Source organism: Pocillopora verrucosa, chromosome 10, assembly GCF_036669915.1.
Source record: "Pocillopora verrucosa isolate sample1 chromosome 10, ASM3666991v2, whole genome shotgun sequence".
Lineage (NCBI taxonomy): Eukaryota > Metazoa > Cnidaria > Anthozoa > Scleractinia > Pocilloporidae > Pocillopora > Pocillopora verrucosa.
In genome coordinates, this window is record NC_089321.1 from 15246792 (window position 1) to 15388071 (window position 141280).

At 36.4% G+C, this 141280-nt stretch overlaps 15 protein-coding genes, 1 long non-coding RNA gene, 1 other non-coding gene and 1 pseudogene across 18 annotated transcripts; 11 read left to right on the top strand and 7 right to left on the bottom strand.

Annotated features, from left to right (window-relative positions):
• The first annotated feature begins 10404 nt into the window (after nt 1-10404).
• LOC136283677 (uncharacterized) lies at nt 10405-13784 on the top strand. The gene is made up of 6 exons (XM_066172879.1): nt 10405-10600; nt 11335-12263; nt 12363-12422; nt 12893-13091; nt 13387-13494; nt 13690-13784. The coding sequence occupies exons 1-6, from the start codon at nt 10405-10407 to the stop codon at nt 13782-13784; spliced, it is 1587 nt and encodes a 528-aa protein (XP_066028976.1).
• Nucleotides 13785-16424: 2640 nt separating this feature from the next.
• On the top strand, nt 16425-20539 carry LOC136283868 (adhesion G-protein coupled receptor D1-like). Its single transcript, XM_066173367.1, has 12 exons — nt 16425-16511; nt 16629-16678; nt 17209-17335; nt 17430-17533; nt 17630-17732; nt 17933-18083; nt 18209-18290; nt 18726-18792; nt 18933-19015; nt 19672-19792; nt 20172-20213; nt 20339-20539. Exons 1-12 carry the CDS (start codon nt 16440-16442, stop codon nt 20537-20539), a joined length of 1203 nt encoding a protein of 400 aa, XP_066029464.1. The 5' UTR covers nt 16425-16439.
• Nucleotides 20540-35162: 14623 nt separating this feature from the next.
• On the top strand, nt 35163-44157 carry LOC131795162 (adhesion G protein-coupled receptor L4-like). Its single transcript, XM_066173366.1, has 18 exons — nt 35163-35236; nt 36009-36946; nt 37102-37161; nt 37636-37834; nt 38106-38213; nt 38409-38478; nt 39545-39635; nt 39757-39806; nt 40380-40506; nt 40600-40703; nt 40802-40904; nt 41104-41254; nt 41377-41458; nt 41902-41968; nt 42133-42215; nt 42869-42989; nt 43375-43416; nt 43541-44157. The coding sequence occupies exons 2-18, from the start codon at nt 36104-36106 to the stop codon at nt 43658-43660; spliced, it is 2421 nt and encodes an 806-aa protein (XP_066029463.1). The 5' UTR covers nt 35163-35236; nt 36009-36103; the 3' UTR covers nt 43661-44157.
• Nucleotides 44158-46512: 2355 nt separating this feature from the next.
• LOC131795156 (adhesion G-protein coupled receptor D1-like) lies at nt 46513-49272 on the top strand. The gene is made up of 9 exons (XM_059112727.2): nt 46513-46547; nt 46643-46745; nt 46953-47103; nt 47228-47309; nt 47762-47828; nt 47992-48074; nt 48697-48817; nt 49070-49111; nt 49213-49272. Exons 1-9 carry the CDS (start codon nt 46513-46515, stop codon nt 49270-49272), a joined length of 744 nt encoding a protein of 247 aa, XP_058968710.2.
• A 9135-nt stretch (nt 49273-58407) lies between these two features.
• On the bottom strand, nt 58408-59698 carry LOC136284044 (uncharacterized). Its single transcript, XM_066173791.1, has 3 exons — nt 59586-59698; nt 59193-59458; nt 58408-58517 (listed from the first exon to the last, which is right to left on the bottom strand). Exons 1-2 carry the CDS (start codon nt 59690-59692, stop codon nt 59239-59241), a joined length of 327 nt encoding a protein of 108 aa, XP_066029888.1. The 5' UTR covers nt 59693-59698; the 3' UTR covers nt 58408-58517; nt 59193-59238.
• Nucleotides 59699-62514: 2816 nt separating this feature from the next.
• LOC136284045 (uncharacterized) lies at nt 62515-63433 on the bottom strand. The gene is made up of 3 exons (XM_066173794.1): nt 63322-63433; nt 62926-63191; nt 62515-62647 (listed from the first exon to the last, which is right to left on the bottom strand). The coding sequence occupies exons 1-2, from the start codon at nt 63426-63428 to the stop codon at nt 62972-62974; spliced, it is 327 nt and encodes a 108-aa protein (XP_066029891.1). The 5' UTR covers nt 63429-63433; the 3' UTR covers nt 62515-62647; nt 62926-62971.
• A 1178-nt stretch (nt 63434-64611) lies between these two features.
• Nucleotides 64612-65127, top strand: LOC136283678 (aminopeptidase NAALADL1-like). The gene has a single exon (XM_066172880.1). The coding sequence runs from the start codon at nt 64612-64614 to the stop codon at nt 65125-65127; it is 516 nt and encodes a 171-aa protein (XP_066028977.1).
• A 9795-nt stretch (nt 65128-74922) lies between these two features.
• On the top strand, nt 74923-75338 carry LOC136283796 (uncharacterized). The gene is made up of 2 exons (XM_066173008.1): nt 74923-75030; nt 75119-75338. Exons 1-2 carry the CDS (start codon nt 74924-74926, stop codon nt 75336-75338), a joined length of 327 nt encoding a protein of 108 aa, XP_066029105.1. The 5' UTR covers nt 74923.
• A 3994-nt stretch (nt 75339-79332) lies between these two features.
• Nucleotides 79333-79405, top strand: Trnat-ggu (transfer RNA threonine (anticodon GGU)). The gene has a single exon. It is a non-coding gene; the product is annotated as a tRNA-Thr (tRNA).
• Nucleotides 79406-80340: 935 nt separating this feature from the next.
• Nucleotides 80341-81137, bottom strand: LOC136283679 (uncharacterized; annotated as a pseudogene).
• Nucleotides 81138-85445: 4308 nt separating this feature from the next.
• Nucleotides 85446-89399, top strand: LOC136283680 (uncharacterized). The gene is made up of 4 exons (XM_066172881.1): nt 85446-85758; nt 87269-87433; nt 87527-87595; nt 88396-89399. The coding sequence occupies exons 1-4, from the start codon at nt 85698-85700 to the stop codon at nt 89397-89399; spliced, it is 1299 nt and encodes a 432-aa protein (XP_066028978.1). The 5' UTR covers nt 85446-85697.
• A 73-nt stretch (nt 89400-89472) lies between these two features.
• LOC136283912 (adhesion G-protein coupled receptor G5-like) lies at nt 89473-95727 on the top strand. Its single transcript, XM_066173473.1, has 10 exons — nt 89473-89507; nt 89963-90161; nt 90429-90536; nt 90726-90795; nt 93389-93479; nt 93601-93650; nt 94224-94350; nt 94444-94500; nt 94868-94909; nt 95036-95727. Exons 2-10 carry the CDS (start codon nt 90008-90010, stop codon nt 95132-95134), a joined length of 798 nt encoding a protein of 265 aa, XP_066029570.1. The 5' UTR covers nt 89473-89507; nt 89963-90007; the 3' UTR covers nt 95135-95727.
• Nucleotides 95728-105994: 10267 nt separating this feature from the next.
• On the bottom strand, nt 105995-107192 carry LOC136284041 (uncharacterized). Its single transcript, XM_066173784.1, has 3 exons — nt 107080-107192; nt 106689-106954; nt 105995-106129 (listed from the first exon to the last, which is right to left on the bottom strand). The coding sequence occupies exons 1-2, from the start codon at nt 107184-107186 to the stop codon at nt 106735-106737; spliced, it is 327 nt and encodes a 108-aa protein (XP_066029881.1). The 5' UTR covers nt 107187-107192; the 3' UTR covers nt 105995-106129; nt 106689-106734.
• A 1598-nt stretch (nt 107193-108790) lies between these two features.
• Nucleotides 108791-111241, top strand: LOC131795165 (N-acetylated-alpha-linked acidic dipeptidase 2). Its single transcript, XM_059112734.2, has 2 exons — nt 108791-108815; nt 109992-111241. The coding sequence occupies exons 1-2, from the start codon at nt 108791-108793 to the stop codon at nt 111239-111241; spliced, it is 1275 nt and encodes a 424-aa protein (XP_058968717.2).
• Nucleotides 111242-121525: 10284 nt separating this feature from the next.
• LOC136284038 (uncharacterized) lies at nt 121526-122442 on the top strand. Its single transcript, XM_066173781.1, has 3 exons — nt 121526-121637; nt 121769-122034; nt 122311-122442. Exons 1-2 carry the CDS (start codon nt 121531-121533, stop codon nt 121986-121988), a joined length of 327 nt encoding a protein of 108 aa, XP_066029878.1. The 5' UTR covers nt 121526-121530; the 3' UTR covers nt 121989-122034; nt 122311-122442.
• Nucleotides 122443-126078: 3636 nt separating this feature from the next.
• Nucleotides 126079-126942, bottom strand: LOC136283637 (uncharacterized). Its single transcript, XR_010718895.1, has 3 exons — nt 126864-126942; nt 126469-126734; nt 126079-126190 (listed from the first exon to the last, which is right to left on the bottom strand). It is a non-coding gene; the product is annotated as an uncharacterized lncRNA (long non-coding RNA).
• A 4484-nt stretch (nt 126943-131426) lies between these two features.
• On the bottom strand, nt 131427-132338 carry LOC131795155 (uncharacterized). 2 transcript variants are annotated; one of them, XM_066173798.1, is made up of 3 exons: nt 132231-132338; nt 131860-132107; nt 131427-131562 (listed from the first exon to the last, which is right to left on the bottom strand). In XM_066173798.1, the coding sequence occupies exons 1-2, from the start codon at nt 132335-132337 to the stop codon at nt 131888-131890; spliced, it is 327 nt and encodes a 108-aa protein (XP_066029895.1). In that variant the 5' UTR covers nt 132338; the 3' UTR covers nt 131427-131562; nt 131860-131887. The 2 variants fall into 2 exon arrangements, with proteins under 2 accessions (XP_066029895.1, XP_066029896.1); XM_066173799.1 differs by having other exon boundaries at nt 131429-131562; nt 131842-132107.
• Nucleotides 132339-136709: 4371 nt separating this feature from the next.
• On the bottom strand, nt 136710-137629 carry LOC136284046 (uncharacterized). The gene is made up of 3 exons (XM_066173802.1): nt 137523-137629; nt 137129-137394; nt 136710-136848 (listed from the first exon to the last, which is right to left on the bottom strand). Exons 1-2 carry the CDS (start codon nt 137627-137629, stop codon nt 137175-137177), a joined length of 327 nt encoding a protein of 108 aa, XP_066029899.1. The 3' UTR covers nt 136710-136848; nt 137129-137174.
• Between the last annotated feature and the right edge of the window lie 3651 nt (nt 137630-141280).

Below are 141280 nucleotides of genomic sequence, written 5' to 3' on the forward strand. Positions count from 1 at the left end.
TATCTAATAAAACACCGCATACTAATAAGGATGAGGTTTATCGATATGAAGTCACTGCACGTGATGTATTATCTACCATTTGATAGGTTAATGGGCTTATGAATTATTAATGAGTTTTTGAAAAAATTATAAAAGGTACCTGAGTCTTATCCGTGTGGGAGTGGCAACGACTCATATCTACCCCTAAAAGGTACCAGTTTAAACACAAAAAAATTGAAAAATCCCAAAAATAAGAACTCCTCTATCGATGTGCTCCAGAGGCTCAAGTCAGATCATTAAAATTGTCCTAGTAATGCTTATTTCAGGTATCTTATTGAGCGAAAAACACCCTAAAAGATACTAGCTGGGTCTCTGGTAGTGCACTAAAGTTTGAGACACCGTAAAAAGGTTCCAGATCAGAATTTGACCCCTGCAAGGTACGACAAGCATCCTCACTCATTTCCGATCACCTCCTCCTCCCCCCCCCTCCCCCTCCCCCCCCCTCCCCCACCAACCCTGTCAGCACCTAAAACCAAAAGATGTGATTTGCCACATATGAGCTGTCAGTCTCACCCTGTAAAATTCACGTGAACTGGTTATTTCCTTATAAAAACTTTTAGGCACTGATCTGTCAGATTTTTATGCTGACAAAATCTGTCCTGCTTCGAGGCAGGACGGCGGAATTTTTTTTGTTTTGTTCGTCTTGTCATAATCTGGTAGGGATTAAAAATAACTGTACGTCTGCATTTGTTAAACAGACTATTCAAGTGCATCTAGAACTCGATGCATGCACTTCTAGTGCTTTTGGAACATAGCCAAAGATCTAAGGTTTAAGCCTTTTTTTCTTTCCAAGGAGGCATAAGAATTATTTTCATGTCAAATTTGTAGTAAACTGCTTGCGTGTCATCCTTTGTTTTCAAGGTGTCCAACCAGTTATGACTGAAAATGGGGCTCGCTTTGATAGGAATCCTTATGTTGTTGCTTTGAAATTCGCTCGGTAATATTAAAAAAAAAAGCGAGTAAAACATATATATATATATAAACAAAGCGTTGCTACGCAACAGCTGAACTTTAAAGTTTTTAAGTTTACCGCGTATTATGCAAATTTTCCTAGTATATAAACGATAGTCACATGAATATTCTTTCATTAAACCCCTGAAGAGTGAAGCGATTCACGAAACAGGCTTGTCGGGAAATGTAGTTACGTCCCTTTTTTTCCTCTCGTAATATTTATATATATATATATATATATATATATATATATATATATATATAGGAAGTCTGCAAGTCGATTTTCGCGTGGAACAGTGCTCAATACGTTGAAACAGAGCAGAATAAATATTATGAGAGGAAAAACGACGCAACTACATATCCCGACAAGCCTGTTTCGTGAATCGCTTCACTCTTCAGGGGTTTAAACCCCTGAAGAGTGAAGCGATTCACGAAACAGGCTTGTCGGGATATGTAGTTGCGTCGTTTTTTCCTTTCATAATATTTATATATATATATATCCAAATTCTTTCATCACATAAAAAGTGGTAGGGGGGTGTCGGGGTATAACCCCCCGAAAAAATCGAGCACAGGCTTAATGGAAGAAAACACATAGTGCAATTGACAAAAATCTAATGGTCCGTCCCTGAGGTACATTTTACATTATTCCAAACTGGGTTTCGTTCCGGAAAGAAATGAATTTCATACCGCGTTTACATGCAAAATAATTTAGCTTTTAAAAACAAGTATGTACGTCCTTTTTCTATGCTTCCCTCGCTCCTAAAGAGGATTCATACAGATATGAGAGTCGTACCACGTTTACTTAATACAGTACAAAAGGTCGTCCAGAATAAGTGTTTCGTTCTGGAATGAAAACCTCAAGAGCGCTTGTCTGTAAAAATCAGACAAATTCTAAATTTCGCGGCAAGGGTGAAAAATTCGATTTCTTTATTATTTTAATATTAGATAGGCTAGACTATAACTAAAATCACTGGATATTTTTTTTGGCAAAATATCGTTTTATTTCAGAGAAAATACAAATAACAAAATTCCGTTAAAATCGTCATTTTTAGAAGCAAATTATTGCACAAGTTTGTGGACTTCGCATTCAAAAACGAATCACAATCTCGTCTTTTTAACACTCAAATCTTCTTTTTCAACCTCATAAGACCTTACAAAACGATTTTTGTATACACTGCGTTCCTCTTTGCGTGTAAAATAATTTAATTTCGAAAGCATACATTTCTCTTCAGTAAAAGTACTTTGTGAGCAAAGTTAATTTTCAGCAAGTGCTAAACCTTCAAATGGATTAAGCTTTCGGTGGTAGAATAACGAAAAGATGTTCTCAATATTACTGTAAAAATTTCTTTGGGCAAATGATTGAGAGCGATACGAAAGCTTTTCAAAGTCCGTTAAAATGCAGTTATTTGACCTTTCGCGGTCAACATTCCAGTCGCGAGTTACACACATACTTTAATATAATTCAACCCATATGACGCCGGAAAATGTACATGGGTACACATTTCCAAATGCTCTAACCTCATTTGCCTTAGAAGAAAGATCCAAAGACCATTTTATTTAATCTGTGAACTGTCACCAACCTTCGTTATAAAATGTTTGACATCTTTCTGCACTGTGGCATCTTATGCAGCGGTTCAGTTGACTGTTAGTGTTGTTCGGTTTGTGGTGCAGTAGATTCGATCGATGCTTACTAGCACTTCACATATGCAGTTGCAGTCAACGTAGTTTTGTATACGGAGAGTCGCCACGCAATGCAAATCATACAATGGAAAGTTATTTTTTAGGGGGTAGGGGAAGGGGAAAGTAAAATGACGTCACTGCTGCTAAGCTTTTTTGTTGTTGCGAACATCGAACTCTCTTACATATGTAAGTCGCGGAGATCGGGCCTTTGGCTAATACTCGTTGAAAAGCTAAATTTGGCACCTGCTAAAATTAATAAGCCTAAGTAAACAAAACCTGGTTTATGGTAATTATTGCTGGTTTTCACGTGACGTCACTAAATTTCAGACTTCAGAACTATTGATCCTCCTGAGATTTTACTTTCATGATGTATTAGAGCAGCTAAAAACTAATATTCAGACAAATTTTCACTCCAAATGGGTTCTTGGTTTAGTGATAGACTACTCTTGAATTTCTAAGCTTTTGCGTGACGTGGCCTTTACATGACGAGCGAGAGAGCTGTTATGTTGGTTTAAAAGGTGACTTATTTAGGGAAATTCAGCTATCTGAACAGTTCTTGTATTAGAATAAAGTATTATTGTTACGTTTATGAGTTCTTAGAGAGATAAATTCACGCTTTTGTCGCAAAACTCAGTGACAGATGTTTCTGCAGGTTTCCGGCCGCCATGTTGGTGCCCATCTAGGTGGGCACCAGCATGGTGGCTCCATACAAATCTCTATAAATTTGGGAAAAACGTTTCTCCTCATATCTTCCGTAAGAAAAATTGCTGTGACCTGAATCTTGGCGAGAGTCTTTACATATCTAGCTTCTTTCTATTTCCAGATTCTAGACTAAATCGATTGAACGGTTTTTATTTTTTATTTTGATCTATTTTGAATGGCGTGACACTGAAAACCAGCAATACGAAGCCTATTGTTCGCTTAGAGGTGAGGTTTCGGACTGTTTTTCACAAATACACTAACTTACACGGTCAACTTTGTTACATAAAAAATTGAAGGTTGTTGTTCGTTCGAGTCGCTTATTGGCGGAGTTTGTGGTTACAACACTAGAGATCGAATGCGTGAAACGGAAATTGTTCCTTTACTTTCATGCACCAAGAATATCGCAAGTCACGAGTCGGCTTTCATATTTACCGGTCCTGAAGATGAGATCGACTTTATTTTGTGCCGAGCGCACATATGTCGGCCCCTCTGTAGTTTAAGGTTTTAAACGGTAGTTGGGTCTGTTAACAGTGGTTAATAGTACCACTCCCTTATGCAAGCCCCACCCATTGGCCACGGAACATAGCACCCCAGCCTCACATAAGCCACACATTCCCACCACTGCGTTTTGTGGCATGGTGTTGTAAAAATGTACAAAAGGTTCTCTTTCATGCTATTAGGGTATTTCTTGCAATTTTATTGGAAAGATAAACACCCCTAATAAGTACGACTAGCACAGAGCGCCAAAAAAACAAGAATAATTCCCTGCAATAAATAAATGTATTTTACTGTTTGTCACCAGACAACGATGACACTATTATAAAAATGTTTACATAATAAAATATTTTGTAGGTTCCAAGAGTTCAATTCTGGAGTTTTGCCCTTCACCTACCCCCTAAAGTTCCTTTGTCACCGGTATTGCGTGACAAGCCAAATACTCAAAGGGCGTACATGTTTGTAGTCAACTCAGTTTAGCATTGAATTATACTGTCAGATGTAATCTTTTAGTGCATTGTAAACTGAGCGATACTCGCAGTCAACTGAACCGTTGAATAAGACGCCACAGCACTAGTGAAGAAAGGTATCGAACGTTTGACAACAAGATGGTGTTCGACAGGGTTGGTGGTTTCATCGGACGTTATCATTTATACAGACCTAAATACGACGAACGACAAGAGAATCACACTAAAATGGTCTCTGGATTGGTCTTCTGCGACAAATGACGTTAGAGCATTTGGAAATATCTTTCTTTGTACATTTTTCGGCCTCATATGGGTTGAAACATATTGAAATATGTGTGACTCTTGACTGGAATGTTGACCGCAAAAGGTCAAATAACTGCATTTTAGCGGACTTTGAAAAGCTTTTGTATCGCTCTCAAACATTTCCCCAAACAAATTTTTACAGTCATGTTGAGAACATCTTTTCGAAATTCAACTACCAAAAGCTTAATCCATTTGAAGGTTTAGCACATGGTGAAAATTAATTTTATTCACGAAGTATTTTTACTGAAGAGAAATGCATGCTTTCGAAATTAAATTATTTTAAGCGCAAAGAAGTGCGCAATGTTTACAAAAATCATTTTGTGAGGTCTTATAAGAGCGACAAAGAAGATTTTAGTGTTTAAAAGACGAGATAGTGATTCGTTTTTTGCACGCGAAGCCCTCAAACTCGTGCAATAATTTGATGCAAAAAATGACGATTTTAACGGAATTTCGATATTCGTATTTTTCTCTGAAATAAAGAGATATTTTGCCAAAAAAAGTATCCAGTGATTTTAGTTATAGCCTAGCCTATCTAACATTAAAATAAGAAAGAAATCGAATTTTCCACCCTTGCCGCGATATGTTTGATTTTTACAGAGAAACGCTCTTAATAAACTAATTCAGAAATCACTCGTTTCGAATAATTTTACTCTGGTATCATGTGACAAACGGGATGAACTCGTTCTTGAACAAAAATCATCCCGATATCATGTAAAAGGCCCCTAAGAGTTTTTATTCTCAGAGCCTCACGCTTTGCTCTCCAGCCAGAACACTATAAATTTCAGCAACAACCCGCTTGGAACTGCTGCGTTGCTACTGAAACAATGATTAGTGACCACAAAAGTAACATATTGTAATATTGTCAATTCAACATAAACAAAATCCTCATACAGGGTAGATATTAATTTGTGTTGGTATCAATTATTGCGTGACCAGCTTCTGATATAAATGGGATGGGGGAAAACACAACGTAAAACCTGGGCTCCCGGCAAAAAGTAATACCCAAGCGTAATAAAATAACCGAAACAGCTTATTGGTCTTATGAAATCATAAATAAACAAGGTAAGAGTGTTAGATTTTTTTACAAATTGTAGTGATTTATGCCTCGATATGCAAATAAACGGTGGCGACAAGTAGGTACACTATGGATATTTCATATTCGCTAGCAAGTAATTTTGCCGAACTTTGAGTTCGTCTCACGACAGAACAGCACAAATACACAAGGAAATTTTTACAGTACCTTTATAATCATCCTAGAAGCTCAGTAGAGTCTGTCATATCGGTCATTGTTAAAACTGTCTTTGTTTTGATGCTACTTTTCGACATAGAAAAAGTACGTCGGACAAAAATATTCACCAAAAAATAAATATTTCTTTGGCAGCTTCAATAATGACCGGGAATTAATTTTAGATGGTAAAATAAAGGATTATGCCGACAGAAATACCAGAGGTCAAGTAAATTCGTTACATGAGGTCACACAACTCGGGTAATATTCAGGGTGAAAATTTGCATATTTGAGCGGTCGAACGAAAAAACTCATTTCTCAAAAACTAAAATACACTTTCACAAAAAAAACCACACCACAATTAAAAGGACATATTGGGCTACAAAATATGAAAGTAGGGGAGAAAACAAATTTGGGCGACTTGCCGCTGTTTGTCTGATGCATGTTGACATTAGCTCTTAAGCATTTCAATCAGTTTTTAACCTGAAAGCAGGTATAATTACGTAAAAACAGTATCCGCTGCTACTTCCGCACAGTAATTGGTCGAGATGACTACGTCTAAGAACTCTAATAATCTGAGAAAATTGTCTTTGGTTATATTTTGTGCGGATTTATGAACACAAACAACATCAAACACAAGAAAGCGTTGGATTTTATTACAACTCAACTTTGATACACAATTGGTTACCCAGAGTTCTTGGGTATTAACAGTACAAAACAAATGTATCGGATCATTTGTCAGTTCTTCTGATTCTCAACGAATGTTCAACAGTTCCTTCGCGAGATAAATATCTAGACGGTTGACGACAGTTCATTCTCAACGAACGTTCAAAAGTTCCTTCGCGAAATAAATATTAAGACGGTTGGGACGGTTGAGGACAGTTTTGTCTAAACCATGAGGTCATGACACATGACGTCACGGTACAATTTTTAAAACTTAGGCTAGCTTTAGATTTTAGCCCCGTATTTTTGTCTCTTATAAGCTTGGGACCAGTTTAATTTATATGGCACAGAAATAGCTTCGCGTCAATAGCAGTTTGAATGGCGTCGATTGAAATGTGTGAGAGAAATCACAGCTTAAAGTTGAGCTGCGATGACTTGGGACGGTTGAGGAGAAACATGCTATCATTATCATTTAAATTTAAGGTATGTGTGATTTTTTTTTTTTTCTTTTTTTTTTTGAAAAAAGAAAAACACTACGGTAGAACTCCATAGATGTGTTTCGCATTTATGAAAACAGAAGTAGAGCGAAGGTTTGTTTAGTCCGCGTGCACGGCCGTGGTTGTTGTGACAAGTTGTCTTAGGCCGTTATGGCGTCATGGAATCTGCCAGCTATTGATTTGTCAGTATTCCTAAAGGTCCTTTTGTTTTTCGTTTCAGCCCGAGGATGATCATATCTCCTTCTTGAGAACACCCTATCGACTTAATGATAAAGGACTGTCGATTAAGATGGTCTGACTAAAGCTTATTCAAAACTGACCTTTTCTCAAATTAATTTAAAATAATATCGACCGGGACTCTAAGGAAATTTATCCCAGGAAATTGCAGTAAAAATTGAAATGAATATGTTATTTCATCAGTCGCTACCTTCGACAAAATTTCTTTTCCACATGTCTTCGGAAAGGGATCGAGTCTGATTTTTTTCTTGCGGATTTTTCATCGTGAACAAAACCGCCCTTGTGTGAAGAAGCTAGAGGGCCCCCTTCAAATCAAACAAACAAACAACCAGCGGCTAAAGTTGGTCGAAGTGTGTTCCTTAAAATTCACACCACTTTTGACATGAAACATTTCTTTTAACATTCATGTGAATATTTCAGATGAGATTGCGGTAAATATGTTATTAGATCAGTCACTACCTTCCAAGAGGTGACTTTTAGGCATCTCACCAGAATAGGATAGAATTTAATTAAAAACACTGCTAGCAAAATGCGTGGTCGTGCAACATGTAGCGGGGTGCGAGAATAGAGATGACGTGTCTGTCGAAAATGAGATTTGTAGTACAGTAATACAGAAATGAATAACAAAAAAAAAGTAAATGACGTCTCTTGAAATTTTGAATGCTGTTCTGCCGTCTCCTTTGCATAACAACAAGGCCGCCGCGAGAAAGCTAACAAAAAAGACTTATTGTCCCAACCCTCTCTCGGTCTCATCAGTTTGTTTCGGTTTTGTCAAGACCAATCGTATCAAAGGTAATGGTCTAGACCAGACTGTTACTGATAGTCTTGAGGAGCGTGAATCAGAGCGGAGGGGTGGGGACGGAAGGATGGATAAATCCAGTAATAACGTTTGGGTATCAAACTCTTGGTGTTTTTCACGTTAATAACAAGGATTGATTTTACCGTCAAGGTACGCGCCTGATAACTTTCGTCTAAGATAGTGGGAGTTCAAAGGTAAAACTATAAAGACGCATGAATACTAGACACACGTTCAGCATTTCAAGACACGGTCTTCGATCGAAATGATGGTTGAGACTTTTTCAGAACACCACGCCATTTTATACAGCAATTTATGTCTTTCTCCCATTTTTGTTAGTTTTTGTGTTTGCCTTCTATTGTAAACCAATAGTGTTTAACCTGAAGTTTCCGAAAAGAACAGATGGAAGACTTAAATTATCCTGGCATTTTCATAACACTATTGTCGTTTACAGAAAGAGTTGCTAACATTTATAGTTTACTGTGATCAAAGAAAGTTATAATCTAATCTATACAAGCGGAGGAGAATTTTCTGCATTTAAACACCTAAAAAGCAATTTCAAGCCAATAAATTTATCTTTTGGTCAAAACAATGTTTAACACCTGGTGCTCAGAGTCTTAGCTCTAACTGGTCCGTTATAAATAAACGTTTTCCGAGTTTTGTCGGTACGGTGACAATTGTCTGCCCCAAAATATATGCATCGCTCTGTACCTTTTCAGAAGTTGTTTGGAATTCCTCGGGAAGGATACCGCTTAGGGGCTCACTAATCGACAACTAAAGAAACCTCTATGATATACTGTGAAACCTAAACTAAGGTTTATCAGGATGTTAAATGGAACTTTATATGCGGAAATTGTTGTATTCCTGTTGTCAATTATTGCGCTGAGTAAGTAAACCGCGATGTTTTCGTTTGTTGTTTGTTTTGTCTTTGTTTTTCACCTTTTAACGATTCGCGAGGATAAAAAAGTTACGCCGAATCCCATAGATTTGACTTTCCACTCTTTCAGAACTAATAAGTCGGTTATGTTATTTCTTGAAGACCGCAGCTCGAATGTCATCGAGAAGAAAAGTGATTCAGTGCCCGGTTGTTTAAAGGGTAGATGCGGTAATGTGTTATTATTTTTAAGATAAATGAAATATTGCTTACTCTTTGGGCTTAAATGGTTAAAACTGCGGGGAATTTACCGAACGTGAACACAGGCGCTTGCCTTGGACTTCCTTACTCGTAAAACAAAGCATGAATATTAAACAATTTAAACGGCTGTAGAAAGTCTATAATTTCAGTTATCTGTATGAAGATGGATGTAAACGGGGGCCGGCGGATTAAATATGACATCATATTTTGTCGAAAAATCTTCGGACCCCTACCAGAACCTCATTGGAAAAAGTTTGGAAATTTTCGAAAATTCCAAAAATGTTTCACTATTATTTTACAGAAGGTTCTCGGCTAACCGGAAACAGTTTAACTGGTACCTCAAGCTGTTTATCTGTCAGTTTAGAATACAAAAAGATAATTGTTAACTTGAAGCTCCAAACAAATTACATTGTTCTGTCTTCCCCTGTCCAGCGCTTTGAAATCTTAACATTATGAAAGAGGCTTATACCAGATCATGAGTCAGAAGTTGAGTCGTTCGCTACCCCCAGGGTCCAAGGCTACATGAATAATTAATTAACTGCCCTGAACTTTTTTCAAATTTAAATGAAAGAAACTGGCATACAAGCTCTCGAAGGAGAAAAAAATCAAAGATAACACGTGAGTGCTCGATGAATAAAATACGAAATACTCCTGAAATCTTCGAAACTTTCCGAACATTTTTCGACGGCGTGTTTTTGGCTGTTGTTGTAATAGTTGTTTAACATCATAGTTGATGTTTTAATTAATTATTGTTTTCTTCATGTTACTTCTTTTGAGCGCCCTCCCCCGTCCTCTTTTTTAACAAAATCCCATGATAACAAAATTTTACACTCATATTGTGCCAACGCGACTTATGCTTACAGGGCATTACTTTTTCAATAAAGATTTGTTTGATTTGCGTATTTCTTGGTATTTTAACATTTCGCAAGTCGAAGTTCTTAATCTCTGAATAACATGAAATCCTTTGCACGTTATTTCCATGGCTGTTATGTTTTTTATGGTTTGCAACAGTTGGTTTATGCCAACCGAGTGCAAGTTTGCTTTGTTTTGTTTTGCCTTTTTTCAAGTGATTCATAATTGTGTTTTCAGCTCCTAGCAATTCCCCCTCAGTAGGGCAGTGCTCGCTTAAGGCTAGAATTGTTGGGGTACTCGAACGGAGGATCAGCTCATATGAATGTCATTATCATATGAACAACAACCATCATCAATGCACGATGACATTGATAGGATGTAGGAAATCCACAAGAACTTCATATGCGGCCGATAAGGTCTACAAATGTTTTCTGAAAAACATGACAGGAACCATCTGTCGTGATGGCGCTATAGAAATAGAAAAAGATGAAACATCCACCGCTACATTGACCTGCTGGCAGACAGGGTGTCCACAAAACTCCAAAATCGGGAAAACTGGTAGGTATCACAGAAAGACAACAGCAACCCTAAATATAAACCGTCAAGACATTTTGATTTCCGAAAGTTTCTTAGATTTATTGACTCAAAAAATGATTGCACTAAACTTTGTTAGTCTTCAACCTAAGAATAATTAACATTCTCGGAAACTATAACCCAATACCGTGCCCTTGTTAGGGCCTGGAACTTGGACCAGCCCTCTAAGGCAGGTTCCTAGTCATGAAAAAGCACTTCGAGAGAGCAAGAAACTCGTGAGAAAGTGAACAAGGGTTTTTGTATTAAACCTAGTAGTGGCTAGAAATTGTTTAATGTATATTACACTAAAAATAACGTTTCTCACGAAAAGGAAGTTAATTGTTGAAGACATAATAAATTAAAATTTTCAATAATCAGGTTTTGAGCAAAAAAAATTCAGCTACAGAAACTTAATTTACAGTCTGAAATGCTACGTGACACAACGGTTCAAATAGCTAGGAAATCGTTTTATTATTATAGAATAATAAACATTCAAAATTCCCTTCCCTAATCTTTTATGATACAGCTATATAGTTAGCTATAGTATTTAAGGCCCCTGGTGATATAAATTATACTTTGCAAGATTTCTGAGTAACCTGAACTGAGCAATTCATGTCTACTTTTTCAAGTGAGTTAGGCTTTAAACTATTTATCCGTCTTGACTTTGTTTGTTTAACACAATTTACTTTACTTGATGTTTATTTTGAAATTACGATCAGCATCATTGTCATCAAAAGTATCATCAAAAGTACCGTCGGTAGCAAAATTATTATCAACATCCTCGTCATCAGCAGAAACAGTTTATCCAACTTCTTCGGCATCGGTAGTTTCAAGGGTAGCGACACTAATAACAACATCATGGTCATCAGCATTATCATCGTCAGCAGGAACAGTTTCTCCAACATCCTCCTTATCAATAGTGTCAAAAGCAGCAACGCCAATAACAACATCATTGTCATTAGCATTATCGTCGGAAGCTGTAACAGTTTCTCCCACATCCTCGTCATCAGTACTATCAAGAATGGCAACACTAATAACAAGATCATCGTCATCAGCATTATCATCGCCAGGAGGAGAAGCTTCTCCAACATTGTGGTCATTAATAGTATCAAGAGTAGCATCGCCAATAACAGCATCATCTTCGGCAGCAGAAATAGTTTCTTCAACATCTTTGTCATCACTAGTTTCAAGGGTAGCAACAATAATAACAACATCATCGTCAGCAACATTGTTATCGGTAGCAGGAACAGTTTTTCCTACATCTTCGTCATCAATATTATTATCAGCACAAAAATTATCCCCAGCATCATCTTCACAAATTGTATCGTCAGAAGCAGCATTATCACTGACAACTTTGTCGTCAGAAGGATTATCGGCACCAAAGTTTTCACTTAAACCATCGTCATTAATAGGATCATCGGCCGCAATGTTAGCGTCATCATCAATTCCATCATCATCTTCAAAAATTTCATCAAGAAGATCATTACTATCAATACCACCCTCATCAGTTTTATCATCAACAGTATCATCATTTCTAATGTCCTCGGCAGCAGCTGTAGAACCAACACCAACATCATCACCATCACCAACACCAGTATTTTCTTCAGCACCATTTTTATCATCATCGCCATCACCATCACAAAAGCTGGTAATTTTTATTTATCTATCTATCGTAATATAATTTGTTTTCTCATTTTCCAAGCCTTTTTTATGGTTTACATACCTAACTGGCATTTATTGGTCTCAGGCAAATGATGCTGTTTCAGAGCTCCATAGCCTTAATATCACCAGCAACAATTCCTTACAAGTAGGTGGTTTCACCAATAATATAAAACGCCATCTTTTAAATCTAAAAGTGCAACGAAAGAGCAGGTGCAAGCTTCGAATCGATTTGAAAGTGGTATAAAATATAATACGTACGCGCAAAAATTTCCACGCAATGATAAAATATCTTCTACCTTTAGTTGTAGAGTGATTAGCGCCCTAAACATATTTCTAAGCGATCTTTTCCTTCCCTTTTCTTTATTAAAAAAGCCTTACTCTCAGAGGAACGATTGAAAAACATATTCTATGACACATCAGAAAGTTATATATACAGACTTGCCCAAAACGAGAAAATCTTATCCCGCATTATTTTTGCGATAGTTGTTGCTTCTAAACCGAAAGTGCCTCTTAATGCTGCATTTTCCAATTATCACAATGAATTAATTTACATCTCGTTGCGATGAATCTGGGAAAAGGTATAAAAACTAAATAATGTACTTTATGAACTTACAGGAAGCTGCAAATGTGTTTGAAAACTTCAACACTAAATACCGGAATATGAATCTCGGAGAAGAACAGCACAGAGTAGATAAGCTCAGAAGTGAGACTATTTTTAAGGTGGCAGTCGCCTTCGAGAAAGTTGTTCTTAGCTATGGCAAATACCATCTAAGTGGAACAAGGAGTTCAAAAAGGATCGTTCGCGACAACATAAGTGAGCATTTTCATGGCTGTCGTTTCAGATTTGTGATAATCGATCGTTTGTTCAGTAGCTGTCTAACTAATCGAGAGAGTAACTGAATAACTAACTTTTCGACTTTCTGACTAACTGGCTGACAGTGACTGACTGTCTCTGTGAAGCTCTGGGAGAGTAACTGATTTAATGACAGAAAAAAAAAAGAAAAAAAAAAAAAAGAAAAAAAAAAAGACTGAATGAATTTTGTTTGTTAATTTCACAAATCTGACCGTCACTTATTATATCAAAATAATTCTTTCCTTTCTTTCGAAAGTCCTTGGTATTCAAAAAGGTTACAGACAAAATGCAAGTAACTTCTATCTGGAGAAACACGAATGGCAAGCATCTATTAATATTTCCTCTGGGAATTTTGCTGACAATGGTTTGTATACACTGCTGTTATCTTTTTACGTTCAATACCCGTTAACTCTTTGACTCATCAGTGTCTCATTAAATTGCCATCCAAGTCGTTTTGATGAACTCGTATCTGTATAGCATCTTCAAGAGAATACAATCATTGGAAACTTACATTAGCCGACATTTAACCTACGTAAAATTTTGCTCTGCTCTCTTTTAGGATCAGTAATAGTTGGGTGTGTGTACAAGGATCTACATGATTTAATCCAGAAAGGTCATGATAAAACAAGGTACGTGGATGGCTTAAATATCTAATTTATCTAGCTGCTAGTAAGAAGATAGTTTTTATGCACTATAGACATAGTTTCGAAGAATAAATTTTTTAAAATATTTATTTTCCAATCGTGCACCCCTCCGTCCGACTTCATAAAAAACCCCATGGATGGAAAATTGAAATAGGAGAAACATGAAACTGTAAGTAGACACCACCATTATTGTATATTTACCCTTGTGATTTTTTTTTTCTGTCCCGCTGAAATAAACAAACGAAAGTGGACGAGGTAAAGAACACTGTTAGTCTCATTGCTTAATTACCTAAATGTTAGACTTGAGGTATGTTTCGCTAAAAGAATCACTATGGGCGTGATGATCTAATCAAGGTGTCAGGCTCCCAGTCTAAGCTTCCCCAAATTTAAGCTGGTGTAATATATTTAATGCATCCTAAAAATTAACTTTTATGGTCACACTGGTAAATTAAAGCTGCTAGCCGGTCATTACCCACCCAGTGAACCAAAAATATGATCGCTGTTTATTTCCATTTTAATTAATATACTTGCATTGGCGTACGTTAATGTGCTTTTCACTGAAGCTGAGCCGGCCAACAGGAACACGAGTGACACGTTTGGCGACGAGAAACTTGATGAGAGTAAAAAACATTACCTGTCATTGGCGCTTCGCCAAAAGTTTGCTTCGCCGTCTTTTGATTCACAATGGGATGCCACGCGTGTGAGATAAATTCTAAAGAGGGTAAAAGAAGTACTACAATTAAGAGACTAAAAACACACTGACATGTAATTTTATAATTCGACTTACTCTTGACATCGTTGATTCATATTATGGGACAGAATGTTGTATGTTTACAATTTTTTTGCGAGCTAGAGAGTAAGATTACTCTTCTCAAATTAATTCAAGGGAAGAATAATTTTCTTAACAGTTTTTGGTCGATTTTTTTCGAACCGGCATCTCTTTCATAATCAGCAAACAGGTCAGTCCGGTAATCGAATGATCGATTGACGAAACTTTATCGTGAGTTCGACTATGTTCGACTGAGTTTGGCAATCGAACTATTGCTTTTCGAATAGGTCGGATTTCCGAACGTTCCATCAAATATCTCTTGTATTTTGATCTATCGTAGTACTTCACAAGACGCAATGTGCTAACAGATGTTTCTCAAATATATTCGAGACGATATTATTTGAATGCCTTTCATTGCACTCTCAAGTTCAATGAAAAGTTGTCTTTCCGATTTTTTTTTTTCATATTGGATTCTTCGCTCGTTATAATTCATTGCTGTTGAAACACGTTTATTTGTTTACCGTGTTGTTTGAATTGAGTTTAAGGCATGTGACTGAGCGCGTGACTAAGCGCATGACTACCATTCGCTCGAAGTTTCGTAGCACTCTCGGAAACAAAGAGTCAGTCGAAAATAACATTATATCTCACTTTTGGTTTTATTTACCCTCCCGTAAAACAATCAGCAAACAGGTGTTCGGCAATCGAATGATCGATTGACAAAACTTTATTATGAGTTCGATTATGTTCGACTGAGTTTGGCAATCGAACTATTGCTATTTGAATTGGTCGGATTTCCGAACGTTCGATTAGATATCTCTTATATTTTGCTCCATTGTAGTACTTCAGAAGACGCAATGTTCTAACAGATGTTTCTCAAAGATATTCGAGACAATATTCTTACCATGTCTTTCACTACGCTTTCAAGTTCAATGAAAACTTCCCTTTCCGAATTTTCTTTTTTATCCTGAACTCTTCGAGGTTCTTTTTTTTTTTTTATTATTATTACTTTTGTTTTCGATTCATTGCTGTTGAAAAAGTTTATTTCTTTACTGCGTGAATTTAATTGAATTAATTTTAAGGGATGTGACTGGCTGCCATTCGCTTGAGTTCCTTAACGGTATCGAAAACGAAGAGTCAGTCGAAAATAATATTATTTCGCACTTTTGGTTTTGTTTGCCCTCCCCCTTAAAATCGCCTTGGCCATCCGATGCAGCACATTTTCACAAGAACTTTTTGGCCGTTCATGGCTCTATGTTATAGTGATTTATGAATATCTTGGACATGTTGAGTTGTTTATGCGATCGATGCAATTCGTTTCGACGCTTTTTTGATTTTGTGCTTCTCCATATGAACCAAGTAATTGAAGTGTCTGCTTCAAATACTTAAACTTGTTTGTGGCCAAATGTTTCATGCAACTTTGTTTTTGTGATCAGGAGGAAGTTGATAATTATAAAACATCGTTACGAGCTTCGGTTTTTAAAATTGACCCCGTAGTATTACTGCAAGAGTGAGAGTACATTGACTGTGTAATTATTACTCCAGCTTTACGTTAGTTAACATGCGTGCTGCACAATAGGTTACACGCTGGCGTGCTGTGTCCGGTCACATGCTAGCTTTTGTATTCGATGGTTGACACGCCTTGCGTGTTTGCATACTCACACTTCATTGCTCAAAGGCGCACGCTCGATTGTTTTTAGTTTGTTATATGAAAGAATAGCATCCATAAGCTCATTAAAGAGTGCTCTGGCGTGCTAGGCAAGCGTGTTATAGCCAGTTTCTTTTGTTTTCAAGTGGAATTGTGTTGAGAGCGTGCTATCAAATTTGTCCCTTAAATCATATGGAGGGTCACATATGCTGTAATTTGTTTACTCGTTTAGGCATGTGGTCACTAGGATTATGATGGCTGCTATGGATCCCAAACCAGAAAAGTTACAAGAAAATGTAATCTTGAAGTTCAGGAACCTGAAGGTAATAACGAAAGCAAAGTCAAATTCATTCGGTTCAGTTTAGATCAGTTTCAGTTTCAATAAGTTCAGGCTCAGTTGATGCATCATTTCAAATGATTTAACTTGAATCTTCTTTCAGAATCACCGAAGTGAGAAGCATTGCATGTTCTGGAGTGGCCTCAGGAATAGGTAAAACGGGAAAACAACTGACATCACCATGACACAAAATAAACCATTGTTCCATCCTTTTTTCTGAATTGAGTGAATTTCGAATTGCAAAGAAGAATTAACATCATTCATCACAAGTTCGCGTAACGGCCCAACTGGTGGGAGTGGTCTTGAAAGGAAGTGTGATCTGTGGTTGTTGATAATAAAGAACGTTTCCTCAACAATAGCAGAAGTCTTATCGTTAATTTTTTACAAGATACTAATGAAGGAACTGTACTTTGAGAGTTTACCTCGATTTCCTACACCGGTTATCACCCCAACTTACTCTTGTTTCGGAGTGATGAACTCAAAATCCATCAAAGCCAAAAGGCAAGCGTGACTTTAAAAGGCACAAATAACCAGCAAATAACTTACCAACTCTGAATCCAGTCTTCAACCGGGTTAAGTGAACAATCCCAGTAAGTGGAATGAAAGCCATTTAATATTTCATCATATTAATTACCTATTACGTTAAGTATTTAATGGTTTAATTATCTCGTTATATTTTTCAGTCAAGATGGATTTTCGAAAGATGGATGTCATATAGTTACATCCCAAAGCAACTCAGAAGAAACAGTCTGCAGCTGCAATCATTTGACTCATTTTGCTGTCTTAGTTGACTACAGAAGTGACAGTGTGGTATTACGTTTTTCAATATTTTTTTTAAGCATTGCTCGTATGTTCATTAAATTGATAAAGATGTTATTCCCTCTGTTTCTGATTTGTTACACAGCTGTCCCAGAAGGACGAAGATATCCTGGAGATTATCACCTACCTAGGATTAAGCCTTTCCATCATCGGAATGATTCTAACTATAATCATGTATTCCTTGTTCGCGTGAGTAATCAATGTCAAGTTTCTTATGCCTTTGGTTGGTTGAAACTATCAACGAAATATATAGAAATAACCGTGGTATATTTTTTCTTAAATTAGAGATGTTCATCAACCTCTCCCTCAAATACGATTGAGTCTCGCCGCATCGCTCGGTGCTGGTCAAATAAGCTTTTTCGCTGGAATGCACGCCATGGATAACCCAGTAAGTGACTTCTACTCACATTCACATTAATTAATCTTTTTACTGGCCTCACCATCAACATAATCAGGACCTTTTTAAAAATATTTTGGTATCTATTGCGAATTTGAAATTTATTAAATGAAATTATTTTAATTTTTTTTAAATTCATGAAGAACGAGAAAAGAAAAGAACAGGAAAATCGTTTTTTCCTTTTTTTGCAGGCCATTTGCATCACAGCAGCAGTTCTTACACAGTATTTCCTGATGGCTGCTTTCTGCTGGATGCTAGTGGAAGGAATCTACTTTTACTTGTTTATTGTGAAAGTTTACAACATCAGCAATAGGTTGATAGTGTATCACGTCATGGCATGGGGTATTCTCCTTTTATCTATTATAACTTTTCTCATTTTTAATGCTGATTTACCGTATTTTGAATCGGTTTATTCCTGATATGATTTCGCGCAAAGTTTGACCTCCCCCTTCTCTTTGTGTGTGAAGGTTTCCCCCTCATTATGGTCATCACTTCTCTCAGCATCGCAATTGGAAAAGGAGGGATTCAAAGCTACACCAGCACTAAATAGTAAGAAACAAAGTTTTCGTTAACTTTACCTCCTGTTTAGCTTCCTCTCCATGTTTTGGTTTATCTCTGATTTGGGTTTCCTTTTTTAAATCACGTATATTTGTTTTTCGTCTTGCTGAAACCTGTATTTTTGCTTTTTTTGCGAAGTTGTTCATTTCCCCTTTCGTTCTTTCTCTTGCACTCCTTTTCAGCCTTCAAATACCATATCTCATATCACTTTAATTCTCTTTTTCTTTTTTCTTTATGCAGCATAGCGCATTACTTGTCCACATTCCCCCCGATATTTTTTTTGTGCTTCCCTTTTGTTTTGTTCTATCGTCATTTTAGTTGTTCACAATTATGAGCTGTGATTTGATTTTCATTTGATTTGATTTGAGATTTTTTGCCAGTTTCTCGTTCCCTTAGCTTTGTCTTTCCTCTTTTCTTCTTTTTTAGTTGTTGGTTGTCGTCAACTTATGACTTGATCTGGATATTTGTTGCATTTCTGACGGCAACTGGAGTTGTAAGCTTAAACTCAGATTTTGCAATTTAATATCAAAACTGTAACTTTATCATAAGATACTTGACCTATAGCTCATTGCCGTTTTTTCCATTCTTTTATTCGTATTTATTTTTCATTTTATTTTGCTTTTATTTTTTTAGCTCGGCAGTTTTATACTCGCACGTGTCACAAGGGAGTTGACCACATTGCCGCAAACAGGAGTCGACAAGATTCAGCGAGTCCGGTTAGATGGAGTGTTATATCGTTTCTTTTTTTTGGTTAATTTTATCAAAAAGATTTTAATCGGGCAACTGTCCACTTCAGTAGCTGTTAGCTTATCCTACAGACATCTTTTCTTTACTTGATGAAAACTAACATATAGATATACGAGACATTAAATGGCAAGCGAGGTGTGGTTTAAGGGTTGATATTAGCCACGGGAGAATCTAAGCTTCTAAGTTGAAGAAGGAGAGTTTAGTAAACTCACTATTTATTTTCCGATCGAGTCTTATTTTCCATTCTCCTGCCATGTTTGATAATGATGGGCAAGCCAAAATTTAAAGTGGAAAAGTGAGAAATCTAAAAACGGGCAACATGTTAAATGGGTCGCGGCAACATTTGCAGCGACATTTGCATATGTATCCTATGATTTTAAAATCATCTTGTAAAAGACCTGACAAGCTATCTATGTGCCAGGTTAAAACTTTCCAAAATAGCGTAAAATAAGAGTTCAGGGTTCCAAATAACCCCCCCCCCCCTACCACGCACCAAAGTTGGGGTAAGGGTGTGCTTGCTGTACGTCCGAGCGTCCGAGGGTACTATTTGCATGATTTTACATTTACTTTTGAAGATAACAGCTAAAGTGAGTTGAAAGCTGGAAAAAAATTTGTCCTGTTGTAGACTTGGCATCAGAACATGTGTTCTAATGATTCCCCTTCTTGGCATCACGTGGTTGTTTGGTCTTCTCTCGCCTCTACACAAGGCTTTCACCTACATCTTCACCATTCTCAACTCTACTCAGGTTTGCTGTAAATTTGGTAAAATTAAGATAGCCTTGCTAATAAAAGTTAGAGCTTGAAGCCTCTAAACAAATGAAAAAAATCCTTCTATCAGTCAATAAATGTGGCAATGAGACCGTCAGTCTCTAGTCAGTCCTTCCTCCTATCCATCTATCAGTCGTTCCTTCAGTTTTTTGATCATTTTGATAGCCGTTTAGCCAATGAATAATTTCATCGGTCAGTCAATCCCTCAACCGTCTGTTTTTCTCCCTTCATAAACTTACAAGTTAAGTTCAGCTGAGTTAATAACTACCCTGTTTCGCAAAGATCTCTTTACTTGTCATGATATTATATTTCAAACAAAAAAAAGACTTATTATCCATAATTATATTTGTATTGTAGGGTGTCCTGATTTTCATCCTGCACTGTATGAGAAACAGTCAGGTAAGATCGAAACTAAAAAAAAATTATCTTAACATTGTGCAAATCATGACAGAATGTGGCCTACTTGAATAACCAGATTTTAGAACTCAGCAACTGATTCATGTTACCTTATGTTTTATTAACAGATAAGGGAGCGATTGCGAGGCAAAATTAAAATATTGAAGATTGGTCAGATTAGAGCTCGAATGAAAGTTCGAATGAACGCTGTTTCCCCATCTCCAAACAACAGAAACTCAACCAAAAAGAATGTAAAGATGAATCCAACTGATGGTGGTGCAGTGTGGGCAACTAAGTTGCACCCATTCAGCGAATATGAGTTGAAATAGGAATATAACAGCGAATATGAGTTGAAATAGGAATATAACAGCGAATATGAGTTGAAATAGGAATATAACAGCGAATATGAGTTGAAATAGGAATATAACAGCGAATATGAGTTGAAGTAGGAACTAATGGATTCAATAGGCGGCGGGTAAAAGCCGATTGTTATGTTCCAAGGTTTTTTTTAGCCACGATAATTCTCCAGTCGCAACTGATCAGTTTCCAATGTCCTTCTGCTTGGTTGGATTGTTTTTGTAAATTAGAAAAAAAAGTTAATAAGTCTTTCATGAAGAGGTAGAGGCAGGTGACGTTTATTTATCAGAGTAATTAAGTGATCTGGCCTATCACAGTCTTAAACTGAGGTAACTTAGAGGATTAGGTCTGAGTGAATAGAATAGTTAACCACTCGGCAATTCAACATCGTTTATTCAGGTAAATATGTGAAAGCTAGATACTTTACTTGTATATGAATCGTAGCTAGATGCTAGATTACCTACATTTTAGAATAGACTTGTAAGCATTATTATACAGAGCAAGACTCCGCCACGCTTTGAAAATCTTCAGGTTATTGTTATCGTTAGACAGGAAAATAAAATGCTATGAAAAAGAGAAGAAATTGACGGTTGTCTGTAACAAGAGTTTACCCAGATGCATTTATGCGAGATAAAACTATTCCTGGCTCCCACTCCTTGACATCAAAAAAGTTATTGCATGGCTAAAGTTATGTTGGGAAGAACGGTGCAAGGAGGGTACAAGATAATGGGGGCTGTTTCGTCTAAGAAACCATGTGACCGGGGTGGGCAGAACTCTACAGGTCAGGCGTTGCCAAAAAACGTTTGCTTACAAGATAAGGCGGCGTGAACGAAGGAAAAAGCCCCCTTTTGTATGCATTCGAGGTCATCTATTGCTTATTGAGGCGGCAAGGCTTGAAAAATCGGAACAGCATCGTAATTAGTACATCTTATCCAGCTGGTGTTAAAGCTTACTAGGTGGACCTTAAGACATTGGTGCATACTATTTAACCGGGGAAATACGGTGGAGTAGAACCTTTCTTTATCACCATCCAAGAAAGGTGGCTGGTAAAAATGTCTCTGAGTAACTTAGGGTAACCCACAGCTAATGGCATTCTCCAATCACGGGGTGTGGTTTAAATTGTTCTTAGCGAAATATATTTGTATTAATGATCCTTCAAATATCTCTGCTCGCGTGACCGAATATCCCCCAGCTAAAATTGGGTGATATTCAAGAATATTATCTAAGCGATATTCCCCAATTTTTAAAGTCTACGTCCACTGTGATAAGTTTTCGTTTCAAAATTAAATCAAGATGAGAGAGGGTTTCTGGTCTAGAAGAAGGGAAATATTTTTTTCTTCATTAAGTCGTACCTGAGGATACCCAAAAGAAAACAAAAGAAAACATCCCGAAGTAAGCAGAGAAAATTTGTACGGATACCGGGAGCTGTTCGATGACATTATCTGTTCGAAGGTGGAAACAATTTTCGTGAGCGAAGCTCCAAGAAAACTGTTAGCCGAATAACCAAATTAAATAGAGGCTATAGTTTATATATACAGATATACCTTTGTCAAGGCAAAGTTGGAAGTTTTCCCTCTAAAATCTGTTCCTTTCGGAATAACATCCGATACCGTTGTATTTTGGACATATTTCCGTGAGAGAACATGATGAGGAGCTAAATCGGTAACATAAGCTGGAGCCCGAATTTGATGCTCTGAGGAAAGCACGGACGGGAAAGGCCCCATGATAGAAAGCCAGTTTAACTCTGTAAAAAAAAGTCAAATAGAGCATCTGCTATACAGTTGATAATACAAACTGGCGATTCTAACGGTCTTAACTTACGAAATAAAATGGTTTGGTTCGCATAACAAACAAAAATCAATTCATAAGTAGAGTTCAGCCACTACATTTTATAACTGCCTGTAGAGGTTTTTGTTAATCAGGTCGAAACACGAGGGAAGCAACCACAAGTAAACAAATTTTATCTTTGAAATAGCTTTTCAGTGAGTAGTCTTTGCCATAACCAGTTCGTATTGAGCTTATGACGATAATGTTTTGGAAAACCGAATCAAGGGGTTGTGCTATTCGGGAAAGGCAGCGGCCCCAATGAAGCAATATGGATCAAAATTTGTTGCAGTGGCTATGACAGTGAGGCAGACGGTGGCAGTTACAGTGCCGTAATGCTACTAATAATAATTTATTTATATAGCGCTATTTCTATCGCTATCCAATAATGCTTTATAATGACTGTAATGATCCAAAGTGCTTAAAAAACCCAACTGGCAGGAGGCAGATCAGTTAGCCATTTACACAGCGCACCCGAGGAGTTTAACTCGGAGCGACCGAGGAGGGTGGAGAACTTGAACCCAGAACCACCAGATTACAAGTCCAGCAGCCAAACCACTCGGCCACGCCGCCTGCCGTGACATCATTGGCTGTATGACCCAAGCAGAGTAGCTTAACGCTTATTGGTTGGGTCCCGATCCATTCGTAAAGGCAGGTCCTCCTGCAAGTTCCTTTTGCGTCATTCATTTCGTAAATGAAGCATGGTGTCGGTAGTTGTCGATTTCTCTAGAATACTGAACACTGAGTAGAGTCGTGGTCTATGGTGTAGTTCCCCCTGTCATGGATTTTATCAGGATAGGTGGGTATTTTTTTTTTCTTAAAAAACGTAATTTGAAAAAGGAAATAGTAATGCAGGCATTGCATGTTTGCTTTTATAGCTCGTTTTCATACTTTTTTTTCTTAGTTAGTCAAATTGTATATTCTTAGCCTTTTATAGTTCGTTTTCATATTCTATTTTGTTTAGTCTTATTGTATAGCGTGTTAGATCATATCCATATGTATTTTGCGCTAGATAAGTAATAAATTATTATTATCAAATTATGGGGCGAACAAATAGCTTGAACCTCGCGAAATGTTATCGGAAATGATGTAGTTTTTACTAGAAATTAGAAAAACTGTAAATATTAAAATGCTCCACTCATTTCTAGTGACTTGGATTGGAATGCTTTAGACGATGACTTCACTGAAAACATACCAGAGGTTGACGAAAGTGTTAGCCCGGATACTTATGACAATGCAGAAGACCCCAGACTTCCACGTCTTCAAGGCGTTAGGAAAAGTCGCTGCCGCCGAAGTAGTTCTCGCCGTCGTCGTGGTTAGAAGCGAAGCTTAAGCATTTCAATCGGTATTTAACCAGAAAGCAAGTATAACTACGTAAAAATAGTATCCGCTGTTACCTCTGCACAGTAATTTGTCGAGATGACTACGTTTAAAAACTCTAATAATCTGAGGAAATTGCCTTTAGTTATGTTTTGTGCGGATTTGGATACCGAATCAAATGGCAAGTTCAAAATAACTTCACAGGAGAAGTAACTGAACAAAATTTTGAATGTCTGACGAAATAGAGGAAGTCGGGAAGTTTTTAGAGCGCGGTTCATGCGCGATTCATGCTAATGCATTATCGGCCCAGCCATTTGATGATTCTTGCATCATTATTCGACATACTTTCCCAAGTGAGAGAAAGACTAAGTTTGATGTAGGAGAATCGTTCACTTAAAAAATTATCGCCAGCATTGTGAAGCTTTCAATCGCAGTTTTGAAAGATTTTCTTACAAAATCATGCTGTTCTACAACAAAGCCTTGGCTTCAAATGTAATCTGTTGTTTTCGCTCTGTTTTCTCTTAAAGAAAAATGTGCATTATGAAGTATTGTCTTATTTGGTAATCTAGCCACACTTTGTTCATTCGCAAAGTCGAAGCAGGACGAAAGATCTCTCACTGGAAGAAACTAAATTAGCAGCCGAAACCTATATTTGGGGTTATGGGAAAAAACGATAGCTAGCGACTCTATGCTAGTGCACGAAACGTTCGTAATTTTTATGTCAGATGTTATATATTCATGCTGACATTCACACGTTCTTCTCATCACACTTCAGGTAATAGATCTACCAAAATATTACAGCCAGGATAGATGAAACACGACGTCACGAAATTTGTGTAATTTTTTTCGGAAAAAAGACAAATATTACCGTGAAACTCCATATATGTTCTTCCCATTTATGAAAATAGAAGTAGAGTGAAAGTTACGTTACGAGGACTGCTATAGAAACTAAAAAATATCCCTGACTAAGACTGGATAGGATGCTGAGAGGACATTTATCCCGGAAAATTTTTATTGCCTCGTTATTATATTTTATGCTGGGTAAGTATAGTCTAATTCTCTCAACTTTTAAGTGTTGCCATAAAAAAGGAAAGGTAGATGAAACCCGCCGATATAACTTTCGAATTTTTCCAGGTTTTTTTTCTTTTCTTTTCTATTCTCTTCTTCTTTTTTTTATTTTTAATTTTCAATCAGTTTATTTTTTTTTATTTTCAGCCCTGTCTTGTTACCCAAAGCCAAATATAACAGAAAAGATGGCTATTGATCAGCGCTCTGAAAATAAAACTAGACTGACACGTTTCTTTGTTCGATAATCTCTAAAAACGTGCTTTCAAAAAAGAAGGAAAAGGTATCCGAAAAATCTAACCGTTATATCTGGTTTGATGCTTTTGAATAATAATGACTGAAAAAAAAAGAGGTCATAATGGTATCTCCTGGAGGAGTTTATTGTAGTACTTAAATACGAAATTTCATCGGATGTTTATTCAGGGGTCAGTGGTTTACTGCGCATTTTGTTTGAGCTCCCTCGATGAAATCGTCCCTCCGCTCACGATCATCAAGGCAGGCAGGCAGAGCGCTAAAGTTTTTTTTTTTCCTTTTCCTTTTTTTTTTCTCATTAATTTATATTCGTTGGACCTAGCGGGTAAGAAATATTTACCCTATACCAGAATTTGATGTTTTTTCACTTTATAATAATTTATTTATACTTTAAATTACTCTAAAAGTACTGCGAAAGCTTTGAGCTAGATGTGGTTATAAACTGTGCTGTCAAAAACGAAAAGAGCGACGCAACAACTATGTTTACATACTCTCATCTAAACTAACCTGTTGACCTATGAGAGCGCACGTATTATCGCGATAATCTTATGATTTAAAATTTCCTTGTCGCAAGAGTTTGTGTCACCTTTTCGAAGGTACTAAAAACAAAGGGTCACAAAGAAAAATATGACAACAAAAGCAAATGTTCTCAAGTAAAATGGACTATAAAAACATGAATCAAGTAAATTATAACCAATGCATTAGCTTTAGAGGGCGCTGACGTATGATAGTTGCGTAGCATCGACATGGAGAAGACGAAATCATATATGCATTTGAGGCTCCATCGATTAAATTTGATCGTGAAATATTACACTATATTAGGTTGGAGCCCGAACATGCTTGAGTGCGTATATCAGAAATGTTGTAACCGTTCCGTTAAAGGATTGTTCGTTTTTACATTTTTATTTAAGCACCATTATTTTGTGTGAATATTTGATTCCTTCTCGTTTAGCTCAGGTCGAAAAGCAATGCACGTCATCAAATCGTTTTACCGATTTGACAGTTGTATGTTGAATCGACCAACCCTCGTTTTTATGAGACAAATTAAATTTTCCAATTATTAGGTTTAATCCCCCAAAAAAAAAAAAAAAATATATATATATATATATATTCATACACATATGGATGCTCACGCAGCGAGATTTTCATCGAACAATTTTCACACCCGTTGAATACGCGATTGGTTATATGCCATTTCGCTTGAGTGTTAGAACGATTCAGTGCACCCTCAGCAAATAATTTTTAAAACGTTTGTGCATGAATGCTGCAAGGTAGTTCCGCTCGACTAAAAATCGAGAGATATAATTAGTTCCCGTTATTTTAATTTTTTGCTTGTTTGTTTGTTTGCTTGTTTGTTTTTGTTGTTGTTGTTGTTTTGGCATGATCCATGATTAATATTTCATTTCTGTATTTGCAACTGTTTTTGGTGCCAGCGGGTGAAAAAGCTTCTTCACAGTCTGTAAAATTCCACGGACAAGTATATCCTTGCGACGAGATTAATGAGCGAGACTGGGATGTAAAATGTACGATGACAAAGACACCTAGCGAGACCTTTGCGCACTACAAATGCAGCCTGGGTGAACACTCTCCGGGATGTAGGCTGACTTTCACAAGACAAGAATGTGATTGTGGTAATGCTTGGTATCGTATCACTGACAATCAAAATCAAAGCCGTTTGGAGTGCAGAACATGCTTGCCAAACAGAAAAAGCCAAACTGGTGGATACCACAAGGAAGATAATATGATTGATTTCCGCGTATTTCTAGGGTTAAATATCAGCTTGAAATCAATACGTAAGGATTTCGTGATTTTTAATACTGAAAATAGCTTTCTACATCCTTCCTTTTAGCAAGAATATCTCGTTTTCCTGTTCTGTCTGTGATGGATTGAGTATAGTTCTCGCGATGACCCGCGTTCAGAGATCTGTGCACGTTGCTGATAACCACCCACTTCTTCGGTTAGTTTGCTGAAGGTTTCTGGTGAGACCCTTAGGTGCTCCTAAGTGTGGCAGTTGGTCTGCGCTATAAGCTTGTCGCAGTTCTTAAGTCAGAGGGAGAATAGCCCACCTCTATTCATGTGAGGGCCTCTAAAGTACCTGCGTATCCCGGGCAATCATATGATATAAAGTTCATCTCAGTCACAAATCACCAGTTAGGAAAACTGAGTTCAGATAAGCGCTCTTCTTGCCTTCTTCCTTATTCATTGCCGACTCTAAGATAGAAGTTACAGTACGCGTTCTATTAGGTTTACAGGAAGACTCTCCACCAGCTTTGATTTCTTCTGCTATCTTCAGATTCACCTCTCTCTCAACTTTACGTCTCCGATTTTTATAAGGATACTGGCATTTACGAACCCGAAGGTCTGAATATCACACCAAGTTGTGCACGATATTTGAGGCATATCATGAATTCGCGGCCTTCGTAATCTCCAAATTAACCAATACGCGCTAGAATAAGCTTCTTCTCGGACGAAACGCATGTTTGGGATACATCGAGGTCTCTCAAATGTTTTTTTAAGCTGGATAACCACGAATTTAGAAGTATGAGCTGTTGCCGCCCCTGTCCAGCGCGAGAAAATAACATTTGGTTCTACAGTTAGTTGCAAATGAACAAGACAACTGCAACATCTTGACTCTATCAATTCGAGTGTTAAGTGGAATTGAGGGCTTTTTAGACACTCGATTTCCTATATGACATCACTATGAAGGCGTAATACAACTGATATACCTACACTACATAGGATTAATAATGTCTGTTGCGCTGTTGCGAGAAGGAGGAAAATATTACCGGAAGTGTAAACTCTTTCAGAGTTTCAGAGAGAGTCTATCTTCGGCTGTCACAAAAAATTGGCCCCCTACTTAACTCCCACGCGTTTCGTCTGACAGTAGTAGACTTCATAAAGAATTTTCTAATAGGGTAAATAAGCTTGGTTATATACAAATAGTAAATAAGTTGTCTCTTTACTCTTTAAACTAGTGGATAGAATTCGCCAGGTGCGCCTACGGTGTTATACATGCGGAACATTTTCCGGACATTACATGTACGAGTACGTGATCCGTTTGAGGGTCACAGATTAAGTGTATATATTTGACCCCTCAACATCACGCAATTTCTCTAGTTAACAGAGGTCTTAGAACGTTTCATTACATGGATTTACCTTCTACAGGTAGAACGCTACAAGAGAATTTCTCAGGCGTAATTGCCTTTGATTTCTCAATTGATGTTGTTGCAAACACGAAACAAAAAAATATATATCAAATAAAAACACATTCTCTTGAGAAATTAAGTTATAAATAACAGGGGTTTTCTGAAACAAATAGTGATATTAGTTCTGGTCAATATTGACTATTCAAAGCCTACTTCCAAATTTGAGGGAACGCGCTGAGGTAGTAAAAAACCAACTGTGCGAAGATGCAAGGAAGAGAATAAAAATAAAAATAAAGAAAAAGGAGAAAACATAGAAACCCGTGTTGCAGCGAGCGGATATCTTTTGAGCCAGACCTACACACCTAAGCCCGACACCACCCAAAGAAACTCGAAAGAGTGCTGTATATGAACTGGCTCATACGTGCACGTAGAAAAGGCCATGACAATCAGCGAAAATGATAGCAAATGCAGATGATATTTGCAGTCAAAAAACGGGAAAATAGGATGGCAGAAGGATTAAGAACTTTCTACAGGTGTCTTATTGAAAAAAAAAGATAAACAATTTTTACTTCTCATGAAAGGTGACGTAGTTACGCCACAAATACTATTTCTATACGTGGAATTTCTTGATGGTGGAAAGTGGGAAAAACATTTTCCAGTCTTATTTTCTGGAAATATCGGGGGGGGGGGGAATTGCCCGTCATCCGCGTTATGGAAAAGCCGAAGTTCTTACACTCGGGAACTTGTACGTCAACGAGCTCGTGACGTGTGACTTTAAAAGCTCCTCTCCTGTTACAGTTTCCCTATTGTAAACTGAGCTATAATAATAACTGAGCTATAATAATAATAGACGGTCAAATTATAGACTGATGAATGTTTTGTTCTGTACAAGAGCCCTACTTCCTGATTTTAGCAAATATTCAAAGTAATAAACGACAGGAGAAAGAAACGCTACGATTTTCCCATTGATTTTGCGCCTACATGCATCTCTTTAAACGTGAAAGTTTCCATTCCTACAAAGAATCTCCAAAGTTTTTCACATTTTTGAGCTTTCTTGATCAATCTTCTAGTATAAAGAGCTAAAAAATGTAGGTTTATTTAGTCAAGTGACCGCCTAGAGCAAGAGTTGCGTGACAAGTGTAGTTGAGAGACACTTGTCACAGTCGCAGATTTTAAAAGGCATCCAAGACAAAAATACGGTAGTGCCCAAAGATTTTTTAATGATTTTCAGAGATGAAATGGTGGGTTAAAAAGGGTAATGAAGATTAATGTTGTAGCTTTCTGGCAACGGGAGATATTTGACCGCAAAGTTGTCAAATATTTGAATGAATCGAAAAGTCTAAAAGCACAGTCGTTTATTTGCCTCTGTTGATTGACAAGCCGTCAATAAAATTGACTGATACTTGCGGCGGACATTAATTAAGGATGTAAAAATATGTGTGCAAATCCTCAGAGTAATCGGTTCAATACCATCGCAGTGAGAGCTTCATACATTTCACTTATTTTGAGGCGATTTCCTTGGTGAAAACCAAGAAAAACCGGGGGTGGTCTATCTCCCACCGGAAAGAACCAAAACAGAAACCAGTTTGTCTTTTTGAGTTTTGGGGTAGACCCTTTAAACTGGCAAATTTTCACTGAAATAGGTGGGGTGGCATGCAGCACGACTTCCCGGCGCTCGCGTGGACACGCTCTTAAGAGGCTCTCCACGTAAGAACGGATAACGCAAGTTTCTGCCTTTTTAATGCGACCACGACCACGATGATGTATCTTCTCCTCAGTCACTTGAGCGGGACCTATCGTTCCTGTATTTGTCGTGTAGACAACTTTCCATATGGCGAGTGAAGTTTGCTAACCGAGTACTTATATGCATGATGTAGAACTGTCGCTGGGCTGGACTGCTTTTTTCCCACGAGACAAGCTGTGATGGTAGTGGCTGTCGCGTGCGAGGAATTTTCTGGCAACCTCGTCCATCGCAGCATTGCAAGTAGCGAGAATCTCTGTTTGATTAAGGACCTGCAGGAGTCCAAGAAGGACTGGAAAAAGGGTTTCCTGTTAGGGTTAGAATTCTGACGAAGTGATGTTGTCTCCATTTCAGCAGCATGTGCTCCTATGGCTGTTCTTGCATCAGCTTTGGCTGTTCTATAAGATAAAACAATCTTATTCACGGTATGAACGGACATTATTGAACATGTTCAATGTTTCATGTCGTCTCTTTGAAGGAACGATTCAGTAAAGAAAGGGATTCACGAAGGAAAAGAGGGGTAACTGTGCGATCCCATCGAAATCTGCAGCCACCAATACAATCTTTGTCTTAGTTTCGTGCTTGGCATGCGCTTTCGATGCATGACGTGCATTCGAATAAACACCTTGCGTGGTGAGGTATCTTAGAAACAATAAAATATCCAACAAACCTCTCAGAATCCGCCGCTTCCTAGTTGACTGAACCTTTAGTAGAACTGTGCCATCCCAAAACCAACAGTCGCTCAGAATCCTTCTTCCGGCAAGTGGTGCAAAGAACTATAAAATTACATCAATACAACTGATAAATAATTCGTCGTCTTCATCATCGTCATCGTCATCATCTAACTTAGCCTAAATCCTTACTAAGAGAAATACCAGGCGTTTCAAACACATCTAGGAGGCCTATAGTTTCTATCGTGTGTAACAGTTGTCGATATGGTGTGAGATAAAGGAAAAGTGTTTTCGAACCGTAGAGACGAGTAAAAGAGGGACGACATCGCGCGAGGCATGGAGAGGAGATGTAAATGCACCGCTCAGGAATTTTTTTGTTTCCTTCATTGCCACCAACCAGGCTGGCCAGTAGTCTCAGTGTAGCAATAGCATAAAGGAATTAAAGAAATTTCCTTGGTTGATGATAAAAAAACACATTTTTGAATTTACGACTGCGACACCAATAATTAACCAAGGGAAATGGACATGTGACCAACAACAACAAAAACTTATAGGAGTATTGACAATTGAGGAAACAAAACTAGAGAGAGCCACAAGGCTATTGGTACTTACGTGATCCTACAGCGGCGATTTCTTTAAATATAAGTCTTATTTCGTCAGCTATTTGGAAGGTTATGACGTGGCTGCCCGCCACGCTCGTAACTTTCCAGTGTGGCTAGAGTATTGGCACGATCTTGAACCTCTTCGTAGTAAGTGTCTGTGCCTCGAGCAGATGGTTATTCCCTCGAGCTAAATTCTCTACAAATGCTGAATTCCCGCTCTCGCCGTGATTAACTTGGCTTCTGTAACTTCGCTGCATTTTTAAAAGTGGCAGCTAGCCAAATGGGCGAATATATCTGCGTTACACTACTAGAACTGCACGAACTTTGCAGTATTTCGCAAAGAGAACAATTTGGGGGACAATAGAGGAAACACTGTCTCGGATTTGTCTAAAAATCTTGCCGACGAATCTTTTTGTTCCCGACAGATTTTAATTGAATTAGGAAGAAATTAACAAGTTTGTAAAATATTCTTTCGCAAAAAATAGAAATACTGCACAGAACAGTTAAAAAGTTTAATGTATTTGCCATCGAATTTCTTTATCAAAATGAATTAGTAATAAATTGAATTAGGTGAAACAGAAACACACGGCTCTTTTTTAGCGCCTCATAGAAAATGAAAATGGTCATAAAAATATACTACAAAATTTTTGTCTTGAACATACAGAAAAAATTCTTACAATAAGATAGAAACAACTCTTTGTCGTCAAGAAAACACCCAAAAAAAAAAAATGTCCTGGAGTACACATTGCATAACTTCTGTAGCTAATTTGCATAATAAACTAACCATAAGAAAGCTCTCCCTCCTTGTTTGTTCTTCAACACACCTATATCTCGAATACAACGGCGTAAACGTGATAGGATACTTATTTCCAATATACAAACAAACCTCCCATTATTTATTATTTGATTTTAAGGTGGTTCTTGGTCCCGATATAAATAAACTGTCGGACCGTGTTTTATCGAGATAAAAACACTTGAGCGAAATGAACAACTTTATTCATCAGAACAAACTGGATTCCATTAGCGCATTTTGTCTAAAGAAAATGGATCTTGAAATTTTACGTAATGCATTCAAGAAAGGATGCAACAATCGAGTTTCCACATTCTTAAAAACACTTCTTTGAATGGCTAAATGTTGTTACGGAAACTGTTTGTGACGTGTATTGTATATACACGATCGCTGCAGCCAGGAGGCTGCAGTTAATTTGCATATGGGAATTAAAACGTATTTTCCGGAATATTTGAGCCATTTCGTTAAAAAAAAGGCCAAAATGATGATCAATATCCATCTTGATACTCTATATATCAGATACTTGTTCCTGCACCTTTAAGTGTTTTAGGGCTGTTAAACTTTACAAACCGGTCTGTTAGTCGGACTGTGTTATCGTTGGTTTCGATCAAGACGGCGAATATTCCTGAAATTCACAAAGCTCTCTACTGCGCAGGATGAGGAATGCCCAAAAATTTTATTCTATGTTTAACTTGCTGTATCTAAGTAATTTTAAGCTGCAATAGACTTGACTCTAGATCAGGTCCCACATAAGAGAATATATACACTCCTCACAAATTTCAATGCTCACGATAAGGTATTTTGAAAGTCAGCCAGGTGGAAGGCTTTTGATGTGCGTTAACTGACAGTGTTTAACCTGAAGTTTCCGAAAGGAACAGATGGGGGACTTAAATTATCCTAGCATTTGTATAACACTATTGTCGTTTAGAGAAAGAGTTGTTAACATTTTTAGTTTATTGTGATCAAAGAAAGTTATAATCTAATCTATACAAGCGCACGAATATTTTCTGTATTTTGACACCTATAAAGCAATTTTCAAGCCGATAAATTTATCTTCCTTTTAGTCAAAACAATGCTTAACACCTTTTGCTGAGAGTCTTAGCTCTAACTGGTCCGCTATAAATAAACGTTTTCCGAGTTTTGCCGGTACGGTGGCAATTTTCGGCCCCGAGATATGCATCGCTCTGTGCCTTTTCAGAAATTGTTTGGAATTCCTTGGGAAAGATACCGCTCAGGGGCTCACAAATCGGGAACTAAAGAAACGTCAATAATATACCGTGGTTGGTATATCATAGAGGTCTAAGGTTGGTCAGGATGCTAAATGGAACTTTATATCCGGAAATGTTTGTATCCTTGTTGGCAATTTTTGCGCTGAGTAAGTAAACCGCTATGTTTCCGTTTGTTGTTTGTTTTGTCTTTGTTTTTTACCTTTCAACGATTCGCGAGTGAGAAAAAGTTACGCAGAATTCTATAGAATTGACTTTTCACTCTTTCAGAACTAATAAGCTGGTTATGTTATTTCTTAAAGATCGTAGCGAAATGAAACTGCAAAGAAAAGTCATCTAGTGCTCAGTTGTTCAAAGGGTGGATGCGATAATGTGAAATTATTTTAGGAGAAATGAAATATCGCTTACACTTTAGGCTTAAAAGGTTAAAACTTCGGAGAATTTACCGAACGTGAACACAGGCGCTTACCTCACACTTCCTTGCTCGAAAAAAAAAAAACAAGAAAAAATAAAACGAAAAGGTTGAATATAAAACATTTTTAAACGGCTGTGGAGAGACTATAATTTCAGGTATCTGTATAAACATGCAAACGGTGGGCGACGGATTACAGATGACGTCAGAATTTGTTAAAAAATCTACGGAGCCCTGCCAGAAGCTCGTTGGAAAATGTTCGGAAATTTTCGAAAATTGCAAAAAATGTTTCACTATTATTTTACAAAAGATCCTCGGCTAACCGGAAACAGTTTACCCGGTGCCTCAAGCTGTTGACCGGTCAGTTTGGATCATATAAACCAGGGCATAGAATACTATTAAATGAAAGATAACTGTTAGGCCCAGAAGCTCGAAGCAAATTACTTTACTTACTCTTTCCCTACCCTCCAAATTGAAATCTTAACACTATCCAAATCATGAGAAGAAAGCTGAGTCTGTCCCTACCCTCCCCCCCCCCCCCCAGGTCCAAGGCATACTATGGATTATTAATTAACTGCCCTGAATTTGTTTCGGACATAAATGGAAGTTGGCATACAAGCTCACGAAGAAGCAAGTGAAAGATAAAACGAGAGTGCTCAATAAATGAAATACAAAATATTTCTGAAATCTCCGAAACTTTCCGAACATTTTTCGACGTGTTTTTGGCAGTTATGGTAAGATTTGTTTAACGTTATCGTTAATGTTTTAATTAATTATTGTTTTCTTCATGTTACTTTTATTGAGCGCCGTCCGTAGTCCTCCTTCCTCTTTTCACAAAATCCCATGGTAACATAATTTTACACTCATGGTATGCTAACGCGACTTACGCTGATAGGGCATTAATTCTTCAATATAAATTTGTTTGATTTGTGTATTTCTTGGCATTTTAATATTTAATTAGCCTAAGTTCTTAATTTCTGAATAACGTCAAATGCTTTTGCTTATTATTTCGATGGCTGTTATATATCTTGATTTCTTCGCTGAGTATTTTAATAACTTGCTATATACTCCTTTGCCGTCACACAGAAGACATTACTTTAGAACTGTGCACAAAGCTTCACTATGAGCCTGAATTTTTTTAAACTCGAACATTATTTTGTACGCGCCCGAAGGACTAAGGACTGTCTAAAACAACCTAGCGCAAGTTTAGTTTGTTTTGTTTTGCCTTTTTTCAAATGATTCATAATTGTGTTTTCATCTCATTGCAATTCTTTTCAGACGCGTCCTCACATGGTACAAAACGTACCTCACCATGCATATTTATGGTTGAGGTTTATTTTCAACAGAGTTACAGCTTATATGAATGTCCTTGTTCTCTGGATAACGATCGCGACCACCGTGATTGCAAGTCGAGTGGCAGTGAACAAAAGTGGAATTTAACATGTGAAAGATCCAGCGAATTTTTACCTGTGTCCACTGAGTGCTACAGATGTGATCTGGAAAGTATGAAAAAAACCATTTGTGCTGATGTTGTTATCATCAAAGTTACAGGTCACACACCTCACATAATTACTTGCGATAGGAAGAGTTGTCTACTCAACTCTGAAAGCAGGAAAACTAGTGAGTATTACAAAAAGACAACAACAACCCTAAATCTAAACAGTCAACAAATTTTGATTTCCGCAACTCTTGCATTAAACTTTGTGGGTCTTCAACCTACGAGTAATTAACATCCTCGGAAACTAAAACCCAACATGCTTTTGTTAGGGCCTGGAACTTGGACCAGCCCTCTCAGGCAGCTTTCTAATCATGAAAAAGCAACTTCGAGGGAGCACGAAGCTCGGGAGAAAGTGAACTAGGGTTTTTGCATTAGAAGATAAAAATGACAGCAAACGTAGCCTAGAAACAATGAGTTTACTGAACCGAGCCAACACCTAGTAGTGACTAGAAATTGTTTAACATGTGTTACGCTAAAGATAACGTTTCTCTTGAACACAACGTTAATTGTTAAAGAAATAGTAAAATAAAATTCTCAATAATCTGGTTTTGCGGAAAAAGCTACCTGCAGAAACTCAATTCACAGTCCGAAATGCCCTGAGACACAAGGATTCAAATAGCTAGGTAATCGCTTTATTATTGTAGAACTATAACTATTCAAAATCCCATCCCTAATCTTTCATAATACAGATATTTAATTCAGTTAGAGTATTTAAGGCTCGTGTTGATACAAAATATACTTTGCAAGCTTTCTGAGTAACCTGCACTGAGCAATCCATGTCTACTTTTTCGAATAAGTTTTAAACTTTTATCCGTGTTGACCTTGTTTGTTTAACACAATTTCAAAGCAAGTCGCTTGACTTGACTATTTTCTTTTTTTTGACATCACAATCAGCATCATTGTCATCAAAAGTATCATCGAAAGTACCATCGGCAACAACATTATTACTAACATCCTCGTCATCAATAGTATCAAGAGCGGCAACACTAATGACAACATCATCGTCATCAGTATCATCGTCGGCAGCAGACATAGTTTCTCGAACTTCTTTGGCGTCATTAGTTTCTAGGGAAGCAGCACTAATAACAACATCATCGTCCTTAGCATTATCATTGCCAAGAGGAACAGTCTCTCCAACATCCTCGTTATCAGTAGCGTCAAAAGTGGCAACGCCAATAACAACATCGTCATTATCAGCATTATCACCGGAAGCTGTAACAGTTTCTCCCACATCCTCGTCATCAATAGTATCAAGAGTGGTAACACTAATAACAAAATCATCGTCATCAGCATTATCATTGCCAGGAGGAGAAGGTTCTCCAACATCGTGGTCATCAAGAGTAGTAACGCCAATGACAGCATCATCGTCGGCATCATCGTCGGCAGCAGAGATAGTTTCTACAAGATCTTTGTCGTCATTAGGTTCAACGGTATCAAAAACAATAACGACATCATCGTCAGCAGCATTGTCATCGGTAGCAGGAACAGTTTTTCCTACATCTTCGTCATCAATATTATTATCAGTAAAAAGATTATCCCCAGCATCACCTTCACAAATTGTATTATCCGAAGCAGCATTATCACTGACAACTTTGTCGTCAGTAGTATTATCGGCACCAAAGTTCTCACTTGAACCATCGTCATTAATAGTATCATCGGCCGCCATGTTAGCGTCATCATCAATACTATCACCATCTTCAAGAATTTCATCAGGAAGATCATTATTATCAGTACCACCCTCATCAGGAAGATCATCAACAGTATTATCATTTCTAGTGCCTTCAGCAGCAGCTGTAGAACCAACAACAATATCATCACCAATACCAACACCAGCATTTTCTTCAGCGCCATTTTCAATATCACCATCATCACCATCACAAAAGCTGGTAACTTTTTCCTATCTATCTATCGTAATATAATTATTTTCTCGTTTTCCTAGCCTTTTCATGGTTTACAATGATACTTCACTGCACTTTCTTGGTTTCAGGCAAATGATACAGTTTCAGAGCTTGATAGCCTAAATATCACCAGCAACAATTCCTTACAGGTATGTGGTTTCACTTGTGGTATAAAACGCCATCTTTTTAATCTAAAAGTGTAACGAAAGAGCAACTGCAAGCTTCGAATTGATTTGAAGGTGGTATAAAATATAATACATAAGTTCAAAAATTTCCACGCAAAGATAAAATATCTTCTACCTTTAGTTGTAGAGTGATGAGTGCCCGAAACATTTTTGTAAGTGATCTTTTCCTTCACTTTTCTTAATGAAAAAAAAAAAGCCTTACTCAGAGGAACAATTGAGAAACATATATTTTAAGACATATCAGAAAGTCAGATATACAGACTTGCTCAAATCTCCTCCGGTATAATTTTTGCGAAAGTTGTCGCTTTTAAACCAAATGCTCCTCTTAATGCTGCATTTGTCAATTATCACAATAAATTAATTTACATCTCATTGTGATTAATCTGGGATAAGGTAAAAAAAAAACAACTAAATAATGTGTACTTTATGGACTTACAGGAAGCTGTAAATGTGTTTGAAAACTTTATCACTAAATATCGAGAGATGACCCTCGGAGAAGAACAGCCTGGGGTAGATAAGCTCAGAACTGAGTCTATTTTTAAGGTGGCAGTCGCCTTTGAGAAAGTTGCTCTTAGCTATGGCAAATACCATCTAAGTGGAACAAAGGGTTCAAAAAGGATCGTTCGCGACAACATATGTGAGTATTTACATGGCTATCTTTTCAGATTTGTGATAATCGATCACTTGTTCGGTAGCTGTCTGACTAATCGAGAGAGTAACTGAGTAACTTACTATTCGACTTACTGACTGACTGGCTGACAGTGACTGACTGTCTCTCTGAAGCTCTGGGAGATTGAATGACTAACTGATTTAATGACAGAAAAAAAGACTGAATGAATTTTGTTTGTTAATTTCATAAATCTGACAGTCACTTATATTAACATTATTTTTTTCCTTTCTTTCGAGAGTCCTTGGTATTGAAAAAGGTTATAGAAAATATGCAAGTAACTTCTATCTGGAGAAACAGGAATGGAAAGCATCTATCAATATTTCCTCAGGGAATATTGCCGAGAATGGTTTGTATACATTGTCATTATTTTTTTACATTCAATACCCGTTAATTCTTTGACTCATCAGTGTCTTATTAAATAATCATCAAAGTTACTTTGATTAACTCGTATCTGTACAACATCTTCAAGAGAGTGCAGTGATTGGAAACTTACATTAGCCGACATTTAACCTACGTGGGATTTTGTTCTGCTCTCTTTTAGGATCAGTAATAGTTGGGTGTGTGTACAAGGATCTACATGATTTAATCCAAAAAGGTCATGATAAAACAAGGTACGTGAATGGCTTAAACACCTGATATTAGCTGGTAGTAAGAAGATAGTTTTTATGCACTATAGACATAGTTTCGAAGAATAAATTTTTTTATAAACATTCATCTTCCGATCGTGCATCCCTCCGTCCTTCTTCACAAAAAACCCCATGGATGGAAAATTGAAATAGTAGAAACGTGCAACGGTAAGTAGACCCCACCATTTTTGTATATTTATCCTTACGATTTTTTTTTTCTGTCCCGCTGAAATAAAATCGATTCATTGCTGTGGAAAAAAGTTTATTTCTTTATTGCGTTATATTAATTGAAATCAGTTTAAGGCTCGTCACTGGCTGCCATTCGCTTGATCATGAGTTCCACAGCGCTATCGGAAACAGAGAGTCAGTCGAAAATAATATTATTTTTCACTTTTGTTTTTGTTTACCCTCCCCATTAAAATCGCCTTGGCCATCCGATGGAGCACATTTTCACAAGAATTCTTTGGCGGTTCATGGCTCTATGTTATAGTGATTTATGAATGTCTTGGACATGTTGAGTTGTTCATGCGATCGATGCAATTCGTTCCGGCACTTCTCCATATGAACCAAATAATGGAAGTGTCTGCTTCAAATACTTAAAACTTGTTTGTGGCCAAATGTTTCATGCAACTTTGTTTTTGTGATCAGGAGGAAATTGATAATTATAAAACATCGCTACGAGCTTCGGTTTTTAAAATTGACCTCGTAGTATTATTGCAAGAATGAGAGTACATTGACTGTGCAATTATTACTCCAGCTTTACGTTAGGTAACATGCGTACTGCGTTAGCTTTTGTATTCGATGGTTGACACGCTTTGCGTGTTTGCCTACTCACGCTTCATTGCTAAACGGCGCACGCTCGATTGTTTGTAGTTTGTTATATGAAAGAATAGCATACATAAGCTCATTAAAGGGTGCTCTAGCGTGCTAAGCAAGCGTGTTATAGCCAGTTTATTTTGTTTTCTAGTGGAAGCGTGTTGAGAGCGTGCTATAACCTTTGTCCCTTAGATCATATGGAGGCTCACAGGCAGTATTTTGTTTACTTGTTTAGGCATGTGGTAACTAGGATTATGATGGCTGCTATGGATCCCAAACCAGAAAACTTACAAGAAAATGTAATCTTGAAGTTCAAGAACCTGAAGGTAATTACAACGAAAGCAAAATTATATTTATTCGGTTCAGTTTAGATCAGTTTCAGTTTTTATAAGTTCAGTCTTAGTTGCTGCATCATTTCAAATAGATTTAACCGGAATCTTCTTTCAGAATGACCCAAGTGAGAAGCATTGCATGTTCTGGAGTGGCCTCAGCAATAGGTAAAACGGGAAAACATCTGACATCACCATCACAAACAGTAATACCACACAAAATAATCCATTGTTCCATCCTTTTTTCTGAATTGATTGAATCTCGAATTGCAAGGAAAAATTAACATCACTGATCACAGGTTCACGTAACGGTCCAACTGATGGGAGTGGTCTTGAAAGGAAGTGCGAACTGTGATTGTTGATAATAAATGACGTTTCCTCAACCAGAGCAGAAGTCTGATCGATAAGTTTTTATAAGGTATTAATCAAGGGACTGTACTTTGAGAGTTTACCTCGATTTCCTACACCAGTTATCACCCCAACTTACCCTTGTTTCGGAGTGGTGAACTCAAAATCCATCAGAGCCAAAAGCTAAGCGTGACGTTAAAAAGACACAAATAAGCCATGTCGCAAGCAGGCAAATTGATTTTGCTTATCAACTCTGAATTCAGTCTTCTATATCCAACCGGCTTAAGTGAATAATCCCAGTAAGTAGAGTGAGAAGCTATTTAAGATTTCATCATATTAATTGCCTATTACTTTAAGTATTTAATGGTTTAATTATCTCGTTATATTTTTCAGTCAAGATGGATTTTCGAAAAATGGATGTCATGTAGTTACATCCCAAAGCAACTCAGAAGAAACAGTCTGCAGCTGCAATCATTTGACTCATTTTGCTGTCTTAGTTGACTACAGAAGTGACAGTGTGGTATTACGTTTTTCAATATTGTTTTAAGCATTGCTCGTATGTTCATTAAATTGATAAAGATGTTATTCCCTCTGTTTCTGATTTGTTACACAGCTGTCCCAGAAGGACGAAGATATCCTGGAGATTATCACCTACCTAGGATTAAGCCTTTCCATCATCGGAATGATTCTAACTATAATCATGTATTCCTTGTTCGCGTGAGTAATCAATGTCAAGTTTCTTATGCCTTTGATTGGTTGAAACTATCAAAGAAATATATAGAAATCACCGTGGTATATTTTTTTTCTTAAATTAGAGATGTTCATCAACCTCTCCCTCAAATACGACTGAGTCTCGCTGCATCGCTCGGAGCTGGTCAAATAAGCTTTCTCGCTGGAATGCACGCCGTGGATAATCCAGTGAGTAACTTCTACTCACATTCACATTACTTAAACTTATTACTGGCCTCACCATCAACATTAACAGGACCTTTTTTTAAATATTTTGGTATCTATTTCGAACTTGAAATTTATTAAATGACATTATAATTAAATTTTTAAAATTTATGAAGAACGAGAAAAAGAAAAGAACATGAAAAATATTTTTCCTTTCTTGCAGGCCATTTGCATCACCTCGGCAGTTCTTACACAGTACTTCCTGATGGCTGCTTTCTGCTGGATGCTAGTGGAAGGAATCTACTTTTACTTGTTTATTGTGAACGTTTACAACATCAGCAATAGGTTGATAGTGTATCACGTCATGTCATGGGGTATTCTCCTTTAATCTATAATGACTTTTATTATTGTTAGCGCTGATCTACTGTATTTTGAATCGATTTATTGCTGATATGATTTCACGCTAACTTTGACCTCTCCCTCTCTTTATGTTAAGGTTTCCCCGTCATTATGGTCAGCACTTCTCTCAGCATCGCAATTGGAAAAGGAGGGATTCAAAGCTACACCAGCAATAAATAGTAAGAAACAAAGTTTACGTTAATTTTACCTTCTGTTTTGCTTCCTCTCCATGTTTTGGTTTATCTCTGATTTGGGTTTCCTTTTTTTTTTTTTTTTATTAAATCACTTATATTTGTTTTTCGTTTTGCTGAAACCTGTCTTTTTGCTTTTTCTGCGAAGTTGTTCAGTTCCTCTTTCGTTCTTTCTCCCCCAACCCCTTTCCGCCTTCAAATACTACCATCTCTTTAAGTCTTTTTTTCTGTGTTTCTTTAGGAAGCATGACGCACTATTTGTCCACATTCCCCCTGATATTTTTTTTGTTTTTCCTTTTTGTTTTATTCTATCGTCATTTTAGTTGTTCTCAATTATGAGCTGTGTTTTGATTTTCGTTTGATTTGGTTTGAGATTTTTTGCCAGTTTCTCGTTCCCTCAGCTTTGTCTTTCCTCTTTTCTTCTTTTTTAGTTGTTGGTTGTCGTCAGCTTATGACTTGATCTGGATGTTTGTCGCATTTCTGACGGCAACTGGAGTTGTAAGCTTAAAATCATATTTTGCAATTCAATATCAAAACTGCAACTTTATAATAAGATACTTGACCTATAGCACATGCACGTTGCTTCTTTGTTGTTTTTTTTTACTCTAATTTATTTATATCTATATTTTCATTTTAGTTTTTGTTTCGCTTTGATTTTTTAGCTTGGCATTTTTATACTCGTACGTGTCACAAGGGAGTTGAACACGTTGCCGCAAATAGGAGCCAACAAGATTCAGCGAGTCCGGTTAGATGGAGCGTTATATCGTTTCTTTTTTTTGTTAATTGTTTCAAAAGGATTTTAATTGGGCAACTATCCACTTCAGTAGCTGTTAACTTATCTTCCGGACATCTTTTCTTAACTTGATTAAAATTGGCACATAGATATACGAGACATTAAATGACAAGGGAAGTGTGGTTTAAGGGTTGATATTAGCTGAGGGAGAATTCAGGCTTCTAAGTTGAAGAAGGAGAGTTTAGTAAACTCACTATTTATTTTCCAATAGAATCTTATTTTCTATTCTCCTGCCATGTTTGATAATCAAGGGCAAGCCAAAAATTAAAGTGGAAAAGTGAGAAATCTAAAAACGTTCACCATGTTAAATGGGGTCACTACCCTTTCCCCGCCCCAGCAGCGACATTTGCATACGTATCCCATAATTTTAACATCATCTTTTAGACGACCTGACAGGCTATCTATCTTTCCAAAATAGCGTAAAGCAAGGGTTCAGGGTTCCAACCACCCCTCACCCCGCCATCTCGTACCAAAGTTGTAGTAAGGGTGCACCTGTACGTTCGAGGGTTAAGATGGCACCATTTGCATGATTTTATATTTGATTATGACGATGAGAGCTAAAGTTATTTGAAAACTGGAAGTAATTATCATTTGTCCTCTTTTAGACTTGGCATCAGAACATGTGTTCTGATGATTCCCCTTCTTGGCATCATGTGGTTGTTTGGTCTTCTGTCGCCACTACACAAGGCTTTCACTTACATCTTCACCATTCTCAACTCTACTCAGGTTTGCTGTAAATTTCCTTGGTAAAATCAAGATAGCCTTGCTAATAAAAGTTAGAGCTTGAAGCTTCTAAAAACACGAAAAAAATCCATCTATCAGTCAATCAATGTAGTAATAAGACCGTCAGTCTCTAGTTAGTCCTTCCTCCTATCCATCGATCAGTCATTCCTTCAGTTTTTTAATCATTTTGATAGCCTTTTAGCTAATTAATAATATCATCAGTCAGTCAATCCTTCGACCGTCTGTTTTTCTCCCTTCAAAAACTTATAAGTAAAGTTGAGTTGAGTTAATAACTGCCCTGTTTCGCAAACATCTTTTTACTTGTCATGATATTATATTTAAAACAAAAAAAAATGACTTATTATCCATAATTATATTTGTATTGTAGGGTGTCCTGATTTTCATCCTGCACTGTCTGAGAAATAGTCAGGTAAGATCGAAACTAAAAAAAAATTATCTTAACATTTTGCAAATCGTGACAGAATGTGGCCCACTTGAATAACCGGATTCTGGAACTCAGCAACTGATTCATGTTACCTTATGTTTATAAACAGATAAGGGAGCGATTGCGAGGCAAAATTAAAACAGCGATTGATCAGATTAGAGCTCCAATGAAAGCTCGAACGAACGCTGTTTTCCCATCTCCAAACGACAGACGCTTAACCAAATGTTAAGATGAATCCAACTGATGGTGGTGCAGTTTGGGCAAATAAATTGCATCCATTCGACTAATATGAATTGAAATAGGAATATCATTAAGTAATGGATTCAATAGGCGGCGGGTCAAAGCCGATTGTTATGTACTATGAATTTTTAGGCCACGATAATTCTGCAGTCGCAACTAATCAGTCTCCATTGTCCTTCTGCTTAGTTGAATTGTTTTTGTAAATTAGAAAAAAGGAAAATAAGTCTTTCATGGGGAGGCAGAGGCTGGAGACGATTTTTTATCAGAGTAATTAAGTGACTCAGCCTATCGCAGTCTTAAACTGAAGTAAGTTCGGGGATTAGGTCTGAGTCAATAGAACGGTTAACCACTCGGCAATTCAACATCATTTATTTAGCTAAATATGTGAAAGCTATATACTTTACTTATGTATGAATCGGAGCCAGATGTTAGCCGGATTACGTACATTTTAGGATAGACTTATAGACATTATTGTACAGAGCAAGACTCCACTACGCTTTGAAAAGCTTTACGTTATATTGTTATCGTTAGACAGGAAAATAAAATGCTACTAAAAAGAGAAAAAATTGACGGTTGTCTGTAACAAGAGTTTACCCAAATGCATTAATGCGAAATAAAACTATTCCTGGTTCCCAATCCTTGACATCAAAAAATTTATTGCATGGCTAAAGTCATGTTGGGAAGAACGGTGCAAGGAGGGTACTAAATAATGGGGACTGTTTCCTTTAAGATACCATGCAACCGGGGTGGGCAGAACTCTATAGGTCAGGCGTTACCAGAAACGTTTGCTTATAAGACAAGGCGGCGTGAACGAGGAAAATGCCCCCTTTTAAATGCATTCCAGGTCATCTATTGCTTATTGAGGCGACAAGGTTTGAAAAATCGGAACAGCATATTCATTAGTACATCTTGTCCAGCTGGTGTTAAACCTTACTAGGTGGGCCTTAAGACATTATTTAACCGGGGAAATGCGGTGGAATAGAACCTTTCTCTACCACCATCCAAGAAAGGTGGCTGGTAAAAATGTCTCCGAGTAACTAAGGGTGACCCACAGCTAATGACATTCTCCAATCACGGGGTGTGGTTTCAAATTGTTCTTAGCGAAATATATTTGTAATAATGATCCTTCAAATATCTCTGCTCGCGCTCAATTGGCCCAAACGCGGTGGGTGATATTCGAGAATATTATCAAAGCGATATTCCCCAATGTTTAAAGTTTATGTCCAGTGCGATAAGTTTTCGTTTCAAAATGAGAGAGGGTTTCTGGTTGTTGCAGAAGAAGGGGAATTTTTTTTTGTTCATCAAGTCGTACCTGAGGATACCCAAAGAAAACAAAAGAAAACATCCCGAAGTAAGCAAGGGAAATATGTACGGATATCGGGAGCTGTATGACATTACGATGACATTATCTGTTACAAGATGCAAATAATTTTCGTGACCAAAACTCTAGGAAAACTGTTAGCCGACTGGCCAAATTAAATAGAGGCTACTTTTTATATATACAGATATACCTTTGTCAAGGCAAAGCTCGAAATTTCTCTTCTAAAATCGGTTCCTTTCGTAACAACCTCCGATATCGTTGTATTTTGGAAATATTTCCACACGAGAACACTATGAGGAGCTGAATCGGTCACATAGACTAGAGCCCTAATTTAGTGCTCTGAGGAAAGCCCGGACAGGAAAGGCCCCATGATAGAAAGCCAGCTGCCACGAGTTTATTTATTTAGGCATGTGCAGACTAGGATTATAATGGCAGCTATGGATCCTAAACCTGTAAAGTTGCAAGACAATATATAATTTTGACGTTCAAGAACCTGAAGGTAACAACGAAAACAAAGTTATACTTAGTGGGTTCAGTTTAGATCAGTTTCAGTTGAAATTAGTTTCGGCTTAGTTGATGCATCATTTAAAAGAGATTAAACTTGAATCAATTCTCAGAATGACCCAAGAGAGAAGCATTGTATGTTCTGGACTTGCCTGAGCAAAAGGTAAAAAGGGAAAGCAACTGACATTACCATCACCAATAATAATATCACATAAAATAATCCATTTGTTCCTCGCTTTTTTCTGGATTGACTGAATTTCTTATTGCAAGGAAGACTTAATATTATCGATCACACGATCACTTGTTCGTGTAACGGTCCACCTAGTAGGAGCAGTCTTGAAAGGAAGTGCGGAATGTGGTTGTTGATAATTGGCAGAAGTCTGACCGATGAGTTTTCACAAGATATCAATAAAGGGACTATACTTTGAGTGTTAATCTCGATTTCCTCCGCTGGTTATCACCCCTATTTAACCTTGATTCTAAGTGGCGAACTCAAAACCCACCAAAGCCAAAAGCCAAGCGATACGTTGAAAAGACATAAATAAGCCTTGTCACGAGCAATCAAATTGATGCTGCTTACCAGCTCTGAATCCAGGCTTCGATATCCAACCGGCTTAAGCGAATAATCCCAGTAAGTAGAATAAATAATGTTTCAGATTTCATCGTATAAATTTCCCATTATTTTAAGCATTTTATGGTTTAATTATCTCGTTATATTTTTCAGTTAAGATGGATTTTCGAAAGATGGATGTCATGTAGTTACATCCCGAAGCAACTTAAAAGAAACAGTCTGCAGCTGCAATCATTTGATTCATTTTGCTGTCTTAGTTGACTACAGAAGTGACAGTGTGGTATTACGTTTTTCAATATTGCTTTAAGTATTGATGATCATATGTTCGTTAAGTTGATAACGATGTTATTCCCTCTGTTTCTGATTTGTTACACAGCTGTCCCAGAATGACGAAGATATTTTGGAGATCATCACCTATATAGAATTAAGCCTTTCCATTATCGGAATGATTCTAACCATAATCATTTATTCTTTGTTTACGTGAGTAATAAATGTCAAGTTTCTTATGCCTTTGATTGGTTAAAACTATCAAAGAAATATAGAAATCACCGTGGTATATTTTCTTCTTAAATTAGAGATGTTCATAAACCTCTCACTCAAATACGACTGAGTCTCGCCCCATCGCTCGGAGCTGGTCAAATAAGCTTTCTCGCTGGAATGCACGCTATGGAAAACCCAGTGAGTAACTTCTACTCACATTCACATTAATTAATCTTATCACTGCCTCATCATAAACATTATCACGACCTTTCTTTTTTATAATTTTTTTGGTATGTAGTTCGAATTTGAAATTTATTAAATGAAACTATTATTAATTTTTTTAGAATTTATAAAGAACGAGAAGAAGAAAAGAGCTGGAAAAACCTTTTTTTTCCTTTTTTTCAGACCATTTGCATCACAGCGGCAGTTGTTACACAGTATTTCCTGATGGCCGCTTTCTGCTGGATGCTAGTGGAAGGAATCTACTTTTACTTGTTTATTGTGAAAGTTTACAACATCAGCAATAGGTTGATAGTGTATCAGGTCGTGGCATGGGGTATTCTCCTTTAATCTATAATTACTTTTATTACTGTTAGCACTTACCTATAGTATTTTGAATGGATTTATTGCTGATATGATTTCACGCCATCTTTGACCTCCTGCTCTCTTTGTGTGTGAAGGTTTCCCCGTCATTATGGTCAGCACTTCTCTCAGCATCGCAATTGGAAAAGGAGGGATTCAAAGCAACACCAGCAACAAATCGTGAGAAACAAAGTTTACGTTAATTTTACCTCTTATTTTGCTTCCTCTCATTGTTTTGGTTTATCTGTGATTCGGTTTCCTTTGTTTAAAGAAAAAATTAAAAAATTAAAGAAAAATTACTTATATTGTTTTTCGTTTGGCTGAAACCTGTCTTTTTGTTGTTTTTGCTAACTTGTTTATTTGCTCTTTCGTTCTTTCTCTCACACTCCTTTTCAGCCTTCAAATACCATCATCTCTTTAATTCCCTTTTTCGTTTTTCTTTTGGCAGCATAGCGCACTACTTGTCCACATTCCCCCTGATATTTGTTTGTTCTTCCCTTTTTTTTATTCTATCGCCGTTTTAGTTGTTCTCAGTTATGAGCTGTGATTTGATTTTCATTTAATTTTGTTTAAGACTTTTTGCTAGTTTCTCTTTCTCTTAGCTTTTTCTTTCCTCTTTTCATCTTCTTTAGCTGTTGGTTGTCGTCAACTTATGACTTGATCTGGATATTTGTCGCATTTCTGACGGCAATTGGAGTTGTAAGCTTAAAATCAGATTTTGCAAGTCAATATCAAAATTGTAACTTTATAATAAGATACTTGATTATAGCACATGCACGTTGCTTTATTGTCGTTTTTCTTTTCTTTTCTATATATTCATTTCTTCATTTATTCACTTTTTGTTTTGCGTTGATTTTTTTAGCTTGGCAGTTTTATACTCGTACGTGTCACAAGGGAGTTGACCACGTTGTCGCAAACAGGAGCCAATAAGGTTCAGCGAGTCCGGTTAGATGGAGCATTATATTTTTTTATTAATTTTTTCAAAAGGATTTTAATTGGGCAACTGTCCACTTCAGTAACTGTTAACTTATCTTGCAGACATATATTCTCTGACAACTTAATGAAAATTGGCATATAGATATACGAGACATTAAATGACAAGTGAAGCGTGGTATAAGGGTTGATATTAGCTACGGGAGAATTCAAACTTCTAAGTTGAAGAAGGAGAGCTTAGTAAACTCACTATTTATTTTCGGATCGAGTCTTATTTTCTTTTCTCATGCCAAGTCTGATAATGATGGGCAAGCCAAAAATTAAAGTGGAAAAGTGAGAGATGTAAAAACGTGCACCATGTTAAATAGGGTCATTACCCTTTCCCCGCCTCAGAAGCTGCATTTGCATATGTATCCCATAATCTCAACATCGTTTTGTAGACGAACTAACAGGCTATCTATAAAAGGTGAAAACTTTTCAAAATATCGTAAATTAAAGGTTCCGGGCTCCAACAACCCCCCCCCCCCCCCTCCGAGGGTTGACAGGGCACCATGTGCATGAGCTTTTATTTGGTTCTAACGTTGAGATAAAGTTACCTGAAAACTGGAATCAACTATTATCTGTCCTCTTTTAGACTTGGCATTAGAACATGCGTTCTGATGATTCCCCTTCTTGGCATCACTTGGTTGTTTGGTCTTCTGTCGCCACTACACAAGGCTTTTACCTACATCTCCTCCATTCTCAACTCCACTCAGGTTTGCTGTAAATTTCCTTTGTTAAATGAGGATAGCTTTGCTAATAAAAGTTAGAACTTGAAGCCTCTAAAAACGCGAAAAAAAATCCATCTATCAGTCAATCGATGTAGTAATAAGACCGTCAGTTTCTAGTCAGTCCTTCCTCCTATCCATCTATTAGTCATTTCTTCCGCAAAGGTCTCTTTATGTGTCATGATATAACATTAAAATAAAAAAAGTGACTTATCATCCATAATTATATTTTTATTGTAGGGTGTTCTGATTTTCATCCTGCACTGTGTGAGAAATAGTCAGGTAAGATCAAAACCTAAAAAAGAAAAAAAAATACCAATACGGAATGTGGCCGGATTTTAGAACTCAGCAACCGATTCATGTTACGTCATGTTTATTAACAGATTAGGGAGCGATTGGGTGACAGAATTAAAACAGTGACGATTGGTCAGATTGGAGCTTGAATGAAAAGCGAGAAAGAACGCTGTTTCCCATCTCCGAACGACAGAAGCTCAACCAAAAAGAATGTAAAGATGAATCCGACCGGTGCAGTTTGGGCAACTAAATTGCATCCATGCAGCGAATATGAGTTGAAATAAAAATATCATTAAGTAATGGATTCCAATAAGCTGCGGGTAAAGGCCAATTGTTATGTACTGTGATTTTTTTGGGCCACGATAATTCTCCAGTCGCAACTGATCAGTTTCCATTGTCCTTCTGCTTGGTTGGATTGTTTGTTTGTTTGTTTTTTTTTAATTAGAAATTAAATTAATTAGAAAAAAAAGAAAATAAGTCTTTCATGGGGAGGTAGAGTTGGGTGACGTTGGGTGATCCGGCCTATCGTTGTCTTAAGCTGAAGTAAGTTAGAAGATTAGGTCTGAGTCAATAGAACAGTTAACCCCTCGCAATTCAACATTATCTATTTAGCTAAATATGAGTGCTACAAACTTTACTTATATATCAATCCCAGCCAGATGCTGGATTACGTACATTTTAGGATAGACTTTTAGACATTATTATACAGTGCAAAAGACTCCAACAAGCTTTGAAAAGGTTATACTGTTATCGATAGACAGGAAAATAAAAAAAAAAATTTGTAGAAATGTCTCCAAGTAACTTAGGGTGACCCACAGCTTGTGGCATTCTCCAATCTTGTGGTGTGGTTCAAATAGTTCTTAGTGAAATATATCTGTATTAATGATCCTTCGAATATCTCTGCTCGCGCTCAATTAGCCCAAACGGAGAACGTGACCGAATATCTCCCAACTGAAATAGGGAGAATATCACCTAGGCGACATTCCCCAATTTTCAAAGCTTACGTCCACTGGGATAAGTCTTTGTTCAAAATTAATTCGAGATGAGAGAGGGTTTGTGGTTGTTACAGAAGAAGGGAAATCTTTTTTTTGTTCATTAAGTCGTACCAGAGAATACCCAAAAGAAAACAAAAGAAAACATCCTGCAGTAGGCAGGGAAAATATGTACGGATATCGGGAGCTGCCCGCGAACATTAACTGTTCCAAAATGCAAACAATTTTCGAAGCTCTAGGAAAACTATTAGCGGAATAGCCAAATTAAAAAAGGTTGTTGTTTATATATACAGATTTACCTTTGCCAAGGCAAAGCTGGATATTTTTCTTCTAAGATCGGTTCGTTTCGAAAAAACCTCTGATACCGTTGTATTTTGGATATATTTCCATAAGAGAGCATCATGATAAGCTAAATCCGTAAACATAAGCCAGAGCCCGAATTTGGTGCTCTGAAAAAAGTCTGGACGGGAAAGGCCCTATGATAGAAACCACTCGGGCTCGTTAAAGCATGACTAAGGATGATCAAATCGAGATTTCGGAAACTCTGTCGCTCACTTGTATTCTGAGGCTTGTTTGTGTTAGAAGTCTGGAATCACTTGGGAAGAATATGGTAAGAAATGTTTTATCACTGCTTCCTTTTTAACGTTGTTCAAAGGTGTTGCTTGTATCTGTTGTGCGAAGCGTGTGAAATTTAAATCGTTTTGTGTTGTTATAGAATCTTTCTTTTGATCAGCGTAACCTGTGTTAAGTTCCAACTTACAAACGTTGAGAGAAAGGGACATTTGTAAGAGGAAAAGCATTTGTTAGCTTAAGTGAAAATCATGTTTCATAAAGGAATTTATGATTTTGTTCTGAAAAAAGAATTCAGGTGAACCGTTGCCCTTTTATCAAAAGTCCTGATATGAAAGTTAACCATGGGAATTAATAACTAGACAAAAAATTATTGCAAAGTTCTTTCATGTGTTAGTGAGACTCATCTTTTAGTGGGTAGCACCACAGGCCTAGTTCGCAAGACAAGGTGTAAAAGCTCTGTAGTCTTACTTGTTTATATACATTATAATATAATTTTCTGTGTGGCAATTAGTTGTTACTTACACATGCAACAACGATTTCAAGTCAGAAAATGGCTAGTATACATTTTAAATGAATTAAGTTGTTCATCATTAAATATAGCTAAATGTGATTGCTTCACTATTCAATTTCCCATACTAGAATAAAATGCTACAACAAAATGACACATGAAATGATAAGCTTTAAGGTTCTTGAGTTTAAAGATAATCATGGTTTTCTCCCTCCTTGCACTACTCAAAAAGAATACAGTAATTCTTAACTTTTCCTCAAGGATGTCACTAAAGAGGGCCTCATTTGTACAATGCAGTAATTAGTTTGAAAATCACTTGAGTAGAAGATTTAATTTGCTGGACATTATCCATCATGCACTTGGCAAATGTTACATTTTGAGCTCATTTTGTTCAATGAATCCTTTAGAAGCATAAATAAATTGATGACTTAAAAATTGCTGTACAAAATTAAACATTGTACTATGATTAATCACGTTGTTGCTGTTCTTTTCTGGATTTCTTCCATGTTAAATTGCCTTCAGGTATGTTCTGGATCTACATACATGTAGGATACTCATAATGATTTATCAGTTAGACTGTTATATTAAAGTTCCTCAAAATGGTATGTATTAAATAATATTTTTGGTGCTTTTTCATGCTTACAGTACATGTGGAACCTACTGAAGATAGCTTTTCTTTCGACTTAATGTTTAGGACTGTAAATATTAATCAATTTGGGGCTTGGAAAAATATTATGCAAATCACAAAATATCAGCACGTATTATAAAACATTGAGTAAGGTGTATTTATTAAGGAAGGTGGATACTGATCTTCCATATTTTCAGGAGCTCCATGGCAACTTTATTTTTCCTCCATGTTTTTGGTATAACTGGATCTTTTTTCATGTAGTTTTCTGTGGGATTTTTTTGAAGACTTTCTTGAAGTTGGCTGACCACTCAACAATTGCTTCATTTATTTCCTTGTATTGCTTTAGAACTTGTACTTGAATGTGTGCCAGGTGATTTAAGAGGTGTTCTTTGTGGTATCTTGAACTTGAATTTTTTGTTGCATTTTTTTAAAGTTTTTCATATAACATAACATCTTTGGTTGTGCTAAGAATCTCTGAAAGAGCTTTTGCTGTTTTTCTGGATGTTAAAAAATCTTCAGATAATTTTGGTTTCTTAACCAGTGGTTCACCTGTATCATTTTGCACTGTCTCACTCAGCTGTTGTGGTTCCGGAATCTTTTCATTTTCTAGGTTTTCACTTCTGTCTTCTTCGTCAATTAATAGAGTTGTATCCTCAGCTTCCTTGTCACATTCACTGTCACTCTTGAATGACTGATCTTGAACTGACAGATTCTGTTGCATGCATTCTTCTCCATCATAATTTTCTTCATGGGGAATTCTGGTAGCTGGGATTTTGATTCCGCTTTGAATACATTCTTCCCAGCAGTGTTGAAAGAAAATTTTTTTCCATTCTGATATTGGAGAAGTGAAAGTGGTGAAGGGAAGGTCCTTGCTCCCTGAATTCAATTTCCTCAGGGCCATCAAAGAACTCAATGCAGTCTTCATCCTCAATTTCTCTCCACCAGACTCCTTCTACTGGTACGAGGAAATCAGCAATAGATTGAAGGTGAGCCTCCCAGTGCCTAGCATGTGTGTTGATGACATCTTTGGGTAAAACGGTTTTCCCAGCTTTGGTGGGGCTTTGCTCATGTTGCTGATTTCCTTTTCTTGCCTGATGATGCAGGTCGCAGCAGCTATTCAATAACGCCTTACAATAACTAAAATAAACTAAAGTGCTTGGAAAACCTAACTGGTAGGAGGCAGATCAGTCAACCATTTACACATCGCAGCCGACGAGTTTAACTCGGAGCGACCGAGGAGGGAAGAGGACTTGAACCCAGGACCACCAGGTTACAAGTCCAGCACCCAAACCACTCGTCCACGCCGCCTGCTGCGACATCATTGCCTATATGACCCAAGCAGAGTAGCTTAACGCTTACTGGTTAGGTCCCGATCCATACGTAAAGTCAGGTCCTTGTGCATGTTTCTTTTGAATTATTCATTTCAGAAATGAAGCATGGTGTCGGTAGTAAAAAAAAAAGTGAAAAAGAAAAACATTTGCCTTGCAATCAAAACCATTTAGGAATGAAGCAAAAGTCTTGAAACCCAATTGATGCGGAACATTTTTAAGTTGTTGAGAACAAAAAAGTAACTTCTTTTCCTACTGAAACGGTATTCTTGTTACTGAGAAGAATGAGGTGCACTGAATACATCGCAAACGAGAAAAGCCAGTCGTTACACATTCCTTTTTATTGAAATCAAAGATTACCATGGCAATGCATGTTAAAGGCTTTCAATCTACTTGTTTTTATGACTTTAAAACTTATTCATACATGTTTTTTCCTTTAGATTAGATAATCTTTCTCAAGCCTGTGAGATAAATTTGGAGTAATTAATACTTCTTAGATAACTTCACAGGAGAAGTCATGACGAGTGTCTTACGAAATAGAGGAAGTCGGGGAGGTTTTTCGAGCGCGGTTCATGCTAATGCATTATCGGCCCTGCTATTTGATGGTTCTTGCATCGTTATTCGACATACTTTCCCAAGTGAGAGAAGGACTGTGGTTGATGTGGGAGAACCATTCTTTTGACAAATTCTCGCTAGCATTGCTAAGCTTTCAATTGCACTTTTGAAAGATTTTCTTACAACTATTTTTTTCGCTTTGTTTTCTCTTAAAGAACAATGAATTATGCATAATGAAGTATTGTCTTATATAGCCACACTTTTTTCACTCGTAAGGTCGAAGCAGGATGAACAATCTATCATTGGAAGAAACTAAATTAACAACCGAAACCTAGATTTGGGGTCATGGGATATAGAAGATAGCTAGTGCTCGAAAATGTTCGTTATTTTCAGGTCAGTTGTGATATTTTAATGCTAAAGTTCACACGCTCTTTTCATCACGCTTCTGGTAAGAGATCTACGAAAATATTATAGCCAGGAAAGACATAAACTCAACCAGACCGGGCCATAGACAGCTTTGTCTATACCACGACGTCATGAAACATGGCGTCAAGGTCCAATTTTTAAAACTTAGGTTAGCCCCAGATTTAAGTCTCGTATTTTTGTCTCTGATATTTATGGAGCCTGGGACCAGTTTACGTTATGTAGTATAGAAAGAGCTTCGCGTCAATGGCAATTTAAATGGCGTCGATTTAAATGTGTGGGAGAAATCCCAATTTAAAGTTGAGCTGCGATGACTTTGGGACGGTTGAGGACAAACATGCCATCAACATCATGTAAATTTAAGGTATGTTTGACTATTTTTCGGAAAAAGACAAATATTACGGTGAAGTCAATATATGTGCTTCCCATTTATGAAACAGAAGTAGAGTGAACGTTTGTTTAGTTCCCGTGAACGGCCGTGGTTGTTGTGACAAGTTGTCTTATGCCGTCATGGCCTCTGCCATCTATCGATTTGTCAGTATTCCTAAGGGTCCTTTTGTTTTTCGTTTCAGCCCATAGATAATCTTATCTCCTTCTTGAGAACAGTCTATCTACTTAAGGATAAAGGACTGTTGATTTAGACGATCTGACACAAGCTTATTCAAACTAAACTTTTTTTGGTGTAATTTCAAATAATATTGACCAGGACTCTAAGGAAATTCATCCCAGGAAATTGCAGATGACATTGAAGTAAATATGTTATTTCATCAGTCGCTACCTTCCATGTCTTCGGAAAGGGATCGAGTCTGAAATTTCCTTGCGAATTTTTCATCGTGTACAAGACTGCCCTTGTGTGAAAAAGCTAGAAGGCCCCCTTCAAATCAAGCAAACAAACCGGCAACTGACGGCTAAAGCTGGTCGAAGCGTGTTCCTTGAAATTCTTACCACTTTTAATACCAAGCATTTCTTTTAACATTCATGAGAAACATTTCCGATGAGATTGCAGGAAATATGTTATTTGATTGGTCACTACCTTCCACGAGGTGTCGTCTAGACATTTTACCAGAATGGGATAGAATTTAAGAGAGTGTCTCTGTAAGAGCGGTCCGGTCGATTTTGCTTGAGACACGGATTTCGCTCGTTTCTCGTATGTTGTAAGACATTCATGTACCTATACTAAAACCACAATCAGTTTGATCGGATCTCTTTATTTTTTCAGAGTTTTACGGAAATTAAATTTCAATCGAGCAAAGGCTTGTTGTGACACTTTTCAAAACTTTAATTTCATACAACTTTAGAGGACAATTTACAAACAACTACGGAACTCAGCAAAAAACAAATACCACAGCCATGTATATTAACTCTATCTTATCTATCGAGGCGACTTTCGTAAACATCACGTGTCAATCAAGGAAACAGGAAGACTTGAATGACACCTTATCGGTTCGCCTAAATCAAACACGCCAAAACCGATCAAATTCAAGGTAAATTTTTGAAAAAGTGAGGCGTTCTTAACTGATCCAGCTAATATAGCTAGGAAGTAGGTGCCGTAGAAAAGATAACTGCAGGAAAAAACTTTGCGGCCAGACCTTTACGAGAACTTTATGACTCCGTGAACTTACCTATGTTTGGCCGCCATTTTGAGGGACTTGTCGACATGAAGCGTAACCGATATAAATCAAGCAGGTTAATCTAAAATCGTCAGAAATATATAAGAAAGCAATTCAAATGAACTATACTTTCAATTCAAGCGGCAAAATTTGAAATTGTTTGTTAAATTTACCATCCCCATGCGACCATTTATTCCAACAATACAAACACTACAACTTTCTGAATTCCCCTCGTCGATTCCACCGCAAGAAATAACCTGTGCCACCCAAGCTTCGACTCGAATGTGAAGTACGAATCAAATAAAATAACTGCTTCATCTTCGCGGCAATATCACGCTGGTATTTTGATTTTCCGATCGACAAGAACGGTGATCAAGAATCGATCGGTTTGTTTACCTCGTAAACGTGACCGCTGACCAGCTGCTGAGTGAAAACAGTACGGTTCAGTGGCGAGGGGCGGGGTGAGGGGTGGATGCGGGCAGATTATCAGAAGGTTTTTGAGAACATTCGATAAACATTAGGATTCTCAGTCTTAATGCGAAGGCATACTTCGTGTTGCAGACAACTTTTGTTTTACTTAGTATTCTTTTTTATTTCAAATACACTTCGTTCCAAATAGGACTAGCATCAGTTCATAGATTTAAAAACAAATCTTTACCACGTAAATAAATGTGTTTAGATGATCGAGATAACCATTGAACCTCTTGTATCGCACCAGAAATAACGTGTCTTGCCTTTTCCCAACTCTGAGAGCGTGGAGCGGCGAAGACGCGAGATACGAGTGAGTTATTAACAATTCTCAGCTATAGTCCTGAAAAAAATCTCAAGGGGTCCTTTGAACCATACTCTAAATCTCGCCAGAAGTCAAAGTTGCCTAAACTCATTCTAAGGTTCGTGCGATTTTACGACGAATTTTCAATTCCAGTGTGTTGCACGCGCGACTTTTGATAGAAAAAACCTGCACGCGCCATAACTTAAAAGAACGTGTCAGCGGAATGAATCAAATCTCGATCACTTTGCATACATTCTTGGGAACAGAAAAAATTACTTAGAGCAAAAATTCTAAGTATAGTGTTCATTCCGTGCAATGGGGCATAAATAAAAGGTTCTGGTGGAAAAGACATTTTATTTTATACCACTGATAACAAGCAAAAAGGTTATATGGGTACCCGGCTAAAAATATATATTGATAACTCTATTAATTAATACCAGTTCTAATTTAAAGGAGAAAGTTATGAGAATAAAATAAAAATTGTCTGTACCTCGAAGCATGCCTTCACTGTTTAGACTGATAGTCCTAAAGCTTTTTGAGCGTGCATTCGAATATCTTATGACGATAAGCCCGCCAACCACCCCACCCCGCGCTATGCTGTTTTCACTTAGAGGCTGGTCAGCGGTCACGTTTACGAGGTAAACAAATCGATCTATTCCTGATCACCGTTCTTGTCGATCGGAAAATCAAAATACCAGCGTGATATTGCCGCGAAGATGAAGCAGTTTTGTTACTTGATTCGTACTTCATATTCGAGTCGAAGCTTGGATGGCACAGGTTATTTCTTGCGGTGGAATCGACGAGGGGAATTCAAACACTAGTTGTAGTGTTTGAATTGTTGAAAGAAATGGTCGCATGAGGATTGTAAGTTTAACGAACAATTTCAAATTTTGCCGCTTGAATTGAAAGAAAAGTTCATTTGAATTGCTTCCGTATGTATTTCTGACGGTTTTAGATTTACCTGCTTGATTTATATCGGTTACGCTTCATGTTGACAAGTCCCTCAAAATGGCGGCCAAACTTGGAGATTGCCGAAAATTAGGTAAGTTCACGGAGTTATAAAGTTCTCGTAAAGGTCGGGCCGCAAAGTTTTTTCTGTAGTTATCTTTTCTATGGCACCTACTTCCTAGCTATGTTAGTTGGATCAGTTAAGAACGCCTCACTTTTTCAAAAATTTACCTTGAATTTGATCGGTTTTGGCGTGTTTGATTTTGGCGAACCGATAAGGTGTCATTCAAGTCTTCCTGTTTCCTTGATTAACACGTGATGTTTACGAAAGTCGCCTTGATAGATAAGATAGAGTTAATATACATGGCTGTGGTATTTTTTGGTTTTTTGCTGAGTTCCGTAGTTTTTTGTAAATTGTCCTCTAAAGTTGTATGAAATTAAAGTCTTGAAAAGTGTCACAACAAGCCTTCGCTCGAGTGAAATTTAATTTCCGTAAAACTCTGAAAAATAAAGAGATCCGATCAAACTGATTGTGGTTTTAGTATAGGTACATGAATGTCTTACAACACACGAGAAACGAGCGAAATCCGTGTCTCAAGCAAAATCGACCGGACCGCTCTTACAGAGACACTCTCTTAATAACAAACACTGCGAGCAAAATACGCATTCGTGCAACACGTAGCGAGGCGATAAAACGTCTTCATAAAACTCTTGATCTTGCAAGCAACACCATTTAGGACTGGTGTAAGAGTCTTGAAACTCAGTTAATGTGATAATTTTTGGAGTTGCTGATACTTCACAGAAAACTCTTCTACATTAAAGCTATAATCTTATTACTAAGGAAGAATGAGTTGTATGGCGGAAAATCAAATACGCTACAAACGATTTTGAGCTAAGCATTTTATTTTATTCAAATCAAAGAGTGTCATTTAAATGTGAATTAAACGTTTTTAACTTAGTTACTTCAAACTGTACTCATCGTTCATATAAACGCAAAGAAACTCAGCAATAGAAAAAAGGTCTTTGTCTCCTCCAGATTACAAGATCCTTTTCAAGCCTGCAAGATAAAGATCCCATGCTTCATGCAAAAGTTTCAAAAAGTTAGGTTTTTCGAAAAATAAACGACTCTGAACATTTTGGTGAAGAGCCAGTTTAAAGCAAAAAAACAAAAAACAACAACAACAACAACAACAAAATATATATATATATATATATATATATATATGTGTGTGTATATATATGTTGCGATAGGGGAAAAACAGAGACACAGTACTTTCATCCCTATAAGCCTGTTTTTGATTGCTCACTCATCAGGGGATTTTATTCTTTTATATTTTATTTGGTGAATAAGCAATCACGAAACAGCCGTGTTAGGATGAAAGTATAGTCTCTCTGTTTTTTTCTCCTATCGCAACATATATCACACTCTACTTCTACGTATCAAGCACTATAAACAGAAAAATCAATACACAGACTTCCTATATACATATACATTAGTGTAACTGTCAATCGCTTAAAGTTCGAGCATGAAAAAATTATTTGATTTTTCTCTAAATTTCCAGCTCAGTGGTTGTAGCAATACACGAATTACCCAAGGGAACGCCTATAAAAGACGACACAATCAAGTTTTGGACGATTATTATAGCATACTTAGAAACTTAGCAAAGCTTTAATCTCACCCAAATCCTGTCTTAGACTATTTTCATCGAACACTTATACTTGGTTCTCTTACCGTTTTAAGCCACCTTATCTCAGTCCTTGTGACTAGTTTCAACAAATTAGCCAAATCTCCGTCTTCGGCGGCGACGGCGACGGCGAAACGCTCGCCTCAGTAGGCGCAAACCTATGAAAGGTAGAATCGGATCGGCTGACTTCTGCATTGGACCGGATAAGGGTTCATCGTGTTTTTCTTCAACACTGTAGCCATTTATGTTTTCCCTCTCCTCTTTTGGCTCCTCATCGTCTCCGTCCTCTTCCTCACCATTCCAGTAGAACTCACTTTGGTCAAATAGATTAGCAAATATCAGTTTTGTCGAATCCGTATTCCAAATTTGTTAAGTTCATAAAAAAAAAAACTCGTATTATTAAAGGCAAAACAGAATACTAAGAAAAAATTTGATTTTACCTCTCTAAATCGCCTCTAGCGTCATTGTTTTCATCATCATCAAACGAAAGCGCTAAGCCTATAGCGAGCACCAATCCAAAAAGGGCTATCAACAGCAGCTTGTTCATCTCGAAGTCTTCTGCGATGATCAGTTGTGGACCCAAATGACTTAATTTATACCCTTTTGAATGGGGCGTTGACACCCCTTTTTTGGTCCTAAAACATGAGCAAATTCTAAATATCAGCTGCAAATAGTTGTAATAATATCATGAGTTGAGAGTATTCGTAAGTACTTCTTGTATGCTTGTAAGCGTCCCGATCAAAACATGATCCCAATGCAGTCTCCCAAGGCCAGCTATTTATAACTACTAAAAATGTACAACGTTCAATATTTTTCACAATCTTTCTTCTCATGTCTTTAATAACGCGCACTTTTTTTTTTTGGTTGATTTGTGTTCTATATATCACTTTTTGTCCCCCATATTGTAAGTGAATGTTCTTTACCCTACAAAGAAATCTCCTGGCCTCAGCTTAATGTCGAACTAAATTAGGGTGAAATCTGATCATTAAAGATTTTCGCGAAAAATACTGTATGAAGTGGAGATGTATTGATTCTGTGGAGTTGGAAAGAATATGGTGGGAATAGCTGTGTTTGACGTCATACATCGCTTCCTAACGAGCCTAACTTCTGCGGATTATTAGCTTTATGACATCATTTTTTAAGTTTGTTCTTCTGAAACAAATATTGAAATATCAGTTTTCGTTGCCTGACAGTGTTTATCTCATCTGAAAACTAAGAGACTCCAAACAATATAAATTTTTTTTTTCTAGATACTTCTAACAATTCCTCTTAATTTTTTTGGAGAAATTACTTTAATTACTTCACTAAAAGGTAAATAGGGTATTTCAAGACTATAAAGTGATAACAATACACCATTAAAGACATTCACTCTTAAGTTGCACGGTGCACTTCCCATAATTGACGCCATTCTTAAAAGAGGAAAATCTAATGATATTTTTGCCACTCGTATGTTTTTATGTAAAAAAAAATTGTATTGACCTTTAGCCTGATACCCTTAACGTTTTTCTTACTGTTGTATTTGACGAAGGAAAGTTTTTGACCATTCGTCGATGGATGTAATGTGCTTCTGTTGATTCCCTCTAATAATATCTTAATAATATATTTCTTAATTTATCGTTCATACTTTTATTTTATGTTGGTACATACCATTTCTTTTTTTTTTTTTTTTTCTCTTTTTTTCTTAATATTAAAACAAATTACTAATCTTAAAAAAATAGTAAAACAAAATTAGACCAAAAACCACAAATAATAAAAATCCGGCTAGAGTATTTCAATGGTAAGTTACACAAAATAAGCCAGAAATAGAGTACTTGACGGCTCGACTATTATATTTGCCATGGGAATGATGTAAGCTGCTGAAAATCTTAAATGGACAACAAATCACCAATAAATAGATAAGTAATAACATTTTCCCGCTTTCTTCCGACACAACTTAAAAGACGATGAGTTATAAAGAAAAACAAAGTTTTGGAGTCAGAATCAAAGTGAGAATTGTCGATCGACCGCCATTCAATTTTATAATCGTAAAAAGTTGTATTAAAAAAAAGGACGAACAAAAAAAAAAAACATGAGCCATCATCGAATTTCCACTGTGCTTTTAAACCCTCACCACCCACTAAGGTTAAATACTGAATTAAACTTTAGAGAAAGCATGGAGTTTCTTTTTGGCTTTTTGACGTATAACGACGCAAATCATGTGTTGTGTTAAATTGTGTCGTTATACAATGCAGTCTCCCACAGCCAAGTATGGTAAGAGTTGCTCTGTGTTAGATGCCATACATCGCTTCCTAATGAGCCTAACTTTTCCGGTTGATTATGTCTCATCATATCATTTTATACGTTTGTTTTTCTGCTAGAAATATCAGAATATCATTTTTCGTCGCTTGACAGTTTTCATCTCATGTAATGGCTTAGATACTCAATATCAAAAATTACCTTTATTTTAAAACATTTACAAAATTTCCTCACGCATTTCCTGCGAAATTAACTCAACGCACCGGCTAGATGCATGGCGTATTTCAAGACTACACTGGCTACACCATTTAGGACATTCACTCTCTCTGAGAAGCTGCACGTTGCACTTCCCATAATCGCCGCCTTTCTTAAAAGAGGAAAATTTAATCATTTATTTGCTAGTCGTATGTGTTTCCTCTCAACAAAATTGCATTGACCTTCAGCTTGATACCCTTGATGTTTCCTATCGCCCTCTTGACAACATCTAAACTAATCGGTTATTGCATTATAAGTTAAGTTTATGAAATATAAATAAATAATAATATAAATAAATAAATACAACGACTTGATTGGTGTGTTGCATGAAATTAATACTGGAATTATTGCCAAAAACTGGTAACAGTTTCGTATAAAAACATCCTTACTTGATGCCCTTGTGGTGCATCAAGTAACAATGAATAGTATGATGGTCTCTAGCAAATATCGACTGTCACTTATGTTAGTTTAACTGACTAATTGAAGGAAGCTGTTTAAAATCATTTTCTCGCTTTCTTCCATACAACGTTTCTTCTTTCTTATTCATTTCTTAAATAAGGGTTCTTCATTGTGACTTATCTCATGAGGAGTCTGTAAGTTTTAGGTAAAACACCGAGCAGAGTCCCTGACGATAGTGTGGTTCCCCTTGTTAAGAATTTCGTAAGAATGAGTATTTTTCGTTTTTGCTTTGGTTTTTTTTTTCTCCTTTAAGGTAAATTTAAAAAAATGAAACAAAGATGACAGGATAACATAAAATTCTTGACCTCGCAAGCATCACCATAATCTTATTGGTAAGGAAGAATGAGTTGTGTGGCGGAAAATCAAATAGGTTACAAACGATTTTGAGCTAAGCATTTTATTTTATTCAAATCAAAGAGTGTCATTTAAATGTGAATTAAACGTTTTTAACTTAGTTCCTTCAAACTTTACTCGTTGTTCATATAAACGCAAAGAAACTCAGCAATAGAAAAAAGGTCTTTGTTTCCTCCAGATTGCAAGATCCTTTTCAAGCCTGCAAGATAAAGAACCCATGCTTCAGGCAAAAGTTTCAAAAAGTTAGATTAAGTGTAACTGTCAATTGTTTAAAGTTCGAGCATAAAAAAATGATTTGATTTTTCTTTAAATTCCCAGTTCGGTGGCTGAGCAATACACGAATTACCCAAGCGAACGCCTATAAAAGACAGTTTTGGACGATTATTATAACTTAGTTAGAAACTTAGCGAAGCCTTAATCTCAACCAAATCCTGTCTTAGACTATTTTCGTCGAAAAATTACACTTCGTTCTCGTACCGTTTTAAGCCACCTTATCTCTGTCCTTGTGACTAGTTTCAATGAATTAACCAAATCTCCGTCTTCGGCGGCGACGGCGACGGCGAAACGCTCGGCTCAGTAGGCGCAAACCTATGAAAGGTAGGATCGGATCGGCTGATTTCTGCATTGGACCGGATAAGGGTTTATCATGTTTTTCTTCAACACTGTAGCCATTTATCTTTTCCCTCTCCTCTTCTGGCTCCTCATCGTCTCCGTCCTCTTCCTCACCATTCCAGTAGAACTCACTTTGGTCAAATAGATTAGCAAATATCAGTTTTGTCGAATCCGTATTCCAAATTTATAAAGTTCATTAAAAATAAAAACTCGTATTATCAAAGGCAAAACAGAATACCAAGAAAAAAAGTTTCATTTTACCTCTCTAAATCGCCTCTGGCCTCATTGTTTTCATCATCATCAAACGAAAGCGCTAAGCCTATAGCGAGCACCAATCCAAAAAGGGCTATCAACAGCAGCTTGTTCATCTCGAAGTCTTCTGCGATGATCAATTGTGGATCCAAATGACTTAATTTATACCCTTTTGAATGGGGCGTTGACACCCCTTTTTTGGTCCTAAATCATGAACAAATTCTAAATATCAGCTGCAAATAGTTGTAATAATATCATGAGCTGAAATTATTCGCAAGTACCTCTTGTACGCTTGTAAGCGTCCCGATCAAAACATGATCCCAATGCAGTCTCCCAAGGCAAGGTATTTATAATTACTAAAAATGTACAATGTTCAATATTTTTCAGTTTTTCTTCTCATGTCTTTCATAACGCGCATTTTGTTTTGGTTGATTTGTGTTCTATTTATCACTCTTTGTCCCCATATTGTAAGGGAATGTTCTTTACCCTACAAAGAAATCTCCTGGACTCAGCTTAATGTCGAACTAAGTTAAGGTGAAATCAGATTATTAGAGATTTTCGCGAAAATACTGTATGAAGTGGAGATGTATTGATTCTGTGGAGCTGCAAAGAAAATGGTAGAAATAGCTGTGTTTGACGTCATACATCGTTTCCTAACGAGCCTAACTTCTCCGGTTTATTAGTTTTATGACATTATTTTTTAACTTTGTTTTTCTGATACAAATATTGGAATATCAGTTTTCGTTACTTGACAGTGTTTATCTCATCTGAAAACTTAGAGACTCCAAACAATATCAATTTTTTTTTTCTGAATACTCCTAAAAAAAAATTCCTCACAATTATTTGAGAAATTACTTTAATTACTACACTAAAAGGTAAATAGGGAATTTCAAGACTACACTGCTAACAATACACCATTAAAAGACGTTCACTCTTAAGCTGTACGGTGCATTTCCCATAATTGACGCCATTCTTAAAAGAGGAAAATCTAATGATATTTTTGTCACTTGTATATTTTTATTAAACAAAAAAATTGTATTGACCTTTAGCCTGATACCCTTAACGTTTTTCTTACTATTATATTTGACGAAGGAAAGTTTTTGACCATTCGTCGATGGATTTAATGTGCGTCTGTTGATTTTCTCTAATCATATTTTCATAATATATTTCTTAATTTATCGTTCATACTTTTATTTTTGCTTTTCTTAGCCCTTCCTTATTATACCTTCCGCCGATTTCAGCTACTTCTTCGGACCCCAGCCCAGTGTCTATCACACGCAAGAAGACAATTTCTATTGGATGAAAACATTCATTGATCCTAAGTTTGAGTTTCACGAGGCTGTTACAAAATTTGAAGGAGGCTTGCTGATAGAACTGTCAGACATCTCTATTTTACCATTGGATGTAAAGCGTTACGCAAATGCTCTACTAGCCGGCTATAAAGTACTACCCACAAAAACGCATAGCGAAACACATCCGAATAAATACATTCAAAGAGCAATTTATGACTTTATGAATGCCAGCCATACTTTCGAACGAGCAAAGTCAAAAATTAATCTGAACACTGCTGATCCATTGCACGTGCGCATGGTCAATGATCAAATGGTGCAAATTGAGAAGGCTTTCATCAGTTCTTCGACGCTTTCCGAAAGTTTTATATCCCGACACTTGTTTTCGCGCACAGCTTTACCTTTCCCAGGGGTGTTCCAGGCATATAAAGAAGGAGACATAAATGAAGTGAAAAAGCACATGACGTTAGTGGTGGAAGCTATCTCGTCTGCAACAAAAATCTTACAGTTGCCACCTCCTGCCTAAGGTAATAGTGATAAGCTATGTCAGATTACACAAAAGCACATTTTTTTATTACCACGCTATGTCCTTTTTGTTAATTTATTGTAGCCGACCTATAATTGTTTCATTGCAAAAACCTTTTAGGAATAAAACAGGACAGATCAAACAAGGCAAAAAAAGCAGAGCAGAAACGAAAACAAACAACAACATAAAACAGGATATAAAATAGAACCTAACGCGCTTAAGGTCCCTTTCATGTTAAAGATCTAGGATCTCCTACAGGAAAATTTTTATTATCTGCGTCCCCTCCTTTTTATTACTTTATCGCAAAGCTCAAAAACTCGGTGAGAGCAATTGAGTTCCATCATGAAGTAGCGCAGAAATACATTCTAAACAGACACCTTTAGTATTATTATTATCATTATTATTATGATTTATTTCGTTGATAACGTAAATTATTTACCGTAAAGAGTTTAAAAGCTGACGTTTGGAGCGTTAGCCCTTTAATATCGCTCTGACAAAGGGCTAACACTCAAAACGCCAGCTTTTAAACTCTTTACGGTGGCTGATCTACATTATAAACTCAGTTGATAACACTAAATTTCCCTATTATACTCTCCCAAGAACGCAGCACCACAGTTTCTTCAAAAAATTACCCCCTTTACTCAAGGAGAGGCTTTCTGCGTCCCTATTTTTAACAAAGTCGTCAAGGTGACACTTAAATATACGTTAAATATCGTAAGTGCAGTTCTTGGTAATCATAGTGGCTACTGTTTTGCATTTTTTTTTAGGTACTTGCTTAAAACAGTGAAGGTATAAAGTGAACATCTAGTCTGTTCTTTTACTTGCCTGGTTAACGCTGAATGCAGTTTACATATCGCAGTATTATGTTTTTCTCCTGATAAGAATTTTGATTAAATATAGACCGTGATTTGTTCCACTTCATTCGACTCTTGCATGTTAAATTCATGTTTATGCGCGAACAAAATTGATGTCTCTAAATGAAAGAGAAATGTAAGTAGACATAAATAAAGCAAATGTAACTATGAGTGCAAAAATTCAATTGTAGGCAAATGCAAGAAAAACTGATGAATAGAAAAGAATTAAAATGATGATTTACCCAGCTTGCGCTTTGTCTTGTCAACAGTTAAGGTGGTCTCTAATGACCTTATGAGTGACCGTAACCGGCCGTAAGACCCTAAACTCCAGTCCTGAGATGATTTTCGTTCCTTTCAACGAGTGTTTTACATACCCGAACGACATGATTGTTTTCACTCCGATTCAAAACACTTCCCATCATTGCTTTGGTGAATAATACAAAAAAGGAGGAGGCTTTAAAGTCACTTCTTTAAATACACGTATTGCTAGATTCTTGAAAAAAATATAAATCATAATGACCGTGAAAAAATTTAATCTTAGAGACCACAAAATGAACTTGACCTAGTTTCGAACAAACTGTTTACATGTAAAGTTATAAACGTAAGTTTAATCATAGCTGCATGATGGTTCTCTCACTAATTTGTCCACTTGCACTTTTTACATTAAAATCTAAAAAATAAATCTATTCACTTGTGCATTTGCTGAATATCTATCCTCGAGATGAAACTGACTTTCTCATCTAGGCCGACTCCCACAAAGTACCCTTGAACTCTTTGACTGTCAAGTATCATCAATAACAACAATTAAAATACATGTCTATAGAACACAAATCAACCAAAAAAAAAAAGTGCGCGTTATTAAAGACACGAGAAGAAAGACTGTGAAAAATATTGAACGTTGTACATTTTTAGTTATAAAAAAATGTCTAACAATCCCTACCCGCAAAGTAGCCGAGCTAATCGAAACAGGAGAGAAATAAACATTAAAATATATTCTTGGATAACAAGTTTGACCCAACAAAGGAAAGGACCAAGAGCGCATGCACACTTCAACAATAAAAAACTGTACGATAAATGATAAATACGCCAATTAGGCATCACCTATCACAACTGTAATAAAGTTTATACGCAGAAAGAAAATGAAACTTAAATATTTTAATTTTCCTAATTTATCATCTCAGTGTGGAGGTCAACATAAGCGTCCTCTCGCATCAAAATATTCAGCAGCTGTGTATGTAATTACTTATATTTCTCTCTATTAAAACCTCACAACATCACCGATAATAACAATAATAACATTAAAAATAATGATGACAATAATTATAATTTCAATAATAACTATAATGATAAAGTAAAGGCCCTGTTTGAATCTTCGTACTCAGCATGTTCCCTGCACTTGAAAGAACACAAGCACGAGTAAGAAACTTCCAAACATTGTATGTAGACGATTGTCCAAAAGAGAAACACTCATTGATATGGAGAATGATATTTATAAACTAGCGGCCATTTACATCCGTAACAATTTCCCTCTTCTCAATTGTTCCTTATTCCCCTATCGTCACAACTACGTCCATGCCAATATCAAATGCCCTAGAGAGAAACAGAAATAACTCAAAAACATTAACAATCTCATGAACAAAAACGATTTCAAAAGAAATAAAAATGATCATTAAGTTTATCGTAGGTATATTGGTTTGCAATTACTTGGAACTTCGCATTTCCTTTGTGTCTTGTTCTTATATAGGAAAGGGAGATTTATTTTCACTTTGGAAACACAGGCACTTATATCAGATTAAGTTGTATAATCGAAGGAACAGGGAATCACTAGCATTAATTATGTCCCATTTTGTACTTTTAAAGCGATGTTGTTTGAACTTCAATCCTTTGTAACAGTGTGCTCTTATTCATCAACTATTTCAAAATTATAGCCCGAGATTTCTATCGCGTGATATTTAATAAGGGTGAAGCCCGATTCAACCATGACTCAAAGAAATATAGAGCGAACGGGGTAATTGTCTTTATAGTTAGTGTAAATATACAGGTCGTTCAAAACTTAAACTCATATTTTTACTTTAATCCTTTTTACGGGTCGCACAATTTTAGGCTACTCGTTTTATTCGCTATCTGTCACAGAGATAGCGAGTGGCGTGGTCAGTCAGATCGTTGCATTAATAGCGAACACCAGTAGGTGGTCCGAATGAAAATTTATTACGTCAATTATTACTGACGGTTGTTTAATTTAATTTTGACGTAACAGTTGACGATCACAGAATTGAGACGTATTTCCCTTTGGCCGAAACTACAATGATGGAGTCATTCTCGATGGCCCTTGGGAAGACAGAGGCAATTTAAAATATAGACAACATTAACTTTTGTTTTTAAAGAAAAAGATTGGTGACTTAATCAGAAGCTACAATAGCTTTGATTTGCACTTTAGCGATGCTTTTCATTCCCCCTTTCATATTTTCCTCAATATTTTAATATTATTCCAGCAAAAAGAAACAATCTCTTTATGATTTGCAAGTATAAGGAATGAATGAGTTTGATTATATTGTGAAAAGTGAACCTTGTACTCATTATTTTATTTATTCTTCATCGACTATTGCTGTATGGTATATCCTTATCGTGAATCCTAGGCCCATGTCCAAATTGATAGCCCGCACGAAAAAAAGAAAAAAAAACGAGAAAAAATGAGATATATTGACAATTTTACAACGAAGTAAAAAAAAAAAAAAGGCACAAAGTTGTTGAGAAATATTATAGGTGGAAAGTATATTACGCCATTACATCTTCCTTTTTCTTTTTATTTTTCTCCTATCCTCTTTAGTTTGTTCTCAGTGATAAGAATATTTAAACATGTTCTTTTCGTTTTATCATCAAGGGTGACTTATTTTTAAAGTAGGATTTGCGTCGCATAACTTGAAGACAAAAGACTTTTGCACCTACATCGATCGTTTTAGTTACTTCAATGTGATGACCTAAAGTTGAACACTTTCAACGTGAAGCAATTACAAAGCTGGAAAAGAATATTTACACGAGTTAGAGTACTCCAAAATTCTTGAAACGTTCGGGAACAATATTTCAGTATGTTTTGAGTTTTAGTTCACCGTGCAGGTAAACGTTTTTTACATGTATGTAAAACATATCAGGTTCGTTTGATCTTTACGTAGGTTCTTTGGCTCGATTGTATGCAGAGCATGGTTAAATTGGACACTCCCCTGATATGCCGCTTAAGCTTGCCAAAAAAAGTTTTCTTTGTTAAAAAATCAAAATAAGCTTCAGAAACAATTTTTTTTCAATGTGCAGCAACACAAGAAACTTGTAGTTCATAGCAACATCCACATCACAATACGTACGTTTAGAGAAAAACAGAAAAACAACATAAAAACGTAATTGCTTTTAAATACCCTTCATTAATGTGAAAGGGGGATGTTATTTAGCGAATAATTTTTGTAGCTGTTAGTAAATTTTTCATTGATATGTGTATTTCGTCTTATTTCTACCAAACAGAGCATGCCTTTGGGAATTTTTTAGCAAACCCCTTTGTGCTCGTTAAAAAATTTAAGAAGAAGTATAAATAACTGTACGTTTTGACAAAGTCGAAAAGGGCATTATAAGGTTTCAAGAGTATTAGGCCGAAGGTTGTTACAATTTTGGTAAAAGGAAAAACATAGGAAGCCTATAGCAAGGAAAATAATGATCAAAGTTTCCTTTCTAAAAAGGAGAAAAATTTAAGTCGTTAAGGGTTGCATCAATAATGGCGTATAACTGTCATTGTAGCCTTCAAATACACTTGACGATGAGAGGTGGAGGTCTCCAATTTTACTTACTCCACACGAGATAAAACAGTTAGACAGCGAAATTAGTACATAGATTTTACTGTCAAAAAATGTAAATGATGGAATGAAATATAATGAACCAAAAAACAAAACGTGAATAGTCAGGCTCATTTGGAAACGCTGTGTTTTATCAAACACCAAAATTTAGCCATCGGCGCGTCTTCTTTTCAAAATGACTGAGTTAATATTTTATGTACACTTGATATTATCCCAATGATTGGAGTGCATTGGTTTTACCTTTCACATTTACACCTAAAGCTGAGACTTGAGGCTCTCTTTGCAAACTCAGAAACAAAACAAGAAAAAATGAACAGAAAAAAAAAAGGATTTGCGATGTGAAGGCCATATTAAGATGAAATGAAGATTAAGCCAAATATCGCTCGTTTAACATTTTCAGTAGTTATATAAATAGCTGGGAGACTGTATTGAAATCATGTTTTGATCTTGATGCTCATGGACGTAAAAGAAGTATTTGTATATAATCTTGAGTCAATATCTATCATGACAGTAATTAGTATTTTTTTGTTGCTTTTGGACCAAAAAAGGTCTGCCCACGCCCCATCCAAAGCGTAAAAGTTGTGCCGCTTGAATCAAAAATTCATCATCGAGGTAGACTTCGAGATGAACAAGACTCTCTTATAAGCTCTGCTTGGCTTGATGCTTGCCATAAGCTTGGGATTTTCGTCTGACGAGGACGAAAACCAGGCGAAGTATACCGCGACAAAGGAAGTCAGAGACGATTTAGATAGGTAAATATATCAAAATATATTTTTAAGTCTCTATCATCATTATTATCCTTTGCACCATGAATTATGGTAGGTTTTTTGATGCACTTAATAGATGCAGATTCAGAAAAACGGATATATTTTTCGTTTAAACCAAAGTGACTTCGACTGGAATAGTGAGGACGAAGACAACGATGAGCCAAAAGTAGAGAAGGAAAGATAGACGGTTACATCGTTGAAGGCGAAGCTGATAAACCCTTGTCCGGCCCACTGCAGAAATCAGCTGATCCAATCTTCACGGTCATTTCTCGCTTAATCCGCCGTGGCATCCGCCGAAGACGTCGTCGAAGGAGACAAGGCTAATGCATTGAGACCAGTCGCAAGGAGATAAGGTGGCTTTAAATGGTAAGAGAAAAAAGTTCATGAGATAGAAGATGTTATAAGCCAGGATTTGAGTGAACTAGAGACTTTGCTAAACTACTAAATTACTGAATCATTTTTGTATCATAGTTTATCATAAATTTAAATCAAAGAAATCAGGGGCCCTTCCCATCCTTTACCGACTCCCTCACCAATAGTAATTTGTGTATGGTTACAACCACCGAACTGGGTATTTAGAGAAAAAACGTATCATCATTTATTGCTCGAACTCTAAACAATTGTCAGAACAACTGTTTGAAATACGTTTCTTTCGTTTTTTCTTACGTTTTAAACTTGTTTTACTTACTGGACTTTATCTCACCAGAATATCCAGAATAATTTCTTTTTAAAAGATCTAACTTTTTAAGACGTAGTGGCAACAGCCACTCTTATGTGTAGTTACACCTTAAGTAACTACACGTAACTAGACCTTAATTTGTCTAACGTATGTAATGGTTACCTTGCAGGCTTGATAAGGATCATTTAATCTGGAGAAAGCAAAACAACTCTTCTTTTTCTTATTGCTGAGTCTGTAACATTTGTAGTAAGCTGATTCAACAATTTTAATGATATGTTTTTAAATGATGGTGGTTAATTTCAATAAACGGAAAGCAAAATAACGACTTGTCTTCTCTGTAATGTATTTACCCATCTTGCAACTTACTCCTCTTTGGTAATGAGATTACACTTTCAATCAATCATTCCCATCGACGTTGATTGAAATGCAAATATTTTCAGTGTATCTTATATTCAAAAGAAACTACGCTATTGATTGCCCTGAGTTTATGTTTAGTGTTTGACCTGCCCCGTGTTATCAAACTTGCGGCTCATTTATGAATTTTTATATTCCTTTCTAGCAACCATAAATGATCTCGGCTTCCTCCGTTCGCTACCACTAAGGAAAACGTTTGCGAATGTGCATAAAGCTTCGGAATAATCTCGACTTTTTAAAAACTGAACCGAGTCCTCCTCCCAGTAAGTTTTAACTCGTAGCTCGGAGCAAGATACTGAGCTTAGGGTTGTAAAGTTTCAACGCAGGCTGCTCTAGACCCCATCCTCCGAACTTGCCTCTTATAGTTGAACACACTTCTCGGATTTGAAATCACGTGTGAATTTCGAGTAAAATTAATATTTAGACCCCACTGAGTACTCTGCTTAGCGCTGCATTTTTATTTATTCTTTCAGCTCGGGTCGAAAAACAATAAAAATATTATGTGATTACTTTGTGGTCTTGGAGTTCGGAAAAAGTGTTTGATTTAGAAAGTTTTCAGTATTAAAGAAAATTTAATAAGTACACTCAGCAATATCGAAAAATGGAGAAATTAACATGAAAAAAATTATTCTATTCTAGCGGTGAAAAGTAACAAACTCACACGTTTTAGGGGATGAAAACATTACTTATAACATGCAACGTTTATTATATTTCATACAGAGATAATTGTCTAGTTAAGAGCACCATAACTCATAATCAGGAACACCTTTCAAAATCTTGATGATATCTCCTCTACTATTTTTATTTAATAATGATACATACATACATATATATATATGTATATATATATATATATATATATATACATATGCAAAAGCCTTATGTTTTACATAGTATAATAGAATAATAATATTTTTATTTGTGCTTGAGCTTCTAGTTAAGACTTGAGTAATTTCCCTTTCCGCTTATAAATCAAAATGTACCGTGAACGTTTTTGTCATTGCCCACCAGCTGAAAACTCAATTCTTTTAGCCATACTTAGACAGCTTATTTGAGCATTGCATAGCTATAGAAGGGTAGGCCTATTTGCTAATCTTGTCTGATGAATGTAAATCGAGGAAGATTGTTCCATGCATATATTCCACTGGATCAGAGGCAGTACCGTTGTCTTGCCTTATTAACATTAAACGTCTTTATTTAAATCAATAGGAAAATGCCATAATTTCAACTCTTCTTATAGGGTATTTGTGGTTTAATATCTTAACAAGGAAGCCAGTAGCCAGTGTAGTCTTGAAATACGCCATGCATCTAGCCGGTACGTTGAGGTAATTTCGCAGGAAATGCGTGAGGAAATGTTGGAATTGTTTAAAAATAAAGGTAATTTTTGATATTGATTCGAGTCTCTAAGCCATTACATGAGATAAAAACTGTCAAGCGACGAAAAATGATATTCTGATATTTCTAGCAGAAAGACAAACGTATAAAATGATATGATGAGAAATTATCAATCGGGGCTCATTAGGAAACGATGTATGGCATCTAACACAGAGCAACTCTTACCATACTTGGCTGTGGGAGATTGCATTGTATAACGACACAATGTAACACAACACGTGTACTGCGTCGTTATATGTCAAAAAGCCAAAAAGGAAATTCCATGCTTTCTCCAAAGTTTAATTCAGTACGTAACCTTAGTGGGTGGTGAGGGTTTAAAAAAACAGCGGAAATTCGATGATGGCTGATGTTTTTTTTGTTTATCCTTTTTTTTTTTAATATAATTTTTTACGATTATGAAATTGAACATCGGTCGATCGACAATTCTCACTTTGACTTTGACTTCCAAAATTTGTTTTTCCTTATTCTAACTCATCGTCTTCTGAGATGTATCGGAAGAAAGCGGGAAAATGTTATTACTAATCTATTTATTGGTGATTTGTTGTCCATTGAATATTTTCAGCAGCTTCCATCAATCCCATGTCAGAAATAATAGTCAAGCCGTCAAGTATTCTATTTCTAGGCTTATTTTGTGTAACTCACCATTGAAATACTGCTGCCGGATTTTTATTATTTGTGGTTTTTGGTCTAATTTTATTTTACTATTTTTTAAGATTAACTATTTTTGAAAATCAAAAAAAAAAAAAAAAAAGCAAAGATGTGTACCAACATAAAATAAAAGTATGAACGATAAATTAAGATATATATTATGAAGATATGATTAGAGGGAATCAACAGACGCACATCACATCCATCGACGAATGGTCAAAAACGTTCCTTCGTTAAATATAATAGTAAAAAGAACGTTAAGGGTATCAGGCTAAAGGTCAATACAATTGTTTTTTTAAATATAAACATACGAGTGACAAAAATATCATTAGATTTTCCTCTTTTAAGAATGACGTCAATTAGGGGAAATGCACCGTGCAACTTAGGAGTGAACGTCTTTTAATGGTGTATTGTTAGTAGTGTAGACTTGAAATACCCTATTTACCTTTTAGTGTAGTAATTAAACTAATTTTTCAAATAATTGTGAGGAATTTTTTAGAAGTATTCAGAAAAAAAAATTGAAATTGTTTGAGTCTCTAAGTTTTCAGATGAGATAAACACTGTCAAGTATCGAAAATTGATATTCCAATATTTGTATCAGAAAAACAAAGTTAAAAAATAATGTCATAAAACTAATAAACCGGAGAAGTTAGGCTCGTTAGGAAGCAATTTATGACGTCAAACACAGCTATTCCCACCATTTTCTTTCCAACTCCACAGAATCAATACATATCCACTTCATACAGTATTTTTCGCGAAAATCTTTTATGATCAGATTTCACCCTAATTTAGTTCGACATTAAGCTGAGGCCAGGAGATTTCTTTGTGGGGTAAAGAACATTCACTTATAATATGGGGGACAAAAAGTGATATATAGAACAGAAATTAAGCAAAACAAAATGCGCGTTATGAAAGACATGATTAGAAAGACTGTGAAAAATATTGAACGTTGTACATTTTTAGTAGTTATAAATACCTGGCCTTGGGAGACTGCATTGGGATCATGTTTTTATCGGGACGCTTACAAGCGTACAAGAGGTACTTGCGAATACTCTCAACTCATGATATTGTTACAACTATTTGCAGCTGACATTTAGAATTTTTTCATGTTCTCGGACCAAAAAAGGGGTGTCAACGCCCCATTCAAAAGGGTATAAATTAAGTTATTTGGATCCACAATTGATCATCGCAGAAGACTTCGAGATGAACAAGCTGCTGTTGATAGCCCTTTTTGGATTGGTGCTCTCTATAGGCTTAGCGCTTTCGTTTGATGATGATGAAAACAATGACGCTAGAGGAGATTTAGAGAGGTAAAATGAAATGTTTTCTTGGTATTCTGTTTTGCCTTTAATAATAAGAGTTTTTTTTTTATGAACTTAACAAACTTTTTGACCAAAGTGAGTTCTACTGGAATGGTGAGGAAGCGGACGGAGACGATGAGGAGCCAAAAGAAGAGAGGGAAAAGATAAATGGCTACAGTGTTGAAGAAAAACATGATAAACCCTTATCCGGTCCAATGCAGAAATCAGCCGATCCGATCCTACCTTTCATAGGTTTGCGCCTACTGAGGCGAGCGTTTCGCCGTCGCCGTCGCCGCCGAAGACACAGATTTGGTTAATTCATTGAAACTAGTCACAAGGACAGAGATAAGGTGGCTTAAAACGGTAAGAGAACGAAGTGTAATTTTTCAACGAAAATAGTCTTATACAGGATTTGGGTGAGATTAAGGCTTCGCTAAGCTTCTAACTAAGTTATAATAATCGTCCAAAACTGTCTTTTATAGGCGGTCGCTTGGGTAATTCGTGTATTGCTACAACCACCGAACTGGGAATTTAAAGAAAAATCAAATCGTTTTTTTATGCTCGAACTTTAGACAATTGACAGTTACACTAAATCTAACTTTTTGAAACTTTTGCCTGAAGCATGGGATCTTTATCTTGCAGGCTTGAAAAGGATCTTGTAATCTGGAGGAAACAAAGACCTTTTTTCTATTGCTGAGTTTCTTTGCGTTTCTATGAACAGCGAGTAAAGTTTGAAGGAACTAAGTTAAAAACGTTTAATTTACATTTAAATGACACTCCTTGATTTGAATAAAATAAAATGCTTAGCTCAAAATCGTATGTAGCGTATTTGATATTCCGCCAAACAACTCATTCTTCCTTACCAATAAGATTATGGTGATGCTTGCGAGGTCAAGAGTTTTATGTTATCCTGTCATCTTCGTTTCATTTCTTTAAAATTACCCTAAAGGAGAAAAAACAAAGCGAAACAAAAAACGAAAAATACCCATTCTTACAAAATCCTTAACAAGGGGAACCACACTATCGTCAGGGACTCTGCTCGGTGTTTTACCTAAAACTTACAGACTCCTCATGAGATAAGTCACCATGAAGAACCCTTATTTTAGAGATGAATAAGAAAGAAGAAACGTGTGTACGGAAGAAAGCGAGAAAATGATTTTAAACAGCTTCCTTCAATTAGTCAGTTAAACTAACATGATTTTTTATAAGTGACAGTCGATATTTGCTAGAGACCATCATACTATTCATTGTTACTTGATGCACCACAAGGGCATCAAGTAAGGATGTTTTTATACGAAACCATTACCAGTTTTTGGCAATAATTCCAGTGTTTATTTCGTACAACATACGAATCAAGTCGTTTTATTTGACGAATCCAAGAGAAGCTGAATACATTGCCTGTTTTGTGGCCAGGCTATCGATATTAGTTATTTGACCATCGGGAAATGAGCAGGTGGATAGAGAAATATATACTCGTCAGGCCGTGCAACTCATTTCTTTTTTCTGATCGTTTTGCACGATCTATTATTTCAAATAAAGATGTGCTACTTTATTAATCAATTAACAAACACAAAGAAGGCTTATCATCGAATATACTATTCTTCTTGGCTTTGGTCTGGTTTGTCTTGGCCACAGGCCTTGCTCTTCAAGGTGACCAAGATGGAAAAACTAGCATGCAAATAATGGAAGCTTTTGGAATTCTCAAACACCAAGGCAACGATAGAGTAGATATAAGTATTGATTTAACTTCAAGACGTCTAAACATAACGAGGAAAGAGAACCTTTGAGAGAGTCGAAGTAAAGGATTGCAATGAATTGGAATAGACACATTAAACAATCTCAGAACAATAAACGACACAAGCAAAGAACCCCACCCTTTAAAGCTTTAAATGCGTGCACAAACAAACTCTATTGCTTGTCCGCTGGTTTCAAATGAGATATTACTTTTGAAAACAGTATATTTTTCAACCAGCATGCATTTATAATTTTATTCTTTCTCATTAAATCAAATTCAAAAGTTGAAATTTCCCAAATAAAGAGGTCATTAAGATGTTGAGAGCTGTTTCTGAGTTTGGTAAGAGAACCATTGGTAATGCCACCATCTGTATACAATGTTATAAACATTTGCATTTTAGAATGTGTCTTCTTCGTCTTCTAGATGTAAAGATCTCTGTGAGTTTTATAATGGTCCTTAATTTTGGCTCCAAGTTTGCTTTCGCTAGCCACGATCGTGAAAAACCGTGGAGTATTCTATATTCAGGTTTATTTTGTGTAACTTAGAATTCAAATACCCCAGCCGGATAAACTATTTGTGGTTTTTGGCCTTATTTTGTTTTCCTTTTCTGGAGGATTAGTTATTTTATTCGGTATTCGAAAAAAAAAAAGCGAAATAAGCAAACAGATATATCAACGGATAATTATGAAAGATGGATTAAGAAATATATTAGGAAGATATGATTAGAGGGAATCAATAGGAGTAGGAGATCTCTCATAAATCTTCTACCCGCATCCGTATCATATTTATAACATCTAGTCAACGAACTCTTTGTAAATTATCCATTAATGAATGGTCAAAGAAAGTTACTTCATTAAACGCAACAGTAGGGAAATGGATAATCTATATTTGTTTCACGAAATTTCGTCCGTCAGCGATGTCAAAGGAAAATATAGAGATGTAGCTCCCTAACTTAGTTATGTTTTCGTTTCGTCGTTAAGATTCATTTCCTTATTGTCAACATAAGCCCCACCAATATCACTGACCCTCCACAACATAAGATACAAGTGAGAAACACAAAAAAAAGGGAAAAGATGTAGATCTCAAATGCTATGAGAAATACTCGTCAATGATTATTCTCATATATCTTTATCTTGCAGGCTTCAAAAATAAACACTGGAATTATTGCCAAAAACTGGTAATGGTTTGGTATAAAAACATCCTTACTTGATGCCCTTGTGGTGCATCAAGTAACAATGAATAGTATGATGGTCTCTAGCAAATATCGACTGTCACTTATGTTAGTTTAACTGACTAATTGAAGGAAGCTGTTTAAAATCATTTTCTCGCTTTCTTCCATACACATGTTTCTTCTTTCTTATTCATTTCTAAAATAAGACTTCTTCATAGTGACTTATCTCATGAGGAGTCTGTAAGTTCTAGGTAAAACACCGAACAGAGTCCCTGACGATAGTGTGGTTCCCCTTGTTAAGGATTTCGTAAGAATGAGTATTTTTCGTTTTTTGTTTTTTCTCTTTTAGAGTAATTTTAAAGAAATGCAACGAAGATGACAGGATAACATAAAACTCTTGACCTCGCAAGCATCACCATAATCTTATTGGTAAGGAAGAATGAGTTGTATGGCGGAAAATCAAATACGAAACAAACGATTTTGAGCTAAGTATTTTATTTTATTCAAATCAAAGAGTGTCATTTAAATGTAAATTAAACGTTTTCAACTTAGTTCCTTCAAACTTTACTCGTTGTTCATATAAACGCAAAGAAACTCAGCAATAGAAAAAAGGTGTTTGTTTCCTCCAGTTTGCTACAAGCCTGCAAGATAAAGATCCCATGCTTCAGGCAAAAGATTCAAAAAGTTAGATTAAGTGTAACTGTCAATTGTTTAAAGTTCGAGCATAAAAATGATTTGATTTTTCTTTAAATTGCCAGTTCGGTGGTTGCAGCAATATACGAATTACCCAAGCGAACGCCTATAAAAGACAGTTTTGGACGATTATTATAACTTAGTTAGAAACTTAGCGAAGCCTTTATCTCACCCAAATCCTGTCTTAGACTATTTTCGTCGAAAACTTACACTTCGTTCTCTTACCGTTTTAAGCCACCTTATCTCTGTCCTTGTGACTAGTTCCCATGAATTAACCAAATCTCCGTCTTCGGCGGCGACGGCGACGGCGAAACGCTCGGCTCAGTAGGCGCAAACCTATGAAAGGTAGGATCGGATCGGCTGATTTCTGCATTGGACCGGATAAGGGTTTATCATGTTTTTCTTCAACACTGTAGCCATTTATCTTTTCCCTCTCCTCTTCTGGCTCCTCATCGTCTCCGTCCTCTTCCTCACCATTCCAGTAGAACTCACTTTGGTCAAATAGATTAGGAAATATCAGTTTTGTCGAATCCGTATTCCAAATTTATAAAGTTCATTAAAAAAAACTCGTATCATTAAAGGCAAAACAGAATACCAAAAATACCAAAATTTCACATATTTGCACTGCGGTGGAGAGATGAAATTCATATATCTAAAATCTTCATTCACCTGGATGTTTATTTGTACCCAATTCATTGACCAGCTCCCAGTTGGCTTGTTAGCTCAATTGGTAGAGCGCTGCACCGGTATTGCAGAGGTCATGGGTTCAAATCCCGTACGGGCCTGAATTTTTTTCAGGTCCTATTTACAACTATTCGTTTCAGTAGTGTTCTTAGCTGCGAGGATCTCCTAATTTCATTTCTCCACCGCAGTATTTTATTTTCCATTCTTATTTTCTAGAAATATGGCGCAGTTAAGGAATTTCTGGGGCTATTGATATTTTCTAACAAACAAGGGGGGCAGAGTTTCCCGTCATCCGCGTTATTGAAAAGCCGAAGTTCTTACACTCGGGAACTTGTACGCCAACGAGCACGTGACGTATGACTTTAAAAGCTCCTCTCCTGTTCCAGTTTCCCTATTGTAAACTGAGCGATAATAATAATAGACGGTCAAATTATAGACTTATGTTTTGTTCTGTACAATAGCCCTACTTCCTGATTTTAGCAAATATTCAAAGTGACAAACGACAGGAGAAGTCCAAAGTTTTTCACATTTTTTAGCTTTCTTGATCAATCCTCTTGTATAAAGAGCTAAAAAATGTAGGTTTATTTAGTCAAGTGACCGCCTAGAGCAAGAGTTGCGTGACAAGTGTAGTTGAGAGACACTTGTCACAGTCGCAGATTTTAAAAGGCATCAAAGACAAAAATACAGCAGTGCCCAAAGTTTTTTTAAATGATTTTCAGAGATGAAATAGTGGGTTAAAAAGGGTAATTAAGATTAGTGTCGCATCTTTTTGGCAACGGGAGATATTTGACCGCAAAGTTGTCAAATATTTGAATGAATCGAAAGTGAGAGCTTCACACATTTCATTTATTTTGAGGCGATTTCCTTGGTGAAAACCAAGAAAAACCGGGGGTTGTCTATCTTCCTGGAAAGAACCAAAACAGAAACCAGTTTGTCTTTTTTAGTTTTGGGGTAGAACCTTTAAACTGGCAAAGTTTCACTGAAATCGGTGAGATGGCATGCAGCACGACTTCCCGGCGCTCGCGTGGACACGCTCTTAAGAGGCAAGGCAAGAGATAAGGCAAGTTTCGGCCTCAAGTTTCTGCTCATCTCTTGTCTGGTGCATATCATTTGAGACTTGCTGAAGGTCAGCTTTCAGCCCTGATTGTTCCCCCAGGTCAAACTTTGCAGTTAGATATTTCTTAACTTTGTCAGGGAATCTAATGGATCCTGCTCGAGGCCTGTGTAGGGCCCAGCCCATAATGACGCGGCTATTGAGACATTTTTACTTTAGAGGATATTAGGTTCAGACGGTTCATCTTCAGACGGTTCATCTTCAGTGACGTTGACTGATGTAGTAAACCTGTCTGCCCAATCTCTACGAAGCCTATCATATAGCGTTTCTGACGGCCTTTCATCTTTGAGGCAATGATCCACTACGTCCAAATGTGACTCGAGCTTTGAAAATATTTGGAAACTCTTAACACATCCAGGCTCGGAACATTCAAACATGCTTTCATTGGAATCGTCCCAATCCTTCTCTTCTTCTGAACTCTCTGTCACAGGATATGAGCATTGATAAACACGTGCATCATGAAGAGGGAAACATTTTTCACTGATAATGATACCATTGTCCCCTTCGCCCTTTAACACCAGCTGGTCAAACGAGATTTCCTTGCCACGCTCTGTTCCGCACGACCTCCACACACGAATACCTTTCTCCTCAAACTGGACGTTGTGAAGCTTGCTAAAACCATCTATCTTGTTCACTTACAGGGTTATCGTCGCCTCGTCAACTTCGCAAACGTATGCGGATGTACCTTTCATTGGTCTTTCAGAAAGTGCCCTCCTCATGTCTCTCGCTGATAGAATATCGTGTCCTTCGTTGTAGAAACGTCGGATGCATGTTTTCATAGGACTCAGAATTCGATCACATACATCCTTGCCATATTGTGACACTGAAAAGTCGTATCAAAAAACTTCTTAACCAACCCGCTTACCAGTTCCTCTTGCTGCAGCAATGAGGGAGTTATTATGATAACAGTCAGCTTCAACTGACCGCAGATAAACCCAGGTTATGTGAGGCTTTTCGGTCTTAATTTCTCTCAGTGTGCATTCTATGATGGAACACACGGCGAAATAGTCCTGCTGGCATGCGTAAACAGGTGGGCATATGGCCACAGTTCTAGTCTTCCTTCAAGGTTCGGATTACGTGTGATCACTGTCGGGATGTGCCAACTCAATCCTCTCTTGCCAAACCAATCTGACTGCTTGTCACGATATTTAAGCTGAAGGAACTTCATTGCCCAGTCCATTATTACCAGTGCACAGTTCGGATTAGTACTTATGGTCTTCAGCTGATCTTGCTTTGCTGCTTCCTGGTTTACAGAGCGAACAATATGAGCCTTCCACTCAAAAATATCTGTCTGAGCCAGTTTGAAGTCGTATAGCAGACCGTTCACTGCCGTAAGGGATTTAAAAAGGACCTCGAAGTTTGCCTTCGACTTCATCTAAGACATTTCGCAGATTTTGACACTCGTTACAGTTTTCTGTGTGTTGATGGGAGCATTTCTCCCGGAAGTCGGGATCTTGTTCGTCACTTAAAGCGAACCTTCGGCAATGATCAGGACATAAAGCTTCCTCTGTATTTCGGTAAACGCGATAGTTGGTCTTTGAGTAGCGTTTTCTACTCTTAAGCCTTTCTTTAACCTCAGTGCACCATTGCCTATTCATTCCTCCTTTCTCTAGATCATCGACAATAATTTCAATTTTCTGGAAACCAGCAGAGCCATCAGCAGCAGTATTGTCGAGGCCCTGAAACGATTTTCTCTGTGAGGCTTGTCCGGCTTCTAGGATCTTGAATAAAGTGATGCGACTGAGAGGTTCAAATTTCTCCTCCTGACAGAACTGTATGTACTGGCTAATCATCGCAGACCGCTTCACGGTACGCACCGCGTTCGGTATCTCGATGGTTTAGCCACTGTTTAGGTTAAGGAATTTAGTTCCGTAAGACACGTCTTGAGAAAAGTATGGGCGATTAATGAACTCGACGAAATGATCGACATGGGTCACATTAATGCGACCACGATGATGTATCTTCTCCTCAGTCACTTGACCTGGACCTATCGTTCCTGTATTTGTCGTGTAGACAACTTTCCATATGCCGGGTGAAGTTTTTTTAATGTGCTAACCGAGTACCTATACGCATGGTGTAGAACTGTCGCTGGGCTGGACTGCTTTTTTCCCACGAGACAAGCTGTGATGGTAGTGGCTGTCGCCTGCGAGGAATTTTCTGGCAACCTCGTCCATCGCAGCATTGTAAGCAGCGAGAATCTCTGTTTGCTTGAGGACCTGCAGGAGTCCAAGAGGGATTGGAAAAGGGTTTCCTGTTAGGGTTAGAAATCTGACGAAATGGTGTTGTCTCCATTTCAGCAGTATGTGCTCCTATGGCTGTTCTTGCATCAGCTTTGGCCGTTCTATAAGATAAAACAATCTTATTCACGGTATGAACGGACATTATTGAACATGTTCAATATGCTTCATGTCGTCTCTTTGAAGGAACGATTCAGTAAAGAAAGGGATTCACGAAGGGAAAGAGGGGTAACTGTGTGATCCCAGCCACCCACTGTGTGATCCCAGCCACCAATACAATCTTTGTCTTAGTTTCGTGCTTGGCATGCGCCTTCGATGCATGACGTGCATGCGAATAAACACCTTGCGTGGTGAGGTATCTTAGAAACAATAAAATATCCAACAAACCTCTCAGAATCCGCCGCTTCCTAATTGACTGAACCTTTGGTAGAACTGTGCCATCCCAAAACCAACAGTCGCTCAGAATCCTTCTTCCGGCAAGTGGTGCAAAGAACTATAAAATTGCATCAATACAACTGATAAATAGTTCGTCGTCTTCATCATCGTCATCATCTAACTTAGCCTAAATCCTTACTAAGAGAAATACCAGGCGTTTCAAACACGTCTAGGAGGCCTATAGTTTCTATCGTGTGTAATAGTTGTCGCTATGGTGTGAGAACCGTAGAGACGAGTAAAAGAGGGGCGACATCGCGCGAGGCATGGAGAGGAGATGTAGATGCACCGCTCAGGAACTTTTTTGTTTCCTTCATTGCCACCAGCCAGGCTGGCCAGTAGTCTCAGTGTAGCAATAGCATAAAGGAATTAAAGAAATGTCCTTGGTTGATGATAAAAACACATTTTTGTATTTACGACTGCGACACCAATAATTAACCAAGGGAAATGGACATGTGACCAACAACAACAAAAACTTATAGGAGTATTGACAATAGAGGAAACAGAACTAGAGAGAGCCACAAGGCTATTGGTACTTACGTGATCCTACAGCGGCGACTTCTCTAAATATTAGTCTTATTTCGTCAGCTATTTGGAAGGTTATGACGTGGCTGCCTGCTACACTTGTAACTTTCCAGTATGGCCAGGGTACTGGCACGATCTTGAACCTCGCCAGACTCTTCGTAGTAAGTGTCTGTGTCTCGGGCAGATGGTTATTCCCTCGAGCTGAATTCTCGATGTAATGTAACTTCGCTGCATTTTTAAAAATGGCAGCTAGCCAAATGGGTGGATACATCTGCGTTACACTACTAGAACCGCACGAACGTTGCAGTATTTCGCAAAGAGAACAATTTGGGGGACAGTAGAGGAAACACTGTCTCGGATTTGTCTAAAAATCTTGCCGACGAATCTTTTTGTTCCCGACAGATTTTAATTGAATTAGGAAGAAATAAACAAGTTTGTCAAATATTCTTTCGCAAAAAAATAGAAATGCCACACAGAAAAGTTAAAAAGTTTAATGTATTTGCCGTCGAATTTCTTTATCAAAATGAATTAGTAATTAATTGAATTAGGTGAAACAGAAACACACGGCTCTTTTTTAGCGCCTCATAGAAAATGAAAATGGTCATAAAAATATACTATAAAATTTTTGTCTTGAACATACAGAAAAAACTCCTTACAATAAAATAGAAACGACTCTTTGTCATCGAGAAAACACCAAAAAAAAAATAATAATGTCCTGGACTACACATTGCATAACTTCTGTGGCTAATTTGCATAATAAACTAACCATAAGAAAGTTCTCCCTCCTTGTTTGTTCTTCAGCACACCTATAACTCGAATACAACGGCGTAAACGTGATAGGATACTTATTTCCAATGTACAAACCAACCTCCCATTATTTATTATGTGATTTTAAGGGGGTTCTTGGTCCCGATATAAATAAACTGTCGGACCGTGTTTTATCGAGATAAAAACACTTGAGCGAAATGAACAATTTTATTCATCTGAACAAACTGGATTCCGTTAGCGCATTTTGTCTAAAGAAAATGGACCTTGAAATTTTACGTAATGCATTCAAGAAAGGATGCAACTATCGAGTTTCCACATTCTTAAAAACACTTCTTTGAATGGCTAAATGTTGTTACGGAAACTGTTTGTGACGTGTATTGTATATACACGATCGCTGCAGCCAGGAGGCTGCAGTTAATTTGCATATGGGAATTAAAACGTATTTTCCGGAATATTTGAGCCATTTTGTTAAAAAAAAAGACCAAAATGATGATCAATATCGATCTTGATACTCTATCAGATCCTTGTTCCTGCACCTTTAAGTGTTTTAGGGCTGTTAAGCTTTACAAAAACCGGTCTGTTAGTCGGACTGTGTTATCGTTGGTTTCGATCAAGACGGCGAATATTCCTGAAATTCACAAAGCTCTCTACAGCGCAGGATGAGGAATGCCCAAACGTTTTATTCTATATTTAACTTGCTGTATTTAAGTAATTTTAAGCTGCAATAGACTTGACACTAGATCAGGTCCCACATAAGAGAATATATACACTCCTCACAAATTTCAATGCTCACGATAAGGTATTTTGAAAGTCAGCCAGGTGGAAGGCTTTTGATGTGCGTTAACTGACAGTGTTTAACCTGAAGTTTCCGAAAAGAACAGATGGGAGACTTAAATTATCCTAGCATTTGTATAACACTATTGTCGTTTAGAGAAAGAGTTGTTAACATTTTTAGTTTATTGTGATCAAAGAAAGTTGTAATCTAATCTATACAAGCGCACGAGTATTTTCTGCATTTTGACACCTAAAAAGCAATTTTCAAGCCGATAAATTTATCTTTCTTTTAGTCAAAACAATGCTTAACACCTTTTGCTGAGAGTCTTAGCTCTAACTGGTCCGTTATAAATAAACGTTTTCCGAGTTTTGTCGGTACGGTGGCAATTTTCGGCCCCGAGATATGCATCGCTCTGTGCCTTTTCAGAAATTGTTTGGAATTCCTTGGGAAAGATACCGCTCAGGCGCTCACTAATCGGGAAGTAAAGAAACGTCATTAATATACCGTGGTTGGTAAATCATAGAGGTCTAAGGTTGGTCAGGATGCTAAATGGAACTTTATATCCGGAAATGTTTGTATCCCTGTTGGCAATTTTTGCGCTGAGTAAGTAAACCGCTATGTTTCCGTTTGTTGTTTGTTTTGTCTTTGTTTTTTACCTTTCAACGATTCGCGAGTGAGAGAAAGTTACGCAGAATTCTATAGAATTGACTTTTCACTCTTTCAGAACTAATAAGCTGGTTCGTAGCGAAATGAAACTGCAAAGAAAAGTCGTCTAGTGCTCAGTTGTTCAAAGGGTGGATGCGATAATGTGTAATTATTTTAGGAGAAATGAAATATCGCTTACACTTTAGGCTTAAAAGGTTAAAACTTCGGAGAATTTACCGAACGTGAACACAGGCGCTTACCTCACACTTCCTTGCTCGAAAAAAAAAAACAAGAAAAAAAAAAACGAAAACGTTGAATATAAAACAATTTAAACGGCTGTGGAGAGACTATAATTTCAGGTATCTGTATAAACATGCAAACGGTGAGCGACGGATAAAAGATGACGTCCGAATTTGTTGAAAAATCTACAGACCCCTGCCAGAAGCTCGTTGGAAAATGTTCGGAAATTTTCGAAAATTGCAAAAAATGTTTCACTATTATTTTACAAAAGATCCTCGGCTAACCGGAAACAGTTTACCTGGTGCCTCAAGCTGTTGACCGGTCAGTCTGGATCATATAAACCAGGGCATGGAATACTACTAAATGAAAGATAACTGTTAGGCCCAGAAGCTCGAAGCAAATTACTTTGCTTACTCTTTCCCTACCCAAACTGAAATCTTAACATTATCCAGAACATGAGAAGAAAGCTGAGTCTGTTCCTACCCCGTCAGGTCCAAGGCATATTATGGATTATTAATTAACTGCCCTGAATTTGTTTCGGACATAAATGGAAGAAATTGGCATACAAGCTCACGAAGAAGCAAGTGAAAGATAAAACGAGAGTGCTCAATAAATGAATTAAGAAATATTTCTGAAATCTCCGAAACTTTCCGAACATTTTTCGACGTGTTTTTGGCAGTTATGGTAAGATTTGTTTAACGCTATCGTTAATGTTTTAATTAATTATTGTTTTCTTCATGTTACTTTTATTGAGCGCCGTCCGTAGTCCTCCTTCCTCTTTTTACAAAATCCCATGGTAACATAATTTTACACTCATGGCATGCTAACGCGACTTACGCTGATAGGGCATTAATTCTTCAATATAAATTTGTTTGATTTGTGTATTTCTTGGCCTTTTAATATTTAATTAGCCTAAGTTCTTAATTTCTGAATGACATCAAATGCTTTTGCTTATTATTTCGATGGCTGTTATATATTTTGATTTCTTCGCTGAGTATTTTAATAACTTGCCATATGCTCCTTTGCCGTCACACAGAAGACATTACTTTAGAACTGTGCACAAAGCTTCACTATGGGCCTGAATTTTTTTAAACTCGAACATTATTTTGTACGCGCCCGAAGGATTAAGGACTGTCTAAAACAACCTAGCGCAAGTTTAGTTTGTTTTGTTTTGCTTTTTTTCAAGTGATTCATAATTGTGTTTTCATCTCATTGCAATTCTTTTCAGACGCGTCCTCACATGGTACAAAACCTGCCTCACCATGCATGTTTATGGTTCAGGTTTATTTTCAACAGAGTTACAGCTTATATAAATGTCCTTGTTCTCTGGATAACGACCGCGACCACCGTGATTGCAAGTCGAGTGGCAGTGAACAAAAGTGGAATTTAACATGTGAGAGATCCAGCAAATGTTTACCTGTGTCCACTAAGTGCTACAAATGTGATCTAGAAAGCATGAGAAAAACCATTTGTACTGATGTTATAGGTCGCACACCTCAGATAATTACTTGCGATAGGAAGAGTTGTCTACTCCACTTTGAAAGCAGGAAAACTAGTGAGTATTACAAAAAGACAACAACAGCCCTAAATCTAAACAGTCAACAAATTTTGATTTCCGCAACTCTCTTAGATTTATTGGCTCGAAATATGATTGCATTAAACTTTGTAGGTCTTCAACCTACGAGTAATTAACATCCTCGGAAACTAAAACCCCACATGCTTTTGTTAGGGCCTGGAACTTGGACCAGCCCTCTCAGGCAGCTTTCTAATCATGAAAAAGCAACTTCGAAAGAGCACGAAGCTCGGGAGAAAGTGAACTCGGGTTTTTGCATTAGAAGATAAAAATGACAGCAAACGTAGCCTAGAAACAATGAGTTTACTGAACCGAGCCAACACCTAGTAGTGACTAGAAATTGTTTAACATATGTTACGCTAAAGATAACGTTTCTCTTGAACACAACGTTAATTGTTAAAGAAATAGTAAAATAAAATTCTCAATAATCTGGTTTTGCGGGAAAAGCTAGCTGCAGAAACTCAACTCACAATCCGAAATGCCCTGAGACACAAGGATTCAAATAGCTAGATAATCGCTTTATTATTATAGAACTATAACTATTCAAAATCCCATCCCTAATCTTTCATAATACAGATATTTAATTCAGTTAGAGTATTTAAGGCTCGTGTTCATACAAAATATACTTTGCAAGCATTCTGAGTAACCTGCACTGAGCAATCCATGTCTACTTTTTCGAATAAGTTTTAAATTTTTATCCGTGTTGACCTTGTTTATTTAACACAATTTCAAAGCAAGTTGCTTGACTTGACTATTTTTTTTTTTTTTGACATCACGATCAGCATCATTGTCATCAAAAGTATCATCGAAAGTACCATCGGCAACAACATTATTGCTAACATCCTCGTCATCAATAGTATCAAGAGCGCCAACACTAATGACAACATCATGTTCATCAGTATCGTCGTCAGCAGCAGACATAGTTTCTCCAACTTCTTTGGCGTCATTAGTTTCTAGGGAAGCAGCACTAATAACAACATCATCGTCCTTAGCATTATCATTGCCAAGAGGAACAGTCTCTCCAACATCGTCGTTATCAGTAGCGTCAAAAGTGGCAACGCCAATAACAACATCGTCATTATCAGCATTATCGCCGGAAGCTGTAACGTTTTTTCCCACATCCTCGTCATCAATAGTATCAAGAGTGGTAACACTAATAACAAAATCATCGTCATCAGCATTATCATTGCCAGGAGGAGAAGGTTCTCCAACATCGTGGTCATCAAGAGTAGTAACGCCAATGACAGCATCATCGTCGGCATCATCGTCAGCAGCAGAGATAGTTTCTACAGCAGCATTGTCAGCAGCATTGTCATTGGTAGCAGGAACAGTTTTTCCTACATCTTCGTCATCAATATTATTATCAGTAAAAAGATTATCCCTAGCATCACCTTCACAAATTGTATTATCCGAAGCAGCATTATCACTGACAACTTTGTCGTCAGTAGTATTATCGGCACCAAAGTTCTCACTTGAACCATCGTCATTAATAGTATCATCGGCCGCCATGTTAGCGTCATCATCGATACTATCACCATCTTCAAGAATTTCATCAGGAAGATCATTATTATCAATACCACCCTCATCAGTTCTATCATCAACAGTATTATCATATCTAGTGCCTTCAGCAGCAGCTGTAGAACCAACAACAATATCATCACCATCACCAACACCAGCATTTCCTTCAGCGCCATTTTCAAATCATCACCATCACCATCACCATCACAAAGCTGGTAACTTTTTCCTATCTATCTATCCTAATATAATTCTTTTCTCGTTTCCCTAGCCTTTTCATGGTTTACAATGATACTTCACTGCCCTTTCTTGGTTTCAGGCAAATGATACAGTTTCAGAGCTCGATAGTCTAAATATCACCAGCAACAATTCCTTACAGGTATGTGGTTTCAGCAGTGGTATAAAAAGCCATCTTTTTAATCTAAAAGTGTAACGAAAGAGCAACTGCAAGCTTCGAATTGATTTGAAGGTGGTACATAAGCTCAAAAATTTCCACGCAAAGATAAAATATCTTCTACCTTTAGTTGTAGAGTGATGAGTGCCCGAAACATTTTTGTGAGTGATCTTTTCCTTCCCTTTTCTTAATGAAAAAAAAAAGCCTCACTCAGAGGAACAATTGAGAAACATATATTTTATGACATATCAGAAAGTCATATATACAGACTTGCTCAAAATCTCCTCCGGTATAATTTTTGCGAAAGTTGTCGCTTTTAAACCAAAAGCTCCTCTTAATGCTGCATTTGCCAATTATCACAATTTACATCTCATTGTGATAAATCTGGGATAAGGTAAAAAAAAACAAAACTAAATAATGTGTACGTTATGGACTTACAGGAAGCTGTAAATGTGTTTGAAAACTTTACCACTAAATATCGAGAGATGACCCTCGGAGAAGAACAGCCTGGGGTAGATAAGCTCAGAACTGAGTCTATTTTTAAGGTGGCAGTCGCCTTTGAGAAAGTTGCTCTTAGCTATGGCAAATACCATCTAAGTGGAACAAAGGGTTCAAAAAGGATCGTTCGCGACAACATATGTGAGTATTTAAATGGCTATCTTTTCAGATTTGAAATAATCGATCACTTGTTCGGTAGCTGTCTGACTAATCGAGAGAGTAACTGAGTAACTTACTATTCGACTTACTGACCGACTAGCTGACAGTGACTGACTGTCTCTCTGAATTTCATACCACTGATGAAACTGATTTCATGACAGAAAAAAAGACTGAATGAATTTTGTTTGTTAATTTCATAAATCTGACCGTCACTTATATTAACAATATTTTTTTCATTTCTTTCGAGAGTCCTTGGTATTCAAAAAGGTTATAGACAAGATGCAAGTAACTTCTATCTGGAGAAACAGGAATGGCAAGCATCTATCAATATTTCCTCAGGGAATATTGCCGACAATGGTTTGTATACATTGTCATTATTTTTTTATAACCCGTTAATTCTTTGACTCATCAGTGTCTTATTAAATAATCATCAAAGTTACTTTGATTAACTCGTATCTGTACAACATCTTCAAGAGAGTGCAGTCATTGGAAACTTACATTAGCCGACATTTAACCTACGTGGAATTTTGTTCTGCTCTCTTTTAGGATCAGTAATAGTTGGGTGTGTGTACAAGGATCTACATGATTTAATCCAAAAAGGTCATGATAAAACAAGGTACGTGAATGGCTTAAACATCTGATATTAGCTGGTAGTAAGAAGATAGTTTTTATGCACTATAGACATAGTTTCGAAGAATAATTTTTTTTTAAACATTCATCTTCCAATCGTGCATCCCTCCGTCCTTCTTAATAAAAGACCCCATGGATGGAAAATTGAAATAGTAGAAACGTGCAACGGTAAGTAGACCCCACCATTATTGTATATTTACCCTTACGATTTTTTTTTCTGTCCCGCTGAAGTAAACAAACGAAAGTGGACGGGGTAAAACTATTAGTCTCATTGCTTAATTACCTAAATGTCAGACTCGGAGGTACGCTTCGTTAAAAGAACCGTTTTGGGCGTGATGATCTAATCAAAGTGTCAGGCTCCCAGTCTGAGCTTACCTAAATTTAAGCTGATGAAATATATTTAATGCATCCTAAAAATTAACTTTTATGGTCACATTGGTCGATCAAAGCTGCTAACCGGTCATTACCCACGCAGTGAACAAAAAAACATGACCGCTGTTTATTTACATTTTAATTAATGTACTTGCATTGGCGTGCGTTGATGTGCTTTTCACTGAAGCTGAGCCGACCAACGTGAACACGAGTGACACGTTTGGCTACGAGAAACTTGATGAGAGTAAAACACGTTACCTATCATTGGTGCTTCGCTAAAAGCTTGCTTCGACGTCTTTTGAATCACAAAGGGAGGCCATGCGTGTGACAAAAATTCTAAAGAGGGCAAAAGAAGGACCGCAATTAAGAGACTGAAAACACTGACGAGTAATTTTATAATTCGACTCACTCTTGAGATCGTTGATTCATATTGTGGGACAAAATGTATCTTTACAATTTTTTTGCGAGCGAGAGAGTAAGATTACTCTTCTCAAATTAGTTAAAGGGGAGCAGAATTTTCTTAATACTTTTTAGTCGATTTTGTTCGAACCGGCATCTCTTTCATAATCAGCAAACAGGTGTCCGGCAATCGAATGGTCGATTGACAAAACTTTATTGTGAGTTCGATTATGTTCGACTGAGTTTGGCAATCGAACTATTGCTGTTCGAATAGATCGGATTTCCAAACGTTCGATTAGATATCCCTTGTATTTTGATCCATTGTAGTACTTCACAAGAAGCAATATACTAACAGATGTTTCTCAAATATATTCAAGACAATAGTCTTTCGATGCCTTTCAGTGCGCTCTCAAGTTCAATGAAAAGTTCTCTTTCCAATATTTTTTCTTTTTTTCATATTGAATTCTTTGATTTTTTTTAAATTCGTCTCTGTCGAAAAACGTTTATTTGTTTACTGCGTTGTTTGAATCGATTTTAGGGCACGTGACTGAGCGCGTGAATAAGCGTATGACTACAATTCGCTCGAAGTTTCGTAGCACTCTCGGAGACAAAGAGTCAGTCAAAAATGACATTATTTCTCACTTTTAATTTTGTTTACCCTCCCGTAAAACAATCAGCAAACAGGTGTTCGGCAATCGAATGATCAATTGACAAAACTTTATTATGAGTTCGATTATGTTCGACTGAGTTTGGCAATCGAACTATTGCTGTTCGAATAGGTCGGATTTCTGAACGTTCGATTGGATATCTCTTATATTTTGATCCATCGTAGTACTTCACAAGACGCAATCTGCTAACAGATGTTTCTCAAAGATATTCGAGACAATATTTTTACCATTCCTTTCACTATGCTTTCAAATTCATTGAAAACTTCCCTTTCCGAATTTTTTTTTTCATCCTGAACTCTTCAAGGTTCTTTTCTTTTTTTTTTTCTTCTTCGATTCATTGCTGTGGAAAAAAGTTTATTTATTTATTGTGTTATTTTAATTTAAATCAGTTTAAGGCTCGTCACTGGCTGCCATTCGCTTGATCATGAGTTCCACAGCGCTATCGGAAACAAAGAGTCAGTCGAAAATAATATTATTTTTCACTTTTGTTTTTTTTTACCCTCCCCATTAAAATCGCCTTGGCCATCCGATGGAGCACATTTTCACAACTCTTTGGCGGTTCATGGCTCTATGTTATAGTGTTTTATGAATGTCTTGGACATGTTGAGTTGTTTATGCGATCGATGCAATTCGTTCCGGCACTTCTCCATATGAACCAAATAATGGAAGTGTCTGCTTCAAATACTTAAAACTTGTTTGGGGCCAAATGTTTCATGCAACTTTGTTTTTGTGATCAGGAGGAAATTGATAATTATAAAACATCGCTACGAGCTTCGGTTTTTAAAATTGACCTCGTAGTATTATTGCAAGAATGAGAGTACATTGACTGTGCAATTATTACTCCAGCTTTACGTTAGGTAACATGCGTACTGCGTTAGCTTTTGTATTCGATGGTTGACACGCTTTGCGTGTTTGCCTACTCACGCTTCATTGCTGAACGGCGCACGCTCGATTGTTTGTAGTTTGTTATATGAAAGAATAACATGCATAAGCTCATTAAAGGGTGCTCTAGCGTGCTAAGCAAGCGTGTTATAGCCAGTTTCTTTTGTTTTCAAGTGGAAGCGTGTTGAGAGCGTGCTATAACCTTTGTCCCTTAGATCATATGGAGGCTCACAGGCAGTATTTTGTTTACTTGTTTAGGCATGTGGTAACTAGGATCATGATGGCTGCTATGGATCCCAAACCAGAAAACTTACAAGAAAATGTAATCTTGAAGTTCAAGAACCTGAAGGTAATTACAACGAAAGCAAAATGAAATTTATTCGGCTCAGTTTAGATCAGTTTCAGTTTTTATAAGTTCAGTCTCAGTTGCTGCATCATTTGAAATAGATTTAACTTGAATCTTCTTTCAGAATGAACTGAGTGAGAAGCATTGCATGTTCTGGAGTGGCCTCAGCAATAGGTAAAACGGGAAAACATCTGACATCACCATCACAAACAATAATATCACACAAAATAATCCATTGTTCCATCCCTTTTTCTGAATTGATTGAATTTCGAATTGCAAGGAAAAATTAACATCACTGATCACAGGTTCGCGTAACGGTCCAACTGATGGGAGTGGTCTTGAAAGGAAGTGCGAACTGTGATTGTTGATAATAAATGACGTTTCCTCAACCAGAGCAGAAGTCTGATCGATAAGTTTTTATAAGGTATAAATGAAGGGACTGTACTTTGAGAGTTTACCTCGATTTCCTACACCGGTTATCACCCCAACTTACCCTTGTTTCGGAGTGGTGAACTCAAAATCCATCAGAGCCAAAAGCTAAGCGTGACGTTAAAAAGACACAAATAAGCCATGTCGCAAGCAGGCAAATTGATGTTGCTTACCAACTCTGAATCCAGTCTTCTATATCCAACAGGCTTAAGTGAATAATCGCAGTAAGTAGAGTGAGAAGCTATTTAAGATTTCATCATATTAATTGCCTATTACTTTAAGTATTTAATGGTTTAATTATCTCGTTATATTTTTCAGGCAAGATGGATTTTCGAAAAATGGATGTCATGTAGTTACATCCCAAAGCAACTCAGAAGAAACAGTCTGCAGCTGCAATCATTTGACTCATTTTGCTGTCTTAGTTGACTACAGAAGTGACAGTGTGGTATTACGTTTTTCAATATTGTTTTAAGCATTGCTCGTATGTTCATTAAATTGATAAAGATGTTATTCCCTCTGTTTCTGATTTGCTACACAGCTGTCCCAGAAGGACGAAGATATCCTGGAGATTATCACCTACCTAGGATTAAGCCTGGTAAAATCAAGATAGCCTTGCTAATAAAAGTTAGAGCTTGAAGCTTCTAAAAACACGAAAAAAATCCATCTATCAGTCAATCAATGTAGTAATAAGACCGTCAGTCTCTAGTCAGTCCTTCCGCCTATCCATTTATCAGTCATTCCTTCAGTTTTTTTATCATTTTGATAGCCGTTTAGCTAATGAATAATATCATCAGTCAGTCAATCCCTCGACCGTCTGTTTTTCTCCCTTCAAAAACTTATAAGTAAAGTTTAGTTGAGTTAATAACTGCCCTGTTTCGCAAATATCTTTTTACTTGTCATGATATTATATTTAAAACAAAAAAAAAAATGACTTATTATCCATAATTATATTTGTATTGTAGGGTATCCTGATTTTCATCCTGCACTGTCTGAGAAATAGTCAGGTAAGATCGAAACTAAAAAAAACAATTATCGTAACATTTTGCAAATCGTGACAGAATGTGGCCCACTTGAATAACCGGATTCTAGAACTCAGCAACTGATTCATGTTACCTTATGTTTATTAACAGATAAGGGAGCGATTGCGAGGCAAAATTAAAACAGCGATTGATCAGATTAGAGCTCCAATGAAAGCTCGAACGAATGCTGTTCAAACGATAGACGCTTAACCAAAAAGAATGTTAAGATGAATCCAACCGATGGTGGTGCAGTTTGGGCAAATAAATTGCACCTATTCGACTTATATGAATTGAAATAGGAATATCATTAAGTAATGGATTCAATAGGCGGCGGGTCAAAGCCGATTGTTATGTACTATGAATTTTTAGGCCACAATAATTCTGCAGTCGAAACTAATCAGTCTCCATTGTCCTTCTGCTTAGTTGGATTGTTTTTGTAAATTAGAAAAAAGGAAATTAAGTCTTTCATGGGGAGGCAGAGGCTGGAGACGATTTTTTATCAGAGTAATTAAGTGACTCAGCCTATCGCAGTCTTAAACTGAAGTAAGTTAGGGGATTAGGTCTGAGTCAATAGCACGGTTAACCACTCGGCAATTCAGCATCATTTATTTAGCTAAATATGTGAAAGCTATATACTTTACTTATGTATGAATCGGAGCCAGATGTTAGCCAGATTACGTACATTTTAGGATAGACTTGTAGACATTATCGTACAGAGCAAGACTCCACCACGCTTTGAAAAGCTTTAGGTTATATTGTTATCGTTAGACAGGAAAATAAAATGCTACTAAAAAGAGAAAAAATTGACGGTTGTCTGTAACAAGAGTTTACCCAAATGCATTAATGCGAAATAAAACTATTCCTGGTTCCCAATCCTTGACATCAAAAAATTTATTGCATGGCTAAAGTCATGTTGGGAAGAACGGTGCAAGGAGGGTACTAAATAATGGGGACTGTTTCCTTTAAGATACCATGCAACCGGGGTGGGCAGAACTCTATAGGTCAGGCGTTACCAGAAACGTTTGCTTATAAGACAAGGCGGCGTGAACGAGGAAAAAGCCCCCTTCTAAATACATTCCAGGTCATCTATTGCTTATTGAGGCGACAAGGTTTGAAAAATCGGAACAGCATATTCATTAGTACATCTTGTCCAGCTGGTGTTAAACCTTACTAGGTGGGCCTTAAGACATTATTTAACCGGGGAAATGCGGTGGAGTAGAACCTTTCTCTACCACCATCCAAGAAAGGTGGCTGGTAAAAATGTCTCCGAGTAACTAAGGGTGACCCACAGCTAATGACATTCTCCAATCACGGGGTGTGGTTTCAAATTGTTCGTAGCGAAATATATTTGTAATAATGATCCTTCAAATATCTCTGCTCGCGCTCAATTGGCCCAAACGCGGTGGGTGATATTCGAGAATATTATCTAAGCGATATTCCCCAATGTTTAAAGTTTATGTCCAGTGCGATAAGTTTTCGTTTCAAAATGAGAGAGGGTTTCTGGTTGTTGCAGAAGAAGGGGAATCTTTTTTTGTTCATTAAGTCGTACCTGAGGATACCCAAAGAAAACAAAAGAAAACATCCCGAAGTAAGCAAGGGAAATATGTACGGATGTCGGGAGCTGTATGACATTACGATGACATTATCTGTTACAGGATGCAAATAATTTTCGTGACCAAAACTCTAGGAAAACTGTTAGCCGAGTGGCCAAATTAAATAGAGGCTACTGTTTATATATACAGATATACCTTTGTCAAGGCAAAGCTCGAAATTTCTCCTCTAAAATCGGTTCCTTTCGTAACAACCTCCGATATCGTTGTATTTTGGAAATATTTCCACACGAGAACACTATGAGGAGCTGAATCGGTCACATAGACTAGAGCCCTAATTTAGTGCTCTGAGGAAAGCCCGGATAGGAAAGGCCCCATGATAGAAAGCCAGCTGCCACGAGTTTATTTATTTAGGCATGTGCAGACTAGGATTATAATGGCAGCTATGGATCCTAAACCTGTAAAGTTGCAAGAAAATATAATTTTGACGTTCAAGAACCTGAAGGTAACAACGAAAACAAAGTTATACTTAGTGAGTTCAGTTTAGATCAGTTTCAGTTGAAATTAGTTTCGGCTTAGTTGATGCATCATTTAAAAGAGATTAAACTTGAATCAATTGTCAGAATGACCCAAGAGAGAAGCATTGTATGTTCTGGAGTTGCCTGAGCAATAGGTAAAAAGGGAAAGTAACTGACATTACCATCACCAATAATAACATCACATAAAATAATCCATTTGTTCCTTGCTTTTTTCTGGATTGACTGAATTTCTTATTGCAAGGAAGACTTAATATTATCGATCACACCATCACTTGTTCGTGTAACGGTCCAACTAGTAGGAGCAGTCTTGAAAGGAAGTGCGGAATGTGGTTGTTGATAATTGGCAGAAGTCTGACCGATGAGTTTTCACAAGATATCAATAAAGGGACTATACTTTGAGTGTTAATCTCGATTTCCTCCGCTGGTTATCACCCCTAATTAACCATGATTCTAAGTGGCGAACTCAAAACCCACCAAAGCCAAAAGCCAAGCGATACGTTGAAAAGACATAAATAAGCCTTGTCACGAGCAATCAAATTGATGCTGCTTACCAGCTCTGAATCCAGGCTTCGATATCCAACCGGCTTAAGCGAATAATCCCAGTAAGTAGAATAAATAATGTTTAAGATTTCATCGTATAAATTTCCCATTATTTTAAGCATTTAATGGTTTAATTATCTCGTTATATTTTTCAGTCAAGATGGATCCTCGAAAGATGGATGTCATGTAGTTACATCCTGAAGCAACTTAAAAGAAACAGTCTGCAGCTGCAATCATTTGATTCATTTTGCTGTCTTAGTTGACTACAGTGGTGACAGTGTGGTATTACGTTTTTCAATATTGCTTTAAGCATTGATGATCATATGTTCGTTAAGTTGATAACGATGTTATTCCCTCTGTTTCTGATTTGTTACACAGCTGTCCCAGAATGACGAAGATATTTTGGAGATCATCACCTATATAGGATTAAGCCTTTCCATTATCGGAATGATTCTAACCATAATAATTTATTCTTTATTTACGTGAGTAATAAATGTCAAGTTTCTTATGCCTTTGATTGGTTAAAACTATCAAAGAAATATAGAAATCACCGTGGTATATTTTCTTCTTAAATTAGAGATGTTCATAAACTTCTCACTCAAATACGACTGAGTCTCGCCCCATCGCTCGGAGCTGGTCAAATAAGCTTTCTCGCTGGAATGCACGCTATGGAAAACCCAGTGAGTAACTTCTACTAACATTCACATTAATTAAACTTATCACTGCCTCATCATAAACATTATCACGACCTTTCTTTTTTATAATTTTTTTGGTATGTAGTTCGAATTTGAAATTTATTAAATGAAACTATTATAAATTTTTTTAGAATTTATAAAGAACGAGAAGAAGAAAAGAGCTGGAAAAACCTTTTTTTCCCTTTTTTTCAGACCATTTGCATCACAGCGGCAGTTGTTACACAGTATTTCCTGATGGCCGCTTTCTGCTGGATGCTAGTGGAAGGAATCTACTTTTACTTGTTTATTGTGAAAGTTTACAACATCAGCAATAGGTTGATAGTGTATCAGGTCGTGGCATGGGGTATTCTCCTTTAATCTATAATTACTTTTATTACTGTTAGCACTTACCTATAGTATTTTGAATGGATTTATTGCTGATATGATTTCACGCCAACTTTGACCTCCTGCTCTCTTTGTGTGTGAAGGTTTCCCCGTCATTATGGTTCACTTGGTTGTTTGGTCTTCTGTCGCCACTATACAAGGCTTTTACCTACATCTCCACCATTCTCAACTCCACTCAGGTTTGCTGTAAATTTCCTTTGTTAAATGAGGATAGCTTTGCTAATAAAAGTTAGAACTTGAAGCCTCTAAAAACGCGAAAAAAATCCATCTATCAGTCAATCGATGTAGTAATAAGACCGTCAGTTTCTAGTCAGTCCTTCCTCCTATCCATCTATTAGTCATTTGTTCCGCAAAGGTCTCTTTATGTGTCATGATATAACATTAAAATCAAAAAAGTGACTTATCAGCCATAATTATATTTTTATTGTAGGGTGTTCTGATTTTCATCCTGTACTGTGTGAGAAATAGTCAGGTAAGATCAAAACCTAAAAAAGAAAAAAAAATACCAATACGGAATGTGGCCGGATTTTAGAACTCAGCAACCGATTCATGTTACGTCATGTTTATTAACAGATTAGGGAGCGATTGGGTGACAGAATTAAAACAGTGACGATTGGTCAGATTGGAGCTTGAATGAAAAGTGAGAAGGAACGCTGTTTCCCATTTCCGAACGACAGAAGCTCAACCAAAAAGAATGTAAAGATGAATCCAACCGGTGCAGTTTGGGCAACTAAATTGCACCCATGCAGCGAATTTGAGTTGAAATAAAAATATCATTAAGTAATGGATTCCAATAAGCGGCGGGTAAAAGCCAATTGTTACGTACTGTGATTTTTTTGGGCCACGATAATTCTCCAGTCGCAACTGATCAGTTTCCATTGTCCTTCTGCTTGGTTGGATTGTTTGTTTGTTTGTTGGTTTTTTTTTAATTAGAAATTAAATTAATTAGAAAAAAAAAAGTCTTTCATGGGGAGGTAGATTTGGGTGACGCTAGGAGATCCGGCCTATCGTTGTCTTAAGCTGAAGTAAGTTAGAAGATTAGGTCTGAGTCAATAGAACAGTTAACCCCTCGCAATTCAACATTATCTCTTTAGCTAAATATGAGTGCTACAAACTTTACTTATATATAAATCCCAGCCAGATGCTAGATTACGTACATTTTAGGATAGATTTTTAGACATTATTATACAGTGCAAAAAGACTCCAACAAGCTTTGTAAAGGTTATCCTGTTATCTATAGACAGGAAAATAAAAAAAAGGAAAAAAGAAAGAGACTAATGTTAAGCAAAAGAGGATTATGTAGGATCCGAATAAAATGCAATTGAAATGAGAAAAATTGACGGTTGTCTGTAACAAGAGTTTACACAGACGCATTAATGCGAAATAAAACTATCCCTGGTTCCCAGTACTTGACTTTAAAAAGTTATTGCATGGCTAAAGTTATGTTGGGAACAATGCAAGGAGGGTACTAAATGATGGGGGCTGTTTCCTCTAAGATACCATGCGACCGGGATGGGCAGAACTCAATAGGTCAGGCGTTGCCAGAAACGTTTGCTTGTAAGATAAGATGATGTGTGTGATGGAAAAAGTCCCCCGGGAGTTTGTATGCATTCCAAGTCATCTGTTTCTTAAAAAACTGGAACAGCATATTTATTAGTACACCTTATCCAGCTGGTATTAAACCTTACTAAGTAGGCATTAAGACATTGGTGCATATTATTTACCTAGGGAAATACGGTTGAGTAGAACCTTTCTCTACCACCCTCCAAGAAAGGTGGCTGGTAGAAATGTCTCCAAGTAACTTAGGGTGACCCACAGCTCGTGGCATTCTCCATTCTTGTGGTGTGGTTCAAATAGTTCTTTGTGAAATATATCTGTATTAATGATCCTTCGAATATCTCTGCTCGCGCTCAATTAACCCGAACGGAGGACGTGACCGAATATCTCCCAACTGAAACTGGGAGAATATCACCTAGGCGATATTCCCCAATTTTTAAAGCTTACGTCCACTGGGATAAGTCTTTGTTCAAAATTGATTCGAGATGAGAGAGGGTTTGTGGTTGTTACAGAAGAAGGGAAATCTTTTTTTTGTTCATTAAGTCGTACCAGAGAATACCCAAAAGAAAACAAAAGAAAACATCCTGCAGTAAGCAGGGAAAATATGTACGGATATCGGGAGCTGCCCGCGAACATTAACTGTTCCAAAATGCAAACAATTTTCGAAGCTCTAGGAAAACTATTAGCGGAATAGCCAAATTAAAAAAGGTTGTTTATATATACAGATTTACCTTTGCCAAGGCAAAGCTGGAAATTTTTCTTCTAAGATCGGTTCGTTTCAAAAAAACCTCCGATACCGTTGTATTTTGGATATATTTCCATAAGAGAGCATCATGATGAGCTAAATCCGTAAACATAAGCCAGAGCCCGAATTTGGTGCTCTGAAAAAAGTCTGGACGGGAAAGGCACAATGATAGAAACCACTCTGGCTCGTTAAGGCATGACTAAGGATGATCAAATCGAAATTTCGGAAACTCTATCGCTCACTTGTATTCTGAGGCTTGTTTGTGTTAGAAGTCTGGAATCACTTGGGAAGAATATGGTAAGAAATGTTTTATCACTGCTTCCCTTTTAGCGTTGTTTAAAGGTGTTGCTTGTATCTGTTGTGCGAAGCGTGTGAAATTTAAATCGTTTTGTGTTGTTATAGAATCTTTCTTATGATCAGCGTAACTTGTGTTAAGTTCCAACTTACAAACGTTGAGAGAAAGGGACATTTGTAAGAGGAAAAGCATTTGTTAGCTTAAGTTAAAATCATGTTTCATAAAGGAATTTATGATTTTGTTCTGAAAAAAGAATTCAGGTGAACCGTTGCCCTTTTATCAAAAGTCCTAATATGAAAGTTAACCATGGTAACTAATAACTAGACAAAAAATTATTGCAAAGTTCTTTCATGTGTTAGTGAGACTCATCTTTTAGTGGGTAGCACCACAGGCCTAGTTCACAAGACAAGGTGTAAAAGCTCTGTAGCCTTACTTGTTTATATACATTATGATATAATTTTCTGTGTAGCAATTAGTTGTTACTTACACATGCAACAACGATTTCAAGTCAGAAAATGGCTAGTATACATTTTAAATGAATTAAGTTGTTCATCATTAAATATAGCTAAATTTGATTGCTTCACTATTCAATTTCCCATACTAGAACAAAATGCTACAACAAAATGACACATGAAATGATAAGCTTTAAGGTTCTTGAGTTTAAAGATAATCATGGTAATTCTTAACTTTTCCTCAAGGATGTCACTAAAGAGGGCCTCATTTGTACAATGCAGTAATTAGTTTGAAAATCACTTGAGTAGAAGATTTAATTCGCTGGACATTATCCATCATGCACTTGGCAAATGTTACATTTTGAGCTCATTTTGTTCAATGAATCCTTTAGAAGCATAAATAAATTGATGACTTAAAAATTGCTGTACAAAATTAAACATTGTAATATGATTAAACATGTTGTTTCTGTTCTCTTCTAGATTTCTTCCATGTTAAATTGCCTTCAGGTATGTTCTGGATCTACATACATGTAGGATGCTCATAATGATTTATCAGTTAGACTGTTATATTAAAGTTCCTCAAAATGGTATGTATTAAATAATATTTTTGGTGCTTTTTCATGCTTACAGTACATGTGGAACCTACTGAAGATAGCTTTTCGTTGGACTTAATGTTTAGGACTGTAAATATTAATCAATTTGGGGGCTTGGAAAAATATTATGCAAATCACAAAATATCAGCACGTATTATAAAACAGTGAGTAAGGTTTATTTATTTAGGAAGGTGGATAGTGATCTTCCATATTTTCAGGAGCTCCATGGCAACTTTATTTTTCCTCCATGTTTTTGGTATAACTGGATCTTTTTTCATGTAGTTTTCTGTGGGATTTTTTTTGAAGACTTTCTTGAAGTTGGCTGACCAGTCAACAATTGCTTCATTTATTTCCTTGTATTGCTTTAGAACTTGTACTTGAATGTGTGCCAGGTGATTTAAGAAGTGTTCTTTGTGGTATCTTGAACTTGAATTTTTTGTTGCATTTTTTTAAAGTTTTTCATATAACATAACATCTTTGGTTGTGCTAAGAATCTCAGAAAGAGCTTTTGCTGTTTTTCTGGATGTTAAAAAATCTTCAGATAATTTTGGTTTCTTAACCAGTGGTTCACCTGTATCATTTTGCACTGTTTCACTCAGCTGTTGTTGTTCCGGAATCTTTTCATTTTCTAGGTTTTCACTTCTGTCTTCTTCATCAATTAATAGAGTTGTATCCTCAGCTTCCTTGTCACATTCGCCGTCACTCTTGAATGACTGATCTTGAACTGGCAGATTCTGTTGCATGCATTCTTCTCCATCATAATTTTCTTCATGGGGAATTCTGGTAGCTGGGATTTTGATTCCGCTTTGAATACATTCTTCCCAGCAGTGTTGAAAGAAAATTTTTCTCCATTCTGATATTGGAGAAGTGAAAGTGGTGAAGGGAAGGTCCTTGCTCCCTGAATTCAATTTCCTCAGGGCCATCAAAGAACTCAATGCAGTCTTCATCCTCAATTTCTCTGCGCGAGACCCCTTCTACTGGTACGAGGAAATCAGCAATAGACTGAAGGTGAGCCTCCCAGTGCCTAGCATGTGTGTTGATGACATCTTTGGGTAAAACTGTTTTTCCCAGCTTTGGTGGGGCTTTGCTCATGTTGCTGATTTCCTTTTCTTGCCTGATGATGCAGGTCGCAGCAGCTATTCAATTGCGCCTTACAATAACTGAAATAAACTAAAGTGCTTGGAAAACCTAACTGGTAGGAGGCAGATCAGTCAACCATTTACACAGCGCAGCCGACGAGTTTAACTCGGAGCGAGCGAGGAGGGTGGAGGACTTGAACCCGGGACCACCAGGTTACAAGTCCAGCACCAAAACCACTCGTCCACGCCGCCTGCCGCGACATCATTGCCTATATGACCCAAGCAGAGTAGCTTAACGCTTACTGGTTAGGTCCCGATCCATACGTAAAGTCAGGTCCTTGTGCATGTTTCTTTTGAATTATTCATTTCAGAAATGAAGCATGGTGTCGGTAGTAAAAAAAAAGTGAAAAAGAAAAGCATTTGCCTTGCAATCAAAACCATTTAGGAATGAAGCAAAAGTCTTGAAACCCAATTGATGCGGAACTTTTTTAAGTTGTTGATAACAAAAAAGTAACTTCTTTTCCTACTGAAACGGTATTCTTGTTACTGAGAAGAATGAGGTGCACTGAATACATCACAAACGACACAAGCCAGTCGTTACACATTCCTTTTTATTGAAATCAAAGATTACCATGGCAATGCATTTTAAAGGCTTTCAATCTACTTGTTTTTATGACTTTAAAACTTATTCATACATGTTTTTTCCTTTAGATTAGATAATCTTTCTCAAGCCTGTGAGATAAATTTAGAGTAATTAATACTTCTTAGATAACTTCACAGGAGAAGTCATGACGAGTGTCTTACGAAATAGAGGAAGTCGGGGAGGTTTTTCGAGCGCGGTTCATGCTAATGCATTATCGGCCCTGCTATTTGATGGTTCTTGCATCGTTATTCGACATACTTTCCCAAGTGAGAGAAGGACTGTGGTTGATGTGGGAGAACCATGCTTTTGACAAATTCTCGCCAGCATTGCTAAGCTTTCAATTGCAGTTTTGAAAGATTTTCTTACAACTATTTTTTTCGCTCTGTTTTCTCTTAAAGAACAATGAATTATGCATAATGAAGTATTGTCTTATTCGGAAATATAGCCACACTTTTTTCACTCGTAAGGTCGAAGCAGGATGAACAATCTATCATTGGAAGAAACTAAATTAACAACCGAAACCTAGATTTGGGGTCATGGGATATAGAAGATAGCTGGTGCCCGAAAATGTTCGTTATTTTTAGGTCAGTGTGATATTTTAATGCTAAAGTTCACACGCTCTTTTCATCACGCTTCTGGTAAGAGATCTACGAAAATATTATAGCCAGGATAGACATAAACTCAACCACTCCGGGCCATAGACAGCTTTGTCTATACCACGACGTCATGAAACATGGCGTCAAGGTCCAATTTTTAAAACTTAGGTTAGCCCCAGATTTAAGCCTCGTATTTTTGTCTCTGATATTTATGGAGCCTGGGACCAGTTTACGTTATGTAGTATAAAAAGAGCTTCGCGTCAATGGCAATTTAAATGGCGTCGATTTAAATGTGTGGGAGAAATCCCAATTTAAAGTTGAGCTGCGATGACTTTGGGACGGTTGAGGACAAACATGCCATCAATATCATGTAAATTTAAGGTATGTTTGACTATTTTTCGGAAAAAAGACAAATATTACGGTGAAGTCCATATATGTGCTTCCCATTTATGAAACAGAAGTAAAGTGAACGTTTTTTTAGTCCCCGTGCACGGCCGTGGTTGTTGTGACAAGTTGTCTTATGCCATCATGGCCTCTGCCATCTATCGATTTGTCAGTATTCCTAAGGGTCTTTTTGTTTTTCGTTTCAGCCCATAGACGATCTTATCTCCTTCTTGAGAACAGTCTATCTACTTAATGATAATGGACTGTTGATTTAGACGATCTGACAAAAGCTTATTCAAACTAAACTTTTTTTGGTGTAATTTCAAATAATATTGACCAGGACTCTAAGGAAATTCATCCCAGGAAATTGCAGATGACATTGAAGTAAATATGTTATTTCATCAGTCGCTACCTTCCACGAAGTGTCTTTTCCACATGTCTTCGGAAAGGGATCGAGTCTGAATTTTCCTTGCGAATTTTTCATCGTGTACATGACTGCCCTTGTTTGAAAAAGCTAGAGGGCCCCCTTCAAATCAAGCAAACAAACCGGCAACTGACGGCTAAAGCTGGTCGAAGCGTGTTCCTTGAAATTCTTACCACTTTTAATACGAAGCATTTCTTTTAACATTCATGAGGAAAATTTCCGATGAGATTGCAGGAAATATGTTATTTGATTGGTCACTACCTTCCACGAGGTGTCGTCTAGACATTTTGCCAGAATGGAATAAAATTTAATAACAAACACTGCGAGCAAAGTACGCATTCGTGCAACACGTAGCGAGGCGATAAAACGTCTTCATAAAACTCTTGATCTTGCAAGCAACACCATTTAGGACTGGTGTAAGAGTCTTGAAACTCAGTTAATGTGATAATTTTTGGAGTTGCTGATACTTCACAGAAAACTCTTCTACATTAAAGCTATAATCTTATTACTAAGGAAAAATGAGTTGTATGGCGGAAAATCAAATACGCTACAAACAATTTTGAGCTAAGCATTTTATTTTATTCAAATCAAAGAGTGTCATTTAAATGTGAATTAAACTTTTTAAACTTAGTTACTTCAAACTTTACTCATCGTTCATATAAACGCAAAGAAACTCAGCAATAGAAAAAAGGTCTTTCTTTCCTCCAGATTACAAGATCCTTTTCAAGCCTGCAAGATAAAGATCCCATGCAACAACAACAACAACAAAAATATATATGTGTGTGTGTATATATTTGTTGCGATAGGGGAAAAACAGAGACACAGTACTTTCATCCCTATAAGCCTGTTTTTTGATTGCTCACTCATCAGGGGATTTTATTCTTTTATATTTTATTTGGTGAATAAGCAATCACGAAACAGCCGTGTTAGGATGAAAGTATAGTCTCTCTGTTTTTTTCTCCTATGACAACATATATCACACTCTACTTCTACGTATCAAGCACTATAAACAGAAAAATCAATACACAGACTTCCTATATACATATACATTAGTGTAACTGTCAATCGCTTAAAGCTCGAGCATGAAAAAATCATTTAATTTTTCTCTAAATTCCCAGCTCAGTGGTTGTAGCAATACACGAATTACCCAAGCAAACGCCTATAAAAGACGACCCAATCAAGTTTTGGACGATTATTATAGCATAGTTAGAAACTTAGCAAAGCTTTAATCTCACCCAAATCCTGTCTTAGACTATCTTCATCTAACACTTATACTTGGTTCTCTTACCGTTTTAAGCCACCTTATCTCAGTCCTTGTGACTAGTTTCAACAAATTAGCCAAATCTCCGTCTTCGGCGGCGACGGCGACGGCGAAACGCTCGGCTCAGTAGGCGCAAACCTATGAAAGGTAGAATCGGATCGGCTGATTTCTGCATTGGACCGGATAAGGGTTTATCATGTTTTTCTTCAACACTGTAGCCATTTATCTTTTCCCTCTCCTCTTCTGGCTCCTCATCGTCTCCGTCCTCTTCCTCACCATTCCAGTAGAACTCACTTTGGTCAAATAGATTAGCAAATATCAGTTTTGTCGAATCCGTATTCCAAATTTATAAAGTTCATTAAAAAAAACTCGTATCATTAAAGGCAAAACAGAATACCAAGAAAAAATTTCATTTTACCTCTCTAAATCGCCTGTAGTGTCATTGTTTTCATCATCATCAAACGAAAGCGCTAAGCCTATAGCGAGCACCAATCCAAAAAGGGCTATCAACAGCAGCTTGTTCATCTCGAAGTCTTCTGCGATGATCAATTGTGGATCCAAATGACTTAATTTATACCCTTTTGAATGGGGCGTTGACACCCCTTTTTTGGTCCTAGAACATGAAAAAATTCTAAATATCAGCTGCAAATAGTTGTAACAATATCATGAGTTGAGAGTATTCGCAAGTACCTCTTGTACGCTTGTAAGCGTCCAGATAAAAACATGATCCCAATGCAGTCTCCCAATGCCAGCTATTTATAACTACTAAAAATGTACAACGTTCAATATTTTTCACAGTCTTTCTTCTCATGTCTTTAATAACGCGCACTTTTTTTTTGGTTGATTTGTGTTCTATATATCACTTTTTCCCCCATACTGTAAGTAAGTGAATGTTCCTTACCCTACAAAGAAATCTCCCAGACTCAGCTTAATGTCGAACTAAGTTAGGGTGAAATAAGATTTTTGGAGATTTTTGCGAAAATACTGTATGAAGTGGAGATGTATTGATTCTGTGGAGTTGGCAAGAATATGGTGGGAATAGCTGTGATTGACGTCATACATCGCTTCCTAACGAGCCTAACTTCTGCGGATTATTAGCTTTATGACATCATTTTTTAAGTTTGCTCTTCTGACACAAATATTGAAATCTCAGTTTTCGTTGCCTGACAGTGTTTATATCATCTGAAAACTTAGAGACTCCAAACAATATAAATTTTTTTTTCTAAATACTTCTAACAATTCCTCTTAATTTTTTGGAGAAATTACTTTAATTACTACACTAAAAGGTAAATAGGGTATTTCAAGACTATAAAGTGATAACAATACACCATTAAAGACATTCACTCTTAAGTTGCACGGTGCACTTCCCATAATTGACGCCATTCTTAAAAGAGGAAAATCTAATGATATTTTTGTCACTTGTATGTTTTTATTTAGAAAAAAAAATGTATTGACCTTTAGCCTGATACCCTTAACGTTTTTCTTACTGTTGTATTTGACGAAGGAACGTTTTTGACCATTCGTCGATGGATGTAATGTGCGTCTGTTGATTCCCTCTAATCATATCTTCATAATATATTTCTTAATTTATCGTTCATACTTTTATTTTATGTTGGTACATACCTTCTTTTTTTTTTTTTTTTAATATTGAAAAAAATTACTAATCTTAAAAATAGTTAAACAAAATTAGACCAAAAACCACAAATAAGCCTAGAAATAGAATACTTGACGGCTTGACTATTATTTTTGCCATGGGAATGATATAAGCTGCTGAAAATCTTAAATGGACAACAAATCACCAATAAATAGATTAGTAATAACATTTTCCCGCTTTCTTCCGACACAACTTAAATGACGATGAGTTATAAGGAAAAACAAATTTTTTGGAGTCAGAATCAAAGTGAGAATTGTCGATCGACCGACATTCAATTTTATAATCGTAAAAAGTTGTATTAAAAAAAAAAAAGGGACGAACAAAGAAAAAAACATCAGCCATCATCGAATTTCCACTGTGCTTTTAAACCCTCACCACCCACTAAGGTTAAGTACTGAATTAAACTTTAGAGAACGCATGGAGATTCTTTTTGGCTTTTTGACGTATAACGACGCAATACATGTGTTGTTGTACAATGCAGTCTCCCACAGCCAAGTATGGTAAGGGTTGCTCTGTGTTAGACGCCATACATCGCTTCCTAATGAGCCTAGCTTTTCCGGTTGATTATGTCTCATAATATCATTTTATACGTTTGTTTTTCTGCTAGAAATATTAGAATATCATTTTTCGTCGCTTGACAGTTTTCATCTCATGTAATGGCTTAGATACTCAATATCAAAAATTACCTTTATTTTAAAACATTTAAAAATGTCCTCACGCATTTCCTGCGAAATTAACTCAACGTACCGGCTAGATGCATGGCGTATTTCAAGACTACACTGGCTACACCATTTAGGACATTCACTCTCTCTGAGAAGCTGCACGTTGCACTTCCCATAATCGCCGCCTTTCTTAAAAGAGGAAAATTTAATCATTTATTTGTTAGTCGTATGTGTTTCCTCTCAACAAAATTGTATTGACCTTCAGCTTGATACCCTATCGCCCTCTTGACAACATCTAAACTTATCGGTTATTGCATTATAAGTTAAGTTTATGAAATATAAATAAAACATGCAACTAAGTAATTTTCTCTACCTTTAGGAATCGGGAGAGTCATCAGGAAAAAAAAAGTACATCCAGGTTTTGAATAAACAGTATAATACTTGTTCGCGCAAAGATCTTCGTTCCTCAGTTGTGCGACACAATTAGCTACATAATATAAGTGGCAATCGAATATTAAAACGAGGGCAGGGAATTCCATGGAAATGGGAATCTCCTTAAAGGTCAGAAAAGAATAAAAAGCAACACGGAAAAGGAAATGAATGAATAATCATTATTCATTTCAGTATTTCTCATAGAATTTGAGATCTACATCTTTTCTCCTTTTTTCGTGTTTCTCACTTGTATCTTATGTTGTGGAGGGTCATTGATATTTTTTGTGTATTGTTAATCCCTTTTGGAGTTATTAAAATTTTGATCATCGGTCACAAGCATTTATGTTAGCGAAGACTTTTCTTCCACTTTGTTTTTGAAGTTCGTACGTGACCTCCTTAATACAGTGATTTTCAAAACGCCCTCTGTTTTTATTAGGTCTTGTTTAGTTTTGTTTGTTTTTGTTATTGTTGTTGTTTTTATGGGAATGAATGTTTTCTTTCCCTTTCCATCCTGATTTCAATTTGAGAAAATCATTTTCATTCGGTTTTATGAAAAATCTTAAGGGTTTGTTTGATTTGCAGGGAATCCTATTCCCAGAGATTGGCAAGGAGCTCTAAAAGTTTCTTTTGGGTTTGGTCCTGGTTTTCGGACGCCTAACAGCACCGCGCGACTTCATGTTAATAACAAAGTAGAAATAAAATCCATTTATAATGTTATTGGAACAATTTATGGTCGCGAGAAACCATACAGATACGTATTAATCGGCAGTCATCGAGATGCTTGGTTTTTGGGAGCCGCTGACCCTTCAAGTGGCATCGCAGCTCTATTGGAAATATCGCGCGCTGTCAGCAAGATGCTTCGAGAAGGATGGAGACCTCGACGAACCTTGAAGTTCTGTAGTTGGGGGGCGGAGGAGTTTGGCTTGATTGGCTCAATAGAATGGGTAGAACAAAATCAGAAGATTCTATCCGATAGAGCCGTTGTTTCTTTGAACACAGACGTGGCTGTTGGTGGCAATTACGTATTGGCAACCCAAAATTGCCCTCTTCTCTCGACAGCCATATTTGATTGGGCCAAGAAAGTCAAAGATCCCAACGCACACGGGAATAAAACTAGTCATTATGACATAATGGTGGAAAGAATGCCTTCACCCAGCAATCCCAGCGAGCCCTATGTTGTACCTTACCTTTTTCTCAGTGATTACTTGCCTTTATATATGTATCTGGGGATACCTTCCGCCGATTTCAGCTACTTCTTCGGACCCAGAATGGAACTGTACCCTGTCTATCACACGCAAGAAGACAATTTCTATTGGATGAAAACATTCATTGATCCTAAGTTTGAGTTTCACGAGGCTGTTACAAAATTTGAAGGAGGCTTGCTTATAGAACTGTCAGTCATCTCTATTTTACCATTCGATGTCAAGCGTTACGCAAATGCTCTACTAGCCGGCTATAAAGTACTACCCACAAAAATGCATAGCGAAACACTTCCGACTAAATACATTCAAAGAGCAATTTATAACTTTATGAATGCCAGCCATACTTTCGAACGAGCAAAGTCAAAAATTAATCTGAACACTGCTGATCCATTGCGCGTGCGCATGGTCAATGATCAAATGGTGCAAATTGAGAAGGCTTTCATCAGTTCTTCGACGCTTTCCGAAAGTTTTATATCCCGACACTTGTTTTCGCGCACAGCTTTACCTTTCCCAGGGGTGTTCCAGGCATATAAAAAAGGAGACATAAATGAAGTGAAAAAGCACATGACGTTAGTGGTGGAAGCTATCTCTTCTGCAACGAAAATCTTACAGTTGCCACCTCCTGCCTAAGGTAATAGTGATAAGCTATGTCAGATTACACAAAAGCACATTTTTTTATTACCACGCTACGTCCTTTTTGTTAATTTATTGTAGCCGACCTATAATTGTTTCATTGCAAAAACCTTTTAGGAGTAAAACAGGAAAGATCAAACAAGGCAAAAAAAGCAGAGCAGAAACGAAAACAAACAACAACATAAAACAGGATATAAAATAGAACCTAACGCGCTTAAGGTCCCTTTCATGTTAAAGATCTAGGATCTCCTACAGGAAACTTTTTATTATCTTCGTCCCCTCCTTTTTATTACTTTATCGCAAAGCTCAAAAACTCGGTGAGAGCAATTGAGTTCCATCATGAAGTAGCGCAGAAATACATTCTAAACAGACGCCTTTAGTATTATTATTATTATCATTATTATTATGATTTATTTCGTTGATAACGTAAATTATTTACCGTAAAGAGTTTAAAAGCTGACGTTTGGAGCGTTAGCCCTTTAATATCGCTCTGACAAAGGGCTAACACTCAAAACGCCAGCTTTTAAACTCTTTACGGTGGCCGATCTACATTATAAACTCAGTTGATAAGACTAAATTTCCCTGTTATACTCTCCCAAGAACGCAGCACCACAGTTCCTTCAAAAAATTACCCCCTTTACTCAAGGAGAGGCTTTCTGCGTCCCTATTTTTAACAAAGTCGTCAAGGTGACACTTAAATATACGTTAAATATCGTAAGTGCAGTTCTTGGTAATCATAGTGGCTACTGTTTTGCATTTTTTTTTAGGTACTTGCTTAAAACATTGAGGGTATAAAGTGAACATCTAGTCTGTTCTTTTACTTGCCTGGTTAACGCTGAATGCAGTTTACATATCGCAGTATTATGTTTTTCTCCTGATAAGAATTTTGATTAAATATAGACCGTGATTTGTTCCACTTCATTCGACTCTTGCATGTTAAATTCATGTTTAGGTGCGAACAAAATTGATGTCTCTAAATGAAAGAGAAATGTAAGTAGACATAAATAAAGCAAATGTAACTATGAGTGCAAAAATTCAATTGTAGGCAAATGCAAGAAAAACTGATGAATAGAAAAGAATTAAAATGATGATTTACCCAGCTTGCGCTTTGTCTTGTCGACAGTTAAGGTGGTCTCTAATGACCTTATGAGTGACCGTAACCGGCCGTAAGACCCTAAACTCCAGTCCTAAGATGATTTTCGTTCCTTTCAACGAGTGTTTTACATACCCGAACGACATGATTGTTTTCACTCCTATTCAAAACACTTCCCATCATTGCTTTGGTGAATAATACAAAAAAGGAGGAGGCTTTAAAGTCACTTCTTTAAATACACGTATTGCTAGATTCTTGAAAAAAATATAAATCATAATGACCGTGAAAAAATTTAATCTTAGAGACCACAAAATGAACTTGACCTAGTTTCGAACAAACTGTTTACATGTAAAGTTATAAACGTAAGTTTAATCATAGCTGCATGATGGTTCTCTCACTAATTTGTCCACTTGCACTTTTTACATTAAAATCTAAAAAATAAATCTATTCACTTGTGCATTTGCTGAATATCTATCCTCGAGATGAAACTGACTTTCTCATCTAGGCTGACTCCCACAAAGTACCCTTGAAATCTTTGACTGTCAAGTATCATCAATAACAACAATTAAAATACATGTCTATAGAACACAAATCAACCAAAAAAAAAAGTGCGCGTTATTAAAGACATGAGAAGAAAGACTGTAAAAAAAAATTGGACGTTGTACATTTTTAGTTATAAATAAATGTCTAACAATCCCTACCCGCAAAGTAGCCGAGCTAATCGAAACAGGAAAGAAATAAACATTAAAATATATTCTTGGATAACAAGTTTAACCCAACAAAGGAAAGGACCAAGAGCGCATGCACACTTCAACAATAAAAAACTGTACGATAAATGATAAATACGCCAATTAGGCATCACCTATCACAACTGTAATAAAGTTTATACGCAGAAAGAAAATGAAACTTAAATATTTTAATTTTCTTAATTTATCATCTCAGTGTGGAGGTCAACATAAGCGTCCTCTCGCATCAAAATATTCAGCAGCAGCATTCACCTATCGTCACAACTACGTCCATGCCAATATCAAACGCCCTAGAGAGAAACAGAAATAACTCAAAAACATTAACAATCTCATGAACAAAAACGATTTCAAAAGAAATAAAAATGATCATTAAGTTTATCGTAGGTATATTGGTTTGCAATTACTTGGACCTTCGCATTTCCTTTGTGTCTTGTTCTTATATAGGAAAGGGAGATTTATTTTCACTTTGGAAACACAGGCACTTATATCAGATTAAGTTGTATGATCGAAGGAACAGGGAATCACTAGCATTAATTATGTCCCATTTTGTACTTTTAAAGCGATGTTGTTTGAACTTCAATCCTTTGTAACAGTGTGCTCTTATTCATCAACTATTTCAAAATTATAGCCCGAGATTTCTATCGCGTGATATTTAATAAGGGTGAAGCCCGATTCAACCATGACGCAAAGAAATATAGAGCGAACGGGGTAATTGTCTTTATAGTTAGTATAAATATACAGGTCGTTCAAAACTTAAACTCATATTTTTACTTTAATCCTTTTTACGGGTCGCACAATTTTAGGCTACTCGTTTTATTCGCTATCTGTCACAGAGATAGCGAGTGGCGTGGTCAGTCAGATCGTTGCATTAATAGCGAACACCAGTAGGTGGTCCGAATGAAAATTTATTACGTCAATTATTACTGACGGTTGTTTAATTTAATTTTGACGTAACAGTTGACGATCACAGAATTGAGACGTATTTCCCTTTGGCCGAAACTACAATGATGGAGTAATTCTCGATGGTCCTTGGGAAGACAAAGGCAATTTAAAATATAGACAACATTAACTTTTGTTTTTAAAGAAAAAGATTGGTGACTTAATCAGAAGCTACAATAGCTTTGATTTGCACTTTGGCGATGCTTTTCATTCCCCCTTTCATATTTTCCTCAATATTTTAATATTATTCCAGCGAAAAGAAAAAATCTCTTTACGATTTGCAAGTAAAAGGAATGAATGAGTTTGATTATATTAGAACATCAATTTCCGTCTCGTTAACTATCGACATTGTTTGAAAAGTGAACCTTGTACTCATTATTTTATTTATTCTTCATCGACTATTGCTGTATGGTATATCCTTATCGTGAATCCTATGTCAAAATTGATAGCCCGCACGAAAAAAAGAAAAAAATAACGAGAAAAAATGAGATATATTAAAAAAAAAGGCACAAAGTTGTTGAGAAATATTATGGGTGGAAAGTATATTACGCCATTACATCTTCCTTTTTCTTTTTATTTTTCTCCTATCCTCTTTAGTTTGTCCTCAGCGATAAGAATATTTAAACATGTTCTTTTCGTTTTATCATCAAGGGTGACTTATTTTTAAAGTAGGATTTGCGTCGCATAACTTGAAGACAAAAGACTTTTGCACCTACATCGATCGTTTTAGTTATTTCAATGTGATGACCTAAAGTTGAACACTTTCAACGTGAAGCAATTACAAAGCTGGAAAAGAATATTTACACGAGTTAGAGTACTCCAAAATTCTTGAAACGTTCGGGAACAATATTTCAGTATGTTTTGAGTTTTAGTTCACCGTGCAGGTAAACGTTTTTTACATGTATGTAAAACATATCAGGTTCGTTTGATCTTTTCGTAGGTTCTTTGGCTCGATTGTATGCAGAGCATGGTTAAATTGGACACTCCCCTGATATGCCGCTTAAGCTTGCCAAAAAAAGTTTTCTTTGTTAAAAAATCAAAATAAGCTTCAGAAACAATTTTTTTTCAATGTGCAGCAACATAAGAAACTTGTAGTTCATAGCAACATCCACATCACAATACGTACGTTTAGAGAAAAACAGAAAAACAACATAAAAACGTAATTGCTTTTAAATACCCTTCATTAATGTGAAAGGGGGATGTTATTAAGCGAATAATTTTTGTAGCTGTTAGTAAATGTTTCATTGATATGTGTATTTCGTCTTATTTCTACCAACCAGAGCATGCCTTTGGGGATTTTTAGCAAACCCCTTTGTGCTCGTTAGAGCGAGACTAAACAACGCTCCACACAAGGCACGTTTGAACTGTTTTTTCGTTTTGTTTTTGTTTTTGTTTCAAATTTCAATTTCTACATGGTGAACACGGTCGCTGGTGCACTGTAGCCAATCAAGCTATTAATCCAAAAGAACCTATGACTCCTGAGGAGTCTAGCGATTTTAATCTTTTCGCACGACTTAGGTATTCCTTTTATGACATAAAGAATGGAGTCCTCAACCAGCGAGTAATGATCGAAACGTTGACGGTACATTTTCAGTGCAGAGGAGTGGAAAAGATACTCAAGTTCAAGGTTGAACCATGCAAAGAAAGTTAACATTTTAGTTGCAAAGACTACTTAAGAAGAGATTTCATTAAATTTAAAGAGCAGTTCCTTATTGTTAGTGTTAAAACCATTGATAACTGTTTCTGTATATGATATAATAAACGTAACATGTCAGAAGGATTGTTTTTATCCTTTAAATTAAAGTGAAAGATTGATGCGAATTTGACTGAAGGATTAAATGGTATTAATTTTTGTTTAGATTAAATTTTTAACTTCACCTCAATGAACTCTTGTCATAAATATGGTAAAAACAATTCATCCTGTCATCTGCAGCATGAAGAATATAGATAATCTAGTTGTCTAAGGAAGTTTCATTCTCGAACTATACTTTTTTATGCGATGATTTCCGTTTCTTAATTGATTTTCATTTGCCCATCGTGAAGGCCACGTCTGTTCCAATACCGATAGCCCTGGCGACAAACAAAAAAACAATAACAAAATTGATACACCTTTAGAATCGAAAAAAATCTAAGAAGAAATATAAATAACTGTACGTTTTGACAAAGTCGAAAAGGGCATTATAAGGTTTCAAGAGTATTAGGCCGAAGGTTGTTACAATTTTGGTAAAAGGAAAAACATACGAAGCCTATATCAAGGAAAATAATGATCAAAGTTTCCTTTCTAAAAAGGAGAAAAATTCAAGTCGTTAAGGGTTGCATCAATAATGGCGTATAACTGTCATTGTAGCCTTCAAATACACTTGACGATGAGAGGTGGAAGTCTCCAATTTTACTTAATCCACACGAGATAAAACAGTTAAACAGCGAAATTAGTACATAGATTTTACTGTCAAAAAATGGAAATGATGGAATGAAATATAATGAACCAAAAAACAAAACGCGAATAGTCAGGCTCATTTGGAAACGCTGTGTTTTATCAAACACCAAAATTTAGCCATCGGCGCGTCTTCTTTTCAAAATGACTGAGTTAATATTTTATGTTCACTTGATATTATCCCAATGATTGGAGTGCATTGGTTTTACCTTTCACACTTACACCTAAAGCTGAGACTTGAGGCTCTCTTTGCAAACTCAGGAACAAAACAAGAAAAAATGGACAGAAAAAAAAAAGGATTTGCGATGTGAAGGCCATATTAAGATGAAATGAAGATTAAGCCAAATATCGCTCGTTTAACATTTTCAGTAGTTATATAAATAGCCGGGAGACTGTATTGAAATCATGTTTTGATCTTGATGCTCATGGACGTAAAAGAAGTATTTGTATATAATCTTGAGTCAATATCTATCATGACAGTAATTAGTATTTTTTTTGTTGTTTTTGGACCAAAAAAGGTCTGCCCACGCCCCATCCAAAGCGTAAAAGTTGTGCCGCTTGAATCAAAAATTGATCATCGAGGTAGACTTCGAGATGAACAAGACTCTCTTATAAGCTCTGCTTGGCTTGATGCTTGCCATAAGCTTGGGATTTTCGTCTGACGAGGACGAAAACCAGGCGAAGTATACCGCGACAAAGGAAGTCAGAGACGATTTAGATAGGTAAATATATCAAAATATATTTTTAAATCTCTATCATCATTATTATCCTTTGCACCATGAATTATGGTAGGTTTTTTGATGCACTTAATAGATGCAGATTCAGAAAAACTGATATATTTTTCGTTTAAACCAAAGTGACTTCGACTGGAATAGTGAGGACGAAGACAACGATGAGCCAAAAGTAGAGAAGGAAAGATAGACGGTTACATCGTTGAAGGCGAAGCTGATAAACCCTTGTCCGGCCCACTGCAGAAATCAGCTGATCCAATCTTCACGGTCATTTCGCGCTTAATCCGCCGTGGCATCCGCCGAAGACGTCGTCGAAGGAGACAAGGCTAATGCATTGAGACCAGTCACAAGGAGATAAGGTGGCTTTAAATGGTAAGAGAAAAAAGTTCATGAGATAGAAGATGTTATAAGCCAGGATTTGAGTGAACTAGAGACTTTGCTAAACTACTAAATTACTGAATCATTTTTGTATCATAGTTTATCATAAATTTAAATCAAAGAAATCAGAGGCCCTTCCCATCCTTTGCCGACTCCCTCACCAATAGTAATTTGTGTATGGTTACAACCACCGAACTGGGTATTTAGAGAAAAAAAGTATCATCATTTATTGCTCGAACTCTAAACAATTGTCAGAACAACTGTTTGAAATACGTTTCTTTCGTTTTTTCTTACGTTTTAAACTTGCTTTACTTACTGGACTTTATCTCACCAGAATATCCAGAATAGTTTCTTTTTAAAAGATCTAACTTTTTAAGACGTAGTGGCAACAGCCACTCTTATGTGTAGTTACACCTTAAGTAACTACACGTAACTAGACCTTAATTTGTCTAACGTATGTAATGGTTACCTTGCAGGCTTGATAAGGATCATTTAATCTGGAGAAAGCGAAACAACTCTTCTTTTTCTTATTGCTGAGTCTGTAACATTTGTAGTAAGCTGATTCAACAATTTTAATGATATGTTTTTAAATGATGGTGGTTAATTTCAATAAACGGAAAGCAAAATAACGACTTGTCTTCTCTGTAATGTATTTACCCATCTTGCAACTTACTCCTCTTTGGTAATGAGATTACATTTTCAATCAGTCATTCCCATCGACGTTGATTGAAATGCAAATATTTTCAGTGTATCTTATATTCAAAAGAAACTACGCTATTGATTGCCCTGAGTTTATGTTTAGTGTTTGACCTGCCCCGTGTTATCAAACTTGCGGCTCATTTATGAATTTTTATATTCCTTTAAAGCAACCATAAATGATCTCGGCTTCCTCCGTTCGCTACCACTAAGGAAAACGTTTGCCAATGTGCATAAAGCTTCGGAATAATCTCGACTTTTTAAAAACTGAACCGAGTCCTCCTCCCAGTAAGTTTTAACTCGTAGCTCGGAGCAAGATACTGAGCTTAGGGTTGTAAAGTTTCAACGCAGGCTGCTCTAGACCCCATCCTCCGAACTTGCCTCTTATAGTTGAACACACTTCTTGGATTTGAAATCACGTGTGAATTTCGAGTAAAATTAATATTTAGACCCCACTGAGTACACTGCTTAGCGCTGCATTTTTATTTATTCTTTCAGCTCGGGTCGAAAAACAATAAAAATATTATGTGATTATTTTGTGGTCTTGGAGTTCGGAAAAAGTGTTTGATTTAGAAAGTTTTCAGTATGAAAGAAAATTTAATAAGTACACTCAGCAATATCGAAAAATGGCGAAATTAACATGAAAAAAATTATTCTATTCTAGCGGTGAAGAGTAACAAACTCACACGTTTTAGGGGATGAAAACATTACTTATAACATGCAACGTTTATTATATTTCATACAGAGGTAATTGTCAAGTTAAGAGCACCATAACTCATAATCAGGAACACCTTTCAAAATCTTGATGATATCTCCTCTACTATTTTTATTTAATAATGATACATACATACATACATACATACATACATACATATATATATATATGCAAAAGCCTTATGTTTTACATAGTATAGTAGAATAATAATATTTTTATTTGTGCTTGAGCTTCTAGTTAAGACTTGAGTAATTTCCCTTTCCGCTTATAAATCAAAATGTACCGTGAACGTTTTTATCATTGCCTACCAGCTGAAAACTCAATTCTTTTAGCCATACGTAGACAGCTTATTTGAGCATTGCATAGCTAAAGAGGGGTAGGCCTATTTGCTAATCTCGTCTGATGAATGTAAATCGAGGAAGATTGTTCCATGCATATATTCCACTGGATCAGAGGCAGTACCGTTGTCTTGCCTTATTAACATTAAACGTCTTTATTTAAATCAATAGGAAAATGCCATAATTTCAACTCTTCTTATTGGGTATTTGTGGTTTAATATCTTAACAAGGAAGCCAGTAGCCAGTGTAGACTTGAAATACGCCATGCATCTAGCCGGTACGTTGAGGTAATTTCGCAGGAAATGCGTGAGGAAATGTTGGAATTGTTTAAAAATAAAGGTAATTTTTGATATTGTTTCGAGTCTCTAAGCCATTACATGAGATAAAAACTGTCAAGCGACGAAAAATGATATTCTGATATTTCTAGCAGAAAGACAAACGTATAAAACGATATGATGAGAAATTATCAATCGGGGCTCATTAGGAAACGATGTATGGCATCTAACACAGAGCAACTCTTACCATACTTGGCTGTGGGAGATTGCATTGTATAACGACACAATTTAACACAACACGTGTACTGCGTCGTTATACGTCAAAAAGCCAAAAAGGAAATTCCATGCTTTCTCCAAAGTTTAATTCAGTACGTAACCTTAGTGGGTGGTGAGGGTTTAAAAGAACAGCGGAAATTCGATGATGGCTGATGTTTTTTTTGTTTATCCTTTTTTTTTTAATATAATTTTTTACGATTATGAAATTGAACATCGGTCGATCGACAATTCTCACTTTGACTTTGACTTCCAAAATTTTTTTTTCCTTATTCTAACTCATCGTCTTCTGAGATGTATCGGAAGAAAGCGGGAAAATGTTATTACTAATCTATTTATTGGTGATTTGTTGTCCATTGAATATTTTCAGCAGCTTCCATCATTCCCATGTCAGAAATAATAGTCAAGCCGTCAAGTATTCTATTTCTAGGCTTATTTTGTGTAACTCACCATTGAAATAGTGCTGCCAGATTTTTATTATTTGTGGTTTTTGGTCTAATTTTGTTTTACTATTTTTTAAGATTAACTATTTTTGAAAATCAAAAAAAAAAAAAAAAAAAAAAAAGCAAAGATATGTACCAACATAAAATAAAAGTATGAACGATAAATTAAGATATATATTATGAAGATATGATTAGAGGGAATCAACAGACGCACATTACATCCATCGACGAATGGTCAAAAACGTTCCTTCGTTAAATATAATAGTAAGAAGAACGTTAAGGGTATCAGGCTAAAGGTCAATACAATTGTTTTTTTTTAAATATAAACAAACGAGTGACAAAAATATCATTAGATTTTCCTCTTTTAAGAATGACGTCAATTAGGGGAAATGCACCGTGCAGCCAAGGAGTGAACGTCTTTTAATGGTGTATTGTTAGTAGTGTAGACTTGAAATACCCTATTTACCTTTTAGTGTAGTAATTAAACTAATTTTTCAAATAATTGTGAGGAATTTTTTAGAAGTATTCAGAAAAAAAAAATTGAAATTGTTTGAGTCTCTAAGTTTTCAGATGAGATAAACACTGTCAAGTATCGAAAATTGTTATTCCAATATTTGTATCAGAAAAACAAAGTTAAAAAATAATGTCATAAAACTAATAAACCGGAGAAGTTAGGCTCGTTAGGAAGCAATTTATGACGTCAAACACAGCTATTCCCACCATTTTCTTTCCAACTCCACAGAATCAATACATATCCACTTCATACAGTATTTTTCGCGAAAATCTTTTATGATCAGATTTCACCCTAATTTAGTTCGACATTAAGCTGAGGCCAGGAGATTTCTTTGTGGGGTAAAGAACATTCACTTACAATATGGGGGACAAAAAGTGATATATAGAACAGAAATTAAGCAAAACAAAATGCGCGTTATGAAAGACATGATTAGAAAGACTGTGAAAAATATTGAACGTTGTACATTTTTAGTAGTTATAAATACCTGGCCTTGGGAGACTGCATTGGGATCATGTTTTTATCGGGACGCTTACAAGCGTACAAGAGGTACTTGCAAATACTCTCAACTCATGATATTGTTACAACTATTTGCAGCTGATATTTAGAAATTTTTCATGTTCTAGGACCAAAAAAGGGGTGTCAACGCCCCATTCAAAAGGGTATAAATTAAGTCATTTGGATCCACAATTGATCATCGCAGAAGACTTCGAGATGAACAAGCTGCTGTTGATAGCCCTTTTTGGATTGGTGCTCGCTATAGGCTTAGCGCTTTCGTTTGATGATGATGAAAACAATGAGGCCAGAGGCGATTTAGAGAGGTAAAATGAAACTTTTTTCTTGGTATTCTGTTTTGCCTTTGATAATACGAGTTTTTTTTTTTTTAATGAACTTTATAAATTTGGAATACGGATTCGACAAAACTGATATTTGCTAATCTATTTGACCAAAGTGAGTTCTACTGGAATGGTGAGGAAGAGGACGGAGACGATGAGGAGCCAGAAGAGGAGAGGGAAAAGATAAATGGCTACAGTGTTGAGGAAAAACATGATAAACCCTTATCCGGTCCAATGCAGAAATCAGCCGATCCAATCCTACCTTTCATAGGTTTGCGCCTACTGAGGCGAGCCTTTCGCCGTCGCCGTCGCCGCCGAAGACGGAGATTTGGTTAATTCATCGAAACTAGTCACAAGGACAGAGATAAGGTGGCTTAAAACGGTAAGAGAACGAAGTGTAAGTTTTCGACGAAAATAGTCTAAGACAGGATTTGGGTGAGATAAAGGCTTCGCTAAGTTTCTAACTAAGTTATAATAATCGTCCAAAACTTCTTTTATAGGCGTTCGCTTGGGTAATTCGTATATTGCTGCAACCACCGAACTGGGAATTTAAAGAAAAATCAAATCATTTTTATGCTCGAACTTTAAACAATTGACAGTTACACTTATTCTAACTTTTTGAATCTTTTGCCTGAAGCATGGGATCTTTATCTTGCAGGCTTGCAGTAAACTGGAGGAAACAAAGACCTTTTTTCTATTGCTGAGTTTCTTTGCGTTTATATGAACAACGAGTAAAGTTTGAAGGAACTAAGTTGAAAACGTTTAATTTACATTTAAATGACACTCTTTGATTTGAATAAAATAAAATGCTTAGCTCAAAATCGTTTGTAGCGTATTTGATTTTCCGCCAAACAACTCATTCTTCCTTACCAATAAGATTATGGTGATGCTTGCGAGGTCAAGAGTTTTATGTTATCCTCTCATCTTCGTTTCATTTCTTTAAAATTACTCTAAAAGAGAAAAAACAAAAAAAAAACAAAAAAATACTCATTCTTACGAAATCCTTAACAAAGGGAACCACACTATCGTCAGGGACTCTGTTCGGTGTTTTACCTAGAACTTACAGACTCCTCATGAGATAAGTCACCATGAAGAAGTCTTATTTTAGAAATGAATAAGAAAGAAGAAACATGTGTATGGAAGAAAGCGAGAAAATGATTTTAAACAGCTTCCTTCAATTAGTCAGTTAAACTAGCATGATTTTTTATAAGTGACAGTCGATATTTGCAAGAGACCATCATACTATTCATTGTTACTTGATGCACCACAAGGGCATCAAGTAAGGATGTTTTTATACCAAACCATTACCAGTTTTTGGCAATAATTCCAGTGTTTATTTCGTATAACATACGAATCAAGTCGTTTTATTTGACGAATCCAAGAGAAGCTGAATAGATTGCCTGTTTTGTGGCCAGGCTATCGATATTAGTTATTTGACCATCGGGAAATGAGCAGGTGGATAGAGAAATATATACTCGTCAGGCCGTGCAACTCATTTCTTTTTTCTGGTCGTTTTGCAAGATTATTTCAAATAAAGATGTGCTACTTTATTAATCAATTAACAAACGCAAAGAAGGCTTATCATCGAATGTACTATTCTTCTTGGCTTTGGTCTGGTTTGTCTTGGCCACAGGCCTTGCTCTTCAAAGTGACCAAGATGGAAAAACTAGCATGCAAATAATGGAAGCATTTGGAATTCTCAAACACAAAGGCAACGATAGAGTAGATATAAGTATTGATTTAACTTCAAGACGTCTAAACATAACGAGGAAAGAGAACCTTTGAGAGAGTCGAAGTAAAGAATTGCAATGAATTGGAATAGACACATTAAACAATCTCAGAACAATAAACGACACGGGCAAAGAACCCCACCCTTTAAAGCTATAAATGCGTGCACAAACAAACTCTATTGCTTGTCCGCTGGTTTCAAATGAGATATTACTTTTGAAAACAGTATATTTTTCAACCAGCATGCATTTATAATTTTATTCTTTCTCATTAAATCAAATTCAAAAGTTGAAATTTCCTAAATAAAGAGGTCATTAAGATGTTGAGAGCTGTTTCTGAGTTTGGTAAGAGAACCATTGGTAATGCCACTACTGTATCTGTATACAATGTTATAAAAATTTGCTTTTTAGAATGTGTCTTCTTCGTCTTCTAGATGTAAAGATCTCTGTGAGTTTTATAATGGTCCTTAATTTTGGCTCCAAGTTTGCTTTCGCCAGCCACGATCGTGAAAAACCGTGGAGTATTCTATATTTAGGTTTATTTTGTGTAACTTAGAATTCAAATACCCCAGCCGGATAAACTATTCGTGGTTTTTGGCCTTATTTTGTTTTCCTTTTCTGGAGGATTAGTTATTTTATTCGGTATTCGAAAAAAAAAAAAGCGAAATAAGCAAACAGATATATCAACGGATCCGTATCAAATTTATAACATCTAGTCAACGAACTCTTTGTAAATTATCCATTAATGAATGGTCAAAAAAAGTTACTTCATTAAACGCAACAGTAGGGAAATGGATAATCTATACTTGTTTCACGAAATTTCGTCCGTCAGCGATGTCAAAGGAAAATATAGAGATTAGCTCCCTAACTTAGTTATGTTTTCGTTTCGTCGTTAAGATTTATTTCCTTATTGTCAAAATAAGCCCCACCAATATCACTGACCCTCCACAACATAAGATACAAGTGAGAAACACAAAAAAAGGAGAAAAGATGTAGATCTCAAATGCTATGAGAAATACTCGTCAATGATTATTCTCAACGACGAAACAAAAACATAACTAAGTTAGGGAGCTACATCTCTATATTTTCCTTTGACATCGCTGACGGACGAAATTTCGTGAAACAAATATAGATTATCCGTTTCCTTACTGTTGCGTTTAATGAAGTAACTTTTTTTGGCCATTCATCAATGGATAATTTACAAAGAGTTCGTTGACTAGATGTTATAATTTTGATACAAAAGCGGGTTGAAGATTTATGAGAGATCTCCTGCTCCTATTGATTCTCTCTAATCATATCTTCGAATACTGAACAAAATAACTAATCCTCCAGAAAAAAGGAAACCAAAATAAGGCTAAAAACCACAAATAGTTTATCCGGCTGGGGTATTTGAATTCTAAGTTACACAAAATAAACCTAAATATAGAATACTCCACGGTTTTTCACGATCGTGACTGGGGAAAGCAAACTTGGAGCCAAAATGAAGGACCATTAAAAAACTCACAGAGATCTTCACATCTAGAAGACGAAGAAGACACATTCTAATATGCAAATGTTTATAACATCTTATACAGATGGTGGCATTATCAATGGTTCTCTTACCAAACTCAGAAACAACTCTCAACATCTTAATGACCTCTTTATTTGGGAAATTTCAACTTTTGAATTTGATTGGTGTTTTTATTGTTCTTGGTGTTTGAGTATTCCAAAAGCTTTCATTATTTGCATGCTAGTTTTTCCATCTTGGTCACCTTGAAGAGCAAGGCCTGTGGCCAAGACAAGCCAGACCAAAGCCAAGAAGAATAGTGCATTCAATGATAAGCCTTCTTTGTGTTTGTTAATTGATTAATAAAGTAGCACATCTTTATTTGAAATAATAGATCGTGCAAAACGATCAAAAAAAGAAACGAGTTTCACGGCCTGACGAGAAAGTTTATCATTTGTTTTTCAGTTGATACTTGATTTGCCGCACGAAGTATATATTTCTCTATCCACCTGCTCATTTCCCGATGGTCAAATGACTAATATCGATAGCCTGGCCACAAAACAGGCAATGTATTCAGTTTCTCTTGGATTCATCAAATACAACGACTTGATTGGTGTGTTACATGAAATTAATACTGGAATTATTGCCAAAAACTGGTAATAGTTTCGTATAAAAACATCCTTACTTGATGCCCTTGTGGTGCATCAAGTAACAATGAATAGTATGATGGTCTCTAGCAAATATATACTTATGTCACTTATAAAAAATCATGTTAGTTTAACTGACTAATTGAAGGAAGCTGTTTAAAATCATTTTCTCGCTTTCTTCCATACAACGTTTCTTCTTTCTTATTCATTTCTTAAATAAGGGTTCTTCATGGTGACTTATCTCATGAGGAGTCTGTAAGTTCTAGGTAAAACACCGAGCAGAGTCCCTGACGATAGTGTGGTTCCCCTTGTTAAGAATTTCATAAGAATGAGTATTTTTCGTTTTTGCTTTTGTTTTGTTTTTTTCTCCTTTAAGGTAAATTTAAAAAAAATGAAACAAAGATCACAGGATAACATAAAACTCTTGACCTCGCAAGCATCACCATAATCTTATTGGTAAGGAAGAATGAGTTGTATGGCGGAAAATCAAATACGCTACAAACGATTTTGAGCTAAGCATTTTATTTTATTCAAATCAAAGAGTGTCATTTAAATGTAAATTAAACGTTTTTAACTTAGTTCCTTCAAACTTTACTCGTTGTTCATATAAACGCAAAGAAAACTCAGCAATAGAAAAAAGGTCTTTGTTTCCTCCAGATTACAAGATCCTTTTCAAGCCTGCAAGATAAAGATTCCATGCTTCAGGCAAAAGTTTCAAAAAGTTAGATTAAGTGTAACTGTCAATTTTTTAAAGTTCGAGCATAAAAAAATGATTTGATTTTTCTTTAAATTCCCAGTTCGGTGGCTGAGCAATACACGAATTACCCAAGCGAACGCCTATAAAAGACAGTTTTGGACGATTATTATAACTTAGTTAGAAACTTAGCGAAGCCTTAATCTCACCCAAATCCTGTCTTAGACTATTTTCGTCGAAAACTTACACTTCGTTCTCTTACCGTTTTAAGCCACCTTATCTCTGTCCTTGTGACTAGTTTCAATGAATTAACCAAATCTCCGTCTTCGGCGGCGACGGCGACGGCGAAAGGCTCGCCTCAGTAGGCGCAAACCTATGAAAGGTAGGATTGGATCGGCTGATTTTTGCATTGGACCGGATAAGGGTTTATCATGTTTTTCCTCAACACTGTAGCCATTTATCTTTTCCCTCTCCTCTTCTGGCCCCTCATCGTCTCCGTCCTCTTCCTCACCATTCCAGTAAAACTCACTTTGGTCAAATAGATTAGCAAATATCAGTTTTGTCGAATCCGTATTCCAAATTTATAAAGTTCATTAAAAAAAAAAAACTCGTATTATCAAAGGCAAAACAGAATACCAAAAAAAAAATTGATTTTACCTCTCTAAATCGCCTCTAGCGTCATTGTTTTCATCATCATCAAACGAAAGCGCTAAGCCTATAGCGAGCACCAATCCAACAGCAGCTTGTTCATCTCGAAGTCTTCTGCGATGATCAATTGTGGATCCAAATGACTTAATTTATACCCTTTTGAATGGGGCGTTGACACCCCTTTTTTGGTCCTAAATCATGAACAAATTCTAAATATCAGCTGCAAATAGCTGTAATAATATCATGAGCTGAAAGTATTCGCAAGTACCTCTTGTACGCTTGTAAGCGTCCCGATCAAAACATGATCCCAATGCAGTCTCTCAAGGCCAGGTATTTATAACTACTAAAAATGTACAACGTTCAATATTTTTCAGTCTTTCTTCTCATGTCTTTCATAACGCGCATTTTGTTTTGGTTGATTTGTGTTCTATATATCACTTTTTGTCCCCCATATTGTAAGGGAATGTTCTTTACCCTACAAAGAAATCTCCTAGACTCAGCTTAATGTCGAACTAAGTTAAGGTGAAATCAGATTATTAGAGATTTTCGCGAAAATACTGTATGAAGTGGAGATGTATTTATTCTGTGGAGTTGCAAAGAAAATGGTAGAAATAGCTGTGTTTGACGTCATACATCGTTTCCTAACGAGCCTAACTTCTCCGGTTTATTAGTTTTATGACATTATTTTTTAACTTTGTTTTTCTGATACAAATATTGGAATATCAGTTTTCGTTACTTGACAGTGTTTGTCTCATCTGAAAACTTAGAGACTCCAAACAATATCAATGTTTTTTTTCTGAATACTCCTAAAAAATTCCTCATAATTATTTGAGAAATTACTTTAATTACTACACTAAAAGGTAAATAGGGAATTTCAAGACTACACTGCTAACAATACACCATTAAAAGACGTTCACTCTTAAGCTGTACGGTGCATTTCCCATAATTGACGCCATTCTTAAAAGAGGAAAATCTAATGATATTTTTGTCACTTGTATATTTTTATTAAACAAAAAAATTATATTGACCTTTAGCCTGATACCCTTAACGTTTTTCTTACTATTACATTTGACGAAGGAAAGTTTTTGACCATTCGTCGATGGATTTAATGTGCGTCTTTAATGTGCGTCTTTTACTTTTATTTTATGTTGGTACATATCTTTGCTTTTTTTTTTCGGATTTTCAAAAATAATTAATCTTAAAAAATAGTAAAACAAAATTTGACCAAAAACCACAAATAATAAAAATCCGGCAGCAGTATTTCAATGGTGAGTTACACAAAATAAGCCTAGAAATAGAATACTTGACGGCTTGAATATTATTTCTGACATGGGAATGATGGAGGCTGCTGAAAATTATAAATGGACAACAAATCACCAATAAATAGATTAGTAATAACATTTTCCCGCTTTCTTCCGATACAACTTAGAAGACGATGAGTTAGAATAAGGAAAAACAAATTTTGGAAGTCAGAGTTAAAGTGAAATTTGTCGATCGACCGGCATTCAATTTTATAATCGTAAAAAAATTATTTTTTAAACCCTCACGACCCACTAAGGTTACGTACTGAATTTAACTTTAGAGAAAGCATGGAGTTTCTTTTTGGCTTTTTGACATGTAACGACGCAATACATGTGTTGTGTTAAATTGTGTCGATATACAATGCAGTCTCCCACTGCCAAGTATGTTAAGAGTTGCTCTGTGTTAGATGCCAAACATCGTTTCCTAATGAGCCTAACTTTTCCGGTTGATTATGTCTCATCATATCATTTTATGCGTTTTTTTTTTCTGCTAGAAACATCAGAATATCATTTTTCGTTGCTTGACAGTTTTCATCTCATTTAATGGCTTAGATACTCGAAACAATATCAAAAATTACCTTTATTTTTAAACATTTACAAAATTTACTCACGCATTTCCTCCGAAATTAACTCAACGTACCGGCTAGATGCGTATTTCAAGACTACACTGGCTACACTATTTAGGACATTCACTCTCTCTGAGAAGCTGCACGTTGCACTTCCCATAATCGCCGCCTTTCTTAAAAGAGGAAAATTTAATCATTTATTTGCTAGTTGTATGTGTTTCCTCTCAACAAAATTGTATTGACCTTCAGCTTGATACCCTTGACGTTTCCTATCGCCCTCTTGACAACGTCTAAACTTATCGGTTATTGCATTGTAAGTGAAGTTTATAAAATATAAATACAACATGCAACTAAGTAATCTTCTCCACCTTTAGGAATCGGGAGAGTCCTCAGGAAAAACAAATGCATCCTGGTTTTGAATAAACAGTATAATACTTGTTCGCGCAAAGATCTTCGTTCCTCAGTTGTGCGACAGAATTAGTTACATAATATAAGTGGCAATCGAATATTAAAACGAGGGCAGGGAATTCCATGGAAACGGAAATATCCTTAAAGGTGAGAAAAAATAAAAAGTAACACGGAAAAGGAAATGAATGAATAATCATTTACGAGTATTTCTCATAGCATTTGAGATCTACATCTTTTCTCCTTTTTTCGTGTTTCTCACTTGTATCTTATGTTATGGAGGGTCATTGATATTGGTAGGGCTTATTTTGACAACAAGGAAACGAGTCTCAACGACGAAACAAAAACGTAACTAAGTTAGGGAGCTACATCTCTATAATTTCCTTTGACATCACTGACGGACGAAATTTCGTGAAACAACTATAGATTATCCATTTATTTACTGTTGCGTTTAATGAAGTAACTTTTTTTGGCCATTCATTAATGGATAATTTACAAAGAGTTCGTTGACTAGATGTTATAAATTTGATACAAAAGCGGGTTGAAGATTTATGAGAGATTTCCTACTCCTATTGATTCTCTCTAATCATATCTTCCTAATATATTTCTTAATCCATCTTTCATAATTATCCGTTGATAAATCTGTTTGCTTATTGCTTTTTTTTTTTTTCGAATACTGAATAAAATAACTAATCCTCCAGAAAAAGAAAACAAAATAAGGCCAAAAACCACAAATAGTTTATCCGCCTGGGGTATTTGAATTCTAAGTTACACAAAGTAAACCTAAATATAGAATACTCCACGGTTTTTCACGATCATGACTGGCGAAAGCAAACTTGGAGCCAAAATTAAGGACCACAGAGATCTTTACATCTAGACGACGAAGAAAACACATTCTAATATGCAAATGTTAATAACATTGCATACAGATGGTGGTATTATCAATGGTTCTCTCACCAAACTCAGAAACAGCTCTCAACATCTTAATGACCTCTTTATTTGGGAAATTTCAAATTTTGAATTTGATTTAATGAAAAAGAATAAAATTATAAATGCGTGCTGGTTGAAAAATATACTGTTTTCAAAAGTAATATCTCATTTGAAACCAACGGACAAGCTATAGAGTTTGTTTGTGCACGCATTTATAGCTTAAAAGGGTGGGGTTCTTTGATCGTGTCGTCTATTGTTCTGAGATTGTTTAATGTGTCTATTCCAATTCATTGCATTCTTTACTTCGACTCTCCTAAAGGTTCTCTTTCCTCGTTATGTTTAGACGTCTTGAAGTTAAATCAATACTTATATCTGCTCTATCGTTGCTTTGGTGTTTGAGATTTCCAAAAGCTTCCATTATTTGCATGCTAGTTTTTCCATCTTGGTCACCTTGAAGAGCAAGGCCGGTGGCCAAGACAAACCAGACCAAAGCAAAGAAGAATAGTGCAGTCAATGAGAAGCCTTCTTTGTGTTTGTTAATTGATTAATAAAGTAGCACATCTTTATTTGAAATAATAGATCTGCAAAACGATCAGAAAAAAGAAATGAGTTGCACGTCCTGACGAGAAAGTTTATCATTTGTTTTTCAGTTGATACTTGATTTGCCGCACGAAGTATATATTTCTCTATCCACCTGCTCATTTCCCGATGGTCAAATGACTAATATCGATAGCCTGGCCACAAAACAGGCAATGTATTCAGTTTCTCTTGGATTCATCAAATACAACGACTTGATTCGTGTGTTGCATGAAAAAAATACTGGAATTATTGCCAAAAACTGGTAATAGTTTCGTATAAAAACATCCTTACTTGATGCCCTTGTGGTGCATCAAGTAACAATGAATAGTATGATGGTCTCTAGCAAATATATACTTATGTCACATAAAAAATCATGTTAGTTTAACTGACTAATTGAAGGAAGCTGTTTAAAATCATTTTCTCGCTTTCTTCCATACAACGTTTCTTCTTTCTTATTCATTTCTAAAATAAGGGTTCTTCATGGTGACTTATCTCATGAGGAGTCTGTAAGTTCTAGGTAAAACACCTAGCAGAGTCCCTGACAATAGTGTGGTTCCCTTGTTAAGGATTTCGTAAGAATGAGTATTTTTCGTTTTTGCTTTGTTTTGTTTTTTTCTCCTTTAAGGTAAATTTTAAAAAAATGAAACAAAGATGACAGGATAACATAAAACTCTTGACCTCGAAAGCATCACCATAATCTTATTACTAAGGAAGAATGAGTTGTATGGCGGAAAATCAAATACGCTACAAACGATTTTGAGCTAAGCATTTTATTTTATTCAAATCAAAGAGTGTCATTTAAATGTAAATTAAACGTTTTTGACTTAGTTCCTTCAAACTTTACTCGTTGTTCATATAAACGCAAAGAAACTCAGCAATAGAAAAAAAGGTCTTTGTTTCCTCCAGATTACAAGATCCTTTTCAAGCCTGCAAGATAAAGATCCCATGCTTCAGGCAAAAGTTTCAAAAAGTTAGATTTTGTGTAACTGTCAATTGTTTAAAGTTCGAGCATAAAAAAATAATTAGATTTTTCTTTAGATTCCCAGTTCGGTGGTTGCAACAATACACGAGTTACCCAAGCGAACGCCTATAAAAGACAGTTTTGGACGATTATTATAACTTAGTTAGAAACTTAGCGAAGCCTTTATCTCACCCAAATTCTGTCTTCGACTATTTTCATCGAAAACTTACACTTCGTTCTCTTACCGTTTTAAGCCACCTTACCTCTATCCTTGTGACTAGTTTCGATGAATTAACCAAATCTCCGTCTTCGGCGACGACGGCGACGGCGAAAGGCTCGCCTCAGTAGGCGCAAACCTATGAAAGGTAGAATCGGATCGGCTGATTTCTGCATTGGACCGGATAAGGGTTTATCATGTTTTTCTTCAACACTGTAGCCATTTATCTTTTCCTTCTCCTCTTTTGGCTCCTCATCGTCTCCGTCCTCTTCCTCACCATTCCAGTACAACTCACTTTGGTCAAATAGATTAGCAAATATCAGTCGACTCCGTATTCCAAATTTGTTAAGTTCATAAAAAAAAAAAATCTCGTATTATTAAAGGCAAAACAGAATACCAAAAAAAAATTGATTTTACCTCTCTAAATCGCCTCTAGCGTCATTGTTTTCATCATCATCAAACGAAAGTGTCAAGCCTATAGCGAGCACCAATCCAAAAAGGGCTATCAACAGCAGCTTGTTCATCTCGAAGTCTTCTGCGATGATCAGTTGTGGATCCAAATGACTTAATTTATACCCTTTTGAATGGGGCGTTGACACCCCTTTTTTGGTCCTAAAACATGAACAAATTCTAAATATCAGCTGCAAATAGTTGTAATAATGTCATGAGCTGAAAGTATTCGCAAGTACCTCTTGTACGCTTGTAAGTGTCCCGATCAAAACATGATGCCAATGCAGTCTCCCAAGGCCAGTTATTTATAACTACTAAAAATGTACAACGTTCAATATTTTTCACAGTCTTTCTTCTCATGTCTTTCATAAAGCGCATTTTGTTTTGGTTGATTTGTGTTCTATATATCACATTTTGTCCCCCATATTGTAAGTGAATGTTCTTTACCCTACAAAGAAATCTCCTAGACTCAGCTTAAAGTCGAACTAAGTTAAGGTGAAATCAGATTATTAGAGAGTTTCGCGAAAATACTGTATGAAGTGGAGATGTATTGATTCTGTGGAGTTGCAAAGAAAATGGTAGGAATAGCTGTGTTTGACGTCATACATCGTTTCCTAACGAGCCTAACTTCTCCGGTTTATTAGTTTTATGACATTATTTTTTAACTTTGTTTTTCTGATACAAATATTGGAATATCAGTTTTCGTTACTTGACAGTGTTTATCTCATCTGAAAACTAAGAGACTCCAAACAATATCAATTTTTTTTTTCTGAATACTCCTAAAAAATTCTTCACAATTATTTGAGAAATTACTTTAATTAGTACACTTAAAGGTAAATAGGATATTTCAAGACTACACTGCTAACAATACACCATTAAAAGACGTTCACTCTTAAGCTGTACGGTGCATTTCCCATAATTGACGCCATTCTTAAAAGAGGAAAATCTAATGATATTTTTGTCACTCGTATATTTTTATTAAACAAAAAAATTGTATTGACCTTTAGCCTGATACCCTTAACGTTTTTCTTACTATTATATTTGACGAAGGAAAGCTTTTGACCATTCGTCGATGGATTTAATGTGCGTCTGTTGATTCCCTATTATTTTCATAATATATTTCTTAATTTATCGTTCATATTTTTATTTTATGTTCGGATATATCTTTGCTTTTTTTTTCAGATTTTCAAAAGATAATTAATCTTAAAAAATAGTAAAACAAAATTAGACCAAAAACCACAAATAATAAAAATCCGGCAGGAGTATTTCAATGGTGAGTTACACAAAATAAGCCTAGAAATAGAATACTTGACGGCTTGAATAGTATTTCTGAGATGGGAATGATGGAGGCTGCTGAAAATCATAAATGGACAACAAATCACCAATAAATAGATTAGTAATAACATTTTCCCGCTTTCTTCCGATACAACTTAGAGGACAATGAGTTAGAATAAGGAAAAACAAAATTTGGAAGTCAGAGTCAAAGTGAGAATTGTCGATCGACCGACATTCAATTTTACAATCGTAAAAAATTATATCAAAAAAAAAAGGACGAACAAAAAAAAAAAACATCAGCCATCATTGAATTTCCACTGTGCTTTTAAACCCTCACCACCCACTAAGGTTACGTACTGAATTAAACTTTAGAGAAAGCATGGAATTTCTTTATAGCTTTTTGACATATAACGACGCAATACATGTGTTGTGTTAAATTGTGTCGTTATACAATGCAGTCTCCTACAGCCAAGTATGTTAAGAGTTGCTCTGTGTTAGATGCCATACATCGCTTCCTAATGAGCCTAACTTTTCCGGTTGATTATGTCTCATCATATCATTTTATGCGTTTGTTTTTCTGCTAGAAGTATTAGAATATCATTTTTCGTCGCTTGACAGTTTTCATCTCATGTAATGGCTTAGATACTCAATATCAAAAATTACCTTTATTTTTAAACATTTCCATCATTTCTTCACGCATTTCCTGCGAAATTACCCCAACGTACCGAATAGATGCATGGCGTATTTCAAGACTACACTGGCTACACCATTTAGGACATTCACTCTCTCTGAGAAGATGCACGTTGCACTTCCCATAATCGCCGCCTTTCTTAAAAGAGGAAAATTTAATCATTTATTTGCTAGTCGTATGTGTTTCCTCTCAACAAAATTGTATTGACCTTCAGCTTGATACCCTTGACGTTTCCTATCGCCCTCTTGACAACGTCTAAACTTATCGGTTATTGCATTGTAAGTTAAGTTTATAAAACATAAATACAACATGCTGCTAAGTAATCTTCTCCACCTTTTGGAATTGGGAGAGTCCTCAGCAAAAAAAATTCATCCAGGTTTTGAATAAACAGTATAATACTTGTTCGCGCAAAGATCTTCGTTCCTCAGTTGTGCGACAGAATTGGCTACATAATATAAGTGGCAATCGAATATTAAAACGAGGGCAGGGAATTCCATGGAAACGGGGATATCCTTAAAGGTGAGAAAAGAATAAAAAGCAACACGGAAAAGGAAATGAATGAATAATCATTGACGAGTATTTCTCATAGCATTTGATATCTACATCTTCGTGAAACAAATATAGATTATCCATTTCCCTACTGTTGGGTTTAATGAAGTAACTTTCTTTGACCATTCATTAATGGATAATTTACAAAGAGTTCGTTGACTAGATGTTATAAATTTGATACGGATGCGGGTAGAAGATTTATGAGAGATCTCCTACTCCTATTGATTCCCTCTAATCATATCTTCCTAATATTTCTTAATCCATCTTTCATAATTATCCGTTGATATATCTGTTTGCTTATTTCGCTTTTTTTTTTCGAATACCGAATAAAATAACTTATCCTCCAGAAAAGGAAAACAAAATAAGGCCAAAAACCACAAATAATTTATCAGGCTGGGGTATTTGAATTCTAAGTTACACAAAATAAACCTAACTATAGAATACTCCACGGTTTTTCACGATCGTGGCTGGCGAAAGCAAACTTGGAGCCAAAATTAAGGACCATTATAAAACTCACAGAGATCTTTACATCTAGAAGACGAAGAAGACACATTCTAAAATGCAAATGTTTATAACATTGTATACAGATACAGTAGTGGCATTACCAATGGTTCTCTTACCAAACTCAGAAACTGGTCTCACCATCTTAATGACCTCTTTATTTGGGAAATTTCAACTTTTGAATTTGATTTAATGAGAAAGAATAAAATTATAAATGCATACTGGTTGAAAAATATACTGTTTTCAAAAGTAATATCTCATTTGAAACCAGTGGTCAAGCAATAGAGTTTGTTTGTGCACGCATTTATAGCTTTAAAGGGTGGGGTTCTTTGCTCGTGTCGTTTATTGTTCTGAGATTGTTTAATGTGTCTATACCAATTCATTGCAATCCTTTACTTCGACTCTCTCAAAGGTTCTCTTTCCTCGTTATGTTTAGACGTCTTGAAGTTAAATCAATACTTATATCTACTCTATCGTTGCCTTTGTGTTTGAGAATTCCAAAAGTTTCCATTATTTGCATGCTAGTTTTTCCATCTTGGTCACCTTGAAGAGCAAGGCCTGTGGCCAAGACAAACCAGACCAAAGCCAAGAAGAATAGTACATTCGATGATAAGCCTTCTTTGTGTTTGTTAATTGATTAATAAAGTAGCACATCTTTATTTGAAATAATAGATCTTGCAAAACGATCAGAAAAAAGAAATGAGTTGCACGGCCTGACGAGTATATATTTCTCTATCCACCTGCTCATTTCTCTATCCACCTGCTCATTTCCTGATGGTCAAATAACTAATATCGATGGCCTGGCCACAAAACAGTCAATGTATTCAGCTTCTCTTGGATTCGTCAAATAAAACGACTCGATTCGTATGTTGTACGAAATAAACACTTGAATTATTGCCAAAAACTGGTAATGGTTTCGTATAAAAACATCCTTACTTGATGCCCTTATGGTGCATCAAGTAACAATGAATAGTATGATGGTCTCTAGCAAATATCGACTGTCACTTATAAAAAATCATGTTAGTTTAACTGACTAATTGAAGGAAGCTGTTTAAAATCATTTTCTCGCTTTCTTCCATACAACGTTTCTTCTTTCTTATTCATTTCTAAAATAAGACTTCTTCACGGTGACTTATCTCATGAGGAGTCTGTAAGTTTTAGGTAAAACACCGAACAGAGTCCCTGACGATAGTGTGGTTCCCCTTGTTAAGGATTTCGTAAGAATGAGTATTTTTCGTTTTTGCTTTGTTTTGTTTTTTCCTCCTTTAAGGTAAATTTAAAAAAATGAAACAAAAATGACAGGATAACATAAAACTCTTGACCTCGCAAGCATCACCATAATCTTATTGGTAAGGAAGAATGGGTTGCATGGCGAAAATCAAATACGCTACAAACGATTTTGAGCTAAGCATTTTATTTTATTCAAATCAAAGAGTGTCATTTAAATGTAAATTAAACGTTTTTAACTTAGTTCCTTCAAACTTTACTCGTTGTTCATATAAACGCAAAGAAACTCAGCAATAGAAAAAAGGTCTTTGTCTCCTCCAGAATACAAGATCCTTTTCAAGCCTGCAAGATAAAGATCCCATGCTTCAGGCAAAAGTTTCGAAAAGTTAGATTTAGTGTAACTGTCAATTGTTTAAAGTTCGAGCATAAAAAATGATTTGATTTTTCTTTAAATTCCCAGTTCGGTGGTTGCAGCAATACAACAATAGTTACCCAAGCGAACGCCCATAAAAGAAGTTTTGGACGATTATTATAACTTAGTTAGAAACTTAGCGAAGCCTTTATCTCACCCAAATCCTGTCTTAGACTATTTTTGTCGAAAACTTACACTTCGTTCTCTTACCGTTTTAAGCCACCTTATCTCTGTCCTTGTGACTAGTTTCGATGAATTAACCAAATCTCCTTCTTCGGCGGCGACGGCGACGGCGAAAGGCTCGCCTCAGTAGGCGCAAACCTATGAAAGGTAGAATCGGATCGGCTGATTTCTGCATTGGACCGGATAAGGGTTTATCATGTTTTTCTTCAACACTGTAGCCATTTATCTTCTCCCTCTCCTCTTCTGGCTCCTCATCGTCTCCGTCCTCTTCCTCACCATTCCAATAGAACTCACTTTGGTCAAATAGATTAGCAAATATCAGTTTTGTCGAATCCGTATTCCAAATTTATAAAGTTCATTTAAAAAAAAACTCGTATCATCAAAGGCAAAACAGAATACCAAGAAAAAAGTTTCATTTTACCTCTCTAAATCGCCTCTGGCCTCATTGTTTTCATCATCATCAAACGAAAGCGCTAAGCCTATAGCGAGCACCAATCCAAAAAGGGCTATCAACAGCAGCTTGTTCATCTCGAAGTCTTCTGCGATGATCAATTGTGGATCCAAATGACTTAATTTATACCCTTTTGAATGGGGCGTTGACACCCCTTTTTTGGTCCTAGAACATGAAAAAATTCTAAATATCAGCTGCAAATAGTTGTAATTATATCATGAGTTGAGAGTATTCGCAAGTACCTCTTGTACGCTTGTAAGCGTCCCGATCAAAACATGATCCCAATGCAGTCTCCCAAGGCCAGGTATTTATAACTACTAAAAATGTACAACGTTCAATATTTTTCACAGTCTTTCTAATCATGTCTTTCATAACGCGCATTTTGTTTTGCTTAATTTCTGTTCTATGTATCACTTTTTGCCCCCAATATCGTAAGTGAATGTTCTTTACCCTACAAAGAAATCTCCTGGCTTCAGCTTAATGTCGAACTAAATTAGGGTGAAATCTGATCATAAAAGATTTTCGCGAAAAATACTGTATGAAGTGGAGATGTATTGATTCTGTGGAGTTGGAAAGAAAATGGTGGGAATAGCTGTGTTTGACGTCATAAATCGCTTCCTAACGAGCCTAACTTCTCCGGTTTATTAGTTTGTTGATTCCCTCTAATCATATCTTCATAATATATATCTTAATTTATCGTTCATACTTTTATTTTATGTTGGTACATATCTTTGCTTTTTTTTTTTTTGATTTTCAAAAATAGTTAATCTTAAAAAATAGTAAAACAAAATTAGACCAAAAACCACAAATAATAAAAATCCGGCAGGAGTATTTCAATGGTGAGTTATACAAAATAAGCCTAGAAATAGAATACTTGACGGCTTGACTATTACTTCTGACATGGGAATGATGGAAGCTGCTGAAAATATTAAATGGACAACAAATCACCAATAAATAGATTAGTAATAACATTTTCCCACTTTCTTCCGATACATCTTAGAAGACGATGAGTTATAATAAAGAAAAACAAATTTTGGAAGTCAGAGTCAAAGAGAGAATTGTCGATTGACCGATGTTCAATTTCATAATCGTAAAAAATTATATTAAAAAAAAAAAAAAGGATAAACAAAAAAAACATCAGCCAACATCGAATTTCCGCTGTTCTTTTAAACCCTCACCACCCACTAAGGTTACGTACTGAATTAAACTTTGGAGAAAGCATGGAATTTCCTTTTTGGCTTTTTGACATATAACGACGCAGTACACGTGTTGTGTTAAATTGTGTGGTTATACAATGCAATCTCCCACAGCCAAGTATGGTAAGAGTTGCTCTGTGTTAGATGTCATACATCGTTTCCTAATGAGCCCCGGTTGATAATTTCTCATCATATCATTTTATACATTTGTCTTTCTGCTAGAAATATCAGAATATCATTTTTCGTCGCTTGACAGTTTTTATCTCATGTAATGGCTTAGAGACTCGAAACAATATCAAAAATTACCTTTATTTTTAAACAATTCCAACATTTCCTCACGCATTTCCTGCGAAATTACCTCAACGTACCGGCTAGATGCATGGCGTATTTCAAGACTACACTGGCTGCTGGCTTCCTTGTTAAGATATTAAACCACAAATACCCGATAAGAAGAGTTGAAATTATGGCATTTTCCTATTGATTTAAATAAACATTTACATTTTGATTTATAAGCGGAAAGGGAAATTACTCAAGTCTTAACTAGAAGCTCAAGCACAAATAAAAATATTATTATTCTACTATACTATGTAAAACATAAGGCTTTTGCATATATATATATATATATATATATATATATGTATCATTATTAAATAAAAATAGTAGAGGAGATATCATCAAGATTTTGAAAGGTGTTCCTGATTATGAGTTATGGTGCTCTTAACTTGACAATTACCTCTGTATGAAATATAATAAACGTTGCATGTTATAAGTCATGTTTTCATCCCCTAAAACGTGTGAGTTTGTTACTCTTCACCGCTAGAATAGAATAATTTTTTTCATGTTAATTTCGCCATTTTTCGATATTGCTGAGTGTACTTATTAAATTTTCTTTCCTACTGAAAACTTTCTAAATCAAACACTTTTTCCAAACTCCAAGACCACAAAATAATCACATAATATTTTTATTGTTTTTCGACCCGAGCTGAAAGAATAAATAAGAATGCAGCGCTAAGCAGTGTACTCAGTGGGGTCTAAATATTAATTTTACTCGAAATTCACACGTGATTTCAAATCCAAGTAGTGTGTTCAACTGTAAGAGGCAAGTTCGGAGGATGGGGTCTAGAGCAGCCTGCGTTGAAACTTTACAACCCTAAGCTCAGTATCTTGCTCCGAGCTACGAGTTAAAACTTACTGGGAGGAGGACTCGGTTCAGTTTTTAAAAAGTCGAGATTATTCCGAAGCTTTATGCACATTGGCAAACGTTTTCCTTAGTGGTAGCGAACGGAGGAAGCCGAGATCATTTATGGTTGCTTTAAAGGAATATAAAAATTCATAAATGAGCCGCAAGTTTGATAACACGGGGCAGGTCAAACACTAAACATAAACTCAGGGCAATCAATAGCGTAGTTTCTTTTGAATATAAGATACACTGAAAATATTTGCATTTCAATCAACGTCGATGGGAATGATTGATTGAAAGTGTAATCTCATTACCAAAGAGGAGTAAGTTGCAAGATGGGTAAATACATTACAGAGAAGACAAGTCGTTATTTTGCTTTCCGTTTATTGAAATTAACCACCATCATTTAAAAACATATCATTAAAATTGTTGAATCAGCTTACTACAAATGTTACAGACTCAGCAATAAGAAAAAGAAGAGTTGTTTCGCTTTCTCCAGATTAAATGATCCTTATCAAGCCTGCAAGGTAACCATTACATACGTTAGACAAATTAAGGTCTAGTTACGTGTAGTTACTTAAGGTGTAACTACACATAAGAGTGGCTGTTGCCACTACGTCTTAAAAAGATAGATCTTTTAAAAAGAAATTATTCTGGATATTCTGGTGAGATAAAGTCCAGTAAGTAAAGCAAGTTTAAAACATAAGAAAAAACGAAAGAAACGTATTTCAAACAGTTCTTCTGACAATTGTTTAGAGTTCGAGCAATAAATAATGATTTTTTTTTTTCTCTAAATACCCAGTTCGGTGGTTGTAACCATACACAAATTACTATTGGTGAGGGAGTCGGCAAAGGATGGGAAGGGCCTCTGATTTCTTTGATTTAAATTTATGATAAACTATGATACAAAAATGATTCAGTTATTTAGTAGTTTAGCAAAGTCTCTAGTTCACTCAAATCCTGGCTTATAACATCATCTATCTCATGAACTTTTTTCTCTTACCATTTAAAGCCTCCTTATCTCCTTGCGATTGGTCTCAATGCATTAGCCTTGTCTCCTTCGACGACGTCTTCGGCGGATGCCCAGTGGATTAAGCGAGAAATGACCGTGAAGATTGGATCAGCTGATTTCTGCAGTGGGCCGGACAAGGGTTTATCAGCTTCGCCTTCAACGATGTACTTCTCTACTTTTGGCTCATCGTTGTCTTCGTCCTCGTCCTCACTATTCCAGTCGAAGTCACTTTGGTTCAAACGAAAAATATCTCAGTTTTTCTGAATCTGCATCTATTAAGTGCATCAAAAAACCTACCATAATTCATGGTGCAAAGGATAATAAAGATGATAGAGATTTA

Bases quoted from the DNA above. Each gene is read 5' to 3' on its own strand.
- LOC136283677 (XM_066172879.1), top strand. From the start codon at position 10,405: ATGACATTGATAGGATGTAGGAAATCCACAAGAACTTCATATGCGGCC. The intron at 12,423-12,892 runs GTAGGTGGTTTC...ATGAACTTACAG, and splicing joins CCAGCAACAATTCCTTACAA to GAAGCTGCAAATGTGTTTGA. The intron at 13,092-13,386 runs GTGAGCATTTTC...TTCTTTCGAAAG, and splicing joins GATCGTTCGCGACAACATAA to TCCTTGGTATTCAAAAAGGT.
- LOC136283868 (XM_066173367.1), top strand. From the start codon at position 16,440: ATGATGGCTGCTATGGATCCCAAACCAGAAAAGTTACAAGAAAATGTA. The intron at 17,733-17,932 runs GTAAGTGACTTC...CTTTTTTTGCAG, and splicing joins TGCACGCCATGGATAACCCA to GCCATTTGCATCACAGCAGC. The intron at 18,793-18,932 runs GTAAGCTTAAAC...TTATTTTTTTAG, and splicing joins TTCTGACGGCAACTGGAGTT to CTCGGCAGTTTTATACTCGC.
- LOC131795162 (XM_066173366.1), top strand. From the start codon at position 36,104: ATGACAACATCATCGTCATCAGTATCATCGTCGGCAGCAGACATAGTT. The intron at 37,162-37,635 runs GTATGTGGTTTC...ATGGACTTACAG, and splicing joins CCAGCAACAATTCCTTACAG to GAAGCTGTAAATGTGTTTGA. The intron at 38,479-39,544 runs GTACGTGAATGG...TTACTTGTTTAG, and splicing joins AAAGGTCATGATAAAACAAG to GCATGTGGTAACTAGGATTA.
- LOC131795156 (XM_059112727.2), top strand. From the start codon at position 46,513: ATGATTCTAACCATAATCATTTATTCTTTGTTTAC. The intron at 47,104-47,227 runs GTATTCTCCTTT...TTGTGTGTGAAG, and splicing joins GTATCAGGTCGTGGCATGGG to GTTTCCCCGTCATTATGGTC. The intron at 49,112-49,212 runs GTAAGATCAAAA...GTTTATTAACAG, and splicing joins ACTGTGTGAGAAATAGTCAG to ATTAGGGAGCGATTGGGTGA.
- LOC136284044 (XM_066173791.1), bottom strand. From the start codon at position 59,692: ATGAACAAGCTGCTGTTGATAGCCCTTTTTGGATTGGTGCTCGCTATA. The intron at 59,459-59,585 runs GTAAAATCAAAT...ATTTGACCAAAG, and splicing joins GCTAGAGGCGATTTAGAGAG to TGAGTTCTACTGGAATGGTG.
- LOC136284045 (XM_066173794.1), bottom strand. From the start codon at position 63,428: ATGAACAAGCTGCTGTTGATAGCCCTTTTTGGATTGGTGCTCGCTATA. The intron at 63,192-63,321 runs GTAAAATGAAAC...ATTTGACCAAAG, and splicing joins GCCAGAGGCGATTTAGAGAG to TGAGTTCTACTGGAATGGTG.
- LOC136283678 (XM_066172880.1), top strand. From the start codon at position 64,612: ATGAAAACATTCATTGATCCTAAGTTTGAGTTTCACGAGGCTGTTACA.
- LOC136283796 (XM_066173008.1), top strand. From the start codon at position 74,924: ATGAACAAGCTGCTGTTGATAGCCCTTTTTGGATTGGTGCTCTCTATA. The intron at 75,031-75,118 runs GTAAAATGAAAT...TTTTGACCAAAG, and splicing joins GCTAGAGGAGATTTAGAGAG to TGAGTTCTACTGGAATGGTG.
- LOC136283680 (XM_066172881.1), top strand. From the start codon at position 85,698: ATGCTAAATGGAACTTTATATCCGGAAATGTTTGTATCCCTGTTGGCA. The intron at 87,434-87,526 runs GTGAGAGATCCA...CTGATGTTATAG, and splicing joins ACAAAAGTGGAATTTAACAT to GTCGCACACCTCAGATAATT. The intron at 87,596-88,395 runs GTGAGTATTACA...CATCACGATCAG, and splicing joins CTTTGAAAGCAGGAAAACTA to CATCATTGTCATCAAAAGTA.
- LOC136283912 (XM_066173473.1), top strand. From the start codon at position 90,008: ATGACCCTCGGAGAAGAACAGCCTGGGGTAGATAAGCTCAGAACTGAG. The intron at 90,162-90,428 runs GTGAGTATTTAA...TTCTTTCGAGAG, and splicing joins GATCGTTCGCGACAACATAT to TCCTTGGTATTCAAAAAGGT. The intron at 94,501-94,867 runs GTAAAATCAAGA...TTTGTATTGTAG, and splicing joins CCTACCTAGGATTAAGCCTG to GGTATCCTGATTTTCATCCT.
- LOC136284041 (XM_066173784.1), bottom strand. From the start codon at position 107,186: ATGAACAAGCTGCTGTTGATAGCCCTTTTTGGATTGGTGCTCGCTATA. The intron at 106,955-107,079 runs GTAAAATGAAAT...ATTTGACCAAAG, and splicing joins ACTACAGGCGATTTAGAGAG to TGAGTTCTACTGGAATGGTG.
- LOC131795165 (XM_059112734.2), top strand. From the start codon at position 108,791: ATGCAGTCTCCCACAGCCAAGTATG. The intron at 108,816-109,991 runs GTAAGGGTTGCT...TTTGATTTGCAG, and splicing joins GTCTCCCACAGCCAAGTATG to GGAATCCTATTCCCAGAGAT.
- LOC136284038 (XM_066173781.1), top strand. From the start codon at position 121,531: ATGAACAAGCTGCTGTTGATAGCCCTTTTTGGATTGGTGCTCGCTATA. The intron at 121,638-121,768 runs GTAAAATGAAAC...ATTTGACCAAAG, and splicing joins GCCAGAGGCGATTTAGAGAG to TGAGTTCTACTGGAATGGTG.
- LOC131795155 (XM_066173798.1), bottom strand. From the start codon at position 132,337: ATGAACAAGCTGCTGTTGATAGCCCTTTTTGGATTGGTGCTCGCTATA. The intron at 132,108-132,230 runs GTAAAATCAATT...ATTTGACCAAAG, and splicing joins GCTAGAGGCGATTTAGAGAG to TGAGTTGTACTGGAATGGTG.
- LOC136284046 (XM_066173802.1), bottom strand. From the start codon at position 137,629: ATGAACAAGCTGCTGTTGATAGCCCTTTTTGGATTGGTGCTCGCTATA. The intron at 137,395-137,522 runs GTAAAATGAAAC...ATTTGACCAAAG, and splicing joins GCCAGAGGCGATTTAGAGAG to TGAGTTCTATTGGAATGGTG.